We start from the raw sequence: 144,179 nt of genomic DNA, 5'->3' as shown, positions 1-144,179 counted from the left end.
CAAAAGACAAAGAATGTGTCTTTGTAATCCTGGCTACTCACTACAATCAAGCTCAGTTTTTAAAAATCTTACTTTTATCACAAAATTATTTTAACTGTATAAAGGGTACTAACTAAGTATGACTCGGTATTAAATGAATTCTACTGCTATTGAAACTATTATTTTAGCCTTACTCCAACCTCTTTCCAATGAATATTTCTTTAATTGATTCACATTTGGGCAAAAAGAGAAAATTTACCCCCAAATAGCTATAAAAGTAGTTTGGTGTATATTATATCATTTTGGAAGTAAAAAAGAATGTTTATTTGCATCCATGGTATCAACCAGTCTAATTATACAATATTCCTGAACTCTGTCTAGGCCAGAAAGAATAAATGCACGAGATGACATTGCAACTTGGAAGCCCAATATTCACAATAGCTGACTCCTTCAGAGGAGTCATCCTTACCACAATCTTTACTTTGGAAACTACATCTGAAGTGACCGGATCAATCTCTTCAAACAGCATTTGTTGAAATCTTAGTCTAACAACTCCATGGTAACCATGGCAATGTTTATTTCGTTACTAACTTTCATAATGAACATAAAGAACTTTGGACATACATATTTGGCAGCAATAATAAAATTGCCTAACTCTGGTGACTGTTGTTCTGTCGGCTCCTGGGAGACCACAGTGAAATATAAAGACCAAGTAACAATGTCCTCGATTAGACTCCATAATTAAACTACTCTACAATCACATCATTTCCATTTGTTTAGAATTTAGAAGATGTGCATTCCTGTCCTGCTTCATCACTGACCAGTTGTTTGAATAAGACAGTCAATCTAACTGAGCATTACTTTGTTTATCTATAAAACAAGAAGTGGTTTATTAAGATATCTCTGAAGTGCCGTTCATCAATAACAATATAAATTATTAGTCTAATTCTATTTTATAAGTGAAACAAGAAGTTGACCTAAACACTGAAGCTTCTTGGGAAATTTCAGCCACTAAATCTAAATCACTATTTAAGCACCTGGCTACCCATCCCAGACAAAGGAATATACTATAGCATACAAAAGTAGCAGACTAATAATAATCCAACAAATATTCACTGAAAAGCCACTAGAGACAAAGTGCTAAGTAAAGCTGACTAGTATTGTAGCCTTATTGAGAACCAACTATGGGGCAAGTGGGTGGTGGTCTTCCCTGCACCTGGGAATATAATTAAATTGAAGCCCTCAAGTAACAGTCAAAACAGAGATAGGCAGCGTCCTCTTAAAGAGGTAGAAGAGCCCTCCATCTGGATAGTAACCAGATGGACACTGTTAGCATACTTGAAAAAGAAATGTGTCTGAACAGCATGGGTCAGCCTTAGAAGTTCAAAGGTATAACCTTGAGAATCTGTCTCTAGGACAATTCAGATCTACAAGCACCCTTTAAGAGGTTTTCAAGAGAAACAACAAGGACCTACTGTATAGCATGGAGAACTATATACAATATCTTATAATAACCTATAATCAAAAAGAATCTGGAAAAGAAGAGATATACACATATATAGAGATATATAACTGAATCACTTTCCTGTACATCTGAAACTAACACAACATTGCAAATCAACTATACTTCAATAAAAAGAGTATACTATAAAATTAGTAGTGTTTGCCTTACTTAAAAGAAAAAAAAAAGAGAGGTCCTCAAGAATAGAAGAGATATAACTCTCGGGCTAAGTTGTAACCAGCATTTAGTTCTTCCAACTACTTCCTCTTTCACCATAGCCATGCCCACTAAACTACCTTTTGACTTCTTCCCACATATCTGTCACTGTTAGACATGAAAAATTTGGTCCCAGAATGAAGGTAATATGTTTTTCTGACTGGGATTGAAAACTCCTGTGGTATTGATAAACCCCATTTTCTGAGCTTCTTAAAACATTGGGAGGAGGAGGGGAGCACCTATAACGCATTCCTTAGGCTAACAACAGACTTTCCCAAGGAACACCGCCCACCACAACCAGGTTTCTTTCCCCTCAGACTTTACTGCATGGATTGTTTCTCTCTGTCTTCCTTATTCTTATCCTCTTCCTTCTCCTCCAATAAAGATAATGGACAGACGTGGGTCTGAGTTTTAAGAATGGTTGAGATTAGACAGAGGTTAGGAGAGGGAATTTCAAAGAGAGGAGTGATTAAATTGGGTTGGGGGATTAAGTCCACCAGTCTAGCCAGTTTAAAGGGGAACAGTAATGCCAGGTAAGATGAGACTAGAAACTGAAGCTGGATCCAGATCAGGAAGATTTCCAAAAGACATTAAGACATCTGGTACTATGGAATTTACTATGAGAGTTTTCAGGGTTCCTTGAAAGATAGTAACATAAATAAAACTTGAATATTAAGAAGGTTGCACATGCTATATATATAATCATATATGAAGTAGTCACACTATAAACTATATTTAACAGGAAAGTATATAGTTGGTACTTTGAACTTCAAAGATCACACATTTATCTTCAGTACATGGAGGTAAGACCCTTGGAGGGAAATGACTAACTCACAAAGAGACAACTGGTGGGGAGGGGTGTGGACCTGTCCATGAGTAATGGAAGGAGGAAGGAAAAGAAAGAATGGAGATGTCTCTAATTCATCTGCTACCTTTCCTCAGGGTAGAGTTCACCTTCCAAATGACCAGCAAGTCAACACTGGCAGCCGCACAGCCACCAGAGAATATTCAGGAAGCTACTGGGACTAGAGAACTTTGAAAGACATGCATCTGGGTTTCAATGTTATTCCCAAGAAATGTCTGTAGCCTTCCCCCCAACATACCTCCCTCTATGAGGGATGGTAAGTAGGGTGACACACGCAAGAAGGGATAACTGGGAACACCAGCTGAATCATACCATCTGGTGGGGACTTTTCTGCTATCATGGAACATGAGAGATGCTTAATAATGATTCCAGCTTCCAAAAGTAGCTTTTTTTTTTTTTTACAGGAAGGTAAAATAGCCTCAGAATTCCTGCTCAGAGAGAAATGTGTCTGTGAGAGTGTGAAAGAAAGGAAACCTGTGTGAGCATATGTCTGTGTGTGTTCAAAGCAGAGAATTAATACACAATCACCTAGCTTTCTGGTGTGATGGGTTCTCCTGAGTTGAATGTTTCGGTGATGCAGTTTGGCACTGGAGCCTTCCTCTGAGTTGAGACTCCTTCCCTCTCTTTTTGCTTCAGCTCAGTGTTTTGCTTGAATCTGAGTCATAAGCTCCTTAAGCTGGCAGGAAGTGGATATTCGGGTTGGCAACTCCCTCTCCCCAAAAGAGAGGGAGTGTCTTGGCTGACATCTAAGCAACCTTTTTCATCCCAGACTCAGTAATAGAACCAATGAACATTAGCAGAACAGAAGGCTGGGCTACACTCACAGAGTAGTAGAAAAGAGAAAGCATCCTGTAGAAATCCATTAGCTCAAGCTATGGTTTAAAAAAAGAATAGTTTATGGAATTACCTCAGTTGCTCACCAAACCCTTTGAATATTTTGTTTATCATCCCCAAGCTGGTCTGTGGAGACTCTAACCAGGCCCTGACCTGACCCCACAGGTCTTTCTTCTCCATCAAGCTCCTCACTGACTCTTCCACCAGCAATCTCCATCCTCCCTTCTATTTATCCTAAACCACAGCTAAGCTCACACTCTCCGGGTTGTTCCTCACTCATGGACAAAGCAATAAGTTGTAATCTGAAGGAATCAAGGAAAGGCCTCTTTCTTACCTAATTTTACTGGAATTCCCTCTTTACTGAGTGAGGAAGAGTATGAATGGGATCAGAGAGGAAAGAAACATGGAGACAGCTTCAGTCATCATTGACACCGCTGGCTCCAGCAGGGATCAAGGGCATGAGCACAGAGGGAATCAGATTTGGGGGAAGCTGAAAAACTGGGAAGAAAAGTTTGGAATAAGAAGGTTGTCCAGTGATTACTATAATGTGGGTGACCCTGTGTGCTGGAGTTCAGAAGAAGGGAGGGTAGTGGTCTGAACACCTGGGTGGAGAGAACCTGCCAAAAGAGATTCAGAGTGTTGAAAAGTAATGGCAGAATGTTGGAAACAAACTTTACCACCTTTATAGCTTTTCCTTCAATCAGCCTGATTGCTTCAATTTAGGACTGAGTCTTAGCAGGCTTTCTGCCTGCAGACCCCAACAGAAAAAGTCTGTCTTGGCCCACAGAGTTCCAACATTCCTTGTGCTCCTTTCCCAACTCCCTCTGTGTCCCTTAAAACCTCCCACCATCATTTGTCTTTCTCTGGCTTCCATTCACCACATCTTCAGCCTCCTCAAACCCTACTTCTGACATGTGGCAAGACTCCCAGACCCAGGCCTCTGGCCTGTTCCTACATGATGTTCCTCTGTTTCTTCCTGTCTGCACCATTGCCTGATGCCTTCTGATTGCTCAGACCAGAGCTCCACACTCATCTGTCAATCACGTGCTTTGACCTCCAGAAGGCATTCTACCATCCAACTTAAGGAAAGCAAAAACAAAACACAACAACAACAAAAATCTCTAAAATATTTGAAATAGGCTCTGTTTGGAAAGTTAAAACTGGTGAATGCTGAGTGTGTAAAATAATATCTCCCACTGTCCTAGAGAGAACTTTGCAAAGCAGCTATATTTCCTATATTAGAAATATATGCAATTTTGTTATGAATTGGGCTCTTTCTTTTCACAGACACTAGCTCTCTGTTTATTTCAGATATGAGTAGCTACACAGCTGCTCGTCAGCTCAATATTTGCAGCATATTAGTTATGAGAGATAACATTGAATTATTAACATAAATAATGCGTTCATACTGCCCCACCTGTGTGTATAAGGGGTCTTGGAAAATAACCTCTATACCTAGTAGAAAATGACTTTCAGGACCAAATTTTCCTAGAAGAGGGCACACTCATGACCAATGGGCTCAAGTAAGTTCATTTTTCCCTTTCCAGTTGGTTCCAATGAGATGTGCCCTTCAGTCTTTCCCTGTGTCCATTCTGAACATCTGAATGCCAACCTTCCTGCAGACAGATCTACCCTAGAGTAACACACCAAACAAAAGAACTCATGGTTCAGTATTTGAGCATTATAGACCTTATCTGACAGCTTTGGTTTAGGAATCTAAAGGGGAGGAAGCAATCAATCATGCAGCAAACAACTTAATAAGAAAATCTGGAAATAAGGAAATAGAAGATAGTTCAAGAAAACTTCATTCATTCAAAAAGGTATGAAGTATGACTTACAGAAGAAAGAGATAGATGAGACCCTCCTGAGACTCTAGATTCTTATAATTCTGCCTCCAAGATGGGTCACACAAAGCAGAATTAAATATTTTCTAAAAAAGTCCATAATTATGGGAACTATGACATAATCCCAATTAAACCATGAGGACTCAATGTTTTCTGAAGTCCTATAATACACTACTCTATGTTATCTCTCTGAATTCAGGCTAAGAAAATAGTCAAATGGACACAGTTCATGCAAAAATAAGAACTTTCAAATAACCTAAATTCTTTATTTGCACTTTTTAAAATTCCTCGAAGAAGACAGTCTCCAGTAATATTTTAATAAAATAACTCATTTTTTGCTCTCATCCACTGACTTAAATGGAGGCCACCAAGGCACTGTCTTCAAAAGAGCAAGAGCATATTCCCCTCTGAACCTCCTTACATTCAATCCCTCTTCCCCCCTTCACTGCTTCATCATGTTAATATCATAGTTGATTGATTGATTTTTGCTAATCCTTTCCCTCCTCCTCTCAGCATTCAGGTCCTGGTCCTCCTGTCACACTCTGGTCCTCCATCACAGATTCCAGTAGAACTGGTCAGAACCTCCTAAGATGGCAGAACTGAAGGAGCCAGAGTCCTGTTCAACACGCATGTGAGAGACTGAACATGACTTAGCAGAATGGTTCTTATCCATTACGTGATGGCTTATGTATGCTCTTAAGTAGATATCAGATGAAACACATATAGTGCGTGCCAAAGCCTCTTCCAGATAGAAGTCCTAAATGTTGATGAATTACTGTGACCAGTTGTACATCGAAGCAGACTATAGAATATTTGATGAAAATTAAGGTACTAGAGCTATATGTATCAGTGTGTGTGTTTCTCATGCATATATATTCCTTTCCCCTCCAGTACTATGTCCTTTTAATACCTTGACTTTCTGCTCTGTCTCCCCTAGTCAGATTATCTACCAAGCTCTTCCTGGGTTCTCCCTCCATGCCTGTTTCAAGGCAGTAAACTTGGGACAATCACAGTACTCACCACACTTGTTTTCTGTCTCTCAGGTATCACTGTCCTGCATTGCCTGATGACTAATGTCTTAAAAACTCATCTTTTCATATTTTTGGTCTTATTCTTGTTGTTGTTATTTCAGTAAACAGGCAAATACAATTATTCCCTTTTAGCCAGAAGGAGAGATCACACCATCTATAAATTAAACAGAAACTCAGACTGTATTTGGTGAATTAAATTACTAAAGATCCACAGCTTCAGACTCATAATTTCTCTTCTGCCACAAAAACCAGATCTCAAAAAAGATCCAATATACCTCATTATGCTTTGTACTTTTAAAACACTGTACAATCTCTCTCAGGGTATTTTAGGTTCCCTAGGGCTGCTATAACAAGTTATCATAAACATAATGTCTTAAAAGAACAGAAATTTATTCTCTCACAGTTCTGGAGGCTAGAATTTCAAAATCAAGGTGTCAATTTGTAATTATCTTGAGAGCTAAAATACAGTCACATTTTATTTTAACTCACAGTACCTAGCTTTGTACTTTGCTCCTAAAATAAGCTCTATAGTGTTTATATAAAGTTTAATTTAATTGTAATGGCCAAAAGACTTTTCTATGATGGTAATTTTAGGCACTGGTTTTAAATGTAGGGATTCCTAAAAATAGTGCCAGCTATGCAATTCCAATATACTTATAAGTGACACCTGGCTCAGGAACAAACAGTATTTTTTCCACTTGCGCAGAAGTTACTAAAATGCCAAAGTGGAAAGATTTCACTATTTTATATTCCACAGAGAAAGAAAAAAATGCCCTATATAAAACTATCATCTAATGCTAAGTAGTATCAATTATACACCTCTGACTTCATAGCTAATTAAAATGTGAAAGATATGTGTCTTAGAATCAAATATATACAGTGTGAGTGTGTGATTTATATGTGAGTAAATGTAAACAAACTTATGTTCAAGAGATTCTTCATGGTAGCAGTCTTGCAAATTACTGTTTAACTTGTCCAGAAAACTTCCCCAGCTACCTACACTTTGAGATTTGCCCATTTCCTAACTCCTCTGCCCCCACACACCCAGCCACATTACAGCTCACTTGCTTAATGTAGTTTGGCCAATCAAATTTAAAATTTAGAACAGAAGTATCAGAGGCTGAGAATCTTTGTAGACAAGTCACATTAACAGCAATCCTCTGACATATGGCGTTGGGACGTCTCGTAACCTTCCTTTAGTCTACCCTTTCCAAAGATTTAGGGATTTAATCCTGCTTCAGTTCCGCGAAATACCCCAGCATCCTTCCAGTAAATTCTTTTTTGTGGCTTAAGTCAACTGGAATTTATTTTTGTGGCCTGAAACCAAAAGAACCTTAACTAAGGCAATGCCCTAAGTACATTTTTGGAAAGATATACAAGAAATTAACACTAATTATCTCTGAAAAATGAATGGGAGTGAGGATCCTGAAGGTACAGAGGGGAACTTCCATTATCACCTTATGACACTGTGCAGTTGAATGTTGTGTCATTCTGGTTTGCTTTAGTTGGATTTAGGAAGTTCATTTTCACACGATGAGCGTGTGTTATATGCAGACTTTTTTCAGCTAGATTTCTTTTCTTTCATTTCCTTTTTTTTCCTTCCTTTTTTAATTGTCATATTTGAAAAGGAATAATAAAAAAGTGTTCTAATTTTTCATGGCTTACTTTTATCCCTATTCTATTAGAGCTGCTCACTTCAGGGATGTACAAACTGAGCCCAGGATAGGTATGACCCAGTCAACCATTTCACAGCAATAGAACCAGGAGGTTAGGGAATTCCCTTGTGGTCCAGTGGTTAGGACTCTGTGCTCCCACTGCAGGGTGCCTGGGTTCCATCCCTGGTTGGGGAACTGAGATCCAGCAAGCCCTGGCCACAAAACAAACAAAGAAACCCAGGAGGTTATTGTTTCAGACTTGCCCAGAGTTATTCTTATCTTGTCATAGGATGAATAATAATTTTATTTTTGGAAGTGGTCAATATTAATTGATCAAACATCTTCTTCCTGTTAAGCTGCTTTAAGTTCTTTCCTTCTACTTAATACTCCAAATTGACTCAGCTTGAGATTCCTTCTGGTTAATAATCTCTTTTAAAATGAACATCAAGCTTAGATGGGTTGGTTATTGATCATTTCACAGTTAAATGTGAATTGTCTTAATCAGGTTAAATTTATCAAGACATTTGGATAAAATCACTTTCACTGAATTCGCTGGGAGTTTTGATGGGACTGTGATAAATTTAGAACGTTGGAAGTTACATAAGGATCCTCTTCTTGCTCCCTCCTCCATCTTCCCCCACTACTACTGCTTTTTAAAAGAAATTAATATTGTCAGAAAAATCTCACCCCCTAGAGAGGAAATTACCACGAGTCAATGCAAATGGACCAAATTAGCCATCTGTGGAAATAACCCATCCTGGGAGGTGACCTGTAAATGCTTGTTGATGGGAGTGAAGGGATTTCAGTCCTGAGAGGGATCAGGAAACCCAGACTGGTGTGTGATAATTATAAAGCAGAAGACAGCAGTTGCATTTTACCTTGCTTAGGATGATGTCATGGTGCTTTCGCAGTTGATTTACAAATAAGAATCAGAGAATAGGAATGTGTCAGTGTCCAGAATTGCCTTGAAAATCAGAACACCTCCCAGCGTCACTGATTCTTCAGGAGCTATCACAGTACTTAGACATGTGGCAGGTGTTTCCTAGAGTGCTAGCCTGCGGGGACACAGGCACAAAGAGAGAGAGAGAAAAGAGAGAGGAAAGAAAACGTGGAGCAAGGGGTGGGGTGAGAAAACAAAAGGATCAGAGGTAAAAATAAAAGTGGCAGAAAGAAGTATGTCAGGCGATTGCCTTCTCCAAAAACAAACAAATGAATCCAATATGTCCACTCAAAGTGTTAGAATGTTTGGGGGCGGGGACAGGTTGAATTCTGATCCTCTCCCCACAGGTCCATTGTCACAGCATTTTAACTGATTTTCCTGACGCAACTTTACATTGTTTCAGAGTGAGATCTGAAATGCTAAAGTTATTACTACTTAATATAGTCTTAATATAGTTTTAGTCCTGCTTAAAATTCAGGATTAGTCTTCTGCCTCTTTTAGCATAATGTGGTTTATCAATTCCTTCTGCCTTTTCTGTCTCAGGGATCTCATCTCCAGCCACACCACTCCCCAGTCCTGGATTTTTTATCAATACTTGCACTTCCCATAAATATGCCTTGCTTTTTCACACTCATGAGTCTTTTTGCACTCTGTCCCCTCCAGGTAGAATGGAAAGCCTGCCTCTCGACCCCCAAACATCACATCTCTTTTTCTTGCTGGTGAGCTTTTCAATGAGTGAGACTCTGCTCAAACAACCTTTCTTCCAGTAGTGCCCAGAATGTTCACTAAGATTCTACTGGCTTTTATCAAATGAACTATAGTTATCTGAGTCTACCCCTCTCCTCCCGCTAAATATTGAGGTCCAAAAAACAGACACCTTCTCCTGTTCATCTGTGTATAACAGTCTCTAATATATGCTCATACTAGACTCTCAAAAGTACTTGAATTAGTAAGTGAAGGAATAAAGACTCTTGTCAGGGAAAATTATCCAAGACTTGGAAATGCATTTTTAAAAATTACATTCTGTAGGGGTGACTGCTAATTTGTAGAAAATGATAAGCAATATGAATGATCACTGCTCACAGAATCACAGATGAATTATATAAGTTCCAGTAAGCCAAATTCTCATGTGGACATGTTTTAACATATTACTGGTTCCCTCATTTATTGAGTTAAACAAAATCTTTTACATGTACTCATTTTATATTTGCGTGAGTCATGATTTTACCTTTTTGAAAATTATGCTTTGACACTATAACTGAATATCTTTATTTACTGTGTCTGCGCATAAACTACCAAATAGTTTAGTGTAGGTTGAGTATGTGTTAATAGAATACAGAGAATGTTTTCTATTGAACAGCCTAATACAATAGTTGCAAGGTAATATGAAAGTAAAACTACTATACCTGTTAAAATAATAACACTAAATGAAAACATCAACAGAATAATACAATAGAGCCTGGTATATATACATATTAATATACACATATTCATATACATATGTTAAAATGTCACCAATATATTGTAGCCAATATGTTTTCCATACAGTAATTCTCAGTTTGTAGGTTTCTGAATCACAAGTATGTATCACACTCTATTAAAAATGTGGTCATAAGGGCACAATGTTAACTGTGTTGCTTAATCATTATTACTCACCCTTGCCTGTTATTTGCTTTTCCATCATTCTCCCTAACTAAAGCATATGTATCATTCCCCCACAGACATGGTCCCACTTATTCAAGTAGAAATAGGAGTGTTTCTCCATAAAGGCAGCTGAGCAGATCACATTAAGCAAAAGTTCCAGAGCTAATGGCCCATTAGTCATAGTCAACTGATGATCCACCGAAATGACTGACCAGGTAACTGGGTCAACTAGCTCAAGGGAATAGTTTATGAAGCCAAGGAAGCATTTCATTGGGTCGTCAAGGAGCCCTTCCTCACCCCATCCCCAAACACATAACCAGAAGATTTGTGCATTTGGTAGGGCTGACTACATCATTCCCTAAAATGGGAATAGCTCTCACTTTCCCAAAGACAAGTACCCCAGCTTCAGCCTCCAACTACAAACACAAGATGTGGTACCAAGAGCCTTGCAGTGCAAATTTCTCATGGAGATATGCACACTTGAAAGGAATAGGAGGAGTACACCCTCTTCCTAGGACTGAAGTTCAGATTCCTTCTAAGAAAAGATCATTATACTTCTCAGGTTAAAAAAAAAAAAAAGCACCACATCACTTCTTAATATATATATTACATATGATTAGAACTTTATTCTATTTTTCTCCCTCTCTTAGCTGGCATTCCTCAGGAGTGGAAAAAAGAAATCAAAGGCATTCCCACACAAAAGTCCACATTGAAGTATGTTTAAGTGTCAGATTAAAACTAACAAAAGACAGGAAACAGGGAGTTAAGACCTTTCTCAGTCCTGAACTCACCCTATTGTGCCTAGGTACCAAGGGGTCAGGAAAGAACGCTTAGGTTCAGAATTAGCCACTTCTGTTTCCTTTCACTGCTGAGATATTAAACTTCAAAAAATATTAAATGGACAAGAAATCCCCAAGTGCCCATAACCCATACAGGGTGGTAATCTGTGCCTATCTCTAGCTTTGAAAGGCATGTTTCAACCTTATACATTTTCAGAATTAGAAAAACATCTGCTCCCTTTGGTAAATCCCCTTTCCTACATATCTATTTTGTGGCTGTTCCGAGTCCTTTCACTTTCATGGAAGGAAGAAAGAAAGAAAAGAAAGAAAGAGAGAAAGAAAGAAAGAAAGAAAGAAAGAAAGAAAGAGACAGAGAGAGGGAGAGAGAGAGAGAAAGAAAGAAAGAAAGAAAGAAAGAAAAAAAGAAAGAAAGAGAAAGAACGAAAAGATGCCAAGAGTAGGAAAAAGCAGGGATTTCTTATCAGGTAATGACCACAACTTATTTATTTTTAGTTTTCTTACATTGGATCTCAATTTTCTAATCTAGGATGACCTCCAATGTCACGTATGATTCTGATTTTTTCCTGGTGATACAACCTATAGTAGTAATTTTTAAATGTGTCCAGTTTAACTGTGGGGGATGGGGGTATACCACCTCCTCTGCAAAAATAGACTTCTCTTGGAGACTGTCACATCTTTGCCTGAAGTTCCCTCACCCCAGTGCTTAAATAGACACTACTCAGTTATTTGGAACTGGGAATGCATTCTGTGTTTCGTATAATGATAAAGCATAGTTAGCCTTCCATGATCTCTAATATTGCTGAAGAAATTGGGGGGTTATTAATACATGCACAAGCACACGTGTAACAACAAGCATACCTGGGAAGAGATGGTCAGGGTTCTAACGTCTCAGGGTCCTGAGACTCTTCTCCTTGGGTGCTCTTCATGCTGCTTGAGACAGATGTTCAAGCAGGTCTGTCTCTCCAGGGATGAGAAACAGGGTTCATGTTAGTGCAAATCTCTCAGGTGAGTTTGCAGAGCAAGCCTGCACCTGCCGCCCAAGAGGGCCCAGGACCGATTTTCCTTTCCCACCACTTCTATAACTTTGTCTCCTTTTTCAATCCCCAGAAGAAGTGAGCAAATTGCCAATCTTCCTTTGGCCAAGAATCACAAAGCCTTTCTTTACATCTAACAACAGTAGGAGTAACGTGGAGTGAAAACGGCACACATCGGAACATTCACAGAGTTTAAATAAGAAAGAAGGTAGTGTCCTTTCTCAGTGAGGTCAAAGTTGAAAATTTTCCCCTGTTTGCTGGTGAACACCTCTCCTGCCCCTCTCTCCACATGCAAACAGACAACTTTCATTTTCACTTAAATCTTACAAGAGAGACGCACAGGCATTGAGGAAAATGTCATGCATTAGCCGTTCAAAGAAATAGATCGGGACTTTCAGACCATGAGAAAGTCCACAAAAAGAAAACAGTTAAAGATACAAAGTATGATCATGTAGTTTACCATCAAAACTGCTTCAATTTTGGGAGTGAAAAGGGGCAGGACAAATGCTAAACTGAACTGAGCACTAAGATAAGAGACGTAAAGTGGGAAAATCCCAAGCAAAGGTGGATGTGGGGTTTCCGTAAACAAAAGCGACAAAGGTGTCTGCAGTCATTTTCAGGCTTTTGTACTTAGAGAAGCAGTGAGGAGCCAGAGGGTCTTAAGCTGGACAATGCCTGGCTGAACTGAGCTTTATAAAGTGCCTACCGAATTTAGATGCAGGATGGATTTGAGGAGCCCCAAGGAAACAAGTACACATTTAAGTTATCACTCTAGACCTTTGATAGGTAATGGAAGCTTAAAACTGGCTGATATCAGTGGGATAAAAGTGAGATAGTATTGATGTGAAATGAATAGGCTTCTGCAACTTATCTGAAGTGGGAAATCCCACATAGGGTGAACCAAAGGTATTTTTCTGGATACCTGAGTGGTGCTGTTAGCAGTATTTTGGGGGAAACTAAGGCCAAAAAGTTAAAGTTAAGTAATGTGTGCAAGTTCATCAACTAATAACAATATGGCCTTCAGGTCTACTCTTTAGTAAAGATTTCAATATAATAAAAGCCAAAAAGAGGATATGCACAGGAAATTCTGAGATCATAGGAATTGCCTCTATTTTTGCAAGCTGTGGTAAGATGCTGGACTACAAATCTGAAGATGTGCCATTGAGTCCTGCTCAATCAAGCTGTAGCTTTATTAACTTGGAAAATACCCTTCTTCTGGGCTGGGCTCTTTTAAGCATCTGGAGGCACTGGCAGGCCGGCTACTCTGGGAGGGCCTCAGCTAGGACAGCTGTTCTCTGCTTCGTGTTATCTTCCACCCTCCACCTGGCTATCTCAGACTTTTGTAGATGGCAGCAGCAGAGTTTTGAGAGAATGTGGAGTACACAGGTCTCCACCACATTCTGTTGACCAAAACAAGTCATAAGGCCAGCCCTGATGCAAAGGGAGGAGCGGAGAATTGGAGTCATTACTGCACTAAATCTATCATCCAAACATAGAGTATGAGGTTTAAGGCCTGGGATTGTGAGATTGTTTGTAACTCCTATATAGGAAGCCATCCTTAAATTTATTTTTAGCTAAATGTTTGCTCTGTTTAATTCACAGAGCTGTTGAAAGAACCTGCTGTTTCTGATTCCACAGTAAATTAAAGGGGAGGCTTTGGGGGGCACAAAGAAACAAATACTATACCACAAACTGAGTTGCTGCTGGTATAATTCGATCTTTGGGTGTACACTTGCAGGGCAAGATTTTCACCCATCTCTGGGGACTTTGGAAGGAGAGAAGGAAGGAAACCAATTGACAGAAGAGCTTCAGATCCCAGTTGATGTTTGAAAACTGAGTTAACACAGAGCAGTCCTTATCCTTGCCATCCAATAATGACCACTTATCATGTCCGGGGAGCATGTGCTACTTCTGGTTGGGAGAGTACTTATCTTTATCTGGAAGGAAAGCTTCCCACCTGATCAATGTAGGACCTCCCAGAACAATCTTAATCAAAGTATCCCCACCTAGAATTTGTGAGGTGATGTTTTACAAAGGAACATTATTGACCTTGATCAAGTCAGGACTAGATAGCAGTGTGTCCACTGTCTCAAAAAACCAATGAGCACTCCACCTCTGATATGTGATCTGTCAGAGACTGGCTAGTTGCTCATTAAAGTGTTTCCTTTTCCTGGGTACACAAACAAAATACATGGGACTGGTTCTTGCCAATGGAATGTGAAGGGAAGCCATCCCTTTTGGTGGAATGTAGGGGTCAGCAAACTATAGCTTACAGGCCAAATTTGGCTTGCCACCTGTCTTTGGAACCCAGCCACCTCCATTCATTTACATACTGTCTATGGATGCTTTCACATTGTAACAGCAGAATTGAGTAGGTGTAATAGGGAATATGTGTCTCCCAGAACCTAAAATATGTACTATCTGTCCCTTTACAGAAAAAGGATGCCAACTTTTGGTTTAAGGCATCTTAAAGTTGAGTGCCTATTCCACTCTCTCTTCTCCTTGTTTGCTGTCTAGAAGTTGTCAAGATGATTTTGAAGCCATGATTGCACTTTGCAGAGACTCATCATGAAAAAATGTGTGTCCCTGAATGACTGTATGGAACTGATGCCTATGTCCAGACAACCAGCCCACCGCCACTACTTTGAGATCCACACTGGATTATGAGATGGGTAAAAAATTTTTAAATTAGTATGTTAAGATACTGTGTGACCAGGGGCTTATTTGTCACAGCAGTGAACACTACTTACCTTGGTTAATATAAATGGAAAAAAGATAGTACAAACATGATATTACAAATTTGAGTAACTGCAGCACAGAAAAATTAAGGCATTGGTACAAGGCCTATATCATAACTTGGAAGAGACAGGAGTGGTTACCATTTCCCCCCATACTGCGATGAGATGAATTGGCAGAAAACCACTGGAGACCGATTCTAGTACCAATCTTAAGGTCTTCCTCAGGTAACATGACTTGAGGAAAATTGGAATGTCAAGCCCAAAAGAGTATTTCCCTTCTGGTTTGTCACTAATGCCTGCCTGATTTTTTTGTTGTTGTTGTTATTATTATTAAAGGCTGCCTCATTATTGTCTCAGTGCAAACATTCCAGAAAAGAGTACGTCAAAAATCATCAGTTACTCCATATTAAGAAGGACATTATTATACCCTTTGAAAAAGAAAACTAGATTAGCAAGCCAGAAATATATTTTTTATGATCTCAGAGACAATTAGAATCCTAGATACCTGGAAGAGAGGACTATAAAAAGAAATGTAGGTACTTCTTGGAAAAATGGAAAGCTGCATAACTGCCCCCTTTGCTAGGTACGGTGCAGCTCTGGACTCTGATATAATCTAAACAGGTATCAGAAACCTATCAATTGCCTTGAACTCAGAGGCCAAGCTGTATTCCTGTCCACAGCATCCTTGTCCTTCACCTACCTTTACCCCTTCTCTTCACCAGGAGTCATTTCCTCTGGTAATTCTTCCCTGGCCACTCCCCATGTGTCCTTTTGTCTTCTGTAACCCCTGAAATTAATAAATGCCTCAGGAAAGCATTAATTACACTCCAAGTATCATTGTAAACACCCATCTCTCCTACCAGATGTCAGCCTGGGGCCACTCCCTGGTATAATTTCTGGGATATAGAATATGCTCAATTAATATTTGTTGAATTAATGGGAAACTGTTTTCTAGGACAGTGAGTTTCCAAATCTGTTTAAGAATTAAAATCACTTGGGGAACACATAAAAGTATGTATTCTAGACCTATTGAATCCGAGTACCCAGGAGTAAGACCATGAAACTGTATTTTTCACAAGGTGATTATGGGGCATTGATTTCCATGTTCCAGTCCTTCTAACCAGGAAATCTTCCAATCCCAGGAAACTAGTTGAGCTGTAGTACTTTCTTTTGGTGGTTCTGCCAGGACCTTAGACCATGGAAGTGAGTTGGAGAACATCATTCATGCATTCATTCCTTCAGTCACAGTTATTGAGGGTCCCCTATGTGTCAACACTAGTCTAGGCTTTGGGGTTACTGTAGGGAAGAGAACAGATAAGGATCCCTGCCCTCATACAGTTTTTATTCTAGGAAATTAGGGGGTGATGATAAGCATGATATGTAAATACAGATTGTAATATGTTTCTAATAAGTGTTGAAAAAAATTAAACCAGGAAAGGAATAGGACTTGATTATAGAGGAGTTCAATTTTAAATAGCATTACCAGGGAAGACCACAGTGAGAAGGTGACACTGAGTAAAGATCTGAAGGACAAGAGATTAAGTATGGTATCTGGGCAAGGAGTTTTCAGGAAAAGAAGAAGTGAACAGACCCCAAGGCAGGAGCATTCCTATCAGGTTTGAGAAACAGGCAGGAGGCAATGGGTGAGTGAGAGGATAAGTGACACAAACCAGGGTCCCAGAGGTTAGAAAGGGCCACATCACTTTTCAGGTCACTGTAAGGTGTTTGCCCCTCCTCTATGGGTGATGGGAGCCATGCACGGATGATGGGTGATGGGGTCTGGGAAAAGGTCTCCTCCTCCATGGGTGAGGGGGCTCTAGGCAAAGGTCTGACTTGCCTTTTAATAGCCCCACTATGGCTACTGTGCTGAGATTACACTGAAGTAGGGACAAGAGTTGAAACAGGGAAACCTGTTAGAAAACTGATGTCCTAATTCACACAAGAGATGATGGTGGGTCAGGCCAGGGTGTATGTAGTAAGGGAGGTGGTGAGATGAAGGCAGATTCTGAACATACTTTAAAGGTAGAGTCAACAGGTTTTGCTTGTAGATCAGGTATAGGGTAAGAAAGAGGGAGTCAAGAGCGACTCCAAAGTTTGAAGCTGAGAACGGAAATGATGACTTTGTGATTTCACCAAGACAGAGAAGACAGGAAATTAAGCAGATGGGGGATGGATATCAGAAGCTCAGTTTTGGCTCTGTTAAGCTGAAACACCCAAATGGAGATCTAAATGAGGTTAGAGGTCATTATTAACCAATACATTTCTTCCTCACCAATCTCTCTGGCTTTGACCTCCAATGCCTTAATCCGAACCTCTATTTTCTAAGAAAAGGGATAATTACATATGTGAATAAAATTGCTTTGTGAAACCATAAAGTACTGTAAAGTGTAAGCTATTACAGTTTATACGTGGAAACTCCAGGAAGATGCCATCAGACCCAAAAAGGGCCTTTTATTTGGCCTTTGGAAAAGCAGGCTTTAGGAAACACGCAAGAGTCCATAGCCCCTCAGGGTTGTGGGGCCAGAGAAGTACAAGCTGGGTTATTTGCAAGCAAATACAGTGCCTTTTCTGGAAACCTTCACAGTTAGCTAAACTTTTGGAAAATTAAACACCCACCATTAAATCATAACCTAAGGGAACCTGAAGTAACAACTGACCATCCACCCCCACCTCTTCTTATGTACAGCTAGAGGCAATATGAGTTCAGTCAAGAATATCTGAAACCCATGGATTTCCTTTCTAAAGTAACCATAGTCCATTCTTTCAATCCATCTCCCACTTCCATCCCATCTTGCAACCACCAGCTCTGCCCTTGCCCCCACCCATCAAATCTTGGTAGAAACAGCTGTCACCACAAAAGTCATAGCTGGGCCAAGGCACAGCTGGCTCTGTGATTCACAAACAAATTAACCTTGGGATTTTATTTTGAGCAAAGGGGCTTCCTATCCTATGTTCTTAGTGGCCATCCATATTTTTGCTCTTGGATAAACAAACACCAACTCAAATGTTACACAAGTCTGAGCCATATTGTGGGTTTTCAGGGCCACTACCCACTACTGCTTTTTAAAAAATATTCTTCTTAATTAAAAGCTTTTATCTCCTGACAACTTTTCCAGTGACCAGTTTAAATGATCTGATCCATGCCCGGGGTTTCATTTCTCAAAGGCGGAGGAGTGTGAACATCATTGTTCCATTAACAATTTAGCAATCAGTTCTCAAAGTCAAGGCGTAGAATTAACAGATGACATCATATGATATTTACAAGTTTTAGGAAATCAGCAAATACATGTGTTGCAGCACAGCACCATCTACTGACCAGATAGGGAAAGAACGTAGGAGAGAGAAAAAGAAGACAAGAAGATACGGGCACAGAAAGGGGGTGAGAAAGAATGAGAAGGCTAGAGAGGAAGGGAAAAGGGGAAAGAAGAAGAAAAGAAAGGAGGAAAAGTAAGGGAAGAGAAGGGAAGGAAGAAAAAGGACTTTGGATTTCTGCTAATCCACTAATGCAAATCTTCATTCCATATGTACAGAAACTGACCTCAGAAAGTTTAGCTGAATTCACCAAGGGTGTAAAAGACTCTCAGGTTGTCTGTTTATAAGAAAAATCATTTTCACATCTTCAAGTTTTAAAAAATAATTAGCTTGGTGTGGTATTGGCAAATGAATACATATATAGCTCAAAGGAATAGAATGAAGAATCCAGAAGTAAACTCACACATTGAGTCTATTATTTTTCTACAAAGGTACAAAGACAATTCAATGGAGAAATGATAGTCTTTTCAACAAATTGTGCTGAAACAATTATACAAAACATGTGCAACCTCAACCCATACCTATCACCTTATATAAAAATTAACTGAATATGGATTATAAGTCTGAATAAAACATTTTCAAATGTTAGACTAAACTTTCATACCCAGAATTTATCCCAGGTATGAAAGACCAGTTAAACATTTGATAATCAGCTAGTGTAATACATCACACCAAAAACTAAAAAAGAAAAGCTACACCATCATATCAATAGATATAGGAAAAGCATTTACAAAATCCAACACTCTTTTATGATAAAAAAAAAAAACTCTCAGTAAACTAGGAATAGAGGGGAACTTCCTCAACTTGATAAAGAATATCTACAAAAACCTACAGCTAACATCACACTTGATGGTGATAAAGCAGAAAGCTTTTCCACTATGGCCAGAACAAGTTAAGGATGTCCCCTCTCACCACTCATTTTCAACATCATACTGTGAGTTCTAACTAACATAATAATATAAGAAAAGGAAACAAAAAAATATACAGATTGGGAAAAAAGAAATAAAACATTGTAGATGAAATGATAATCTATGTAGAAAATCTTAAAGAATCAATAAAAAACTTCTGGAACTAGTAAGCAAATATGGCAAGACTGAAGGATACAAGGTTAATATACAAAAGTCAACTGCTTTTCTACATACCATCAGAAGTAGAATTTGAAATTAAAAGCACAATGCCATTTACATTAGCACCTCAGAAATGAAATACTTAGGTAAAAATATAACAAAATATGTACAAGTCTACATGAAGAAAATTATAAAACTCTGATGAACAAAATCAAAGTAGAACTGAATAAATGGGGAGACATTCCATGTTCATGGGTAGGAAGACTCAGTATTGTCACAATGTCTGTTCTTCCAAACTTGACCTACAGATTTAATTCAATTGAAATCCAAATGCCAACAAGTTGACTTTATAGATATTGACAAACTGATTCTAAAGTCTATCTGGAGAGGCAAAAGACTCAGAATAGCCAACACGATATTGAAGGAGAACAAAGTTGGAGGACTGACACTACGAGACTTCAAAATTACTATAAAGTAACAATAATCAAGGCAGCATGGTGTTGGTGAAAGAACAGAGAAATAGATCAATGGAACAAAATAGAAAGCCCAAAAATAGACTCACAAATATAGTTGACTGATCTTTGACAAAGGTGCAAAGCAAGACTGAACTTCGCTATTAAAATAAAAAAAAAAAATCTAGAAACAACTCTTACACCCTTTACAAAAATTAACTCAAAATGAACCACAGACATAAGTATAAAAAGCAGAGCTATGAAATTCTGAAAAAATGATATAGGAGAAAAATCTAAATGACTTTGGGAGTGGTGATGACTTTTTAGATAAAATATCAAAGGCACAATCCATGGAAGAAGTGATTACTAAGTTAGACTTCCTTAAAATTAAAAACATCTGACTTCCAAAGGACAATGTCCAGAAAATGAGAAGACAAGTTATGGATTGGGAAAATATATTTGCAAAAGACACATCTGATAAAGAATTCTTATCCAAAATATACAGAGTCTTCGAATTCAGCTGTAAGAAATTTAACAACCAAATAAATAAATAAGAAGAACATGAACAACTATATTAAAAAGTGGGCCAAATACCTTAACAGATGCCTCACCAAAGAAGAAGACATATGGCAAAAGCATACAAAAAGATGGTCTACACCATATGTCACCACAGAAAAGCAAATTAAAACAACAAGGTACCACTACATACCTAATAGAATGCCAAAATCTGAAACCCGAATGACACCATATGCTGGCAAAGATGTGAAGCAACAGGAACTCTCGTTCATTGATGATGGGAAAGAAAAATGGTACCGCCATTTTGGAAGATATCTTAACAGATTTTTACAAAAGAAAATAAACATTCTTACCATATGATACAGCCATCATGTTCGTCGGTATTAACCCAAAGAAGTTGATAAAACTTATGTCCACTCAAAATCTTGTACATGGAAGTTTATAGCAGCTTTATTCTTAATTGCCAAAACTTGAAATCAACCAAAATGTCATTCAGAAGGTGAATGAATAAATAAACTGTGGTACATCCAGACAATTGGATTTTACTTAGTACTAAAAAGAAATGAGCAAGTAAGCCATCAAAACACATGGAAGAACTTTAATGTACATTACTAGGTGAAAGGAGCCAATCTGAAAAGGCTACAAACTGTGTTATTCCAACTATATGGCATTATGGAAAAGGAAAAACTATGTCGACAGTAAAAGATCAGTGGTTACCAAGGGATTAGGTGGGGAGGATGAATAGGTGAGCAGAAAGGATTTTTAGGGCAGTAAAAATACTCTGTATGGTACCATAGTGATGGATACAAGTCATTATACATTTGTCAAAGCCCACAGACTATACAACACCAAGGGTGAACCATAATGTAAACTATGGACTTTGGATGATTATGATGTGTCAGTGTAGGTTCATCAGTTATAACAAATGAACCACTCTAGTGGGGATGTTGATAGTTGGGGAGGCTATGCATGTGTTGGGCATGGGGTATATGGGATACCTCTGTGCCTTCCTATTAACTTTGGTATGAAACTAAAAGTTCTCTAAAAATTAAGTCTTTTAAAAATACTAGAAGAGGGCTTCCCTGGTGGTGCAGTGGTTGAGAGTCCGCCTGCCGATGCAGGGGACGTGGGTTCGTGCCCTGGTCCGGGAAGATCCCACATGCCGCAGAGCGGCTGGGCCCGTGAGCCATGGCTGCTGAGCCTGCATCCGGAGCCTGTGCTCCGCAACGGGAGAGGCCACAACAGTGAGAGGCCCGCGTATTGCAAAAATAAAAGACTTAATTTATATAGAAATATAAATTTATATATATATATATATATATATATACTAGAAGAAAAATCTTACATAATTATTCACAACACGGGATAGCACTGGGGGAGAAAAACAATGAAGGAACTACTGGTTTACCTAATAACATGTATGAATCTCAAATGCATTATGTAAGTGAAATAAGCCAGTCTCAAAGGACTACCTACTGCATTACTTCATTTAGTGGCATTCTGGAATAGAGAAAACTCTATGGCCAGAAAATATATCTGTGGTTGCTGGGGTAGGAAGACAAAGTGACTATGAAGGGCATAGAGGAATTTGGGGGGTGACGAAACTATTTTATATCTTGATTGAGCTGGTGATTACATACTTATTTGTCAAAACTCTCAGAACTGTAAAATAGAAAGAGTGGATTTTACTGTATGTAAATGATACCTTAATAAAAATGTAAAAAGTAATTAACCTTAGTCTAATATGTTACTTATATTGAAAAAAAAGATGGAATTAAAAGTATTTTCTACTCTCATACACTATTTGTTTAAACTCATTAATTTATTCTTAAAAGAAAGCACTTGCTAAACAAAAACTAATCCTGGCTCCTGTCTAAAATACCCTACATTTAAAAATAATAGAATATGAATTAGTAAGTTTTTAGTGTAACATGAACAGTTACATCATCTACTTTTAATGATCTAAATGTATTATAGAGAGTGGATTATACTGGCATTTAATGCAATCTTTGACTACACTTTTAACCTGAATGTTTTTCCTTCAGAAATTCTTTCTGGTAGCTTACATTATACAAAGAAATCACTACATAGTTCTGAAAGCTGTCCCTTTCTTTTCAAGCTCCAGATTATATCTTATCAGCCTTCCTGGAGTCATACTTTTGTTCTTACAACCCAGGTGACTTCTCAGCCCCAAAGAGAAGAGTTCAAAGGTAGCCATCTATAGGCAGAACATTTATTGTGTTGGATTTATGCTGCCAAAAGTAAGGGTCAACCAAAGGAGGAAGGGGAGGAGGGAGAAAAAACACTAAAACTCTCATAGCATCGAAGGCCATTTTGCCAAACTAATATTCATTTCATCAGTGGTTTGATCACTGCTCTTTGGATGTTTCTTCCACTAACATGATTTTGGGGCTATACAAAATTTATTTATTTAACAATTATTTCTCATAGGTCTGATAATTATTTCTTGTAGGTGCCAGAAACAAACTTGGGATATGGTAGCCAACAGAAAGACAAAGGACCTGTCCTAAGACAGGTCACCATCTTTGGGAGAATGTAGATGCATTAAGTCAGAAATGATGGCACAGTAGGATCAGAGTTGTCATGGAATCTGAGGAATTCAGCGAGGAAGGCAAATGCCTCAAAGCAGGGGTCCAAACCAGGGAGGCGTAGTTAGCAATGAAAAAAAATTATGAGGTCAGGAACATTAACCTATTTGGTGACTATTAACCAGGTAGACTGGGGAATATAAGCAGTAAGAGGAGACAATCACAGCAAAGCTCTAAAGGTTTACAAGTCTATAACCTTATATAATCATGTAATTAAAGTTTTACCACATGAAAAAATATGCTTAGAAAATATAAAGACTCAATAAAACTGTAAAAAAAACCACAAACTTCTCCTTAATTGATTTGTAGATATCTAATTGAAGTAACCCAATTGATGCTAAGTGTAAACAGAGGGAGCAAATCTAATCTAGAGAAAATTCCATCCCCAAATAATATCATTAATTTGTCTTTAGTTGGGGAAAACATTTTGGCATTAGGGTGGCTTATGCTAGATGACCAAATTCTCATAGAACATTCTCAGTTGCATAAAAAAGCAAAGTGTATTAGTCAGCCTAACCCTTTCTAGTTCTGAAACTCTGTGCACTTGGAGGTAGACTGTGACCAGACTGATTTGATAGATTTCATTTTAGAAATAGGTAGTAATCTCTTAATTTTTATGCATTTCCTGCAACACAAATATCTTGCACATTTACTTTTACTATTTCTTTGTATAGAAGCTTATCATTCATAGAGAAAATGTTCATTCAATCCAACAAATCTTTATCTGGTGCCCACAATATGTCATGACTGAGAATCCTCATTTGTATTATGCACTTGAGTTCACATCGGTCATATATAAGTCTGAAAATGCACATAAAATTACTTAACCAGTAGCTTAAATGCTTAGGTAAGCTTTCCCTCAAACCTCAAAACCAATAGTAAAATGAAGGCTAACATATCACAAACCTAGCCATATTTTTGATCTGTACCATTTTTTAGTATAGAGTTTCAATAAACATTATTCTTTTAGCATGCCATAAATTCACTTCTCTATAGCTTAAAAAGCTTGTTCATAGTTTTATTGTTCTCAGTTTTAGTGAATTTGTCCATACTCAACCATCAGTCTTTACCCTCCCAAAATATTCATAATAAATAATTCAGAAATAGCACGCCCTTAGTTTTCCTGGATTTTTCCCTCTTCTTTATTTTAGGTCTCATTCTATCCCCATTATCCAAAGAACATTCTGATGTTTAATTGTGGTGTTAACTTAGCAAAAGGTAATAATTTTGAAGGGGCCCATGATAGTTGAAACTTAAGGCCAAACAGCAACCTGGCTGACTTTATATATATATATATATATATATATAGGAGCATAGTTGATTAACAATGTTGTGTTAGTTTCAGGTATACAGCAAAAGTGATTCAGTTATACATATGCATGTATCTATTCTTTTTCAAATTATTTTCCCATTTAGGTTATTACAGAATATTGAGCAGAGTTCCCTGTGCTACACAGTAGGTCCTTGATGGTTACCTATTTTATACAGTAGTGTTTACATATCAATTTAGAAAGAGTTTAAGAATAACTAAGAAGCCAGCACATCGATGATTTTCTCAATGAACTGAGCAATGGCGGATAGAAGATTTCTCTTCTTCACATACCCCTATAATAGTCTGCGACATACTTTTTCAGCTATTTAGCTGGAAAATATTTCTTTGAATCCCCGTTTCTCCTAAGCAGTGATACAAGGTGGACTGTTTAAGGCATGCTTTCATGTGGATACGGTATTGCTGCAGGCAGAAGGAAGCACTCCTATAATAAATCCTCTGGGTGGGACTGTTTTATAAGGGTCTTGAAAAGTGGAGAAAAGCAAAGAACCAAGTGTGAAATTTGAGGCCATTGTCACTGACAACACATGGAGTTAAAAGCACACACCTGCCCAAGATATGCTTGGTAAATCGACCAACTTCTCACTCACCCTTTTTTATTTTTATAAACCAAGAGAGGAACACAAGAAGAACAATTCTCACTTTTATTTTTTAACCCAAGAGAGGAAAAAAGTGAATTTTGCAGATTATTTACTCTTACTTTGGGGCAGTCATTATTAACTCTTAGAAGTTAAATCAAAAGAAATACAGGATTCCATCAATCTTGGGCAGTGCTGGAGAATATTCAGTCTCTGTCTTCACTTCCTACATGCGATGCACTTTCAGAATTAGATGTCACAGCATCATTGGAAGCAATTGATTGTTGCCAATGTTGAAGGAAACTGACAAAGGGTAGTTGCTTATTGTCCCCTACCCACATGGTATCTGCAGATATTTTGTTCAAATTCCCTCTGTTAATGTCTAACACATGGTTTGGTACCTGATTTCATTCAAGTGTTAGTACTCTCTTCATAAAATCTGATTGTAAGTCTTCACTAGTGCTGAACCTACATGCCATAACCCTGAAGTCTCGCTACAACTAAGAGCTTTATGTGGAGGATGAAATAAATACCTTAATTGAAATTCCAGTCCTCAATCTCACATCTAAAATAATCTCTACCAACACCTAGTTATTCCTTAGAGAACTGGTTATAGGAAGTGGCTGCTATAGGGGACACAGCTGAGCTCCATCCAGAGGCCCTTGAATTCCCTATGCCCTGTCTATGTGCCCAACCGCAAGGTTTGGTGGGCCTTGATTCCTACAGCCTGCGCCTGTGACTTCCTTCAGAAGGCTGACCTTGGACTACTGGAGCCACTTTGCTGCCCTGAGAGCCAGAAGTACCTGGGAATTTGCATCTTCCAAGGGTGTCCCACCAGCCCAGTTTGCTGGACACTGAAGTGTTTCCCAAGATGTGGGATTTTCAGTGCTAAAAGCAGGACAGTCCCAGGCAAGCTGAAATGGTTGGTCACCCAAAACACCCCGTCACCACTAGCAGGCAGTCCTTAGTTAATTTTCTGACTAATGCAGGAGTATGAAAGCCCAATTCCCTTGTCTCAAGTTGGGACAAATATTCAGGTACAATTATGTTCCAGAGCTCCTTGCAAGATCCAGCTGAGGCTAAAATTTCCCTTACTTGGCATCTTCCCTTCTGTATCTTGTCTTTCCTCTGTCATTTCCCCATGTCTCCTAGAAGCACTTCCTTCATAAATCATTTGTACCCCATCCTCATCTCAGTGAAGCACTTCTGGATATCCCCACTGAAGTCACCTGCCTTTCTGTGAGTGTGAGAAAATCACAGGATGTATCTGTTGTTGAAATCCACAAGGCAGTCACAAATTTAACTTCAGCCAAATTTTTGAGCTTCCTCTCCTTAATTAAAATTGATTATAGAGGGCTTCCCTGGTGGTGCAGTGGTTGAGAGTCCGCCTACCTATGCAGGGGACACGGGTTCGTGCCCCGGTCCGGGAAGATCCCACATGTCACGGAGCAGCTGGGCCTGTGAGCCATGGCCGCTGAGCCTGTGCATCCGGAGCCTGTGCTCCGCAAAGGGAGAGGCCACAACAGTGAGAGGCCCGTGTACCGCAAAAAAAAAAAAAAAAAAAAAAAATTGATAATAGAATTATGAGCAGGTGGAAAGCTTATATCATCTTGGTGAGTTTCCTTTTCTTGTTTCCACAACTGTGGTCAACTTGAAAGTGGTAAAGATGGCAGAAATGGCAGCAGAGGGTAAAGGTGGCTCTGATGGGCAAAGAAACAGTTAAAAGGAGAGAGACACAATTTAAATAATCAACTCCAAGTGATTAATTTGATTATTTATTATTTAGTGGGGCTCAAGGGGCATTTTTTCTGAAATAAAACTAAAACCTCTAGCACATTGTAAAAAAATAATTTTCTCTACTAGGATATTAGTAGAGTTATGTAATTCTATCATTTATGTATACTTACAGATATTCTTCTGAAACCATAACTCAATAAAATATTAACCTGGCCTGGCACTGTCTTTTTTTGTGTTTAAAAGCTCTTGGTCTCTGACCTGCTCTTTCTTTGAACCGTTGAAGTTACTATATGATGAGGAGCAATTTGCAATAATTTACCAAAATAAATAAATAAATATAAAGAATAATAAGGTAGCTCTATATCCTGTGTGTTTGATTTAAGGAAAAGCGTTTTCCTTTCAGGAGCCTATGAATGTACAAGGTTCAAACAAAGTGCGGGGTGCTAATGAACAGACTCTTCCTGTGCCGGGCCCCTGAACAGAATGACTTCATTCAGGGCTACTGCTCGTGCATGGAAAGTGCTGGTAAAAAATCCCACAGAGTTCAGACGACCTTTTCCTAACTTTCATTTTTTTTTCCCCTGTTTGTCTTTCGGGTCTAAGCCAGGGATAACATAAATATTCATCAGCTGATATTTGCAGTAGCTGTGAAGTTATGAATGAGGCCATGCGGCTTCCCTCTTGTCCCATCTACAGAATGGCAGCTTCTCCACTCAGCTTCCAGCCAAAGGACACTTTCCGAAATCCCCAAAGTGTACTAGTAGGCTTTTCAAATTCAGTCTTTTTTTCTTTTTTCTTTAATGCTGAAAGCATAAATGCTGTCTGCTTAATATTTACCCTGGGATTATAGAAGAAGAAAAAGAAAAACACTACTTTGCCAAGTTTTAAACTTTCAGATGCCTTGACATAACAGGCAAATGTGTTAGTAGCTCAAAATATTGGTGGCATATATCAATGGTTATGATGGTTGCAAGTTTTCTTTTTATATTAAACGCCAGACAGGTAGCTGAGGCATTTATTGTGTGATGAACAGGGAAAATAATCACAGCTTTGATCTGTTTCTGTTGCTTTGTTAGTCACCTGGGCAGGTGTTGGAGAGAGATGTTGGAAAACACTTTTGAATAAGACAACTTCAAATAGGTGCTTGATGTTGAGACATAAAAATATAAAACCTGTGCCTGTCATACAGCCCAGAATGGAGCTAATCTTCTTGTAATCCAGATTTCCCATAAATCAGCCCTTTAGAATCTGGACTTTTTTTTTTTTTAATTTTCCCGGGCCTCTCACTCAAAAAAAACCTAAGTAGAAAGAGAGTTGTAAATGGTAACGAGAGACTGTGCAATAGCAAAGAGCCAATTGATGAATCAACCCCCAATGGCTAATAAACATAAGTAAAACATGTTTTTATGGGTACAGGATAAATGATGTTGATGTTCAATATTATTTTTTGATTTTGCTTACCAGAGTGTTTTATTAAAAACCCAACATTTGGTCTGTCCTTGTCTCTGTAGAAATGTTCCCTACATGTATGAGTTAGCTGGGTGATTCTAGGACATGAGGATCATTTTTAAGAAGTATTACTCCAAGAGCCATACTTGGAAGAATCTACTTGGGAATGTACTGTATTTCTGAATGTTAAATAACAATTGCAGATCAAAATCTCCTACCATCACTTTTCTGTAGGTTTCCAGGTTCAGCCATCTAGGATAAGATGACATTCTTGACAGTGGAAATAATTGTCTAAACCACAAAACCATAGAGATGGAAGATAGAAGAGCAGGAACTCAGGTGTTCCAATAAGGACCAGATCCCCACCTGGTGAGAAATCTGACTGGAACAGATATTCATGGCTGGATTCCCATCTCCATCTTCATCCTGGAGTCCAGCCTTGCCAGGACTAGAATGGGAGCCAGAGGCAAGTGCACAACTGTATTCTCCCTGGCTTCAGCCCTCAGCAGAATAAGACCTGATGAAGAGTTATTGGAGAGAATCAAAGGCAATGACCTTCTGCAGGAAAAACTAGACAGTAGACAGGAACGATGGATTGTCATACATGCGCAGAGACATTTGGGAGGTCAGATGAGTTAGAGCAGGCAAGAAAGCATTTCTTCTCCCTCTCATCCTTTCCCAGTACTGAGCATTCTGATCTGGAAGTAGCAGAAGGGACAATTAGATGTTGATCCCTCTCTATGAAACTCTTTTTCAAAGCACATTGGATTGCAATGTCAGAAAGAATTCCAATTAGAAACTTGTTACTCTTATCACAGAAGAGAATACCCTTATTCAACAATTCAGCCTGTAAAATCTTGTGTACAAGTGACTCTATATTTTGATCTTGAGCACAAGCAACCAGAGATATTTGCTTGAGTATTTTTCTATGGTTTTAAAGGACTATTTACCAGTTAAAGGCCACTTCCTGAGTTCTAGCTTTCCTTTCTTCCCCCTGGCCTCTCCAGGAACACTGCATTTTTCCCACCAATACCTCATCTGTTTAAGTACATACTTAGAATTTTCAACAGTACAAGACAACTTCAGGTTAGTCAAGGCACATCAAAGTGCCTTCATCAGTCCATATTGTTCCATCAGAGAGACCCATGTAATTTATATTCCAAATTGGGAGAATTTGGGAGTAAATGGGGCATTTACACTGGGAGAATGAATGTAAAACCGGGACTGCTGTGGGCAAACAGGAGCATATAATCACCCTATACATGGAGACTTCTGGTTGCTTCTCTCTACTTTTAGCTTCAGTTTCCACTTTTGTTCTCTGGATAATGATTTATTTTCCTATTAGGAGATTTAATGTCACTTTATTTGGCTGCTATTCCAAATTATCATCGGTATACCTTACTCAACCTACATCCTATTGAAGTTGCTTTGGGAGATGTCATCTTCCTTCTTTCTTTCCGTTGATGGTTTTAATGATTTCTAAAGCATATCCCTTAAACAACTGTGCACCTGTCTGTATGTAGGACAAGTACTATCCCAAGAAAAATAAGATTAGATTGCTGATTTCTCTTGTTTCTGAGAGATTACTTGGTGGATACTGGATAACCTACTGTTGATTCTCTACACTGAAGTACCCTCAGCTCCTAATAGTAGGATACAGATAATTAATTTACAAAGGGGCATCAGACTATTTCCATGGGCTCAGTGTCCACGGATGTTAGAGAAGAGCACTTTGGAGGAATAGCAACTCCAACACATTGGTTTTGGCTTAAGGGCTTCATGATGCCCACTTATTTCCAGCTCCTCTGTGGTGAATTCCTTTTACTCTTTGGTGATCGTGATGAACCATTGTACCTCTTTTGCTTCATAAAGTTCCATCAGTATTGCAATGTGGAAAATAAAATTGCAACACTTCAAAGTTCATAATTTTTTGAAGTAATAATTACCTGAAGTCTACAGATGCTATTTAAATGGATGAGGAGTGTTCTGACAAGAATTTGTATTAAACAAGTTTTTTTTTTAATTTCTTACCATTTAATTTTGATTTATTTTGTTATTAAAACTTTATCAATTATCTCCAGTTCTGCCACTATTAGTTGACTGGACTTGGGTAAGTCATAACCTTCTTGGTCTGTTTCCGAAACTAAAGATGAATAAGTTGGATTTTTAGCATTTCTTACATTGCATTCCATAGAACTTTAGTTCCATATTATATTAATTGTAGACATACCCGAAGTATTTATGGAAAATACCTGATTTAATAAAGGTAAGTAGATTTCTTTAATATAAGATTTGAGATACATTAATAAGCAGATGTGTCTTATCAAACCACAGGACAACTTTAAATTACTATGATTAATTTATGCACTTCAATAATAAAGCAATCAAGAAGTTAAATTTGCAAGAATGAACACACTAGCCTTGGAATAACATGTTAAACTTCCATCAAACATTCTGTGGTCTGAAACTGACAGTATGTTTCTGGATCACTGATGTGTGGTCAAGCAAAGAAAGTAAGACACTACGCACAGTGGGATTCAAGGTAATTCCCTGGGCAGTTTCAAATTTCCCAGTTGCCAAGTGATGCTATACCCTTCAGGTGTTATAAGATTAAGGTCAAAGAACTCATACGTTTCCTAAGTTTCTTTTTTAGTAAAAATATCTCCAGAAAACATTAGTTAATTTGTAAGGAGGCCCACAAAATAGCACACACACATACAAAAAATATATAGAATGCCAAGTTAAATTTGAATATCAGATAAAGAACACATTTTTTTTAGGATAAGTATGTCCCAAATGTACGGGGTATACTTATAGTAACAACAACAACAAATGCATTTGTTGTTTCTACAAGGAACACCTATTGTTTTGTTAGCCACCAAAATTCCTCAAAATTTCTTACTCTGGAAGCAGCAGCACTCTTTCCCTTCCCTCTTTTCCACACTACCATATTTAGGATTCACAGCATCCCCATATTCATATTGTACCTTTTCTCCCTGACTGTGTTCAATTGATCAAGGGGTGCACAAGTTAGCATTCTGCTTTCCGATAATCTTGAACTGGAACTAGAACATGAATTCTTGGTGGCAGAGCCAGGGGATGTGAATCCAAGGGGCTGCTGGTAGCCGTGTGACCTACCAAGATGAAGTTGCCCATCTGCAGTGAGAAAGTAGTGAAGCCAACATTCTGGGAGAACCAAAGGGAGAAAAAAGCAAAACAAGTCCTTGGAACTTTTAAATCCCTGGAACCAAGTTTCTTAAGTCCCAACTGCATTCATATTCTTCCTGAGGCTTGGCGGTTCAATGCTTCCTGTGATTTAGTGAGATACTTAAAAACCCCTCCTATTGCTTGACCTAATTCAAATAGTGTTTTTTCTTTCCAACGAAACGTCATGAGCTATAAAATCTTAATGGGACATTGTTTAGGATGCTTAAGCAAAAATTAATTTTCTCAGAAGAACTAAAGAAATATTAATTACCCTTTTTAGGGATGGACTATTGTGTAATTGAGATGTGGCATACCCACAACACCAAATTTGTGTGGCCAAGACTGATTATGCAGGGAGTGCATCATAGGGCTTGCCCATAGTACACATGTGAGTAGTATTTGGCCACATGGTCTAACATATTCCAAGCAACTCTAAAATTCTATGACTTGGTGACATTTCAACAATTTCTCTTACTCAACTTGGTAGTTATTTGCTACAGAAACGTAATCAAAGAAACAGTGCTGTTTACAAATAGCAAAGACATGGGAGCAACCTAAATGTCCATCGACAGATGAATGGATAAAGAAGATGTGGTACATATATACCATGGAATATTACTCAGCCATTAAAAGGAATGAAATAATGCCATTTGCAGCAACATGGATGGACCTGTAGATTATCAGACTAAGTGAAGTAAGTCAGACAAAGACAAATATCATATGATATCACTTATATGCTGAATCTAAAAAAAAATGATACAATGAACTTACAAAACAAAAACAGACTCACATTCTTAGAGAACAAACTTATGGTTACAAGGGGAAAGGGTGGGGGGAGGGATAGACTGGGAGTTTGGGATTGACATGTAAACACAGCTATATTTATTTATTTATTTATTTTAGGATCTTTTTATTTATTTATTTTTTAGAAATTCCATGTAATCTCTGAAACACTTATATTAACATATTTCCATACAAATAACCCAAAGAAAGTTTAGTATTAGCTGTTTTTTTGTTTGTTTGTTTATACTGCAGGTTCTTATTAGTCATCAATTTTATACACATCAGTGTATATGTGTCAATCCCAATCGTGCAATTCAGCACACCACCATCCCCACCCCACTGCAATTTTTCCCCCTTGGGGTCCATACGTTTGTTCTCTACATCTGTGTCTCAGTTTCTGCCCTGCAAACCGTTTCATCTGTACCATTTTTCTAGGTTCCACATACATGTATTAATATACGATATTCATTTTTCTCTTTCTGACTTACTTCACTCTGTATGACAATCTCCAGATCCATCCATGTCTCAACAAATGACTCAATTTCGTTCCTTTTTATGGCTGAGTAATATTCCATTGTATATATGTACCACTTCTTCTTTATCCATTTGTCTGTTGATGGGCATTTAGGTTGCTTCCATGACCTGGCTATTATCAATAGTGCTGCAATGAACATTGGGGTGCATGTGTCTTTTTGAATTATGGTTTTCTCTGCGTATATGCCCAACAGTGGGATTGCTGGATCATATGGTAATTCTATTTTTAGTTTTTCAAGGAACCTCCATACTGTTCTCCATAGTAGCTGTATCAATTTACATTCCCACCAACAGTGCAAGAGGGTTCCTTTCTCTCCACACCCTCTCCAGCATTTGTTGTTTGTGGATTTTCTGATGATGCCCATTCTAACTGGTGTGAGGTGATACCTCATTGTAGTTTTGATTTGCATTTCTCTAATAATTAGTGATGTTGAGCAGCTTTTCATGTGCTTCTTGGCCATCTGTATGTCTTCTTTGGAGAAATGTCTATTTAGGTCTTATGCCCATTTTTGGATTGGGTTGTTTGTTTCTTTAATATTGAGCTGCATGAGCTGTTTATATATTTTGGAGATTAATCCTTTGTTCATTGATTTGTTTGCAAATATTTTCTCCCATTCTGAGGGTTGTCTTTTCGTCTTGTTTATGGTTTCCTTTGCTGTGCAAAAGCTTTTATCTTTCATTAGGTCCCATTTGTTTATTTTTGGTTTTGTTTCCATTACTCTAGGAGGTGGATCAAAAAATATCTTGCTGTGATTTATGTCAGAGAATGTTCTTGCTATGTTTTCCTCTAAGAGTTTTATAGTGTCCGGTCTTACATTTAGGTCTCTAATCCATTTTGAGTTATTTTTGTATATGGTGTTAGGGAGTGCTCTAATTCCATTCCTTTACATGTAGCTGTCCAGGTTTCCCAGCACCACTTATTAAAGAGACTGTCTTTTCTCCATTTTATATCCTTGCCTCCTTTGTCATAGATTAGTTGACCATAGGTGCATGGGTTTATCTCTGGGCTTTCTATCTTGTTCCATTGATCTATGTTTCTGTTTTTTGTGCCAGTACCATATTGTCTTGATTACTGTAGCTTTGTAGTATAGTCTGAACTCAGGGAGTCTGATTCCTCCAGCTCCGTTTGTTTTCCTCAAGACTACTTTGACTATTTGGGGTCTTTTGTGTTTCCATACAAGTTTTAAGATGATTTGTTCTAGTTCCATAAAAATTGCCATTGGTTATTTGATAGGGATTGCATTGAATCTGTAGATTGCTTTTGGTAGTATAGTCATTTTCACAATATTGATTCTTCCACTCCAAGAACATGGTATATCTCTCCATCTGTTGGTATCATCTTTAATTTCTTTCATTAGTGTTTTATAATTTTCTGCATACAGGTCTTTTGTCTCCCTAGGTGGGTTTATTCCTAGGTTTTTTATTGTTTTTGTTGCAATGGTAAATGGGAGTGTTTCCATACTTTCAGATTTTTCATCATTAGTGTATAGGAATGTGAGAGATTTCTGTGCATTAATATTGTATCCTCCAACTTTACCAAATTCATTGATTAGTTCTAATAGTTTTCAGGTGGCATTTTTAGGATTTTCTATTTATAGCATCATGTCATCAGCAAGCAGTGACAGTTTTACTTCTTCTTTTCCAATTAGTGTTCCTGTTATTTCTTATTTTCTCTGATTGCCATGGCTAGGGCTTCCAAAACTATGTTGAATAATAGTGGTGAGAGTGGACATCCTTGTCTCGTTCCTGATCTTAGAGGAAATGCTTTCAGTTTTTCACCATTGAGAATGAGGTTTGCTGTGGGTTTGTCATATATGGCCTATGTTGAGGTACGTTCCCTCTGTGCCCACTTTCTGGAGAGTTTTTATCATAAATGGGTGTTGAATTTTGTCAAAAGATTTTCTGCATCTATTGAGATGATCATATGCTTTTTATTCTTCACTTTGTTAATATGGTGTATCACGTTGATTGATTTGCATATATTGAAGAATCCTTGCATCCCTGGGATAAATCCCACTTGATTGTGGTGTATGATTCTTTTAATGTGTTGTTGGATTCTATTTGCTAGTATTTTGTTGAGGATTTTTGCATCTATACTCATCAGTGACATCGGTCTGTAATTTTCTTTTTTTTTGCAGTATCTTTGGTTTTGGTATCAGAGTGATGGTGATGGTGACCTCATAGAATCAGTTTGGGAGTGTTCCTTCCTCCACAATTTTTTGGAAGAGTTTGAGAAGGATGGGTGTTAACTCTTCTCTAAATGTTTGATAGAATTCACCTGTGAAGCCATCTGGTCCTGGACTTCTGTTTGTTGGAAGAGTTTTAATCACAGTTTCAATTTCATTACTTGTGATTTGTCTGTACATATTTTCTGTTTCTTCCTGGTTCAGTCTTGGAAGGTTATACTTTTCTAAGAATTTGTCCATTTCTTCCAGGTTGTCCATTTTATTTGCATAGAGTTGCTTGTAGTAGTCTCTTAGGATGCTTTGTATTAAAGCATTTCTGCAGCATCTGTTGTAACTTCTCCTTTACCATTTCTAATTTTATTGACTTGAGTCCTCTCCCTCTTTTTCTTGATGAGTCTGGCTAATGGTTTATCAATTTTGTTTATCTTCGCAAAGAACCAGCTTTTAGTTTTATTGATCTTTGCTATTGTTTTCTTTGTTTCTATTTCATTTATTTCTGCTCTGATCTTTATGATTTCTTTCCTTCTGCTAACTTTGGGTTTTGTTTGTTCTTCTTTCTCTAGTTCCTTTAGGTGTAAGGATAGATTGTTTACTTGAGATTTTTCTTGTTTCTTGAGGTAGGCTTGTAGAGCTATCAACTTCCCTCTTAGAACTGCTTTTGCTGCATCCCATACGTTTTGGATTGTCATGTTTTCATTGTCATTTGTCTCTAGGTACTTTTTGATTTACTCTTTGATTTCTTCAGTGATCTCTTGGTTATTTAGTAACATATTGTTTAGCCTCCATGTGTTTGTGTTTTTTACTTTATTTCCCTGTAATTCATTTCTATCTCATAGTGTTGTGGTCAGAAAAGATGCTTGATATGATTTCAATTTTCTTACATTTACTGAGGGTAGATTTGTGAACCAAGATGTGATCTATCCTGGAGAGTGTTCCATGCGCACTTGAGAAGAAAGTGTAAACTGCTGTTTTTGAATGGAATGTCCTGTAAGTATCAATTAAATCTATCTCATCTATTGCATCGTTTAAAGCTTCTGTTTATTAATTGTCATTTTGGATGATATGTCCATTGGTGTAAGTGAGGTGTTAAAGTCCCCCACTATTATTGTGTTACTGTCGATTTCCTTTTTACAGCTGTTAGCAGTTGCCGTGTGTATTGAGGTGCTCCTATGTTGCATGCATATATATTTATAATTATTATATCTTCTTATTGGATTGATCCCTTGATCATTATGTAGTGTCCTTCCTTGTCTCTTGTAACATTCTTTATTTTAAAGTCTGTTTTATCTGATATCAGTATTGCTACTCCAGCTTTCTTTTGATTTCCATTTGCATGGAATATCTTTTTCCATCCCCTCACTTTCAGTCTGTATGTGTCCTTAGGTCTGACATGGGTCTCTTGTAGACAGCATATATATGGGTCTTGCTTTTGTATCCATTCAGCAAGCCTGTGTCTTTTGCTTGGAGCAGTTAATCCATTCACGTTTAAGGTAATTATCGATATGTATGTTCCTATGACCATTTTCTTAATTGTTTTGGGTTTGTTTTTGTAGGTCCTTTTCTTCTCTTGTGTTTCCCACTTAGAGAAGTTCCTTTAGCATTTGTTGTAGACCTGGTTTGGTGGTTCTGAATTCTCTTAGGTTTTGCTTGTCTGTAAAGCTTTTGATTTCCCCATCAAATCTGAATGAGATCCTTGCTGTGCAGAGTAATCTTGTTTGTAGGTTCTTCCCTATCATAACTTTAAGTATATCATGCCACTCCCTTCTGGCTTGTAGAGTTTATGCTGAGAAATCAGCTCTTAACCTTATGGGAGTTCCCTTGTATGTTGTCATTTTTCCCTTGCTGCTTTCAATAATTTTTCTTTGTCTTTAATTTTTGCCAATTTGATTACTATGTGTCTCGTTGTGTTTTTGCTTGGGTTTATCCTGTATGGGACTCGCTGATCTTCCAGGACCTCTGTGGCTATTTCCTTTCCCATGTTAGGGAAGTTTTTGACTATAATCTCTTCAAATATTTTCTCAGGTCCTTTCTCTCTCTCTTCTCCTTCTGGGACCCCTATAGTGTGAATGTTGTTGTGTTTAATGTTGTCCCAGAGGTCTCTTAGGCTATCTTCATTTCTTTTCATTCTTTTTCTTTATTCTGTTCCACAGCAGTGAATTCCACCATCATGTCTTCCAGGTCACTTAACCAATCTTCTGCCTCAGTTATTCTGCTATTGATTCCTTCTAGTGTATTTTTCATTTCAGTTATTGTATTGTTCATCTCTGTTTTTTTGTTCTTTAATTCTTCTAGGTCTTTGTTGAACATTTCTTGCATCTTTTCGATCTTTGCCTCCATTCTTTTTCCGAGGTCCTGAATCATCTTCACTATCATTATTTTGAATTCTTTTCTGGAAGGTTGCCTATCTCTCTTCATTTAGCAGTTTTTCTGGGGTTTTATCTTTTTCCTTCATCTGGTATATAACCTTCTGTCTTTTCATCTTGTCTATCTTTCTGTGAATGTGGTTTTTGCTCCACAGGCTGCAGGATTGTAGTTCTTCTTTCTTCTGCTGTCTGCCCTCTGGTGGATGAGACTATCTAAGAGGCTTGATGGGAGGGACTGGTGGTGGGTAGAGCTGACTGTTGCTCTGGTGGGCAGAGCTCAGTTAAACTTTATTCCACTTGACTGTTGATGGGTGGGGCTGGGTTCCCTCCCTGTTGGTTGTTTAGCCTGAGGCAACCCAACACTGGAGCCTACCTGGGCCCTTTGTTTGGGGTAATGAAGGACTCTGGGAGGGCTCATGCTAAGGAGTACTCCCCAGAACTTCTGCTGCCAGTGTCCTTGTCCCCACAGTGAGCCCATAGGCCCCCAGCCCCGCCTCTTCAGGAGACCCTCCAACACCAGTAGGTAGGTCTGGTTCAGTCTTCCCTGGGGTCAGTGCTCCTTCCCCTGGCTCCTGATATGCACACCACTTTGTGTGTGTCCTCCAAGATTGGAGTCTCTGTTTCCCCCAGTCCTGTTGAAGTCCTGCAGTCAATTCCCACTAGGCTTCAAAGTCTGATTCTCTAGGAATTCCTCCTCCCATTTCCAGACCCCCAAGTTGGGAAGCCTGATGTTGGGCTCAGAACCTTCACTCCAGTGGGTGGACTTCTGTGGTATATGTGTTTGCCAGTCTGTGAGTCACACACCCACCAGTTATGGGATTTGATTTGACTGTGATTGTGCCCCTCCTACCATCTCATTGTGGCTTCTCCTTTCTGTTTGGATGTGGGGTATCTTATTTGGTGATTTCCAGTGTCTTTCTGTTGATGATTGTCCAGCAGCTAGTTGTGATTCTGGTGTTCTCACAAGAGGGAGTGAAAGCACGTCCTTCTACTCCACCATCGTGGTTCCTCCTCAGCTATATTTAATATAGACAACCAATAATGACCTACTGTATAGTACAGGGAACTCTGCTCAATATTCTGTAATAATCTAAATAGAAAAAGAATTGAAAAAAGAATAAATACATGTATATTTATAACCAAATCACTTTGCTGTACACCTGAAATGAACCTAAAATTGTTATGCAACTATACTCTAATATAAAATAAAAATTAAAAAATATTGATAACCAAGGCCTATTTTATAGTTTCTATAATTAATTATATTAAAATGAACTTTGTAACTCACAAAAAAGAAATTTTTACATGACAAAATCTATCCGTGAGAAAATTATACTTCTTAATATTTTAATAATTCCCCTTTTCATTTCTGTTTTGAAAATCAAACCATTTCACAATAGCAATTTATGATCATAAAATGCTCATGTATAAAATCAGTGTTCTCAAAAGACCCCAAATTTTCAAAGCAATCTTGAGAAAGAAAAATGGAGCTGGAGGAATCAGGCTCCTGGACTTCAGACTATGCTACAAAGATACAGTAATCAAAACAGTATGGTACTGGCACAAAAACAGAAATATAGATCAATGGAACACAATGGGAAGCCCAGAGATAAACCCACACATATATGGTCACCTTATCTTTGATAAAGGAGGCAAGAATATACAATGGAGAAAAGACAGCCTCTTCAATAAGTGGTGCTGGGACAACTGGACAGCTACATGTAAAAGAATGAAATTAGAACACTCCATAACACAGAACACAAAAATAAACTCAAAATGCATTACAGACCTAAATGTAAAACCAGACACTATAAAACTCTTAGAGGAAAACATAGGCAGAACACTCTATGACATACATCACAGCAAAATCCTTTTTGACCCACCTTCAAGAGAAATAGAAATAAAAACAAAAACAAACAAAAGAGAACTAATGATACTTAAAAGCTGTTGCACAGCAAAGGAAACCATAAACAAGACAACCCTCAGAATGGGAGAAAATATTTGCAAATGAAGCAACCGACAAAGGATTAACCTCCAAAATTTACAAGAAGCTCATGCAGCTCAATATCAAAAAAACAAACAACCCAATCCAAAAATGGGCAGAAGACCTAAATAAACATTTCTCCAAAGAAGATATACAGATTGCCAACAAACACATGAAAGGATGCTCAACATCATTAATCATTAAAGAACTGCAAATCAAAGCTACAATGAGGTATCACCTCGCACTGGTCAGAATGGCCATCATCAAAAAATCTACAAACAATAAATGCTGGAGAGGATGTGGAGAAAAGGGAACCCTCTTGCACTGTTGGTGGGAATGTAAATTGATACAGCCACTATGGAGAACAGTATGGAGGTTCCTTAAAAAACTGCAAATAGAATTACCATATGACCCAGCAATCCCACTACTGGGCATATACCCTGAGAAAACCATAATTCAAAAAGAGTCATGTATCACAATGTTCATTGCAGCTCTATTTACAATAGCCAGGATGTGGACACAACCTAAGTGTCCATCGACAGATGAATGGATAAAGAAGATGTGGCACATATATACAATGGAATATTACTCAGCCATAAAAGGAAATGAAATTGAGTTATTTGTAGTGAGGTGGATGGACCTAGAGACTGTCATACAGAGTGAAGTAAGTCAGAAAGAGAAAAAACAATACCATATGCTAACACATATATTGGAGTCTAAAAATAATAATAATAATAATAATTCTGAACTACATAGGGGTAGAACAAGAATAAAGATGCAGACGTAGAGAATGGACTTGAGGACACGGGGAGGGGGAAGGGTAAGCTGGGACAAAGTGAGAGAGTGGAATGGACTTATATGTACTACCAAATGAAAAATAGATAGCTAGTGGGAAGCAGCCACATAGCACAGGGAGATCAGCTCAGTGCTTTGTGACCACCAAGAGAGGTGGGATAGGGAGGGTGGGAGGGAAAAACAAGGGGGAAGAGATATGGGGATATATGTATATGTATAGCTGATTCACTTTGTTATAAAGCAGAAAGTAACACACCATTGTAAAGCAATAATATTCCAATAAAGATGTTAAAAATAAATAAAAATTTAAAAAAAAAATCATTGTTCTTAGAATATTCCATCAGATATTGTGATTTAAATTTTTTTAATGGAATGCTTTAAGTATTTGCTATATTTTGATGTCAAGCATAGAATGTTAGAGTTCATTCTTAAAATTTTCTATAATATCCATGACAAATTTTCATTCATTACTGAGCTGCTTCAGTAGTGCAGACAAGGGCTGATTATGAGCATTTTCCAACAGGGTCTGATATTTCTCAGTTTCATTCTTAACCCTTCGTTTGGTGGAAGCAAAACTATAAATGAATCTAGACTAGGAAATCACCTTGGCTTTTACACCGGATTGGAATGCTTAGAATACCTAATTTATGTTTTGTTTCTGAATGAGTGTCAAAAACTCCAAAAGGTCAGCAGTCCATGAAATAAACTGAAATGGATAGGAAAAGATGGATTCTTGGAAGATGTGAGTCTTATCTATCATCTCTCATTTCCTTCTATTGGGAAAGGTAAAAAATTTGGAGGACCACATGAACCTTCATCATCAGGAAGTTTTGGATAAGCAACAAAAATGGAAAATTTTATAAAAGTTATTACAGTTGAAAATTTTTAATTAAGTTATCATACATCTTTTCAAATTAACTATTTTTTAACTTACCTGAAGCCTTTGAAGAACTTTGGAAGTACAAGTGTTAGCAGAGAGGGTATTTAGTAGAGGGGGAAGAGCTTTTCTTTCTTGAACTCCTGGGAGGAGGCATCTCAGATGGAGAGGCAATTTGGGCATTAACCTCCTGTGCCCTCTTAACCACCCCCTTCCTGAGAAAGATCCAACAACTGTGGGGAGTGTCTTGCTTTCCAAAGACCTTTCTTTCTATGTTTATTTGCTTGCCCTTGCATCATTTGCCTGCCCAATAAAGGATGAGCAAGAAATGGCAAAAGAGTTGAAAGGCAATCAAATCATCTGGATAAATTGTTAACAGACCTGGAATAAGATTAGCCAAGAAGCATTTAGCTAAAATAAGGTTTGGGGGGAAATATGTGGATTTCATTTAGATTGTGTTTACATGACAACAAAGCATCTGGTCAAGTTAGTGGAAAGTAGGCAAATTGTTTATGCAGTTGTGTAGACAAAACCACCAGTTGATCCAATAATTGCATTTTCAAATTTATGGATTCTGCCTTTCATATACACTGCCATGCCCATAATCATGAATATCTAACAGTTGCATAAATTATTATTTTTTCTTTTTTTGGGTAGATTAACAGTTTACTAAAATCTCAATCTTCAAATATTTTTGTTGGCTTGTTTTATTGTTGCATTTTTTTTCGTAGCTATATGATTGGGAGTGTTGGAAACAGTGAATTTTAACTTTATTCAGTTAGTTTATTGAAGAATTGTTTAACAGAGTTTCTTTCTCACTACTTTTTAGTGGATTCTTTTTTAAAAATCACTACTTAAGACAGAAATGTTCATGTCATAACACATATTATATTAAATTACTGTTATTCATAAATTCTCCAAAAATTTGGAGTTATATTGCTCATTAATAATTCAACTAGGGGCTTCCCTGGTGGGGCAGTGGTTGAGAGTCCACCTGCTGATGCAGGGGACACGGGGTCATGCCCCGGTCCGGGAAGATTCCACATGCAGCAGAGCGGCTGGGCCCGTGAGCCATGGCCGCTGAGCCTGCGCATCCGGAGCCTGTGCTCTGCAGCGGGAGAGGCCACAACAGTGAGAGGCCCGCATACTGAAAAAAAAAAAAAAAATTCAACTGGATAGCATGGTTATAACAACTAATATTCAAACTAAAAATATATTCTTGACTAGGGCAAAATTATTGTCTACTATTATTCAGAAACTTTTAAAAAATCTGAGAGGTGTGTTCATTAATATTAAAACCAGATAACATGATATCAACAATAAAGGAAAATCTCAACCAAAAGTGTGTTCTTGACTTGGGCAATGCTACGTGTTCATTTGGTAAAGAAATCTGCGCTCCTGGATCAAAGAAATGTCAAAGTTCCTTAGAGAAAGGCTCCTTATTGGTGCCAGTTGGCTATTTAGGATACAGGATTTTATCTACTCAAAAGGACATTATTTCACTCTGTCTAACAAACTTTGCTCATTATTTTCAGATTTCCAAGATGTCAGTCATTACACTACATGCCAAATATTTTTATTACAAGTATTTATATAATAGCTTACGCATACATCATTTCTTAGTTTAAAAGAGCATCACTACTCATTAGTACATACTACTAAATAGTGTTATGACTATTCCACCTAAAGGATGAAAATTTATGTTCAAGATTATTTTCTCACGATGTTGTGTTCAGTCCATGGCTAGTCTGAGCCATGAACTCAAGACTTCAGACAAAATTTCTGGGATCTTCCCAGTAAATCATAAATGAAAAGATTAACAAGAAACACAAACAAAAACCAAAGCTGCTTTAGATCAATATAGTATTTTCTTCCAAATAATTGTAGACATTATTACATTTATTACTGTAATTGAAGTGCCTACAATACAGATAAGAGCTGCTATAACATTTTATTCTTTAAATTGGACTACATTGAAAAGACTTTACATCACTTGCCCAGGGTAACCATGTAGCAAGGTTGGTCTTGAGTCTATTAAATAAAGTTTCTTCTCGGCCTAAGATTGTTCTGCATGTCTACATTTGGGTTACCCAGGACTATACCAAGTGGCCACATGCAACTACTTAAATTTAGAATAATTAGAATTAAATGAAGTTAAGCATTCAATGCTGGGCACATTTCAAGTGCCCAATAGCCATATGTAAGTAGTGGCTACTATATCAGATGGCACAGAAATACAATATTTTCATCATCACAAAACATTCATGGGGTAGTGCTGGTCTAGATAATAAGAATCTTTAAATGTTTGTTTTAACAGAACAAATGTACCAAAATTTATAATAACCACTGATGTTACTATTGTTATAACATTGTTAGTAAGGCTAACATAGAAAATAGAGGACAATGTTAATAATATATAATAATTCATATGAGACATATACTAATTAAGTTGGGACTTTTTTTCATATTTAAATTAAAATTAAAGCAATGTGCTAAGCATAGTCCTGTTTTTAAATTGTGAGTCATGGGGCATGTAGCATTACCTCAGCTGAAGGTGTTGAAATTCAGAGATAAAGAAATCATTTTTCAGGCATCAGGTTTTTGTATTTGTTTTTGTTTTTTTGGTGGGTGGTGTTAGCAAGAGGAAGAAAGCACGCCAGTCTGGATTTTGCCAGATGCCAGATGGCAATGCAAAATGTCTGACAAAGGCAAGTGTGACCCCAAAGTATTATACTCATCTCAGCTACCATTCAAATATAAACACATCAGGCCAATTTTCAAACATGCAGAAACTCAAGGAATACAGTTAATTTTGAAAATATAATTTACCAATGAAATCGAAGTTAAGAACCAAGGAATAGAGAAGCTCTGAAGACTATTGTAAGTACTAAACCTATTTCAATGAAAACTAATAGTAAACAATTTTGGAAATTATTGTTACAGAGGAAGATGCTTTATACTTTGATAGTAGACAAATATTAAGAAAATTGGGAGAGAAAGGGAGAAAAAAGAAAAGAGACTAGGTGTAAGGGCTAATTTCTTCATTTTTTACAGTGATGAGTTAATTGATACTGTCTGAAATTGAAATATGTATATGCAAGAAATAACAAATTACTCCAACCTCTTAAGTTTTAAATAATTTTCAAAATGCAATGAACAAAAACTTATATGCTATATTTCTTTTTGGACGATCATTTACCTTAATTTTAAGAATTCCTTCAATTTCTCTTTCCCTTCTACTAAATTCAAGTAACACTAAATTGAATATTTTACTTAAATGTAACATTTATTGTGTAGTTCTATTTCAGCAAAGCCATTTCTATCTATGTATCCAGCTGCTATTTATTATATATATATATATAGCAATGTCTGAAATGGTATTCATCTAATATAAATAATAATTATCTCTATGTGGTAAAATATGTGATTTTTTTTTTACTCTGTTGAATTGCTTGAAATACTTAACATTTTCACAAAAAGTCAAAGTTTTGAAATAAGTAATATAAAAACAAAATATGTATTTGAACTTATCTCTCCTGATAATAATTATTATGAATAAGACTTTGAATCTCAACTTATAATTCACGATACATTCTCACATATTTCACCATGCTGTGTTCTCATTTCACGGCTGAGAATCTGAGGGTGCGAAGGTTAAATAATGCTTCACATAGCTAGTTACTCAGATCTTCAGGATCCTAACCCAGTGCTTTGGGGTGGGTTGGCTTTCAACTTCATTTAGTGAAGTTGGTAATAAAGCTTTAATATATAATGAAAAGCATATTGCTATAAACTAGTCCATCAATAAGAAGATCCCCATACTGTTAGACTCAGGAGTTTGACTATAATGGAAAACAAATCAGCTTTAAAGACAGATGATCTAACCAGAGGACACAGGTAGGAAACTGAGCCAGAGTCTTTTCCCCAATGAGGCTGAATCAAATGAACAAACAAAATCAAATTTATTGCTCACTTGAATTCCAGCCCTTGCATTGACATTATTCAGGATAACACAATTCTTGGTTTTCAGAAGATCCTGGAAAATTTTTAGTTGAACCTATGCTCATTATCTAAAATGATATTCAGGAAAATATCAGTAGAAAAACAAACAGATAACTGGATAAAAATAAGCTTTCTTATTTCCCCCAAACAACTATTAGTGAGGAAATAAGATACTGATTGCTCAAGTTAGATTTGGATAAGGACAGGAAATTACATCTTTTTAAATAGGTAAGATTTCCCATCACACAAACATATAATAATACCCTTCTGTCATTTGTGTTAACATTTGTATTATCTAAAATAAACTCTCAACCTGATGTTCTTCTATAACTGGCATGTGACAGAGCACACTTTGAAGAAAATATAAGTTCAGAAAGCATCCTCTATCTTTATGTTATAAGAAAACTTCAGTCTTTCCTAAACAGACAAACTTTATTTTGTTGCTATGCAATGGACATGCAGTACAGTTCATCAGACAATAAATAAATTATGGATTTTACAATGAAAGATCTTTTCTCCTTATTTGAGAACAAGCCACCATTTCCTTTCATGCTATACTAATCCACCACAGCCCTCTAAAGCTGTTTCACAAATGTTAATGTTTTGGCAAGATAAACGAATGAATAACACAGCAATGACATAGATGCAGTTTGCAAACTGCAGGATAAGAAACATCCATACTACTTGATTTATTCCTACAGGCCTGGGATTCTGGGCTCCCCAAGCCTGGTGGAGACAAGGAAGTTTATTTCACACCCACGTTCTTCCACATAGCAGAATATAAGCAAGCTTAAACAAAAAAGAGTCTGATTAATTCTGTTAGCAGGCACCCATTACTGCTACATATCTCAGTCATGATTCTGTGTAGGGGCATAAGAGTGATTTTAGCCATGAGGGAAAGATCTGTGAGGCCAAGATGTTACAAGAGTTGAGAACTCGTGCCTCATGCACCAGACATGGGCCATGCCCATGTTTAATATGACCCGCTCCATGTTTAGATTGTTAAATATTTGCCAGCCTTAAAATCTTCACATAACAATGTTGATGTCTAGCTTTTCTTGAAAAATCAGAAAATAACACTGAACTTGCATTTTCACTAAAATCAGTGGGAATCAGCTTCCAGCAGAAAAAACAACCCAAACATGTAACAATAGGAGAATGAATCAATAAATTGTGGCATGTTCATGCATTGAATAAACAGAACTAATTACTGATATACTCAACAACATGAATGGACTTCACATACAAAACAAAAACAGTAGTACATACTGTATGATCCCACATATGAAGTTCAAGAACAGCCAGAACTAACCAATGGGGATGGAAGTTAACATAAGTTTATTTCTGGAAGAGGGGGTCATTTGGGGATGATGGAGAAGCTCCAAATCTTGATCTGGGTGCTGATGGTCACATGAGTGTATGTGTAAAATGTTTAAACCTCTGACAAATTTGAGCACGTAACACACATCACTGTAAGTACTTTGTGTCTCTATAAGAAATAAATTTCAACAAGAAGAATCAATTGGCTGAAGAAAAGGTGGCCTTTTTAGGTGGGGTGTCATCCATATGCAACAGCTGGCTCATTACATGATCTGCTTGGCAAATAGGAATTGATGCTTCTTGCTCTAGACAAGACCGGTGTTTCTCAAAGTGTGTGTCTACAAGAGTGGTATCAGCCTCACCTGGGAGCATGTTAGAAATGAAGATTCCCAGGCCACACCCCAGACCTGCTGAATCAGAATCTATGAGTGTGGCCCCAGCAATCTGTTTTAACAAGCCCTCCAGGTGATTATAATACACTCTCCAGCTTGAGAAGCACTTCTTTAGGGCACCATATACATTAAACACACAAGAAAAGCAGACTTGGCCTATATTAAGCTATCTGTTCTCTATTATCCCCTCCCTCAACATATTTTAAGAAACTCAGGAACAGAAAAATCAGTTGTCTTCCTCAAAGAACTTCTTTCAAGTTCAAGTGAGAAAATACCCAGCAAGGGATGTGCAACAAACACGCCCCCCTTTTTGTCTCAGACATCAGACAGATTTGGTTTTAACGTTGTTACAACTGGACTGGAGACACTCTCAAAACAATGTAAAAACAGCTTTATGTCTTCCTGATTATGGAAACAACATTCATCATGAAGCATTTAGTTGTATTATGACTCTGAAGAAAAAATGGATATCTACGTTGAAGGAGGTAGTGTGGATCTGGGGGGTCATAAAAGTGTTTAGAAATTCACAAATTAAGACCATTCAGGGGCTTCCCTGGGGGCACAGTGGTTGAGAATCCGCCTGCCAATGCAGGGGACACGGATTCGAGCCCTGGTCTCGGAAGATCACACATGCCACGGAGCAATTGGGCGTGTGAGCCACAATTACTGAGCCTGCGCGTCTGGAGCCTGTGCTCCCCAACAAGAGAGGCCGCGATAGTGAGAGACCCGTGCACCGCGATGAAGAGTGGCCCCCGCTTGCCACAACTAGAGAAAGCCCTCGCACAGAAACAAAGACCCAACACAGCCATAAATAAATAAATTTAGGAAAAAAAAAGATCATTCATCATCGTTCTCATAAGACTCACTTAAAATGCCATTGTGAAGATCTCCATTTGCTGAGAAAGCTATCAAGTTTTTAGCAGCCACAAACTATAATGTAGCCAAAGTGGACATTCTTTGCAAACAGCAAAGGCACTTCTGAATCAGTTGGTGGGATCAAAGAAGTGCTTATTATAGACCTATTAACTGATCAATATTAATTGGAAAAGCACAAAACAATTACGTGATATGACAGTCATATTCTTTCTTAGTATTTGGAGAAAAATTTAATTTCTTTTTATCAGATAAAATGATTCTTTTTTTAACTTTTTTTAAAATTTATTTTTAAATTTTTTATTGTATTTTATTTTTTATATTTTTGACCGTGCCATGCAGCATGTGGAATCTTAGTTCCCCAACCAGGGATCGAACCCGTGGCCCCTGCAGTGAAAGCATGGAATCTTAACCACTGGACCACCAGGGAAGTTGCTAAATGATTCTTCTTTATCAGACCTAGATATAAGTTCAAAAAGAAAGATATATGTTTGTGTCCATCATAGTATTTACAAATATCTTAGCATTTAAAGGAAAAGAGAGAAGGAGGGAAGAAAGGAGAAAGAGACAGACACAGAGAGAGAGAGACAAAGAGATCTGAGAATGATCAAACAGTATAATAAAACAAGAAGACATAATATCATGGTCATATTTCAAGGTAGTGATTCTCTCAATTGTTTCATTCAGTACTTCACACTAAATGAACAACCAGAGAGATGGTGAAAAGACAATTTCAGACTCACCTTGATTACCAAGTTTACCTATAATCTGTCAAATACCTGGTTGGGGAATAAATGTAAAAGTCACGTGACAAGGGCTTCCTGGACAGTTCGCCAATACAGTCACACAGGACTCCAGGCTCCAAAGGGGGCCTCAAGCGTAAGTTTAGTGTTCTGTTGTTGGCTTGAAATTCTTAATAATCTTATCTTTAAGTTTGTGTTTTATAATAAAGGATGATGGGACCATGGAACACGTGCTGGGGCCTGGGAGTCTAGAATCACACATTATCCCCAACCCGCACCCCCTCCACCCTACCACCCTGCCACCACCTCCCCACATTTCCTGAACGAGTCCTTGGCTGCTGGCTGAACCACCGGCCCAGTGGCAGTGCCGCCATCCACCCCCAGCAGGAGTTGGGACAGATCACAGGGTGGTATTCAGGCACCGGTGAGGATCCCCGTGCCCAAGGAAACATGACATTAAATAGCAAAGAAAAGAGACCTTGACAGGTTAAGAGAAAAACCTTGAAAGAAAGGAAAAGGCCTTTTTCCTGCTTTTTTGAACAGGGGGCCCACATCTTCACTTGACATGGCCCTCACAAAGCATGTAGCTGGCCCGGTACGTGACTATGAGCGGAAAGAAGCAAACGAGTAAAGAAGAGGAACTAGGAGGTATAAGAGAATGAATGGGTATGCACAGGGAACAGAGAGGTAGTTCGGGCTCAGAGATTAAAATAGTTGAATTCCACAGTTACAAATTGACCCGATATCTTCTTTTCAAAAAATGCTTTATTTCTCTCTGAATAAGAAGCAATCTATATCATAAAATACTCAGATATATTCTGATACTAAAGCTGTGAATGGAAATCTACATTCAAAGAAGTAGAATAGCCCAGGGTGTTAAAAAGTATCTAGAAAAAACACAAATTACCACCAACTTATCCTAATTCTCTCAAGTGCTATCTCCTTAGTGTTGTGAATTCATATCTCCTGTTTCTCCAGGCACATCCAGCCTTCTGAACCTGCCTTAGATTTTAAGAACACAGTTTTAGGGATATCCACACACAATGCAGGTTAATAAACAGGGAGATCATTATCTTTTTACCTCTGCACTAGCTACGTCCAATTTCACCCAAGGATATCTTTTGTTTTGTAGCACGTGAGGCTGCCAGGGGATGACGTTGTCTAAATCCATTTTCAATGTTTTCTTTTTAACAGTTAATATATTTCCAGGATGCAAGTCCATTTCTTTCTAAAAGGTTCCTAGGACACTCATTGAAAAGTCAAAAGCAATGAACTTAAAATAGCAAGGGATTGCTATTTTTTTGGAGAAGAACGACACCCTTTGTATCGAAGTGGGGAATTACAGACTGTGGTCACCCTCTGCACAGTGTCTCTTTGTCAAGTAATACACGCCAAAAAAAAAATAATACAGATGGGAAAATATTGTGCACTGTCAGATCTTGGAAACGGCCAAAAGATTTTTCCTCACCAATGTCTTGTCGATGACTTTCACATTCTGGCACCCTGAAAAAATAATGCATACATTTAATATGAAATGAATGCAATAATAATCAGGCAGGTAATCGTTTTCCCAAGGAATGTAAAACTTGACAAATGTAAGGTTTATGATTCAAGGTAAGCTTGCCAAATCTTATGTGGCATGAGACCATTTTTATTACCTAAACAGTCCTTAACACAAAATGACTGGCACATATTTTTATTAACACAAAGAGTATATTCTTTTCTGCCACATTTAATAGAGAGTCAGTGGCTGAAAGCTCTCTTTTAGGATATGTCTGTAGCAAATTAAAATGCAGAGTGAGGATTCAGAGAATGGCGTTCTTCTCACTGATGCTGTGTCCACACAGCCTCAGCTCAGGAGTGTGTAGACCACTGATCTCCAGAATTCTATCTGTGGGGACAATCTGAGTGACATGAATCACAGAAAAGGAAGCCCTCATTACTTTCAAAAGTGGAGGAGGTGATAATTGACTCAAGGTGATTCTTTCCATCTAGAGGTCCATTCTGAGTCAAATTCAGTCACTAGGAATAATGGTGATTATTTACTTGTTCGTTCCTTCAGCAAATGCTTATTATTTACGTGCTATGCACGGCTCTAGACACTGGGGATACTGCAGTAAAGATAACAAAGATCCCTGCCTCAGGATTCTTACTTCCAGAGAGGAAACAGAAAATACATAATGCATGTAATTAAAAAATTAATTATGTGATAGATTATCTATAGAAGGTGTTAGGTGTTATGGGAAAATAATGAAATAGTAACAGGGAAAAAAACTGGAAGTTGAGTGGGTGGAGGACAAATTGCCATTTTAAATACGGTGGTCTGAATGGGACACTGTGAGAAAGTAGGATGTAAGTGAGACTTGAAGGACATGGGAGAGTTAGCCACGTAGATATCTGGGGAAAGAGCATCCAGGTAGGAGGAGCGGCCAAGGCCAAAGCCCTAAGGCTGAAATATGTCTGACATGGTCAAGGATAATCAAGGAGGCAAATGTGGCCTGGGTGGAATAAGCAAGAGTGAGAGTGGGAGGAGCTGAAGTCAGAGAGGTGACAGAGGTCAATCACATAAGACCTCGTAGACCATCGTAAAGACTTCAGCATTTACTCTGAATAAATTGAGAGCCATTGGAGGGTTCTGATCAGAAGAGTGATATGACCTGAGTTCATGTTTAAAAGGATAGTCCTGATGCTGTGATCAGAATAGACTGGGACAGGGATGGAAGCAACGATAGACAGGCTGACCCGAAATTCCCTAGGAAAGAGAGACAACGATGGGAAGGATACACAGGAAGACCATCACAATATCCAAGATGAAGAAAGATCATGAAGGCTCCAGACAGGCTGGTGGCAGAGGAGGTGGTGAGTAGGTCTCTTTTACAGAAAGCACCTCTGTGGATGTGAGGGTATGAGAGACAAAAGGAGTCAAGAGTGACTTAAGATTTTTGATCTGAGCAACTGAGATAATAGTATTCACATGAACTGAGACTGGAGAGTTGGAAGGTAGAGCAGGTTTAAAGGGGAAAGTTGGCAGTTTAGTTTTAGACAGGTAGACTTTCAGATGCCCCTTAGACATCCAGATGGAGCTGTTGACTAGCCAGTTAGATTTCTCATTCATGTGTTAAGAGAGGAGGAAGGGTTCAATGTAGTGTTCAACATTAAGGTACTAGTAAGACTCACCAAAATATCCCTGAGAAGACTGTCAAAGGCTAAGTGACCACTCCAGACAGCACACACTGTGGAGTTTCTCCGTCCAGAGAGCACTCTGCACTACAGCTGTGAGTATGCAGCCAACGTTAAATTGAATTACACTCCAAATGATTCCATCCTCTTCCCCTTCAAATTCACTTCTCTCCACCAAGGAGCCTGGCCTAAAGACACCCAGAAGAAAAGAAGTTGTAAATGAGAGTACCAAGTCTTACCACTCAGAGCCATGGCCAACCAGAATTCTTCCTTCAGTATCTCAAGGACATCCTGAACGCCTTTCTCTCCCTAAGCAAATAGAAGACACAGATCTTTTGAGTAAGTCAGTCTGAATGGTTTCACAGATTTATTTCACAGTTGAGTCATCCTGTTTTATATATTTATTGCTTTGTCCTCTCATTACCTGCAAAGCCAGGCCCCAAATGATCGGTCTCCCCACAAACACAGCCTTGGCTCCCAGGGCCAGAGCTTTCAGAATGTCGGTCCCCTTCCGTACACCCCCATCCAGGAAGACTTCCACCTTCCCTTCCACAGCCTCCACAATTTCTGGCAGAACGTCAATCTGTGGAGACAAGAGGTCAGTAAAGTGATACTATGCATGCTGAATTGTTCTCCAATTCAACTTCCTCAGGCCACCAACCACCTGACAGGGCTTAGAGTGAAAGAGGCTAGGTTTAGAATCAACAGTAAAGCTATTCCCTCCTAAAATAAGAGGTGCAAATGCTAGTAACAAAAAACCAACTAAATTTGGAACTGACTTATTTTTCTATCAAAATCCAAGGGTTTTATTCTATTCCTGATATTCAAATTCAAATATCATGATCCAAAAAATATATAAACACAATTTAAAAGCACGTAATGATCTTAAAAGACACAGAGCTGTTTTTTCATTAAACACATAAATATAAATGAATTATCTTGCTCATATAAATTATTCTGAACATTATTTACTCATTGAAAAATGAGTTGTTAAAATTCATACTCAGGTTGTAGTAGAAGAAATGGTATATAAAAATGCAAACACCACCAGTCACAGAAAATCTTAGTCTCTGATTTTCCCATCCAAAATACGGGAATATGTACAATAATGTAGCAAATATATATAATAATATAGGAAACATCCAGCTGTACATTAGAGAATTCTCCCTGATAACATTTTTCTTGCCTTTAAGGAAAATGACCACATGAAACTTGAAGATCCTCATCTTGATTGGCAATTGATGATAGGCTTATATCAGCACTAGAGAATATAAGATCCTCATTGAGGTCGATCTGGTAGATTGCACTATTGTTCTTAATTCTTCACACCACTTTGAACCCACTTTTTCCAAGACCACTTGGCAGTGTTTCCTACTAAAAGAAACAGAGTGCACTTGCCACTACTCGACAGTGGCCTTGGCCTTGCAACTACTTTGGCCAATGACACTTGAGCAGAGGTGGCAGAGTGCGGTTTCTGGGCATAGGCCTTAAGAGACCTCGTGCATTTCAATTTTCTCCTGCACCTTGCATGGGAGGAGAATCCCCCAGGCAGTGCTTTCCCTTTAGCTAGACCCAGAGAAAATATTCAGCAAGCAGAGCTGCCCCATCCAAGCCCAGCTGGACCTGAAACTTGGAGCACAGCCATCTAACCAGTACCAAATCTAGATCGGCAGACCCCCAGTTGACACAAAGATTCATGAGAATAAAGACTCTGTTGATTTAAATCACTGAGTTTTTAATCTTTTGTTTTCTAGCTCATAACGTTGGCTAATAGCCAACAATTTTAATAGCTAGTAACTGATACAATTGGCTACTTTGATGTGAATCTTTGCACTTGAGGGTGGAAACAATCCTCAAGGTGACCTGTAGATCAAAATCTGTAGAAATTATCCACTTTCATCCCCAAGTATTTAAATATAAAATTAAGTCCATACATTCAAGTGCAGTTTTTCTAGAAATAATTGTGCTGAAATCACTCAAAAGCTTTCCCACTTCTCCCCTAAAATTTTAGAGGCTCAACTTAAAGAGAGTTTTGTGTAAAAGGTTGAAGACCAAACCTGACTACAGATTTGGAGGAAGTGAAGGCAACAGTTGGAGCAGGGCCCCTAAAACGTTTGGCAGGTAGTGTGATTTTCCCCTTTTCCTTTTGGCTTTTCTGCCTGGCCAAACATGCTTTGGATCCATTTACATACGTCCCTTTACCTATACATAGTCCTCTTTTTACAGTCAGGCAAGTTACATCAACATATAAATGCTACAATTTCCAAGTGATGATGCAAGCTATAATTAAGCATATTTCCCCATTTGAAACCAAAACCAAAGAAAAATATTAGCTAGCTTGGGTTCAATACACATTTTCACAGTCACGCAAATCAAGTCTGTTTAGGATATTTCCAATGCCCAAACTAGCCTAAAAAATAAACTAATAAGGGTACTTAAAATGTGAATCCTGGGTTATAAAATTTAGTCCAGATTGGTGTTTCCTGTGTCCTTGGACAAGGATGTTCTATCCATAGCTGAGCATTTCTATCCTCCCTTTCTTCTTTCTGGAGCTGCAGTTTTACTGTGTATGTATTATGCAGAATAATTCTGATCAGAGCAGATTAAATAAGTAAATGTAGTAGAAAAATCCACTATTTTATGACTGTTCTGTTTCCCTTTTTTTCAGCTTGCTACACATCTAGGAGACAATTCATTTCAGCTTTTCTTTCCTTAAAGGTTCTTTAGACAACTAATTTCAGGCTTATCTCCAGCAGAGTTAATCTACAGGAAAATACGGTAAGATTCCAATGTACTACTACTCACTCATCCATCCATTCATTGATTTTTTTTTAACATCTTTATTGGAGTATAATTGCTTTACAATGGTGTATTATTTTCTGCTTTATAATGAAGTGAATCAGCTATACATATACATATATCTCATTCATTGATTTATCAAACACTTTATTGATTACCTGGCAGATTCCAGGCATTATGCCAGGCAGTTTAAGGAATCCAAAATGAATCCCACAGGGATCTGACTCCCAAAGAGCCCCCCTCTTTCCTGTTCCTGCTCAAGGTACACACTTCCAGGTCCCCCCGTCCCACAAAACTTCCGCTCACAGGGGGCTTCCATCTTTCTACATTCTTATAGCATCCAGTCCTATACTCTTGATTTCCAAACCAAAGCAGTTGAGCACAAACAAAAGCAGAAAAGCCAGAGGTGCTTTAGTTAACAGTGAAGGAGACAGATTCCAGGCCATTGCCCACAAGTCCTCCTCTGACTCTCTACCCATCACGCTTCACCAGGCAGCCCTGCCTGGGGGTGGGGATGTGAGTTCTACTAAGCACGTTTAGAAAATCACTGGTCCATATAGGTCTGGCGATTGTTTGCAACTGTAAAAATGACTGCAACTATTTCCTTCCCTATCTCCATATCCTTGCAACATGACATTTCCGCTCCTCCCATCATGAGGGAGAAATGGGGCCAGAAGAGTCTACTTCCTCACCCCTTGAATCTAAACCAGCCTTGTGACTTGCTTTCACCAATAGAACAAGAGAGAAGTGACAGTGTGCCTGTTCTAAGCCTAGAGCTCAAGAGGCTTTGCATATTTCCACTTGCTCTCTAGGAAACCAGGCCACCTAATATGCTAGATGTGAGACGATGCAGAGTCATCCCTGCTGATGTCATCCTACACTAGTCTGCCCTAGTAGACCCAGCAATGGACCACATACGCATATGAGTGAGCCCAGCCAGGACCAGAAAAACCTCCCAGTGGATATCAGCTCAAATTGCCAACACACAAAGTTGTGACATGAATAAATGGCTGTTGGATTTTAGCCAGTAAATTTCAGAGTGGTTTGTTACACAGCAAAAGCTAACTGATATATCAAGTGTCTCTCAAAGGTAGAATTTCATGAATTCCTTTCAGAAGGAAAAATGAAAGATCTCATAGAATATGCCCAAGGACTCAACTTTAGAAACACTGATTTAACAACCCAAAGTTTATTTTCTGAAAAGGTTTTATAGTTGAGAATTTTGACTAGAAAGGAATGTCATATTTTTAAGTTTAAGGTATTTTGGGTCCAGTTAGCATCAAAACAAAAATGAAAAAAGAATTCTCCTAGGGTTCAAAGACTCCAGAGAATTTGTCTTTAGACCCCAGTTTGAGATGTTCCAGTACTGTGGATTTTGGAAATTGATTTGATTCTGCCATATCATTCGCTAATTACTCCAAGACAAGTCTTGACCACATTATTACCTTCAGGGTAAGGATCTTAACATGAACTTATTTTTAAACTCTTTGCTGTAGCAGGGGTCTGGCAGTGGTTCTTGGTAGCGTTGCATTAAGATGGACTTAAGTCAAACTCCTGTTCTAGGACTCTTAATGATAAGTATTTCTCCATACAAAGAAACTCTGTGATTTATAGAAATGTAGAAATCATATAATCCAGATGTTCTATTTTTGCAACCAACACAACGTTATGAAGAGGCTCAGGCTGAAAAGTTTGAGCAACTTGCTCACCCAGCTCTCACCCCTCAGAGGAGGCAAGACAAGGACTTGAACCCAAAACTCTGGGTTCATTTCAATGCTCTGCCAGTGAAATCATGTTGCCTCTTTGGCTCTGAATTATGATGTCACAGAATGTGCAGGAGAGCAAGTCCTTCTGTGTATCTACTGAAAAGTTCTACACCACAGCATCCTCCAAGCCTTTTGCCACACACCTCAAAATCACCATACTGAGAGAAAAGCACCTTCACTATAAACTCAATACAGTTTCACATTCCTCTCATTGTCATGCACCTTAAATTTGCTCTAAAGTAGGAGGCAAAACTCAAGCAAGCATCTCCTCTCATGCATACATCATGCAAAGGAGAGGGTAATTGTTTTTCTTAAAATAGTCTCTGAGACCACAACTCAAAAAACTCTTTTAGATAAGTTTCCATATTCCCTCAGCCAGAAGGAAATAAATCACACCATTTAGATATTTTTCCCTTAAAATCTAGTTAGATTTGATTTCAGTAGATTTAAATTTTATTTTTAGAAAACAAACTGAATTTGGCCTGCACACTAAGTCTACATCTTCATACAAAAGAGAGTCATAAATCAGCTGAAAAGCCTTGAACTGTGACCATCTTCTTCCTGCCCAAAGGAGCTCTTCACCCTCCACTGCAGGCAATGTTTAATATCACCTAAAAAGATGGGTCTTTATAAGTAATGCTGAATTGGAAAGAGCTGACAACTTCCAATTTTATGATTTTAATTATTGACTGCGTGCAAAGACTTGATTCATTCCTATCATTAACCCATTAGTGCTTCACGAAAAAGTCTGAGTGCAAATGCGTATACCCAATAGCTCCCTGTCATCATTCAATCTGCCCTAACCTACACAGCATCCGTGGCTTTAGCTAAATCAGCCTGCTAGTTTAATGCAACAGTAATCCACTACTACTTTACTAAATTATTTGAATAAATTCAAATATTCATCCCAATTAAAGCCATCCACTATTAACTATGACTAAATGGTTCTGACAAAAGGGGGAAATGCATATGATGATCCAGCTCAGAAATGATGGCCTAGGAAGTCCATCCACATTATTTTGTAGATACATATTTATTTAAGTTTTGTTACATGATGCTAGCTTACTTTGCCTATGATAGATAATTGAGATTATAGAACACTAAAGTTTAAAGGCACCAAAGAAGTAATCTAATTGATATTTAAACTTTAAAAGATGAAAAAACTGAAATTCGGAGGGACTATTGAGTCCTTCTGCCCCATAGCAGGTCAGGCCCTTCTCTCTTTCCTTGGCTCTCATAATTATGTGGGCCACCTCATTGATCTTCCTGTCCCCTGTAATGCCACAGTCCAATTTGTGATACTCGTTGCTGCTAACTCAGGGCTTTGCTATTGCATATTCAATGACATAATATTAAAGGACCTCCTCCCAGACCTCTCCTAGCAGGTGTATTTCCCAGGACTCCCGACTCCCACCAGGTAGTGCAAACAAAATGGATTCCTTGGTATTCCCCAAACACATCTCACTCTTTCCCATTCCACTTTTAGACTCACACTCGTAAAAACAGGGGTCCACATGAGAACAGAGCAGAGGTGAAAGGCAACTGCAGTCCCATTGCCTCATCTAAAAGGATCTTGGTCATGTTCCCACAAGTGGACAGCCTGTAAGGGGACCCCACCCCACTCCACCTACAGCTTCTGGCCTCCATTCTAGATCATGGATCCATGAAATCCACCCCTAGATATGTGTCTGCCTCCATGACTTTTGGTCCACTTCTGGGCCCACCAATCCTTGATCTTAAAATCAACCCCTGGTTGGACTCCTTGGCTCTTGGCCTTTTTGGAGCTAATTGCTCTCCTTTACAGTTTTAACTCCATCCCAAATCATTCCAACCAGCTTAGTTTACTTTTATATCTGGATTCTGGACTCTTATTTGCCTAGCACAGTGTGTACAGTGTATACAAAACATAGATTCACATTGGATCTCCTGGGTAGCTGTCAAAAATACTAGTGCCCCTGCCTCCCCTGGTCCTGCAAGATTCTGATGGATGGATCTAGGGTGCAGCCTGGGAATTAGGATTCTTTACAGTTTCCCAGGTGATTCCAATATGCAGCCAAGGTACTTCACAGCTCCAACAGAGTAGCTTGTTTGCAGCAGACATCTCCTCACCTGGACCACAGGATTTCTACCTCCTTTCCCCACCTGCCCTCACTCTGCAGTTCTTCAACTCCCACCTCCAGGAAACTCATGGCATAATATTTTCTTTCATACTCCAATTTATAATATACTTATTGGTATATTTATGAAAACAGGAATAATCCCTGCCTACTAATGGCTTGGTATTTAACACAGACTTTTATAAGTTTACAAATAAATAGACCAAATAGTGATCTAATTTAGGTAGTTACTTGCCACTAAACTTAAAATCTGAGCTCTTACCTATATTCATACATATTTTACCTTGAGTATTCACACAAAAATATATACACAAGGAAAGGCAGTCATAGAGATAGCCAAAAGTGGGATAGAAATGGGAATACCAGTTGAGGCATTTGCCAAAACTCACAGTGGCTGGCACCCCGTCGAGCTGTCGACCCCCATGATTTGACACCAAGATCCCGTCCAAACCATGTTTAACTGCCTCCCTGGCATCATCACCTAGAAAGAGCAAGACAACCATTGTATGGAAAAGGCAACTTAATAAAGGCTTGAGTACTGAGGCCAAAGCATCCCAGTCAAAGGGAGCCTGACCTCATACATACGTATCTTGCTTGGAAATTTTAACACAGAAATACACTCAAGGGTTAAATCTGGAATTATAGTGATGGCTTCTTTGGCCAAAAAAGGTTAACACCTAGAACAATTTAATGATAAAATAGAATTATCAATAGACAGAAAATTGACATGCAGTTAAAAATGTATTTATCCTGAAAAGTAAATACTCTTGCTAAGTAATTTTGTTATTAACAAGATCATATTATTTAGCATTTAATATAAATATTCCTCTACAATTTAATAACATAAAAGAACATCCAAGTAGCAAGCACTTTCAGTACAACAGGTGATGAACAAGTCTATTTCCAAAACATTCCTTAATATAAAGATATAACTTTAATAATTATTTTAAGTAATAGTGTTCTATAATTAAATGTATTTTTCCCATTGAAATATACAAAAATGTAATATTAAAATTATATGCTACACCTCTAATCATGCTTCAAAATATATTGGTTTCTGAAAATATAGTTTTAAATAATAGATTAACATTTTCTTAAATCAGTTTCCAACTTTTTTTATACTTTATATTTTAACTATTATTTTCAATATTCTCCCAATAAAAAACATTTTCTAACAGAATTACAAAAATAACACTGGTTCTCCAATTTAACACTCAAAGATAGTCCAAGGTTGTAGTGAAATCAGATTTTGGAAACTTAAGCAGATAGATACAGAACATTGTATATATTCATAAATTCAGCAATGGAGATCAAAGGCAGACCTGACAAGAATAATAAAAAAAGATTCACAGGAGAATTTATAATTCTGGTTGTTTGAAAGTTTTATGCTAAATCACCATCTTCCAAACTGTGTTTCATGGAATACTGCTTTTTAAATGTTCCCATTTTTCAAAATAATGCTAGAAATATTTTTCTTCTAAAATTATAGGTACATGGAAATGTTAAACCCATGTGGTATAGACTGAATATTTGTGTCCTTAAAAATTCACATGTTCTAGATTGGTCCAAGATAGCAGAGTAGAAGGATGTGCATTCACTCCCCCTTGCGAGAGGACCAGAATCACAACTAACTGCTGAACAATCATCGACAGGAAGACACTGGAACTCACCAAAAAAATACTCCACATACAAGGACAAAGGAGAAGCCACAACAAGATGGTAGGAAGGGTGCAATCACAATAAAATCAAATCCCATAACTTCTGGGTGGTTGACTCACAAACAGAAAAACAATTATACCATAGAAGTCCACCCACAGGAGTGAAGGTTCTGAGCCCCATGTCAGGCTTCCCAACCATGGGAGGAGGAATTCCCAGAGAAGCAGGCTTTGAAGTTAACTGGGATTAGATGGCAGGACTTTGACAGGTCTGGGGGAAACAGAGACTCCACTCATGGAGGGCACACACAAAGTAGAGTGCACATCAGGACACAGGGGGAAGGAACACTGACCCTATAGGAGACTGGATCAGACCTACCTGCTTGTGTTGGAGGGTCTTCTGCAGAGGCAGGGGGCGGCTGTGGCTCACCACAGGGACATGGACACTGGCAGCAGAAGTACTAGGAAGCACTCCTTGGTGTGAGCCCTCCCAGAGTCCACCATTAGCCGCACCAAAGGGTCTGTAGGCTCCAGTGCTGAGTCATCTCAGACTGAACAACCAACAGGGGGGAACTCAGCCCCACCCATCAGCAGACCAGCAGATTAAAGTTGTATTGAGCTCTGCACACAAGAGCAATGCCCAGCTGAACCCACCACCAGTCCCTTCCATCAGGAAGCTGGCATAAGCCACTTAGACAGCCTCATCCACTAGAGATCAGACAGCAGAAGCAAGAAGAATGACAATCCTGCAGCCTGTGGAGCAAAAACCATATTCACAGAAAGATAGACAAAATGAAAAGGCAGAGGACTATGTACCACATGAGGGAACAAGATAAAACTCCAGAAAAACAACTAAATGAAATGGACATAGGCAACCTTCCAGAAAAGAATTGAGAATAATGATAATGAAGGTGATCCAAAACCTTGGAAAAAGAATGGAGGCAAAGGTTCAGAAGATGCCAGAAATGTTTAACAAAGACCTAGAAGAATTAAAGAACAAACAAACAGAGATGAACAATACAATAACTGAAATGAAAAATACACTAGAAGGAATCAATAGCAGAATAACTGAAGTAGAAGAATGGATAAGTGGCCTGGAAGACAGAATGGTGGAATTCACTGCCATAGAACAGAATAAAGAAAAAAGAATGAAAAGAAATGAAGACAGCCTAAGAGACCTCTGGGACAGCATTAAACGAACCAACATTCACATTATAGGGGTCCCAGAAGCAGAAGAGAGAGAGAAAGGACCCAAGAAAATATTTGAAGAGATTATAGTTGACAACTTCCATAACATGGGAAAGGAAATAGTCACCCAAGTCCAGGAGGTGTAGAGAGTCCCAGGCAGGGTAAACCCAAGGAGAAACACACCGAGACACAAAGTAATCAAATTGACAAAAATTAAAGACAAAGAAAAATTATTAAAAGCAACAAGTGAAAAATGACAAACAAAATACAAGGGAAGAGGCTGAACAGGATGATGGCAGAAGAGTAAGACGCAGAGATCACCTTCCTCCCCACAGATACACAAGAAATACATCTACTTGTGGAACAACTCCTACAGAACACCTACTGAATGCTGGCAGAAGACCTCAGACCTCCCAAAAGGCAAGAAAGTCCCCACGTACCTGGGTAGGGCAAAAGAAAAAAGAATAAACAGAGACAAAAGGATAGGGACGGGACCTGCACCAGTGGGTGGGAGCCGTAAAGGAGGAGAGATTTCCACACACTAGGAAGCACCTTCGCGGGCAGAGACTGCGGGTGGTGGAGAGGGAAAGCTTCGGAGCTATGGAGGAGAGCACAGCAACAGGGCTGCGGAGGGCAAAGCGGAGAGATTCCTGCACAGAGGATCGTTGCCGACTGGCACTCACCAGCCCGAGAGGCTTGTTGTCTCACCCGCCAGGGCGGGCGGGGCTGGGAGCTGAGGCTCTGGCTTCGGTCGGAGCGCAGGGAGAGGACTGGGGTTGGCAGCGTGAACACAGCCTGCAGGGGATTAGTGCACCATGGGTAGCCGGGAGGGAGTCCAGGGAAAAGTCCTGACCTGCTGAAGAGGCAAGACTTTTTCTTCCCTCTTTGTTTCCTCGTGTGCAAGGAGAGGGGATTAAGAGTGCTGCTTAAAGGAGCTCCAGAGACGGGCGCGAGCCGCGGCTAACAGCGCGGACCCCAGAGAAGGGCATGAGACGCTAAGGCTGCTGCCGCCGCCACCAAGAAGCCAGTGTGCGAGCACAGGTCACTATCCACACCCCGCTTCCAGGGAGCCCGTGTAGCCCACCACTGTCAGGGTCCCGGGATCCAGGGACAACTTCCACGGGAGAACGCATGGCACGCCTCAGGCTGGTGCAATGTCCCGCCAGCCTCTGTCACCGCAGGCTCGCCCTGCACTCCGTACCACTCAATCCCCCTCGCCTGAGTGAGCCAGAGTTCCCGAAGCAGCTGCTCCTCTAACCCCGTCCTCTCTGAGCGAAGAACAGACACCCTCCGGTGACCTACATGCAGAGGCGGGGCCAAATCCAAAACTGAGCCCTGGGAACAGTGAGAACAAAGAAGAGAAAGGGAAATCTCTCCCAGCAGCCCCAGAAGCAGCGGATTAAAGCTCCACAATCAACTTGATGTACCCTGCCTGCACCTGTGGAATACATGAATATACAGTGAATCATCCCAAATTGAAGAGGTGGACTTTGAGAGCAAGATTTATTATTTTTTCCCCTTTTCGTCTTTTTGTGAGTGTGCATGTGTAGGCTTCTGTGTGAGATTTTGTCTGTATAGCTTTGCTTCCACCATTTGTCTTAGGGTTCTATCCATCCGTGTTTTATTTTTGTTTTGTTTTTTGGGGGTTTTTAAAAATTTTTTCTGAATAATTACTCTTTATTTTAATTATTTTATTTTATCTTAATTTAATTTATATTATTTTATCTCTTTCTTCCTACCTTTCTTCCTTCTCATCTTCCTCCCTCCCTCCCTCCCTCCTTCCCTCCCTCCTTTCTTTCTTTCTTTCTTTCTTTATTTATTTCTACTTTTTCTTCCTTTTCTTCTGAGCCATGTGGATGAAAGTCTCTTGGTGCTGCAACCAGGAGTCAGTGCTGTACCTCTGAGGTGGGAGAGCCAACTTCAGGAACTGGTCCACAAGAGACCTCCCATGTCCACATAATACCAAATGATGAAAATCTCCCAGAGATCTCCATCTCAACACCAGCTCCCAGCTTCACTCCACGACCAGCAAGCTACAGTGCTGGATACCCTATGGCAAACAACTAGCAAGACAGGAACACAACCCCACCTATTAGCAGAGAGGCTGCCTAAAATCCTAATAAGCCCACAGACACCCCAAAACATATCACTGGACGTTGAACTGCCCACCAGAAAGACAAGATCTAGCCTCATCCACCAGAATACAGGCACGAGTTCCCCCCACCAGGAAGCCTACACAACCCACTGAACCAACTTTAGCCAATGGGGACAGACACCAAAAACAACAGGAACTATGGACCTGTAGCCTGCAAAATGGAGACCCAAAACACAGTTAGATAAGCAAAATGAGAAGACAGAAAAACAAACAGCAGATGAAGGAGCAAGATAAAAACCTACCAGCCCTAAGAAATGAAAAGGAAATAGGCAGTCTACCTGATAAAGAATTCAGAATAATGATAGTAAAGATGATCCAAAATCTTGGAAATAGAATAGACAAAATGCAAGAAACATTTAACAAGGAACTAGAAGAACTAAAGATGAAACAAGCAATGATGAACAAAACAATAAGTGAAATTAAAAATACTCTAGATGGGATGAATAGCAGAAAAACTGAGGCAGAAGAACGGATAAGTGACCTGGAAGATAAAATAGTGGAAATAACTACTGAAGAGCAGAATAAAGAAAAAAGAATGAAAAGATCTGAGGACAGTCTCAGAGACCTCTGGGACAACATTAAATGCACCAACATTTGAATTATAGGGGTCCCAGAAGAAGAAGAGAAAAAGAAAGGGACTGAGAAAATATTTGAAGAGATTATAGTTGAAACTTCCCTAATATGGGAAAGGAAATAGTTAATCAAGTCCAGGAAGCACAGAGAGTCCCATACAGGATAAATCCAAGGAGAAATACACCAAGACATATATTAATCAAACTGTAAAAAATTAAATACTAAGAAAACATATTGAAAGCAGCAAGGGAAAAACAACAAATAACACACAAGGGAATCCCCATAAGGTTAACAGTTTATCTTTCAGCAGAAACTCTGTAAGCAAGAAGGGACTGGCAGGACATATTTAAAGTATGAAGGAGAAAAACCTACAAACAAGATTACCCTACCCAGCAAGGATCTCATTCAGATTTGAAGGAGAAATTGAAACATTTACAGACAACAAAAGCTGAGAGAGTTCAGCACCACCAAACCAGCTTTACAACAAATGATAAAGGAACTTCTCTAGGCAAGAAACACAAGAGAAGGAAAAGACCTAAAATAACAAACCCAATACAATTAGGAAAATGGGAATAGGAACATACATATTGATAATTACCTTAAATGTAAATGGATTAAATGATCCCACCAAAAGACACAGACTGGCTAAATGGAAACAAAAACAAGACCCATATATATGCTGTCTACAAGAGACCCACTTCAGACCTAGAGACAACTACAGACTGAAAGTAAAAGGATGGAAAAAGATATTCCATGCAAATGGAAACCAAAAGAAAGCTGGAGTAGCAATTCTCATATCAGACAAAATATACTTTAAAATAAAGACTATTAGAAGTGACAAAGATGGACACTACATAATGATCAAGGGATCAATCCAGGAAGAAGCTATAACATTTGTAAATGTTTATGCACCCAATATAGGAGCACCTCAATACATAAGGCAAATACTAACAGCCATAAAAGGGGAAATCGACAGTAACACATTCATAGTAGGGGACTTTATCACCTCACTTTCACCATTGGACAGATCACCCAAAATGAAAAGAAATAAGGAAACACAAACTTTAAATGATACATTAAAAAAGATGGACTTAAATGATATTTATAGGACATTCCATCCAAAAACAACAGAATACACATTTATCTCAAGTGCTCATGGAACATTCTCCAGGATAGATCATATCTTGGGTCACAAATCAAGCCTTGGTAAATTTAAGAAAATTGAAATTGTATCAAGTATCTTTTCCGACCACAACGCTTTGAGACTAGATATCAATTACAGGAAAAGATCTGCAAAAAAAACAAACACATGGAGGCTAAACAATACACTACTTAATGACGAAGTGATAACTGAAGAAATCAAAGAGGAAATTAAAAAATTCCTGGAAACAAATGACAATGGAGACACAATGACCCAAAATCTATGGGATGCAGCAAAAGCAGTTCTAAGAGGGAAGTTTATAGCAGTACAATCCTACCTTAAGAAACAGGAAACATCTTGAATAAACAACATAATCTTGCACCTAAAGCAATTAGAGAAAGAACAACAACAACAACAACAAAAAACCAAAGTTAGCAGAAGGAAAGAAATCATAAAAATCAGATCAGAAATAAATGAAAAAGAAATGAAGGAAATGATAGCAAAGATCAATAAAACTAAAAGCTGGTTCTTTGAGAAGATAAACAAAATTGATAAACCATTAGCCAGACTCATCAAGAAAAAAAGGGAGAAGACTCAAATCAATAGAATTAGAAATGAAAAAGGGGAAGTAAAAACTGATACTGCAGAAATACAAAGGATCATGAGAGATTACTACAAGTAACTTTATGCCAATAAAATGGACAACCTGGAAGAAATGGACAAATTCTTAGAAATGTACAACTTGCTAAGACTGAATCAGAAAGAAATAGAAAATATGAACAGACCAATCACAAGCACTGAAATTGAAACTGTGATTAACTATCTTCCAACATACAAAAGCCCAGAACAAGATGGCTTCCTAGGTGAATTCTATCAAACATTTAGAGAAGAGCTAACACCTATCCTCAAATTCTTCCAAAATATAGCAGAGGGAGGAACACTCCCAAACTCATTCTATGAGGCCACCATCACCCTGATCCCAAAACCAGACAAGGATGTCACAAAGAAAGAAAACTACAGGCCAATATCACTGATGAACATAGATGCAAAAATCTTCAACAAAATACTAGCAAACAGAATCCAACAGCACATTAAACGGATCATACACCATGATCAAGTGGGATTTATTCCAGGAATGCAAGGATTCTTCAATATACGCAAATCAATCAACGTGATACACCATATTAACAAACTGAAGGAGAAGAACCATATGATCATCTCAATAGATGCAGAGAAAGCTTTCGACAAAATTCAACACCCATTTACGAGAAAAACCCTGCAGAAAGTAGGCACAGAGGGAACTTTCCTCAACATAATAAAGGCCATATATGACAAACCGAAAGCCAACATTATCCTCAATGGTGAAAAACTGAAAGCATTTCCACTAAGATCAGGAAGAAGACAAGGTTGCCCACTGTCACCACTCTTATTCAACATAGTTTTGGAAGTTTTAGCCACAGCAATCAGAGAAGAAAAGGAAATAACAGGAATCCAAATCAGAAAAGAAGAAGTAAAGCTATCACTGTTTGCAGATGACATGATATTATACATAGAGAATCCTAAAGATGCTACCAGAAAACTACTAGAGCTAATCAATAAATTAAGTAAAGTAGCAGGATACAAAATTAATGCACAGAAATCTCTGGCATTCCTATGCATTAATGATGAAAAATCTGAAAGTGAAATCAAGAAAACACTCCCATTTACCACGGCAACAAAAAGAATAAAACATCTAGGAATAAACCTACCTAAGGAGACAAAAGACCTGTATGCAGAAAATTAAAAGACACTGATGAAAAAATTAAAGATGATACGAATAGATGGAGATATATAACATGTTCTTGGATTGGAAGAAACAGCACTGTGAAAATGACTCTACTATCCAAAGCAATCTACAGAGTCAATGAAATCCCTATCAAACTACCACTGGCATTTTTCACAGAACTAGAAAAAAAATTTCACAATTTGTAGGGAAACACAAAAGACCCCGAATAGCCAAAGCAACCTTGGGAACGAAAAACAGAGCTGGAAGAATCAGGCTTCCTGACTTCAGATTATACTACAAAGTTACAGTAATCAAGACAGTGTGGTACTGGCACAAAAACAGAAAGATAGATCAATGGAACTGGAGAGAAAGCCCAGAGATAAGCCCACGCACATATGGTCACCTTATCTTTGATAAAGTAGGCAGGAATGTACAGTGGAGAAAGGACAGCCTTTTCAATAACTGGTGCTGGGAAAACTGGACTGCTACATTTTAAAGTATGAGGTGAGATCACTCCCTAACACCATACATAAAAATAACCTCAAAATGGATTAAAGACCTAAATGTAAGGCCAGAAGCTATCAAACTCTTAGAGGAAAACATAGGCAGAACACTCTATGACATAAATCACAGCAAGATCCTTTTTTACCCACCTCCGAGAGAAATGGAAATGAAAACAAAAATAAACAATTGGGAACTAATGAAACTTCAAACCTTTTGCACAACAAAGGAAGCCATAAACAAGACCAAAAGACAACCCTCAGAATGGGAGAAAATATTTGCAAATGAAGCAACTGACAAAGGATTAATCTCCAAAATTTACAAGCAGCTCATGCAGCTCAATAAAAAAAAAACAAACAACCCAAGCCAAAAATGGGCAGAAGACATAAATAGACATTTCTCCAAAGAAGATATACAGTTTGCCAACAAACACATGAAGGAATGCTTAACATCATTAATCATTAGAGAAATGCAAATCAAAACCACAATGAGATATCATCTCATACCAGTCAGAATGGCCATCATCAAAACATCTAGGAACAATAAATGCTGGGCAGGTGTGAAGAAAAGGGAACACTCTTGCACTGCTGGTGTGAATGTACGTTGGTACAGCCACTGTGGAGAACAGTATGGAGGTTCCTTAAAAAACTACAAATAGAACTACCATATGATCCAGCAATACCACTACTGGGCATATACCCTGAGAAAACCATAATTCAAAAAGAATCATGTACCAAAATATTCAATGCAGCTCTATTTACAGTAGCCTGGAGATAGAAACAGCCTAAGTGTCCATCATTGGATAAATGGATAAAGAAGATGTGGCACATATATACAATGTAATATTACTCAGCCATAAAAAGAAATGAAATTGAGCTATTTGTAATGAGGTGGATGGACCTAGAGTCTTTCATATAGAGTGAAGTAAGTCAGAAAGAGAAAGTGAAATACCGTATGCTAACACATATATATGCAATTTAAGAAAAAAAATGTCATGAAGAACCTTGAGGTAAGACAGGAATAAAGACAAAGACCTACTAGAGAATGGACTTGAGGATATTGGGAGGATGAAGGGTAAGCTGTGACAAAGCGAGAGAGTGGCATGGACACATATACACTACCCAACACAATATAGATAGCTAGTGGTAAGGAGCCACATAGCACAGGGAGATCAGCTTTGTGACTGCCTGGAGGGGTGGGATAGGTAGTGTGGGAGGGAGGGAGACACAAGAGGGAAGAGATATGGGAACATATGTATATGTATAACTGATTCACTTTGTTATAAAGCAGAAACTAACACACCATTGTAAAGCAATTATACTCCAATCAAGATGTAAAAATAAATAAATAAATAAACAGAAATACAAGGGAACTCCCATAAGGTTAACAGCTGATTTCTCCGCAGAAACTCTACAAGCCAGAAGGAAGTGGCATGATATATTTAAAGTGATGTAAGGGAAGAACCTACAACCCAGATTATTCTACCCAGCAAGGATCTTATTCTGGTTCAACAGAAAAATGAAAAGCTTTACAGACAAGCAAAAGCTAAAAGAATTCAGCACCACAAAACCAGCTCTACAACAAAGGTTAAAGGAACTTCTCTAAGTGGGAAACACAAGAGAAGAAAGGGACCTACAAAAACAATCCCAAAACAATTAAGAAAATGGTAATAGGGACATACATATCGATAATTGCTTAAAAGTGAATGGATTAAATGCTCCAACCAAAAGACACAGGCTTGCTGAATGGATACAAAAGCAAGACCCATATATATGCTGTCTACAAGAGACCCAGTTCAGACCTAGGGACACATACAGACTGAAGGTGAGAGGATGGAAAAAGATATTCCATGTAAATGGAAATCAAAAGAAAGCTGGAGTAGCAATACTCATATCATATAAAATAGACCTTAAAATAAAGAATGATACAAAATACAAGGAAGGGCACTCCATAATGATCAAGGGATCAATCCAAGAAGAACATATAACAATTATAAATATATATGCACCCAACATAGGAGCACCACACTACATATGGCGACTGCTAACAAATATAAAAGAGGAAATCAGCAATAACACAATAATAGTGGGGGACGTTAGCACCTCACTTACACCAATGGAGAGATCTTCCAGACAGAAAATTAATAAGGAGACACAGCTTTACATGACACAGTAGACCAGATAGATTTAATTGATATTTATAGGACGTACCATCTGAAAATTGCAGAATACACTTTCTTCTCAAATGCACGTGGAACATTCTCCAGGATAGATCACATCTTGGTCACAAATCAAGGCTTGGTAAATTTAAGAAAATTGAAATCATATCAAGCATCTCTTCCGACAACAATGCTATGAGATTAGAAATAAATTACAGGTGAAAAAACGTAAAACACACAAACACATGGAGGTTAAACAATACATTACAAAATAACCAATGGATCACTGAAGAAATCAAAGAGGAAATAAAAAAGTACCTAGAGACAAATGACAATGAAAACAAGATGATTCAAACCTATGGGATGCAGCAAAAGCAGTTCCAAGAAGGAAGTTTATAGCAATACATTCCTACCTCAAGAAACAAGAAATATCTCAAATAAACAAACAACCTTTACAGCTAAAGGAACTAGAGAAAGAAGAACAAGCAAAACCCAAAGTTAGTATAAGGAAAGAAATCACAAAGATCAGAGCAGAAAAAAATGAAATAGAAACAAAGAAAATAATAGCAAAGATCAATAAAACTAAAAGCTGGTTCTTTGAGAAGTTAAACAAAATTGATAAACCTTTAACAAGACTCAGCAAGATAAAGAGGGAGAGGACTCAAATCAATAAATTAGAAAAAGAAGTTACAACTGGCAAAGCATCCTAAGAGACTACTGCAAGCAACTCTATGCCAATAAAATGGACAACCTGGAAGAAATGGAAAAATTCTTAGAAAAATATAACCTTCCAAGACTGAACCATGAAGAAATAGAAAATATGAACAGACCAATCACAAGTAATGAAATTGAAACTGTGATTAAAAATCTTCCAACAAACAAAAGTCAAGGACCAGATGGCTTCACAGGTGAATTTTTTCAAAATTTAGAGAAGAGCTAACACCCATCCTTCTCAAACTCTTCCAAAAAATTGTGGGGGGAGGACCCCTCCCAAATTCATTCTACGAGGCCACCATCACCCTGACATAAAAACCAGACAAAGATAATACAAGAAAAGAAAATTACAGAGTAATATCACTGATGAAAATAGATGCAAAAATCCTCAACAAAATAATAGCATACAGAATCCAACAATACATTAAAAGGATCATACATCATGATCAAGTGGGATTTATCACAGGGGTGCAAGGATTCTTCAATATATGCAAATAAAACAATGTGATACACCATATTAACAAATTGAAGAATAAAAACCATACGATCATTTCAATAGATGCAGAAAAGCTTCTGACAAAATTCAACACCAATTTATGATAAAAACTCTCCAGAAAGTGTGCATAGAAGGACCCTACCTCAGCATAATAAAGGCCATATACGGCAAACCCACAGCAAACATCATTCTCAATGGTGAAAAACTAAAAGCATTTCCTCTAAGATCAGAAAGAAGACAAGGTTGTCCATTCTCACCACCATTATTCAACATAGTTCTGGAAGTCCTAGTCACGGCAATGAGAAAAGAAAAAGAAATAAAAGTAATCCAAATCAGAAAAGAAAAAGTAAAACTGTCACTGTTTGCAGATGACATGACGCTATGCATAGATTATCCTAAAGATGTCACCAGAAAACTACTAGAGCTAATCAATGAATTTGGTAAAGTTGCAGGATACAATATTAATGCACAGAAGTCTCTTGCATTCCTATACACTAACAACAAAAGATCAGAAAGAGAAATTAAGGAAACAATCCATTTCATCATTGTAGCAAAAATAATAAAATACCTAGGAATAAACCTACCTAAGGAGACAAAAGACCTGTATGCAGAAAACTGTAAGACACTGATGACAGAAATTAAAGGTGACACAAAAAGATGGAGTGATATACCATGTTCTTGGATTTGAAGAATCAGTATTGTGAAAATACTATACTACCCAAAGCAATCTACAGATTCAATGAAATCCCTATCAAACTACAAATGGCATTTTTCACAGAACAAGAACAAAAAATTTCACAATTTTTATGGAAACCCAAAAAACCCCAAATAGGCAAAGAAATCTTGAGAAAGAAAAACGGAGCTGGAGGAATCAGGCTCCCAGACTTCAGACTATACTACAAAGCTACAGTAATCAAGACAGTATGGTTTTTGGCACAAAAACAGGACTATAGATCAGTAGAACAGAATATAAAGCCCAGTGGTAAACCCACACACATATGGTCACCTTATCTTTGATAAAGGAGGCAAGAATATACAGTGGAGAAAAGACAACCTCTTCAATAAGTGGTCTGGGACAACTGGACAGCTACATGTAAAAGAATGAAATTAGAACACTCCATAACACGGAACACAAAAATAAACTCAAAATGCATTAGAGACCTAAATGTAAAACCAGACACTATAAAACTCTTAGAGGAAAACATAGGCAGAACACTGTATGACTTACATCACAGCAATTTCCTTTTTGACCCACCTCCTGGGTTATGGAAGTAAAAACAAAAAGAACCCAAATAGGACCTAATGAAACTTAAAAGCTTTTGCACAGCAAAGGAAACTATAAACATGATGAAAAGACAAAACTCAGAATGGGAGAAAATATTTGCAAACGAAGTGACTGACAAAGGATTAATCTCCAAAATATACAAACAGTTCATGCAGCTCAATATCAAAAAAACAAACAACATAATACAAAAATGGGCAGAAGACTTAAATAGACATTTCTCCAAAGAAGATATACAGTTTGCCAACAAGCATATGAAAGGATGCTCAACATCACTAATCATTAGAGAAATGCAAGTCAAAACTACAATGAGGTATCATCTCACACTGGTCAGAATGGCCATCATCAAAAATTCTACAAACAATAAATGCTGGAGAGGTGTGGAGAAAAGGAAACCCTCTTGCACTGTTGATGGGAATGTAAATTGGTACATCCACTAAGGAGAACAGTATGGAGGTTCCTTAAAAAAACTAAAAATAGAACTACCATACAACCCAGCATCCCACTATTGGGCATATACCCCGAGAAAACCATAAGTCAAAAAGAGTCATGTATCCCAGTGTTCATTGAAGCACTATTTACAATAGCCGGGACATGGAAGCAACCTCAGTGTCCATCGACAGATGAATTGATAAAGAAGATATGGCACATATATACAATGGAATATTACTCAGCCATAAAAGGAAATGAAAATGAGTTATCTGTAGTGAGGTGGATGGACCTAGATTCTGTCATACTGAGTGAAGTAAGTCAGAAAGAGAAAAAGAAATATCATATGCTAACACATATATATGGAATCTAAAAAAAAAATTGTTCCTGATGTACCTAGGGGCAGGACAAGAATAAAGACTCAGATGTAGAGAATGGACTTGAGGACACGGGGAGGGGGAAGGGTAAGCTGGGACTAAGTGAGAGAGTGGCATGGACATACACACTACCAAGTGTAAAATAAATAGCTAGTGGGAAGCAGCTGCATAGCACAGGGACATCAGCTTGGTGCTTTGTGTCCCCTTAGAGAGGTGGGATAGGGAGGGTGGGAGGGAGATGCAAGAGGGAGGAGATATGGGGGTATATGTTTATGTATAGCTGATTCAGTTTGTTATAAAGCAGAAACTAACACACCATTGTAAAGCAATGATACTCCAATAAAGACGTTAAAAAAAACCAAAACAAACAACAAAACAAAACAAACAAAAAACAGATCGGGAGATATACCATGTTCTTGGATTGGAAGAATCAATATTGTGAAAATGACTATACTACCCAAAGTAATCTACAGATTCAGTGAAATCCCTTTCAAATTACCAATGACATTTTTTACAGAACTAGAACAAAAACTCTTAAAATTTGTATGGAGACACAAAAGACCCCGAATAGTCAAAGCAATAGTCAAAGCAATATTTTCTGAGGGGAAAAAACAGAGGTGGAGGAATCAGACTCCCTGAGTCCAAACTAAATTACAAAGCTACAGTCATCAAGACAATATGGTACTGGCACAAAAACTGAAATATAGATCAGTGGAACAGGATGGAAAGCCCAGAGATAAACCCACACACCTATGGTCAACTAATCTATGACAAAGGAGGCAAGGATATACAATGGAGAAAAGACAGTCTCTTTAATAAGTGGTGCTGGGAAAACTGGACAGCTACATGTAAAAGAATGAACTTAGGACATTCCCTAACACCATACACAAAAATAAACTCAAAATTGATTAAAGACCTAAATATAAGGCCAGATGCTATAAAACTCTTAGAGAAAAACATAGGAAAAACACTCTTTGACATAAATCACAGTAAGATATTTTTTGACCCACCTCCTAAAGTAATGGAAATAAAAACAGAGAAAAAATAAATGGAACCTAATGGTACCTAAAAGTTTTTGCACAGCAAAGGAAACTATAAACAAGACGAAAAGACAACCCTCAAATTGGGAGAAAATATTTGCAAACGAATTAACGGACAAAGATTAATCTCCAAAATATACAAGCATTTCATGCAGTTCAATATTAAAAAAACACAAACAACCCAATCCAAAAATGGGCAGAAGACCTAAATAGACATTTCTCCAAAGAAGACCTACAGATGGCCAAGAAGCACATTAAAAAGTGCTCAACATCACTAATTATTAGAGAAATGCAAATCAAAACTACAATGTGGTATCACCTCACACCAGTTAGAATGGGCATCATCAGAAAATCTACAAACAACAAATGCTGGAGATGGTGTGGAGAAAAGGGAACCCTCTTGCACTGTTGGTGGGAAGGTAAATTGATACAGCCACTATGGAGAAGAGTATGGAGCTTCCTTAAAAAACTAAAAATAGAATTACCATATGACCCAACAATCCCACTACTGAGCATATACCTAGAGAAAACCATAATTCAAAAGGCCACATGCATCCCAATTCTCATTGCAGCACTATTTACAATAGCCAGGTCATGGAAGCAACCTAAATGCCCATTGACAGACAAGTAGATAAAGAAGATGTGGTACATATATACAATGGAATATTACTCAGCCATAAAAAAGAATGAAATTGGATCATTTGTAGAGACATGGATGGACCTAGAGACTGTCATACTAAGTGAAGTAAGTTAGAAAGAGAAAAACAAATATTGTATATTAAATCAAGGCATTCTGAAATGCCTTGTGATGTTAAACTTTCCACTTATATACAAAGAAGAAAGACTAGGGAGCTAATAGAGTCTTCTGGAGCTGTTTTGCAAATCAATTTTATTCCTGCCAAGTCTTTGCCTGGAGAAGAAATTCTTGGAACTCCATGTGGGACAAGACAAGGAAAGTCAACTGAGGGGCTACTGGACTGTGAACTTCAGTGTCAGAATAAGGACAGTATCATGGCATGTTGTGAAGGTCATCCACCCATAGGTTGTCCCAGCACCCATTTAGTTCATTAAAAAGGAGCAAGCTACTATGCCAAGTTGCCTATTATTGCACTAGGGGGACAGGATTATTGGCTGGTATGTGAGCTTCACAAACAGAACTCCAATTAATCCCCTTGCTTTTCAGTTTCCACTTTTCATCCCCCATCTCTGTCACACTAGACACCCAGAGCCCCTTGAGGCATCCCATTATATGACTTGCTCCTGCTGTCAGGGTTCCCATAAAGACTACCTGCAGAGGCAGTTTTCTTTTCATTTTCCTCCTGTCAACCCGACCTCTTACATTTTGTTTCTTTCATAAATTTCTTGAGGTTTCTCTGCTGTTTGTGCCTCTTATTTTCCTTTGCTTTTTTGTCATAAGTGTTATGTATTTTTGGACTTCTATACTTTAATTTCAGTGGGGTCTTAGTTTTGGTAAGAGTTTTTTGAACCAAAAGCCCAATATACCATCATTTAAAACATGTTTGGAAAATGGTTCTCTAAAGACACAGCCTTAATACAGTGCCGTCCAATCAAACTTTGCTGTGATGATAGAAATGTTCCAGATCTCTGTGATTCCATAAAATAGCACATGTAGCCATAGAGTAATGGGAGTGTGGCAGTGTAAGTGAGAAACTGGAATTTTACCTTTATTTAATTTCAATTAACTTGAATGGCCACATGTGGCTAGTGGCTGCCATATTGGCTAGCTCAGCTTTAATGTCTGCATGAGTTTACTACTCTGATGAAGAGATGTAGTGTGGTATTTTTCTAAAAGTCTAGATATAACCATAAGTAACCTTAATGAACAATGTAAAATGTATTTGGAATTGCCCTGGTTATCTAGTTGTGTATGTGATACCAAACATAAAATCAAAAGTTAAAAAATCAAAATATATGAACTATATATGAACCCCGTGATTGAAGATGTACGAAATCCTCCTATGTATATGCAGATACCTGCCACCATGTAGCTATAACCTGTGTTTTGAGATATTGAATACTGTCAATAAACTGATCCTACACAGTATGAAAAAGAGATTACACTTTAGGCTTTGTAATAAGACCACTTATATTTGAATCCTGTATCTGCTACTTGCTTGCCGTGTAAGTGGCAAGTTATTTAACTTTTTCTTGTGCATCAGTATACTAAATTACAAAATGGGTATAAAGATGCACATAAGATTGGTTTGTGGATTAAAGGAGTTGAATGAATACTTCGAAAGTGCCTGACACATGTTGAGCACTCAGATGAATATGCACTATTATTATTATTATTTTCATCTGATGGTGCAGGGAGCGTTAACTAAGAAGATGAGTAGATAGAAGAAGATTCATTTGCTGGATACTTTTGGCAAGTTTGTTTGAGTTTTGTTTATAACAATAAATTTTCATCCTAGTGAGGATTATGGTTATTATGAGCCTTTCATTTTGAAGTAAGTGCTACTTAAGTCATAGTTTGTTGTTTTCTATCATTTCAAGTGGTTTTCTGTGTCCTTCCAGGCAATGCTGGGAATGTAGGGAGAAATGACAGAGTGATTTGCTCAGAAGATAGGATCATGAGTACCTAGAGAAAAAAAGAAAGTAATCATTTAGGACCAGATACGAGCCCCTTTCACTACTTGCTTATGAAATCTTGTCCATAGTTTTACATTTTATTTTAACCCAGAGAGAAAAAATGTTTCCTTAATGAGAGAGTCAAAATGGCTTTAGCAAAATGTTGATGAATCCTTGATATTTTCATTAATCCCTAGAGTTTACTGGTATGCCATTCCACATTTGTTGATTTGCCAGTTAATACACTAATTGATCGACAAACACAGTAGTCAATAGTGAACAGCACTATTTCCTATCTTATTAACACATTATTTCCATACTTAATCTAAAATACCAAAGTGAAATATAAGTACTCAAGATTTACCCTCAAGCCCTTGGAGTTTCTAACTCAGGACTCTGTGCTATCTCAACAGGAGTTTAGTAACTAAATCCTAGCTCCATGGCAGCAGCTTTAAACACAATCCAGGAACACTGAATATTCTTTGAAAATGTCTTTAAAAACTGTAGATAGGAAAATAATGAGTTAGAGAAGTTTCTGAGAGACCAAAATCCACTACCGAAGTGAGATAGCCTAGTTTAATTTTTTTTTAATTAAAAAAACCCACAACTCTAAAAAGCACATGTCTGCTCAAATGCCATTTGTTAGTGTGAGTTCTGGCAAAGACCTAATCCTGCTTCAAGTACATGTTTGGAGTCTGTGTTAGTTTTCCAAAGGCAGAGTTTAACCACAGCAAGAGATTACATCTTGCAGTCCAATTTGCATTCATTAGAATGCAATTCTTAAAATGGTGGTAAGGGGGGATGTTTCACTGAGATCTTCTCAGTTGCCCATGATTTCATGTTCCTACAAATATAATCTGTGTCTTTCTGGGAAAATGGAAATGAAGGAGGATAGATGACTCTCAGTCAGTCCATGTGACTTCTGGATGAAGATCTGTGAAATATTGACACCTGGATTTCCCACAACTGGCCTTGCCACACCTGTCTCCCCTCCACCCAGATTGAGCATGTGTACCACCTGATGTAGCTGTTGTCATAGTGATGATCCTTGTTTGTTAAATAAATGAAATGAATAGTTACAGAGAAACTAGACAATGTAAACTGTACATGTATAGATAAGTTATTTCCTTTCAAATGCCAAATGCCCTGTCTCTCCTTCTCTTGCTTTTGTGCTCTCTCTAATTACAGACATTCATGTAGTTTTCACTGAGGATTTTACTTAACAAACATTTGGACTGTGTACTGGGTGCAAAACATAATGAAAATATGACAAGCAAGTAAATAATACATATGGATAAGAAGAAAAAAGAGAGGTGATGGTGGTGGTGGTGGTCCTTGGTAAAAATGACCATAGAATGAAGTTCTAGAAGCCAAAGTATTTATTTTTTATTATTATTATTATTTTTTGCGGTACGCGGGCCTCTCACTGCTGTGGCCTCTCCCATTGTGGAGCACAGGCTCCAGACGCGCAGGCTCAGCGGCCATGGCTCACGGGCCCAGCCGCTCTGCGGCATGTGGGATCTTCCCGGACTGGGGCACAAACCCGTGTCCCCTGCATCGGCAGGCGGACTCTCAACCACTGCACCACCAGGGAAGCCCCAAAGTATTTTTTTAACATAACACATGATAGTAAAGTCTAATTCAATAGATTTATGTCATATGCTAGAGGACAAAGTTGTAGAAAATTATATATACTGGGAATCCAAAATTGAAATGTTGGTTAAAAAAATTAAATGACCTTGGTGTTTTTAAGCCAGCTTCTGTGTTGAGAGTGAATTAAATACTTGAAACAGAACTAATTTTTAAAATAACTACACTCTCTCAGATTCCTCACTGCCATTACTGGAGGTCAGCCACAATCATCTCTTGTCTGGGCAACAGCAGGTCCTAAATAGCCTCCTTGACCACAGCTTTGCCACCTCCATTGAGAAGGTCCATGACACAAAGCATGATTTTTCTAAGATGCTAATCTGATGAGGCAGCTTCCCTGATCAGTATTCTTAGTGGTCCTCAACAATCTTAAAGTCTACATTCTCTAATATGGCTTATATGTTTTAACATTGTTAACTTGTGACAGCTGTGTTTTGTCACGATTGAAGTCTGAAAAAGAGTCTTTTGACCTGATATCATGGCAAAACTCAAGGATCAGCTTTCATTCTGTAATGAAACCTTCCCTAACTCACTTTTATAATTGTCTAAACCCTATTTTCACCCTCACCCTTATGCTGCATAGATTTCAATCTCAGCACCTGTTAACATCTTATTGCACCCAAATTCTTGCTTTTATGTCTGTCTCTCACAAGAATGGGGTGTCCTTTAGGCCAAGGACCTCAAATTATTTTATTTTAGCACACAGTAAGCATGATAAATGTTTATGAAATGAATAAGTGAGTGAATAATTGAATGGATGAATGAAGAATGGGGCAGATCTTCAGGTTAATACTTTAGTATCTACAGTTGACTATAGCTACAGGAAGTAGCACTAACAATCATGGACTACAATATGGATGCAAGCAAGGTCAGTGAAACTGTTGTTTAAAGGTGTCTGTAATATCAGGGTATGCTCAATGAAGTATAATCCACAGAAATTTTGAACTAAGACAATGGTCAACAGGAAATAATGTGACAATTTTGTTTTAAAATCACAGATTAAGACAGATCTGGATTTAAACATATCTCCACTACTTAAAAGCTTCATTAGGTCCATTCTTTTACTTGTATTAGCTTATTTTTGTGTACAGAATATTAAATAAAGTCGAGGACATGCCTAGAGTTTTATAAATAGGGGCTATGGGACTCATACATATTCAAGTAAAGCCTATGAAAAAGTTTTGGTTCTATGTCGTTGTTAACCCTGAGATAAGTTAATAGAATCTCTCAACCCAGAGACACTAACTTAAACATTTCCATTTAAAATAAGATGTTTGGGGCAGTTATTCATATAACAGTACTTAAGGAATGTTTTCAAAGGCAAGAAAACATTTTTGTGGGTGAACACATTTACACTCCAAATTATTATAGTCATTGGTACCTCCCTGCGGGATTTGCATACATGTGGATACTGGGGAAGTGGTCAAGTTCCTTAATACCTATGGCTTGATATTTGAGGATTTTAATGTTCTTGTCAGCCTTTCTTTAAAGGGAGGTGATGTGGGATTCACCACACTCAGAAAGTCAGTTCTAATCCTTGGTACTGGGAGGGAACAGGACAAAACTAGAAAATGTTCTTTAAAAAGGTCTGGCTGTCATAATATCATCCTTGGGGCTTTTTGTTGTCTTAGAGCAGCTGTTGGCAGCTTTCAACCAAAGCAATGAACTCAAGACCTTCTACCTAGATTTTGCCAAGCTCTGTGATTTGATGACAGTTCCGAAATAAGGCAATGTCATCCCAATTCTTTAGAAAAGGTAACTTCTTAATTCATGAGAATCCTGTTCTCCTTCAGAATACTACCTAAGAAGAAGGAAATATTTACTCACTAACACCAAAAGGGAGAATTGAGAGATAAGATGTCTCTATTTCCATACTCATTTTTCCTGATTATTTTCCCTGAAAAAGTATTATGATCATATCCATAAAGAATCATAAAATCATGGTGAACTCAAGTAGAGAAATAAACAAACCTCTCAAAATGCCTTTTGCAACAATGGGCAGGGATGTCAGTCTTCTCAGCCATTTAATATCCTCCCAGCTGATAGATGGGTCTATTGCTTTAGCCACATATGCAGCAAGTCCACTGTTGTCTCCAAAATTTTCCTTGGGAGAAAATGCTAAATCATTGGTTTCAAAATTTTTCATTCTGAAATAAAGAATTGCATAAAATGAGATATTTCCCAAAGTTAAAGATATCGTTACAATGACTCATTCAATGAAAAAAAAAAACAGGGTTCCCTTTTCAAATCAATGGGCTGTTCACTCTTCAACCATCTACAGATTGATTGCATTTACATTTTCCATGTTTTGGTGGATGATTCCAGGCTAAATGTGACAATCGAGTGGACTTAATTGGTCACTTACAGTTTATTTTACATCTTAGGTTTTTTACATAAATAAATCAGTTTAAAGGAGAAATGTTTGGCCAAGTTTAAATATCTCTACATTTTTAAGCCACTTTATGAATATAAACAATAAATTTGATGCTATTTTCAGCCAGCAATGCATACTAAGCATAAAGATGAACACTTGCTTGGCGCATCACAATTTACAAAGGGCATTCATATAGCCACAATTTTAAAAGCTTCTGGAAAATAAAATTGATACTCTATAATTCCTATTTTATGTAGAAAATAAAACCAGAGCTGCAGAATGAGATGCCCCCAAGTATAAAACTAGCTAAGGCAGCATTTGAGTTCCAAACTGGGTCTCTTGACTCCTAATTACATTTTCTTCACTCAGATCTCAATTGCATTCTGGCAATTGCATTTGACTTCAGAAATCTTTCAAAGTCCTTGTGGAAAATTCTAGAGGAGACTGGAACTGCAGTAACATGTGTTAACAACGTCTATCTGTTGTTGCTGTAGACTCTTTTCCCTGTCCTACTATTAGCGTGGTGGTGGTGGTGGTGGGCATAGGGAGAATTGGGAAGTGTTTCCCAGCAAATGAGTTGTCAGCTCTTGCTTTTCCCTCCGCCATTTAGTTGCTTTCTCTGAGGCTCTCTCCCTGCTGACTCAGACTCCCAAATCTTCCAGAAAATCCTGAACAAGACATGAGTTTTCCAATTATCAAGACCTTCCTTACTTTGCCTGTGATGTGATGGTTAGTTTTGTCAGCTTGACTGGGCTAAGGGATGCCTAGGTAACTGGGTAGAACATTATTTCTGGGTGTGTCTGTGAGATTAGCATTTAAATCAGTAGACTGAGGAAAGATGTAGGTGGGCATCTTACAATCTGTTGAGGCCCCAAATAGAACAAAAAGGTGGAGGGGGGACAAATTCATTCTCTCAGTTTGAGCTGGGACGTCCATCATCTCCTGCTCTTGCACATTGGAGCTATTGGTTGTCAAACCTTCTGGCTTGACCAGGACTTACACTATGGGCCCCCAGTTCTTGGGCCTTCACACTCAGACTGGGACTTATACCATTGGCTCCCCTAGTTCTCAGGCTTTCGGATTTGGACTTGAACTACTCTGACTTTCCTGGGCCTCCAGCATGTAGATAGTAGATTGTGGGATTTCTTAGCCTCCATAATTGTGTGAGCCAATCCCTCATACTAAATCTTTCTATAGATATAGATACTAATATATAGATATGGATATCCTATTGGTTCTGTTTCTCTGGAGAACCTGACTAATACATATGACTTTTTCTTGCTCTTGGAGCCTGAGTCACCATCTACACAGAGGACTCAACTTGTCAAGGGTGTTGGTATATAAATACCCCAGCTTCTTCACACATAGGCAGACTAACTCTGAGAAGTATTCTACAAGATCTCCCAGAGTTTCCCAGCAGGGTTAAATTTTAGTTGCCCATAGCTGTAGCTGTCTTGAAAACATGCCCATTGTTCACTACCTCCCCTCCCTTGCACCTCTTCCTTATTCCTTTCATCTTCCAAAAGAACTACTTGTACTTAAAACAGTGCCTTTCACTCTGCTCCTAAAGGAACCCAAACTGAGACACACCCCATTGAGTTGCTGCCTTCTCCTATGTCTAATTTTGTTAACCCAGCTTAGAACAGTATTTTTCTAATTCACCTGTAAGACTCTGCTACTGGCTTACTCTATACCTGAAGTCTTTTCTCTTAGTCTAATATACTGATATCTTGACTAGATTTTGGCAGTTCTCCAAGCTAGGGATAAAGTCTTTCCTGCCTGCACCTCTGACCACTAACTGGATTGATGGCCATCTGGATACACAATGGCACCATCCATGTGACTTACCTGCCCTACAGACCCAAATCCAATTACCTACTTCATTTCTCTAAAAAGCTGATTTTGAATGATGACAATGATCTGGACTCACCTTGTTGTTCTGCACATTATAAATTACCATGCTAGCAAATGTCTTCTTTGCATAAAAGTACAACTGTATCTCTCGCTTAGTCATAGGTTTTTATTCCCTTCCACTGGCTCTGCCACTGAACACAGAAAGGATCTTGGAGCCAAGGCTATAGCAATTTTTATATAAACTTAGAAGCACATAGGCACACTATTTTTAAATTTTTTAAGAGAATCATAAGACTTCAGGACTTCCCTGGCGGTCCCGTGGTTAAGACTCCATGCTTCCACTGCAGGGGCCATGGGTTCAATCCCTGGTTGGGAAATTAAGATCCCGCATGCTGCACTGTGCAGCCAAAAAAAAAAAAAAAAAAAAAAAAGAGAGTGAATCATAAGACTTCAATACAAAATTAGGTTTAATATTTTTAGTGTGCTTTCAGCTAAAATAGCTGGTTGTGTAGCTTGGGTGGCATCTATTAACATAAGGACATGAACATTCATATCCCAAGTAACTCTTTTCAACCACTGGCAAAGTTTTCTCAATAAGGATTGAATAGTTAGTCTAATAATTTCATTGACTCAGGTGGCCATTAAATATCACAGAAAATTCCAACTCCATGAGAGTCATACTGGTATCCATCTATTTGCTGAGTTTTGGTTTGGATTTTAGCTGAAATACTTGGTTTTTTTTTTAATCAACCCACTTATGGTTGTACATTTTATCAAAGACTTTGGTCTTCTGTGGTCATCCTAACTTTAATTAAGCTAACCTTCTGATCAATAAACATACCCTTACTATGGAGAGCTATTCCATTACTTAGAAATGATATTAAGTGATATTAAATGCCAAACTCCTAAATAATATTGTTAATAAGAAAAAGGTCCAGTCTGTCTATCCTATAGCAAAACCAGGGGGAAAAATAAGAATAATATCTGTATGTGTATATTCTCTGCATAGCACCCCACCCCCATCCCAAACAAGCTGCAGTGTTTCAGCAGGGGTGGGGTGAAAGGGTGAAATGGATAGGAAAAAACAGAAACATGGATAAAATTATATAAATAACTGTTGTTATTCTTGGATGGTGAAATGCAGATCAACACTTGAATGAATGTTGCCTTACAGAAATTTCAGGGCACAATGAAGCCTTGTTGTTACTCTAAAACGTTGTTCAAAGCCAGAAGCCAAGAAAAAGTTTTCAGATATCTTGACAGAGACCCACGATGGAGTGTTTTACCCATGGCTCTGAAGGAAACCTCCATGAATGCTATTTTTATTAGAATTATGACATATACACAGAAAAACACTTAAAGCGGCTTCTGATAACCAAAGTACTCCATTTCATAAGGAAGGAAAAGGGCAACATCAAAATAATAACATGATTACTTGGGACTTAATTCTCCAAATCACAATCTGTTTAATGACCCAAAGGCAAGGGATAGTATTTCTTCTTTGTAAGAGACTCATTGTGCCTTGAATGGCCCCCAAATATGCTTTTTAATCTAATATAAAAATGATCTTAGTTTTTAGTAAGTTAGTATTATAAAAAGGTAACAACTACTAAAGAAAGTTAACTTTATTAAATAACCAGTTGTAACGTTGATAAAGATGACTATTACTGAGAAATATACAATATTTTGCATTGTAAGTATTGATAATGTGACATTAAAGATATAAAGATAAAGCCATATGTCTCCACTGTGGGAAACAAACTATAAAATAACAAACGGTATAACACACGGTATCAACACAATATGAGAGAGAGACATTCATAATACATTATAGAAATTGGTGCATGGAATACTAGCATTTAATTCTGTGGTTAGGAAAACATCTCTATTGATTGCATAGCCCTGCTAATTTCTTCTTCAATGTGGCTGGGCAGTTGGAAGAAAGGTTCAGGTCAAGGATTTTAAGTATGAGCCCAAACCCTTGTTCAACTTCTTGCTTTATTGGGTAAATCTCTTATGATTTAGCACATTTTTATTGACTGATTCAACCTTACTTATTTAGCACCTACTATGTGCCAGTGTTTTAGTAAAATGGTCAAAAATGCCTGGCCACCTAGGGTTGATATTCTAAGCAAGGGAGACAGAAACTAAACAAGGAACATAATAAGTAATTTATGGAGCATGTTAGAATATAAGTGCTATACAAAAGAAAGGAAAAAAAAGAGCAGAATAAGAGGAATGCAATCTGGTAGATGCTTAACTTGAAAGTTTAAATATGGTAAACATGGTCTCAATGAGAAGATATAGAGGAAATTGGCAGATCTGTGCTTTTGTAGTTGTGTCCTGTTGCTGCTATAACACACACACACCTAGAGGCTTTAAAGTGACACAAATTTATCATATTACAGTTCTGGAGGTCAGAAGTCCAAAATATATCTCATTGGACTAAACTCAAGGTGTCGTTAGGGCTGTTTTCCTTCCAGAAGCTGTAGGGGAGAATCCATTTCCTTTCCTTGTCTAGCTTCTAGAAACCACCTACAGTCCCTGATTCCCGATGCTATTACTCATATCTCTGCTTCTCTCATTGCATCTCCTTCTCTGACTTTGACCCTCCTGCTTTGCTCTTATAAGAATGCTTTCCATTACTGTGATAATCCAGAATAATTATCCCATCTTGAGGTCCTTGACTTAATCACATCTGCAAAGTCCATTTTGCCATGTAAAATATTAATAACATATTCACAGGTTCTAGGGATCAAAACATGGACATCTTTGGGAGGTCATTATTCTGCTTAATATTATGTGAATTATACTGTGAACATTTTCCTAACCAAATAATTCAGAGGCTGTTGGGTCATGTACAAAGTCCTCCTTCAAATCCTTTTCTCCCCTCCACCTCCACAACCCAGGATCCCCACACATATTGTGTCTCTATTCTGATCTCTACTGTTTAGTTTTTATTTTTGTTTCCCAACATAAAGACATGTAGAGTCACCTCTGATGTCAAAATGTAAAGGAAGTGAAGTTAGTTATGCATTGATTTGGGGAAAGAACTTTACAGGCAGAGGGAAGAGTCAATTCTGAGGCTCTAAGGGGCAGGTGTCTTTGGCATGTTGAAAGAACAGTAGGAAAGCCAGAGGTTCTAGGAAGAGTGAATGAAGTTGAGGGAGCTGGGCAATGAGATCAGAGAAGCAAGGGGGACACTCACTGGCCACTTTTATCCAGAGAGACCGGGGAAGACAGTGCATTCTGATCTCTTTTTGTGGGCTGTGCTCTGGCTGTTGTGATGAATACATCATTTCAGGGCATAAGGAAGCATGTCCCTGGGCAAATCATCAAAAGTGTAGGTGTTATGATTTACCTTGATCTTAGTCGATGATTGGAAATTTCTTTTCTTTTAACTGCCTTGATGCTGCACTGAAGAGCCAAATCTTAACCCGGGATAAATGAGCCACCTCTGTGGGGCATGGAGATGGAAGAAGGTCCCTGCCTCAGAGCCTCAGGAACCAGTCTGGTGAATTGGCTTCAATCCTCTCCTCTGCCGAGAGCAGACGAGAATTCGCTTTACTCCCCCTGAGTTTCGGGGACCTCTGGGCCACTTATACTGCACACATATGTGTGTTTTGCATATGGACCAAGCAGAGATTACCAAACTCCTGAACTCTGGCTGGTCCCAGACGCCAGGAGTCAGGTCCCGCCCCCTCCCCTCCAGGCAGAGGAAGCCGTGAGGGTTGGAAGGAGCCGCCGCTTTACAGACTCATTCTCCTCTGGATTTCCTGCCTCCCTTGCCTGCCAAACCTCATTCTGAACAGCCCGGCTTCACCTTCTGTGAGTCAGGTCAGTTGAGGAAAGAAACCTGATTTCATATCAGGCTGTAACAGATGAGCTTTTTGGTAGCATGTGGCCTCCAGCGGAAGCCTGGGCCTCCCATCATGTGCTCTGCCTTCACTGCTGAATGTGGGCCCCAGGGTGCTGCCCCCCTGAAGCCCACAGGGACAAACAGGGCCAGTGTATGCACTGGGGGCCAGGGCACCAGCAAGGGGTGTTTCCTGTGTTCCCCGTAGCCTGGATGTGTGGCTCATTATTTGATCATCTTCAGACGGGAGATGTGACAAGCTGGGGAGCCGTGGCCACTCCTGTGCACATTGACAGCTGAAAAGGGCCTTTGTCTCCCAGTCCCTCACGTCATCTGGGCAGGAGCCTGGGAGCAAAAAGGGGGAAAAAGCAAAGCAGCCTTCCCATTCCTGGCTAAATGGCCCTGGCACCCAGGAGCAAGAGATACCGGCCAGAATTAACACATGTCATCCCCCATCTAAGTAGATACCGCTCTGAACCACTTGTTATCCTGAGCAAGAAACTGTTCCCTAAGCTTAAAGAAAACCTACTGTATTATTTATTATTGTTGTTCTTGCTAGTAGAAGTGGTAAGAGGAGGAGGAAAAGGAATAGTAAATTCCTTTTTAAACGGCCAAAGCAAAACAATGAGGGACACTTCCTGTCAGAAGCCTAAATACTGGGAAACTAATTATTTTAGAAAATCTAAAAATGAAAGCAACCAAAATAGAGAAATAATGTGAATACAGGTTTCATATTAAGGAAATTTGAAACCATCTACTTTCTGACGAATTTGGCAAGAAGTAGGAATATGTCAGGGACGTTTGTTTTTGTTTTTGTTCTCTTAGAAAGACAGGATGTTTGTGCAATTCAGTGTCTGGGATGCATGGAGCGGGGTGATTGACAGCTGTCGGGGGAGCACTTTGTCATTGGGCCATTGACAGTATCCCATACAGAAATAATATCTTAAACCTACCTAGAAGTGTCACGGAGATAACATCACACAGCTCATTTACTTATGGTTTAACAGCAAGATTTTATGCACAGTAGCTTATACTTAAATAAGTTTACATACAGCAGAGCTATATGACAGTTATGTGACACTTACATAAGGCTATGGACTTATGTGATGCATGAGAGACATCCCATTCTCTAATACATATGGAATTCCTGGCTTCCAACAATCATTGTCCTTATGTGGAATGCTGATTTGATTTTGAATCTTTTAGATTTTGGATCTTTTAAAAGGATTAACTTTATATGTAGACAAAATAAGCAACAGTCCGTTTGAAGTGAGGTCTAGGATTCCAAAGAAGGCATCCCTCATTTCCTGTACTCTGATGGATGCTTTGAAATCCCATCATCAAAATGTCCTCCATTAAAACTAAGATTTGAGTTCCTGGTCAAAGAGTTTTAGCCCTATGAAAAACATAAGGGCAGATTTTGGTGGGAACTGAGGGAAGGTAAAAACGAAGGGGAGGGGAGATCTGTAGCTTAAGGAGGTTGGGGGTCTTTCTCAATAAACTCCATTGAGTTTCTAGTTTTAACTCAAGATGATTCTAATCTTTTACAGGGAAAAGGACAACAATTCCCTGCTGATGGATGGGCTCACAGTTTAGTTTTAGATTACTAGATACATTGTTTTTGCTAAGATGAATGAATGAGTAAATGGATCAAAGAATGAATGAACCAGTGAATAAGTTAATGAATCTTGATCCATGGGTGAACCACAACAAAAGAGGAATATTGCTGAAAGAAGAAGTAGTAGATGAAGGAGCAAATGTGTGGCTTCTTTTGTCTCCATTCTTTTAGCTTTCTTCAATCTTCCTTGCCAGAGTTGTTCCAAATACAATAAAAATAAAATTAAAAGGGTACTTTTTTATTTCAGCAGACAAAGAAATAGGGTATTAGGATCACAATAACAAGCTGTTGTTTAGTTTAAATTAAATATCTTCTGTCTATATGGAAATTCATCTTACTCAAAGCCCTTAATGCACTCTGAGACATAATTTTTTTTTGACTTTTACAAGTATACGGCAATTCCTATCTCTGTTTTTATAGCTCAAGTACGTGACACCCATATAAGGGGTGTGATTTGCTGAGGATTATGTGGATATTGGACAATGGCACCATCTCTAGAACCCAGACCTTATCATCCCTAGACAAATCCCAGTCAACCATACTTTGGGACCAACATTTTGTGAAGATCTAATTCCCCAGGGCACCCACGTAGAAACTGGAGAAAGTCTTTAGAGTTGGATCATGACAAGAGCAAAGAGAATTAGAAAACCAGCTCAGGGACCCAGTGATCAGAGACCCATTATTACCTGAGTTGGGGTGGCAGTTTGAACCTGTTACGCACATCATCGAAGCGGTTGCCCAAGTAAGGTGTGTCCACCGTCACAAATATGGCCTTGTAGCCCATCCACTCAGCCCGCCGCACCAGCTGCTTGGTAACCTCACGGTCCTTGTAGATGTACAGCTGCAGCCAGCGAAGTGCCTCAGGACCAGCTTCTGCCACTTCTTCAATTGAGGAGGTGGCCCAGGAGCTCAACAACATGCCCGTTCCCAGTGACCTGCAAGCTTGGGAAGAAAGGAGAAGATTAAGGTCAGTCTGGCATTTTCCCTACTCCAAAGTCTTCAAGTTATGGTTCCAGGGGTAAAGCCATCTACAAGGGCAATTTGGAAATAAGAAGTTAAGTCTTTAAAAGTAAGAAATATGCATTCCTTTCCTCACTCTGTGAACCAATCTTGAAGACAAAAATGACTCAAATAGCCAAAGATGTGCTATGTATTTGGATAAAAAAATTGGAAGCAACTTGAATCTCCAACTTTAGGGGATTAGATAACCTATAGTTCATAAATAAAATGAAATATACACACCCATGGAAAGTAATATTTTTGTGATGGTTAATTTTATGTGTCAGCTTGGCTAAGCAATCGTGCCCAGATATTTGCTCAAATATGTCCAGGATGTTGCTGTGAAGATATTTTTTTAAAGAAGGTTAGCATTTAAATCAGTGGACTTTAAGTAAAGCAGATTACTCTCCATAATGTGAATGGGCCTCATCTAATAAGTTGAAGGCCTTAAGAAAAAGACTGATTGTTCTTGAGGAAGAGGGAATACTGTCAGCAGACTGCCTCCAGACTCAACACCAGCTCAGCTATTCCTGGGGTCTGTAACATGCCAGCCATAGATTTTGGACTTACCAGTCTATACAATTGTATGAGCCAATTCCTTAAAGCTCTCTCTCTCTCTCTCTCTCTCTCTCTCTCTCTCTCTCTCGTGCGCGCACGCACAATCCCCCTTTCATTCCACCCCTCTTCTTTTTCTGACTATGACAGTTACAAAAGAATGACATTGACAGACATAGACAGTTTTTCAAGGTATATTAAGAAAGCAGGGAATTCCCTGGCAGTCCAGTGGTTAGTACTCTGCGCTCTCACTGCTGGGGCCCAGGTTCAATCCTTGGTCGGGGAACTAAGATCCACATGGCACAGCCCCCCCCCCCAAAAAAAAAGAAGAAGAAGAAAGAAAGAAAGAAAAAGAAAGCAAAAATCCTCCAAAATAACATATATAACATGATTTGTACAAATGTGATTATTGGTGTATGAACCTAAACAAACTAATTGTTAATTATAGGTAGGAGAGTTTAATTTTTCTTCCTTTTTAACTTTTTAAATGTTATCTTTTAAGCTTTTGTTAAAGGTGCATCTACCATTTATGTTGTCTTTTAAAATTTTACACAATTCATATGTTAGACATTTCAAACAGACATCAGTTACCTCACAATCTTTTAAACAGGATATCAAAAAATGAGCAAATAAATGAAAAATTAGATAAAATCATGTAACTTATTATCTTAGAGAACTTGAAAGAACATGGGTGATAGGCTTTTTTCCAAAAATAGATAGTCAAATTGGGGTCAGCTTTAGTGCAGGAGAAACTGATAAAATGTTTGTATGCCAAATGCCAAACATACCAAGAGATAAATAATAAATATATAAAACTGACTGTGTGACCCTGGGTCATTCGACTTACCTGTGTCCCTGCCATATATCAAATGTGAGTAAAAGTCATCCAAGTGACACTTACAGGGTGATGATAAGAATTAGATGACATGCTGTTTATAAAGCTACTCTGAGAGGTTAAAATGCTTTCATGCTTCTTGAACTTTAGCAGGCAACCAAATCCCCTGGAGTATTTGTGAAAACACAGGTTGTGAAAAACACCCCTAGAGTTTCAGATTCAGTCGGTCTGAGATGGGGCCCAAGAATTTGCCTTTCTAACCAGCTTCCAGGCGGTACTGATGCTGCCAGTCCCTGGACCACACTTTGATATTTAAATAGCATTGTCATTTGAAAGTAAAACTCTAAGTTCACCTGGTAACAAAGTGGATTTTGTTTTTGATAAATGTTACTTTTCCTATGTCATTGAAGGTGTTTTTCATCCCTATTTTTCAGGTCACAGGTCAAATAAAGAAGACTTAAGCTGGAGATTATATTATCTATGGGTCACTAATCTGTTTCCCCCAAGTGTTCCTTTGAGAATTTCTCTCATAAGGACTCATGATTTGCAAAATATTGTCCAAAAATACCACATTTTAAGTAAGTAATAATAAGTAGTGATATGTATGAACATCCTGAACCATAGTGTTATTTTCATTGAGTTGTAAATATGGAAAATAACTCTAGGTCATCCAGTGCTGTTTGGAACAAACACTAGAGGACAATGATTGCTGGGATCAGAATCTCCTAACCATCAATTTACCACAAAGAAAATGTGTCCTGAAGAGGATGTGGCCTAAGTAAGGTCACAGAGAGATGGGCAACTGAGTGAAACAAGAATCCAGCATGTCTGACCACTCCTGCAAGGCAATGATTTTCCTAGAATTCCCAGATGCTCAGAAGACTCCCCTGGTATCAAATATGGATAAATGTACTCCTCCAATCCTTCAGGGCCATGACACCCAAGGGACACCCACAGTTTTCCATATGCCTGAGGGACAATACCATGGCCAGAGTTCTGTGAAAGCATGGGAATTTGGAAACCAGTGGGTAAGGCCTGCCATTGGTTTCCAGGTGCAGACTGTGGCTGCACAAAGTGGTCCAGCTAAGAGGACTAGCACATGATAAGGCACCTTTTTGTAGTTTATGAAAAAGCATCATGCAGGCAACAGCAGCTCTGCTAATAAGGATCAAAAATCCTCAAACAGATCTCCTTGAATTCATAAGAAATATCTACAGACATTCCACACAGATTGTTAAAACGCTACAAACCAATACACCAATAATATTTACTTTACTTAAACTATCAAATTAGCAGGAGGCTTCAGCCTTAACAAGTATTTTGCCCATTTCCCTTGGGTAAGCATGTCTGGAGTAAGGTAAGGCCAGTCTGTGCCATCTGGTTCCTGAGTCTTCTGGCTTTGATACTAATGGTTCCTGATGCTATTGGTGCTTGAGGTTCATTTTCCAAGATTAAATCATACAGGACTGAAATTTTGAATCAGGGTCCCCCCAAATTCTAAGTTACCATTGTTTCCAGGTATAGGCATTCAGTAAATACTTGGTAAATTAATAGGTTTACTCCAAGACAGTCTCCTGGATGCAGGGGGAATATCAGAGTCTGTGCTGACATATTATGAGTTGAGGCTAAGATGCTACTCCCAAGAGAGAACAGGAGCAAAACTGAGACAGCTCCATGTTTCTTGGAACATATATTACCAATGTGCTATGATCCCCATTAGCTTGTGATTATTTGCTGTGATAAAGAAAAACATTACTCTGAATAGCCAAAGCAATCCTGAGAAAGAAAAACAGAGCGGAGGAATCAGGCTCCCTTGACTTCAGACTATACTACAAAGCTACAGTAATCAAGACATTATGGTACTGGCACAAAAACAGAAATATAGGTCAATGGAACAGGATAGAAAGCTCAGAGATAGGGCTTCCCTGGTGGTGCAGTTGTTGAGAGCCCACCTGCCGATGCAGGGGACGCGGGTTCGTGCCCCAGTCCGGGAAGATCCCACATACCACAGAGAGGCTGGGCCTGAGAGCCATGGCCGCTGAGCCTGCACGTCTGGATCCTGTGCTCCGCAACGGGAGAGGCCACAACAGTGAGAGGCCCGCATACCGAAAAATAAAAGAAAGCTCAGAGATAAACCCATTCACATATGGTTACCTTATCTTTGACAAAGGAGGCAAGACTATACAATGGAGAAAAGACAGCCTCTTCAGTAAGTGGTGCTGGGAAAACTGGACAGCTACATGTAAAAGAATGAAATTAGAACACTTCCTAACACCATACACAAAAATAAACTCAAAATGGATTAAAGACCTAAATGTAAGGTCAGACACTGTAAAACTCTTAGAGGAAAACACAGGCGGAACACTCTATGACATAAATCACAGCTAGATCCTTTTTGACCCACCTCCAAGAGAAATAGAAATAAAAACAAAAATAAACAAAAGGGACCTAATGAAACTTAAAAGCTTTTGCACAGGAAAGGAAACCATAAACAAGACAGCCCTCAGAATGGGAGAAAATATTTGCAAATGTAGCAACTGACAAAGGATTAATCTCCAAAATTTATAAGCAGCTCATGCAGCTCAATATCAAAAAAACAAACAACCCAATCCAAAAATGGGCAGAAGACCTAAATAGACATTTCTCCAAAGAAGATATACAGTTTGCCAACAAACACATGAAAGGATGTTCAACATCACTAATCATTAGAGAAATGCAAATCAAAACTACAATGAGGTATTACCTCACACTGGTCAGAATGTCCATCATCAAAAAATCTAGAAACAATAAATGCTGGAGAGGTTGTGGAGAAAAGGGAACCCTCTTGCACTGTTGGTGGAAATGTAAATTGATACAGCCACTATGGAGAACAGTATGGAGCTTCCTTAAAAACCTAAAAATAGAACTATTATATGACCCAGCAATCCCACTACTGGGCATATACCCTGAGAAAACCATAATTCAAAGAGTCATGTAACCCAATGTTCATTGCAGCACTATTTACAATAACCAGGACATGGAAGCAACCTAAGTGTCCATCAACAGATGAATGATTAAAGAAGATGTGGCACATATATACAATGGAATATTACTCAGCCATAAAAAGAAATGAAATTGAGTTATTTGTAGCGAGGTAGATGGACCTAGAGTCTGTCATAGACAGTGAAGTCAGAAAAACAAATACCATATGCTAACACATATATATGGAATCTAAAAAAATAAAGGTTCTGAAGAACCTAGGGGCAGGATAGGAATAAAGATGCAGACGTAGAGAATAGACTTGAGGACACAGGGAGGGGCAAAGGTAAGCTGGGACGAGTGAGAGAGTGACATGGACATATATACACTACCAAATGTAAAACAGATAGCTAGTGGGAAGAAGCTGCATAGCACAGAGACATCAGCTCGGTGCTTTGTGACCACCTAGAGGGGTGGGATAGGGAGGGTGGGAGGGAGACGCAAGAGGGAAGGGATATGGGGATATATGTATACATATAGCTGATTCACTTTGTTATACAGCAGAAACTAATACAACATTGTAAAGCAACTATACTCCATTAAACATGTTTAAAATAAGAAAAAACATTGATGAATTACATCCACTGTTTTCAACACAGTTTTATGTTAGAAGGAGATAAGGGAGCCTGGGATTTGCAAGGACCACTCACAGAGACAGTCAAAAATATTCCTACCTCCACTAAGGACAGATCTAAGATTCCGTTGGTACATACCAGCATGACAATTCAGCTTGTTGAAATATTGAAATACTTCCATTCCTGTTTGTAAATAACCATGGCTCCAAAGTAAATGACCCCTCTTCCTGAGTCCCTTCAATGTGACATCTCTCTTTTCTCTCACTAAGGAGTCTCTGGATTCCCCAAACTCCACACACCCACACAATCCAGCAATTTAAAGGCTGGTGCGTGGCAGAGCTGGGTACATCCAGACCACCATTAGAGCACTAGAGAAAAACATCTGAGCATCTCTTGCAATTGGTCAAAGTCTTTGCTCTACAGGTTGCTAAATATTTCAAATATCACCTTGGCCTCAGAGATAAACATGTGTCCTTCCAGCTCATATTATTCTTTGGGGGGCAAAAATTATAAGCTTTTGAATTTTGTAAACCACCTAGCATAGTCAGATTTTGTTGAGAAATTCTAATTCGAGTTATCCTAGTCTAGCGTCAAAAGCTCAAAATGGTTGAAGTCCATTTTCTCTCCCTATTCATTTTCCACAAAGAAACTCTCACCTGCTCTCAAAAGTAGCAACTGTCAGATTTCATTTTACAAAGGGCAGGGGTCAACTTTCATAGACCTCCATTCCCAAAATGTGGTGCAGCAACAGAAAACTCCAAAGCATGTCACCTTTTCCCAACACCTGGCAAAATGGAGATCATCTCTGAGGTGATATTATTGTAAAGGCAAGGCCTGGCTCTTGCCCATGATGAGGATCCCAGTATTTATCCAAGTCTAAAAATCTTGGCTTTCATAATAGTGAGGGTATCCTAGAAACAACGTACCCAGGAGGCTACACCATTAAGTAAACATTGATCCCATATGACTATTTCCTTACTTCCACAAGCTCTTTGTTTCATCATCCCTAAGATATATCTTCAAGGATAGACACCTAAACTTTAAATGCTCTAGATATATTCAGACTTTGTTTATATTTGACATTTCTTTTTCTTCTTTATTTAGAGGCAATAGGAATACATTATGCCATTGCTATTAAAAAATGCATATCACTCACACACACACACACACACCACTAAATGAGACACTAGTAAGGTTTGGGACCTTGAAACATCAAAGATAAAACCCTATAAATGACCTACGTGGTAACATCTATCTCTCAGAAAGACAAGATCCAATGGATTGAGAGTCAGAAGGCCTGGGCTACAGTCCCAGCTTTGCCAACTGAGGCACATTTCATCTGCAAAGTTTGTCTAACCACAGCTGCTGCCCTGCCCACTTCATAGTGTTGTCAGATGGTCCACTGAGACAATGTTTGTGGATGTTTTCTGGTAAACTCTAAAGCTAAACAATTGTAAAGGGTTAAGTGAGAGAATGTCTAATACTATTTGGGAAAAGAAGTTCTAGATAGCTTTTTAAATTTTCCGAATTTTGCCGAGGACCTGGATTTCTCCTCATTATTCACAATCTTCTCAACACACAGCTTTCCTCTGCAATGGTTTTGATGCGTAAGACACTCATTTATCCTTGCAAATATATGGGCAAATTCTCACTACCTGAAGCAAGAAAGCACTTAAGGGAGAGAGGAAATTTCTCCAGGCCAAGGAATTCTGGGCTAGGGCTGATCATTTCCATTAATACATTCCGAGGGTGTACATCTTTTTGGAAAGTCAGAGACAAAACAAAAGCAAATAATCTAAGAGGTGTAACAAAAACATGCATTTCCCCACTCCTCATGCCTACCCTTTATTTGCCTACAGACTTTCATGGAGAGAACTGTGTGGTAAATCTATGCGGCTGCCAGCTTTTGCTAAGTCCAGCCATCTAGCAGGAATACCTAGAAGCAATGGTTTCAAATTCTCCCTACACTTTTTGGTTTCTCTCCTCTTTTATTTGCAATACAACTGTAAATATAATGATATGGAAATAATGAGATTAGCATCATTGTTTATTATCAGCTATAACCCCTCCCCCAACCCCAAAGTGGGCTATGGGCTAGTGGAAAATGTTGGTGCAATGTGTTTAACAGAATAAAAGTTATCCTCAGACCTATCCAAATGAAGTTTCTTATTAGAATTAAATCACATGCCCTAGGCTGGGGCAATGCTTCAGGGTTTGCAATAATCTGACATAAGATCAAGTTAATTCTTCCTCCCCAGACCACCATTCAATAGAAATAACTCAGTTTCCTACACTATGAAACCTGTAATCAACTACCAAGGTTTACATCACTTCATATTAGATATGAATTCAGCCACCCCTGGGGTTGATGTAAATGCTAAACTCCGACGTTTAGCGATTTGGCTGGGCTAGAACAGGTAAATAGCTTTGCAAAGCAGCACGAGCTGGCAAAATCCTCCCTGTGGCTACGGAATGCAATTGTACTTCTAAATTTTGCCAAGGTTTCATTTTACATCAAGCCTAATGACAACATTTATTTCTAATCCAGGTAATCTGGATGTGAAGTAGAGAAGACAGGAAACCTATCGTGGCCTTAAATTTTAGGGATGCTAAGTCTGCCTGTCCCAATTCTTTAATTGAAAACTGCTTTGTACACGTCTCTCTTGTGTATCTTAGAGTCTGCTTCGCAGTTCCTGCTCATTGCAGGCAGTCATCACGAAATCAGCTGGCTCTCAGAAGGTCTTAGAGGATCTTCGGATGGAAATGATATTCATGCTACACCCAAAATTGTTTCATCTTCAAGGATTTAAGTTATGCCTTTGGCTGGGAACCACCACAAACTTTCATTCCAAGTCTTTGTCCAGTGCTTCTCAAGCTTCGACATACACAGGAATCACATGGGGATGTTGATAAAATTCAGATTCTGACTCAATAGGTCTGGGATAGGACTTAGATTCTATATTTCTAACAAGCTCCCGAGTGATGCTGATGCTTGTTTCATGGACTATACTTTAAGAAGAATGAAGTAGATATCTTCTTTCACAAGGACTCATGCAAGTTAATTGGATATATCTGATGGCCTGAGTAATGACAGGACCTTATAGGAAACAGGAGGGAGAAACTGTCCAGTGGTGTTACGGGGGGGGGCGGGGGCGGGCGGGGGATAGCAGCTGGCTCCTGTCTTGTCAGTTGCCAGCCACATACTGCTGAATCTTTCTTCTCCATTGTTGTCCCTCTGGAGAGGGGCGCAGGTACCTTTGCAACATTTTCTTATGCATTCATCTTTTGCTAGATTTAAAGTCAAGGAACTAAATTGCATTACAGTAACAACCTCTCAGCACACTTAACCATTATCAGACATATTTTATAACCTTGCTTATCCAAGATTTTCCTAACTTCCTAGATTTCAAATTCAAGGCAAAATTAAGCAACAGAATAAAAATAAAATGACAGAAGAAGAGGAAAAAGAAGATGTTTCTCAAAGTTAAGAAGGCACAATTTACCAATATAAAATAGCTTCCAAATGTTTAATGTCAGCACCAACAACCTTACACATATAAATAAGCTGCTGAATCATCAAATAAAACTAAAGTTCATCATGCTAGGCTTGACAAGGGAGAGAATTATAATACATTTGAGAACGATGTTTATTCACTACCACAAAAAAAAAAAAAGAAAAACAACAACAGAGAAAATGTAAACTATTAGTTATCAATGGGAGTCAATGTCTGATATTTGGAACATTAATTCATGTGGGATAAGTCATATATCCAGATTAGAGCAGAGCAACTAAGCAACGTGCTACTTTGGGTACAAATTATTTCCTTGAAAATAACTTTCCTATATGGGAAAAGTGAGTTAAGCTTCCAAAATTATGTATTTAAAGGAAAGGGGATAATATGATGAAAGGGCCCAAAGGGGCTTTTTTTTAGGTACATTTGATTAAAAAGCTCCTGCAAAACTTAGTCACCAAAACAGCTGTGCTGAAAATTTTGCTGAGAAAACGCATTTTGTCCTCTGCACAGGAAGTCATTATGTAATGGGGAAAATATGCAATGACAAAGTACCAAGCAGTTGTGTGGTTCTAAACTCAGGGTCTGACACACTGAAGTGTTCTCATCCTACCAGTTTACCCTTACCAGCCAGTGAGTGGGTCAGCCTTTCTTTGCACAGGAACTATTATTACACAGGTTTGTTAAAGACACAATTAACGTTATTGTCTTAATGTCTAAAGTTATCATTGAGATTACCCAGAAGAAGAATGTTCTGAAGTCAGTCATCTAAGGGAAGAACAAAACTTCTACTATAATCATGAGTGAAATACTTAGAAGTGGTCAAACAAATATTCATGTACGATTTAGAAAATTTAACCGATTTAAATACTGCCCCAAAAGGCCAAGAAACCAGTGTTTTCATGATGGTTCATCGTCTGAATTTGGAACAGTAACCTTGAGCAGTCATAATGTCACTACACCTCAAGAACTCTTTTTCATTGTATGGAAATATTTTCAAGGAACAGTTAGTCCAATGACATCTTAGCCCTCCCTTCCTTGCTCCTACTTTATCTCTGGGGCAGAATTCTGCAATAGACAAAAACATTAGCTTTACTATACCGATTCCCAGGCTATTATTCTGTCATTTTATTCAGTCGTCAGGTCCTGTCATAACTGGCTGATGGCATGGAGATGACTCCACAGTGAGATGCCTTTTAATGATGGTTTCAAGGAGTATCAGGTTTGCACGTGGTGACTTCAATCAACCTCTCTCAATTTAACAACCTCAGTATTGGAATATATATGTCAGCCTCTGACTTCTCACTGTCACATCTTTAAGGTCATCAGGCACACTAATAATTTGAGAAGAAGCACTCTCATGCTCTTGAGAAAGCTGATCAATAGCTGAAATTCTGGTGCAAAATACTAGAAATTATTTCATTTGATGTTGGTCTTTAAGATAGCTGGAGTCTAATTTTTTAATAGCTGTTTTGGATTAATGAAGTTTGTCTCATTGCAAAGTGATTTCAACACTGAATCTATCACTTTTTGAAAATTTTTATATATGAATTATACATTTATATATATGCATATATAAGATGTCTATAATCATTAATATATATGCATGTGTATGTAGATGTAACATGTGTGAGTGTATGTACAGAAAGAGCATGTCCACTGACTTTTTTTTTTTCTTTTTGTGGTACGCGGGCCTCTCACTGTTGTGGCCTCTCCCGTCGCGGGGCACAGGCTCCAGACGCGCAGGCTCAGCGGCCATGGCTAACGGGCCCAGCCACTCCGCAGCATGTGGGATCCTCCCGGACCGGGGCACGAACCCGTGTCCCCTGCAATCGGCAGGCGGACTCAACCAGTGCGCCACCAGAGAAGCCCCTACTGACTTTTGATTATTGAAAAAGAAGGTCCAGAACACAAAACTGAGATAAAAGAGTTTGAAAATAAAAGCAAGAAAAGGTATGAATTGATTTTTTTTACTACAATGATGCAAAGAGATATCCCCTTCCAAATGTTTAACTAATGTAATTTGGACAAAGTTTTAGTGAACTATCCTTTCTCCTTTATTCCTCCCTACTTTTGTTTCTTCTCTGTAAAAGTGATAAAATAATGGATGAAGACAAATAACTGGGTTAAACTCTAGAGTGAAACAGATCAACAACCTCATCTTAACCACTCACCAACACTAGACATTGGTCAAAGGTGTCCTTCTCCTCCACTGTCAGCTGAGGAGAATGATAAATAATAATGACCTCACAGATCTATTGCGAGGATTAATAATAGGGATGAAAAGTCCAAGCACCTGGTGCATAAAAGGCACTCACCTCAGAAAGAGTAAAATTTCATTTAAAGCAAATCTGGTGCTTCCTGGATTTAGATAAAATTAAGAATAATGGTGATATTTTCCTTGTAGGTATGCTGAAATGTATATCTACTTGATCACCTAGTACAACACATAAATATATCAATAAAGCTTTCAAAAATACATCGTTTGGGTCTGGAGTAAAGGAAATGACAATTTTTCCTGCCGAATGGTCTTTCACTCAGTGTTAAGGCTGATCACTTAATCTCGGAAAATCCAGAAAATTCAACAGCTAAAGCTCTCACCTACACCCTAATTCAGTTCTTTGGGGTCTTTGTGTTACTCTGCAATCTGTTCCACCTGCACCTTAATAGGTGGCCAAGTCATAGCTGAGTCCCAAAACTTCACTTTGGAATGTTCTGGTCTTTTAGGCTCAAAAAGAAAGTGTTTAGACTTAATGGTTTTATGACCCATCAAATTCTGTGTGGTAGCCTCTAATTGCATCCAGGGGCAGGAATTTCTTTTTTAAATCTTTTTTTTTTTTTTTGACAGTTTAATAAGAATTTACTAATATGCCGAGCATTCCTGGAATGCATTAAGTGGGTTTTAATTTTTCTCTATTTGAGGTCCCAGCACTCCCTCATGTGGCATTTGTCCACATAACAAGTCAGAAGCAAAAGGATAAGTAAATATTTAATCTCCTTTTTTCTCTTTCTTTTTGATTTCCCATGATTAAATGGAGCAAAAGAGCTAATGCATACCTCCATGGAGTACAAAATAAAATTTTATTACAGCTACTGTGCATAAAACCAGAGAGATTTTCACCATAATGTCCTAAAAGCCTCAATGCTATAGTAAGCATTTTGTTAATTGGTTCTTTGAGAAATCAGAAATGTTCTACTTATTTTGCAAGATGGAAATTTAACCTAATGAGACCACCTCCCTTATGTGCTACTAGCATTTATGTTTATTATTGCTATTTTCTTCAATATTTTAAATATTTTGGAGAAATGATTCTGTATTCATCCCTGAGGCTTATGTGAAGGATAAAACTTAAAAAATCAAAAACCAATCTAGTAGAGTTTCAAACGATATGCCATTATAAGTAGAGGCATTTATCTGACTGCTTAAATATTATAATAATGGTCAATTATTAAAATGTTGACTAAATCATCCACTGCAATAAATCTCTTATTCATAAAACAATGCATAGCAAACTGCTCTCCACTGAGAGTTTTCTGGTTATTTTCCTTCCATCTTAAAAGAGTTTTAATTTTCATTTGTTTAAAATTCAAGCCCCTTTATTTATGCTCCTGAATTTTGCACAAGGCTCTTATTTCCTAATAAGTTTCATATTCTGTGGCTTATTCCATACTCTCAAAACTAAAAGGATAAAACTGTAAAAACATAAAACACTTATAGTAAATATTACAAGACTATAGCATACAGCTTGCCTTAGGGGTCTTGCTGCAGTTAATGACATTTGGAAATATCAGCAACTGACCAGGGTATTATAGACAGCATTGTGTAAGTGATTAATAACCTTGAGCAAGGTATTTAATCTCTCCAAGCCTCAGTTTCCACATGCACAGGAGTCAGAGAAAGATCCTCAGGGCTTGGGGCTCACACATTTTAAGACAGTGGTCAGGGATAGATGAGTTAATAAATTCAAATTGCCTGGCACACATTAATTGCTAAATAAATGGTCGTTATCATCATTTTCCACAAGACTTTGAAGTATCACTTTTAAAATTTATGTAAGCATTTATTAAACACCTATTTGTTTTCAGCAAGATCTAGAGATCAGTAATTATCTGATCGTTCTCTTCTATCCCAAGAATGCAGTTTTGAGAAATGAAAATCCAATGTAGGCAGATGCTCACTTCACAGTCTATATCCTCCAGGGCTGGCATAGAGTGGAAAGTAAAGGAGAGAGGGGGGATTTCAGCAATGTCAGGAGGGGCAGGTCTTGACTTTGGTCTCTTTTTTTGTATTTGATGTCATCTTAAATGGGCACAAAACCAGTTATTTGTATGCTGAAAAAAATTGTAAAGATCATCTACTCCTGCTGGGAGTTTTATGTTTTTGAGTATTCTTTTTGTTCTTGTCTTAGCAGCAGAACTTTTTCTTTAAAGCACCGTTCTTTTCAGTCCCAACAAGCAACACAAGTAGCTGTGTGCTCAGTGACACACTTAACTTCCTTGAGATCATTGGAAACAACTCCAGCCTCCTTGCGACACCAGAAGTGAACCACTGATCACATGTAAGCAGCTCACTTTATCAGTGAGGAAACATAATCCTAGAGAGTGAAACTAGTTAGTGGTGAATTTCCACATAAATCAGATGCCCCAGCTGGACAGCCCAGGGGACAGTTGTAGCCCACAAAAGTATTTGCCTTGGCCCACACATTGTTGCTCCAAACAGTGTTTTAAAGAATTTTGATTTATTTGCCAACATTTAAAAACCAGGACATTGCACATTAAAATCAAGATTTCTGGCTTCTCTTAAATTTTTGAAGATTGGCAACCACCCCACATCCTCACTCCCATGGGGCATCAGTTAGCTAGTGCCAAGATGTGGCTGCCCTCCTTCGATGGAACCTGCAATCTGGGTCTGGTACCCTCCCCACCACTGAGCTTGCATTATTGTTTTCTTAACTTCATCCCTCCTTGGATATTTACATTACCAGCCTGGCCCTTAAAGTCATTTTTTCAGGTTCCTGCATAAAGCTTAAAACAAAAACATCTTTAACAAAGTAAAAAGAGCAATTTTTTACTCCCACTAAGATATTATAAATGGAGTATACTTTTCTGAAAGTGAGTTTTTAATGTATGGGAGAGAAATATTTTAGGGACTTGGAATCTCAGGGGCAAATAAAAATTGAGCCCCATTTTGGGAAGCTTTTCCTGGTATTTATCTCATGTGACCCTCACAAGAGCCTCTAGAGGTAAGATCTCTCATTTAACTAGGGTTGCCGGCTGTAGCAAATAAACATAGGATACCAGTTACAAATGATTTGGTTTTTATCTGAAATGCAACTATAACTAGTTCCCTGTATTTTATTTGGCAACCCTATACTCGTTGCCATTTAGAAAATGAAGAAAGAGTAGCTCCATTGGTCACTCTACAACCACACAGTCATGTAAAGAAGAAAGCTCTGCTCTTGGGCTTAGTTCAAAATGCGGACATGTCCTACAGTGGTAAGGAGAAAGACCAAATGACCCCTGAAGCAAGTCTCTGTGAAGAAGTCTGGAGAACCAGCTGCGAAGGCAAGACCATGGTACCACAGCAACTTCCAGAACTTTCTAGATGCTCATTCTAATTATTCAGGCCAGACCATTCCCTGGGGATTTTATTTCACCTACTCTTACTGACCAGGCTAACAGGAACACTTTCTCCAGAGATGGCTTCTAACTAACCCCTACCCTCTGAACTTGGCCCCAGTTTCTCCTTCTAGCTAAGGACAAAGACCCTGGAAAAAAGAAAACTTGATTAGGGGGCAGATAATTAGGAGGGTGGGGAAAAAAATCCTCCACAGCAACATCCATGCATAGATCTCACAGTTTCCCCAAGGATCAGGCTAGCTTGAGAGAGTTTCCATATTTGGAAATGATAGAGTAAATCAAATATCAGCTGCATAATTCCATGTTGATTTTCTGAGTTTTGAGAAAAGAAAGCAGTGTCTACCAAATACGTACGTTCCTCCACTCTTCCTTAAATTTGCCTGTGGCTGTACAAATACTCAGTTAGTCATTGTCTTGGTTTGCATTCTTCCAGAAACTGACAATGAGACAATGCTATGAGCCTGAGTCTTGTATTTGGGAATGATGGCAAGGTGAGCTGACGGAGTAGGAAAGTGAAAGAGGGATGGGAGGCAGCCAGTGAAGGGTGTGCTAATGGGCAGGTAACTTCTGAAGGCAACTGGGGCTCAGTCTTATTAGGGAAACCCTGGGTGATGGGATTAGAAGATGCTTCAGTTATCCTGATCAAAGAGAGCTGAGGTATTTATCCACCAGCCAGAGGGATGCCCTTCCACTCACCCACTTCCAACCACCACCCCCATTCATCAGCTCCTGCTGCCAGAGAAAATGTTAGGCAAAAAGCTGCAGGTTCTGATAAAAATGCGAAGTAATAAGGGAATATATCCTGGGCACCAATAGCATCTGTTCCAGGCACACATTCTTTCCTTCCAAGTAACCTGCCATCAAAATGTATCAGCCAAGGAATACTCTTTGTTATGAGCGGATCAGCACCTGTTTGGGGGATTAATCTTAATATTAAAAAGACCATCAATCCATAGACAGTAATTGGAAGGTCGAAGAAAACCTTAAGAATGTTGAAATCCTTGAGGGATGATTCTACCACAAATCTGGAATATAAACAGTCATGTCACTGCCCTGACAGGAATGTGTTCAGGATCTTGGCTTCTCCAACCTGGTGTGTATAACCTTTCATTGCCAGTTCCTCTGCGTCCTCAGTGTCACCACGTCCTCTTTGTTCTGCCTGTTCTACCTTATGCTAATGTCTATCAAGTATTTCAGTCTCCTGCACTCCCCCGGCGGGGTCTGCTCTGCGTGCACCTTAAGTGACAAATTAATTACTTTTAGGGAATGTGATTTACAGATACATGGGCTTCCCTTCATGATACTTATGGGATTTTCTGGAAATTAAAAGCAGCACAAGGTGGTTAAGAGCCCAGACTCTGGAGCCAGACTGCCTAGGTCTGAATCCCATCTCTATCATTTATGAACTGTGTGACCCTGGGCATCTGCCGTGTGCCTCTGTTTCTCCTATATAAAATGGGCTTAATAATAGTACCTACTTCTTCGGACTGTTCAGGGGATGTGATGTTTTGTTTTTGTTTTTTGGGGGGGTTACGTGGGCCTCTCACTTCTGTGGCCTCTCCCGTTGCAGAGCACAGGCTCCGGACGCGCAGGCTCAGCAGCCATGGCTCACAGGCCCAGCCGCTCCGCGACATGTGGGATCTTCCCAGACTGGGGCACGAACCCGTGTCTCCTGCATCGGCAGGCGGACCCTCAACCACTGCGCCACCAGGGAAGCCCGGATGTGATGTTTTAATACTTGTAATGTGCTTAGAAAAGTGCCTGGAACATGGTAATCATTTTATAAATAAATAAATCTAAAGGGATAAGACTCCAATAGGCATTTAATAATGTTTCATGGTTAATGCTAGAAGGAAATAATGTTAGATAAAACAGTACTGCCTAGGCTGTCAAATTATAGTTTCTAAGTAAGCTTTCTTCTCATTTTTCTTTCCACCCCACCCCCAGCAAAAGTAAGGAGCCATCAGAGGTGATTTGGAGAGTAAGTCCTATCAATTACTAACTATGAAAACCTGCTTTCTATGGAACTGGCTCTTTGCCCATAAAATGGGGACAGTGACACCTGTCAAATAGCAAATAAAATGATATATGTAAAAATACTTTACAGGCTCCAGGGCATTTTACCAAGTGAGCTTTGCTTATTGCCTTCTTCACTTCCTTTCGTTCGCTTCCACTCCATGGTTCCTTCTCCAGTTTTCTCTCTTCTTTTAAATTTAGCTTTTATTGGTCTCTTCTTGCAAAATAATTCAAAGAAAACTGTATACACATGGACCAAAATAAGAAGACTATAGAGTCAGGAATAGTCCCATCACTCATAAATAAAAATTTGTAAAGTGTGGTCTATGTTCTTGGTCTTCAAAAATAAATATATTATATGACCTTATTATTGTTTGTAACTGCTTTTTAAAAATTATTATATTGTAACATATTTCCATGCCACTCAACTCTTTCTATAATATGATTTTTAAGTGTTTAGCCCATATTTATGCATCCTATTTTTTGCAACCAATCTCCAAATATGGGACATTCGAGTGTTTTCCTGACTTTTTTCTTATTAAAAATAACAGGCATGAAAATCCCTGCAAAGATGTCATTCCTCAAAATCATAATTATTTCCTTGGCATTCCTAGAAGAGAATTCATAACATCACTTGGAATTCATATTTTCAAAGCTTTGATACATAGTGTCAAATTATTTTCTAAAAAGATTATTCTATTTTTCACTCTTCCTACCAGCATTTGAAAATGCACATTTTCAACATGCGTATAACCTAATCACCCTATGTAATCTTAAAATAATAATCTGATATTCAGAAAATAAAATTATAATTTTATATTTGATAATTATGGATGGGATAAAAATTGAATGCTTTTCATACATTTATTTGTTATTGTTATGCCTCCATTTGTGAATGTCTTATCTGCCTTTTTTCAATTGCATCTTTTACTCCATTTTTGGGTTATATGTTATTTTATTATTCAAATAAAAGAGCTCTTTACACAGGAAGGACATTAACTCTTTGCAGTCTCATTTTTCAATTCATTTTAGTTGGTCATTTGTTTTAAACTTTTATAGATATTTGAGAGTGTGGAAATTTCCATTTTTGTGTGTGTGCTGATTTGTTTGCTTTTGTTTCACTGGTTGCTATCTATAGCATTCTTAGAAAGTCCTCTCTTATCCTAACTTTAAATAGACCGATACATTTCCCTTTTTTCCCTCTCCTTCTCAATATTTCAGGATTACTGTAGACAAATGGCTGTGGCCACACTTATCTGTGTGTGGTCCTAGAATTAAAGCGACTCCAGACTCTAACCTAAGTCTCTCTAGCACAACCTCACTGTGTCATGCTGACAGTCCAGGCAGTATTTTGTGAAAGACATTTCAAGGAGGGAAGCGAATCCACAAGATCCTTAATTCTTAAAATGAAAATGTTTTAAAATAGTATTTAGTTCCTGCTCTTTGGTCCTGAATTTCCTGCCTTGCTCAGCATCAAAAAAAAAAAAAAAAATCAGATAGACTTCATTACCAACTTTTATATGTGTTTCTGAAGCAGAATGTGGGGAGATTTATCACTGCACATATCCTTTCAAACATTCATAGTTGCTAGGGGACTGGGAAGTTAATAAATTAGCCCTAATTAGGAATTTCTGCATATCATATTTGAATTTCTCATCATTCCCTCCTAAGGCAGTTGGAAATGCTCTACTGGGAATATAACCTATCAGTAAATGAATCATGGTCCAAAACCATGGCAGAAAACACAACCAAGTCACTGCATTTGCTCTTTGATGGTGAGAATCATGTGGTTTGGGGGAAGCAGCAAGGGCTTTGAAATTAGGTAGCCATGAAGTTGAGCCCATCTCTGTACTGCCTAGCTGTGTGACCACGGGTGAGTCCATTTCTCAGACCTCGATATTTTGAGATATTGATATTGATACTCATAATACGACTAAAAGTCATTGAGCCACTACTCTGTGCCAGGTACTGTTTTAGATACTTTATATATGTGAACTCAGTTAATCCTCACAGTAACCCAAGGAGGTAGGTACTATTTTTATCTCCATTTTACAGCTGATAAAACTGAGTATCTTGCTAGAGTCGTACAGCTAGAAGGTAGAAGAGCAGGACGTGCAAGAACAGGCATTTTGATGCCAGTCAATGAGCTTAACTTTTGTGAGTATAAAGACATCCAGGGAAGTGTTTGCTTGATGCATACAGAGAAGGGAGTCACTAAATATTAGCCCATTTCTGTCCCTTTGAGTGAGAACCTTGTTCCTACCTCGCACAGTTGCAAGCTCCCCATCCACGTGAGCCATGCGCTGCATGGCAGTAGCCCCAACGCAGATTGGCATGCTGACTCTCTGCCCTAAAACAGAAGTCGACAGGTCTATTTCAGCAACGTTCCGGAGCATTCGTGGATAAAGTTTCCACCTAGAATGTTTGAAAAAGAAAAAAAGTTTTTAGAATTTCAAAAGCATAACCAAAGCTTTGACATTACATTTGAGTTAGAAAGAGAAAACATTCTTCTATTTTTCCCAGCAAGCAAAGTCCTTTACAAAGCTCAAGGAAATGCGGTAAATCTTAATAGTTGTTAAGATGGAGAGTTAACAATAAGATGAATAATAAACTTCTCAAGCCATTATTCTTAGTAGGTATAATTGACATTTTATAGAATTAAACCATTTGAGTGTATGGTTTTTTGCCCTTTGAGAAACGCATGAAGTTGTGTAACCAGACAATCAAGATCTAGAACAGTTCAGTCATCCTGAATATTTGCCCCATTTCCTTTTGTAGTGGAACTCTCCCCCATCCAATCCCCTAACAACCACTGATCTTTTTCTTTTTTTGTCCCTATAGTTTTACTTTGCAAGAATATCATACAAATGGAATCATATATAGTCGACCCTTGAACAAGGCGGGGGGCGGGGTGGGTGGAGGGGGTCAGCCCTTTACACAGTGAAAAAACTTTACAGTCGGACCCTCCCGATCTCCAGTTTCACATTCACGGATTCAAGCAAAGATGGATCGTGTAGCACCGATTCAGTGAAAAAAATCTCTGTATATGTGCACCTGCTCAGTTCAAACCCACTTTCAAAGGTCAGCTCTAGTATGTAGACTTTTGAGTCTGGCTTCTTTCACTTAGCCTAATGCTTCTGAGATTCACCCATATTGCTGCATGCATCAATAATTGTTCTCTTTGGTTGATGACTAGTATTCCACTGTAAGAAGGTAGCACAGTTTGTTTATCCATTCTCAAGATAAGAGACATTCGGAATCTTTCAACTTGGGGTGATTATAAATAATGCCACTATAAACATTCACTTAAAGGTTTTTGTGTGAATATAGCTTTCATTTCACTTCTTCCAAGCCATTTTCAAGATGGTATAGAATGGCATGGAGGTTAGATTAGAGTTTAAGAAGATATCCTATGTCTACTTCAGCAGTATTTTTTCTTACAGACAGTAGCTTCAGGGAACTACTTTTAAAATTTGATGTGGTTTCTTCAGAATCCTTGATCTGAATTCAGTATCCATTGAAATATGATGATAAGGGAAGTTTTTATTTTAGTTTAATTGAGCATTTTCATGAACAATGTTATTTGGCAAAGATGAGTTTTTGGCTTGAATTTTTGACCCCTGAACATTATCTTAAGTTACTTTTTCTGTAATACTTTTGTGTAGCAATGAAAGTTACTAACAAACCAAGAATCAAACTAGTAAATTTTACAGGAAAACTAGTTCTCTTTTCTCTCAGCAAAATTTGTATCTCTTATTTGTTCAGGATTATTTTCTCCTCATTAGTAACTGATTAAAACTGAAAAAAATACAGCCCCATTCCTAATGAGCACTACGGCAATAAACATGTGAGTACACACACATACGTACCTAACTAGCACTTACCTTTCAGGACCTAGATTTAACTCTGCTTCTAGATAGATCAAGATTTGTTATCAATACAGTGAAGTGTGATTTAGTAAGGGAGTCACCAAAATAAATCAAACCTCCCAAGTCTTAACTGAAGCCTACTTCCTGTAGCAGAAGAAGAAGTTCTGTCTTCGTGTTGCCTTGAGGAATAGCTAAGGGTCTGTAATATAACCCTTCCTCACATAATAAAGTAAAAACATCCAGCCCTTGCAAGCATAATAAAGAAGTTTAACTGTGATTTCTCTGCAATTCCTTTGAACACCATAATTGTCATGATTTTCTGTCACACCACATGCTCTGCTGCTGGAAGTCTGTTCTTCTCGACTGACCCTCACAGCGTAATTCTTTGATCTCCATTCTGATGGGGGAGAGGCAGAAGCCTTGAAGAGAGTTTTTTACTACCAATCATCTCTAAGTGTATTATTAGAATGAGAGAAAAAGATTTAATAGCAGCCGTTGGCACGCTGGCCTTGGAAGGCATTAATATTTACATAGAGCTGAGGAAACAATGAAAGCTTTTATGAAGCATACACACAGAGCTGCGGGGCATCAGCCGTGTGTGTGTGTGTGTGTGTGTGTGTGTGTGTGTGTGTGTGTGGCAGAAAGAACATTTTCAAATATCCAGTTCCCCTTTTTAAGGCAAGGTTCCCCCTTTTAAGGCAAGCTACTTCCATCTCCAGGCAGTAGCTTTACGCTTGTCCACTAGGTGGCGCAGTCACTTAAATAACTGTTCTTGCTTCCCACACACGTTATTTCCTGCCTTGATGATGGCATTACAGACACCCGTCAACCAATGCACAAAATGCAATTCCTAGGCCAAATTAGATGAGATCAATGGAGTGGGAAATGTATGTTCTCTAGAAAGTCCTCCATATTTTGAAATCTTCCAAAGAGCGATTACAACTAACCTTGTCAGGTAATTCCAATAGCTCTCCAAGCCCCACCCAATCCCATCCCCCAATTTAAGAGATTTTTTTTCCACAGTCTTACATAAAACAGTAGCTGACTATAACCTTGGACTCTGCTCTTATAGGACCTCCACTTTGGAAAAAGTTATGAAGATTGACAAAATAATCGAGCCAATTGAATAATAAACCTCTTTCATAGGTTTCCTGAGTTAAAATAAGTGGGGCAAAAGTTGGGATCCATTTTGTTAGGGAAACCACTGACTGAAACAGCCTGCCCTGGCCAGGGCCAATAGTAAACACTTGCATGAGTTTTATTAAACAGGAGGTCCTGGTAAGGAACGCGAAACTAACAAGCCACCATCAACCGGAAGAATTCAGGAAAAGTCGAAAGGAGAGGAGACTCCAGTGATCTGTCCTACCAACTTCACAGAATCCTCCTCACTGGAATCCATCTTCGCTGAGTGATGCGTGCGCCACCAGGAAGGACCCTGAGTCAGAATGATTGGCCAGAGACAACGCGGAAACTAATTCCATCACCGTAAAACCCAAGACTGCGAGCCACGTGGCAGAAAAGTCCTCCTGGTTTCCTTTACCCTGCTGCTCTCCGTCCGGGCGCCCCTTCCCAATAAAGTCTCTTGCTTTGTTAGCATGATTGTCTCCTCAGACAATTCTTTTCCAAGTGTTAGACAAGAGCCCACTCTCGGGCCCTGGAAGGGGTCCCCCTTCCTGCAACATTTTCACATCCAACAAGGACCTTGATTTTAATTTATCATAAATCAGGTGATACACACAGTCCTCAAGAGGAGGTACACTGATGAAAGAAGACACCTGCTCATCACCCAGCTTTGAAGTCCTGTGCTGTTATTGAATCCCACCAACTCAACACACTGAATTAATAAGTCCAGTAAGATGATCATATTGCATCTTAATTTCTCGAAATTAGTTATTCTAAGCATTAAAAACACATGAAATATATGTATAAACCTACAGAATGTGTGTATATATGTATATAAAATACACCACAGTATTTGTAACCATACTTTTTACCCTTCATTTGTAATATCGAGAGATCTTTAAGATTATTTAACTGAATTATTATCAACCTCTGAGGCACCCTGGTAAAGGAAGAAGGAGGGCAGGAATTTAAGTCTGAATAAAACACAGTATGGTAAACATATTTAAATTGTCAAGCCATTTTTGGAAAGGCTCCGTGTGTAGTTAAGTTTCAGAAGGCCTGTGAATCTCCTGAAATGGTGTGTGTGTGTGTGTGTGTGTGTGTGTGTGTGTCTTCAAAAAACAAGAGACAATTAGCTGCTTTTCATAATGCAAGAGAAAAAGCAGCTTACTTACCTGTTGTGCAAATGAGCTGAATGATCCTGTGACGTTTACACCTATGAGAAGAACACTGCCAGTGCCACTGGTAAGTGTAGATTGCTTCTCAAATATTAAAGAGAGGGAATGATTTCACTTTTACCATCTGTTATTTGAAAGAAAACCACACAATTCTCCGGGTCGCTAAGTGATCTGCGAGGGACGAGGAGAGCTTCCTTTTCTAATATTACAGGACTTCTAAATACCCAAATCAGAGAATTATATTCCATCAGTGATAATTTCACAAGAAGCCGCAAAATATGTGCAGATCACGGTTTAGAAAGATACCCTGAGTTAATGTGTAAGAGAAACAAAGTACTGTTCTTTTGAAAATTAACTCCAATCAGGTCGGGCCCCATGAAACCTAGCAAGCTGACATTTTTCTCTGTTCCTGTTATAATTGCGATAGGAAACTGTTCTTCTGGGTGGTTCTATCTATTTGACTTTATTTGTCCTTTTTTATGTGGGGAGTGGACACAGTAGGATTAGAGCCCCAAGTCTTAGCCAGAAATACCTCCAAGCAACCATTTGGTCACATAAGTGGCCTGTGTCCCCAGAACTCCAAATCGTGGTTGTCAGGGCTGGTACAGAGATAAAAGGTGTCATTGTGAATGACCATTTGCTACACTTGTGGCATGGGGAGGGGTATAAATGTCATAACTGTCTTTAAAATACTCTGCCATTGTGTCACTAGGGGTTATCTGGAGTTTGTTTATTTTGCCGTCTTCATTTGAATCAAATGAGACGTTTCCGACTGATTGCCTTCATCCCATCAAGCCAAAGCCACCACCACCTCTGCAGAACATCTATTTTTAGTTCCATGTGATCAGCTTGATGACACAGGGTGAGGACTGAAAGGCCACCCAGCAAGTTACACAGCAAAGGAGGAGCTGGGATGTTAGATAGGCAATGTGTGCTGCAATAAAAACTCCTCAGGTGGTTGATAATAATCCTCTCTCCTCCAGAGAAAGTCGATTAATACATTTTTCCCTTCTTTAAAGCTGAACAAAATTGAATGATCAAGGTTCGTGGAAAAGGTGGCATTGAAACCTCATTCTCATTATCTGTGTCTTGACCCTAAATTACTCAGTACTTAGGCTGAGTAAGCTGAGAATACTCACTGCAGAACCAGGTAATTCACAGAAGTCGTGAGGTACTTTTCCAGTCCACATCTTGGAAGTCACCACAGTCTTCTGTGTCTCACCGGGTTTCTAGAATTTCTAGGGTTGAAGAGGTGTTCTGTCTGCTTTGCTACACCCCTTTGCTTCCTCTTAAAGGCCTCCAGTGGGCCAACTGTTTTGGGTCCAGTTTGCATCAATTCAACCCACCAGCACTATGGAGGCCCAAGGTCAATGTGCATCCACTGGAATGTAAGCTCCTGTGGACAAGAATTTTCTTCATCTGGCTTACTGCTCTATCCTCAGCATGTAATACTGAATTGAGCCCATTGAGAGTTTTAATGTGTGAGGTAATTAATCAACTAGCATGGGGTGAAGGGTGGTAAGGGGTGAGGAAGGCTGTGTATAAGTGGAGTAGGTGGTCACCTGAGCATTGTGCCCCAAGGAATGCTGAGGGACACCAACTCCATCATCCTGTCAAGGCCCTGAAATTTCCTTGGTTAAAATTACCTATTTGTGGGCTTCCCTGGTGGCACAGTGGTTGAGAGTCCGCCTGCCGATGCAGGGGACACTGGTTCGTGCCCAGGTCCGGGAAGGTCCCACATGCCGCGCAGCGGCTGGGCGTGTGAGCCATGGCCACTGGGCCTGCGCGTCCAGAGCCTGTGCTCCACAATGGGAGAGGCCACAACAGTGAGAGGCCCGTGTACCGCAAAAAAACAAAAAAAAACAAAGTTACCTATTTGTGTTCAAGTGTTGCTTTCAGGAGACTACTAATAGGCAAACCACATCACCTGGTGATGAGTTGAGATGGGCCCAAGAAGGGGCATCTTCCAAGAGCAGAAAATGTTGAAGGGACCCCAAAATATTACATAACAGTTGGAAAAAATCATGCAGAATTTTAAGCCGCTCCACTCTTTGCCAGCTTTTCCCTTCCCATAGCTCTCCCAGCGTCCCAGAAAAGATCTGAGACAAAGCCAAGGCTTGAAGGAGCTTTGGGAAGCCCCCCACCCCCTTTCACCCCACTCTCAGGCTCCTGCATGGATTTGCAGTTGAATCGGTGCTGCTTGCCAGGAACCACCTTGGTTAGAATGATTTCATTTCTCCTAACTTACACATAGAAAAATGATTTTGAGTGATTTTGCTCTAGGCTAAAGAAGAAATGAGGAAGGCAGGCAGATTCTTTCCCCTGGATACTTTTTGCCTGTTTTCTTTAATTTTTCATCCTCCATGAGTGCCCACGACATTTGCTGGCTTCACTAAAAGCTATTATATAAGATGAATGAGCCCCAAAGACTATAGTATATGGAGGGCTCGCCTCCCCTGCTCCAGCAAATAAACCATTTCCTAATTGCTGAGAGAAAAAGGGGTTTTCCTCCTTTAAAGTTATTTTGTTTCTTGTTTTTATTACAAATAGAAAACATAAACCATGATATCTACCATCTTGGGCTTTGAAATATGAAAGTCAAGGGAAAACTAATTTGGGAAGAGAGATGAAGCACTTTGAAGGAGAGATGAAACAGCAAAGTTGAAAGAGTAATGCTATATGGACAAACTGGAATCTAAGGTGAAAATTTAGACAATGGTAATCAAAATGAATAATAGTGGAAAGCCAGCAGGATGGGAACATCTGAGGCAACCATCCGATCTGGTTTGACCAGATAAGATGGCTATCTTATGTTTAATATTAATAGTTTCCTACACCATAAAATAGACCATCACTGTCATACTCAGAGAAAAAGAAAATGGAGTCACCAGAATTTGTCACCATTTTTATACACAGTTAAATGTATAAAAATGTATGTATCCACATAATTCCAAGTGAGGAAAGTTAGGGTTAGCTTTTTTCAAGATTCCCAGGCTTGGAATATGTTCAAACAAGTTTAAAGCCCAACATTTCTCACAGCCCTATGAATTTCGCCTCTCTACTAAGCATAATATCTAGACAAATAATTCCACACCATCAACATTACAGCTGAAAGATCTTGTTTTGATAGAATGTCTCTGTGTAATTTTTTTTTATTGTCTATCTCCTATATTTATTTATCTCTGTGTAATTTTTAAATATGATTTTAAAAAATTCTTACCTGGAAAATGCTGCGATATTATCAGCCAAGGTTTCCTGATCATTTGCCCCAGATTTATAATAGTCATATATAGACTTTGGAAGTATGGATTTTGCATGTTGTTCATAATCACTGATGCAAACAAGCCGGGTGAACATTTTCCTGTTGCGAACCCTGGGATATTTTTCTTTTTTTTCCCTGTGTTGCTTTCTACATCCTGACAATTCTGTTATTTGTCAATTATTAATAGACTTTTTCCAAAGTTCAGATTTAGTTTTCTGTTGTGTACATTAAGAGAGCAAACATATGCTTAGACTTTGAAATTTTATTTGCAGCTGTCTGCCAAAGAACAGGTAGTACACCTAAGCCAGAAGAAGTTGGGTTGGGGAGGAAACAGGAGGGGATTAGGTGTTTGTCACATTAAAAAGGCAGAAGAAAAAACAAACAAACAAAAAAAGGCAGAAGAATGAGTAAAAATTAAAAACCTAGAGAAGTACTTGCCTAAAGCCGCTCTTAGCTCAGTTCTGCCTAAGGCTGCTTCTTCCCCGGGGCATGTGCCTTTGCTGCCTAACTGGTACTGGAATAGGCTGCCCATTCATTTTCATTCCATGTTAGCATCATGCACATATATGAAAAAGAGCTTATGAAATGAATGGGGCATGTGTTACTGGAAGGGGGACCCCTTCCAGGGCCCGAGAGTAGACCCTTGTCTAACACTTGGAAATGAATTGTCTGAGGAGACACACGTACTGACAAAGCAAAAGACTTTATTGAGAAAGGGCGCCCAGGGGGAAAGCAGCAGGGTAAGGGAACCCAGGAGGACTGCTCTGCCACGTGACTCTCAGTCTCGTTTTATGATGATGATAATCTCATTAGCTTTCCAGATAGTCTCTGGCCAGTCATCTTGCTTGTACCCATATTTGGTCTGACTCAGCATCCTTCTTAACTCTCCTCTTGCCTTCTTGGCTCGCACCTCTCAGCCAAGATAGATTCCAGTGCAAGGTTTCTGGGAGTGTGGCAGAACATATTATGGGCTGGAGTCTCCTCCTTCTTTTTGGCCCCTCTCGAATTCTCCTGGTTAGTGTTCGGCAACAGCACTGTGTTCCTTATCAGGACCTCCTGTTGAGACAACTCATGCAAGCCATTTATCATCATGCCTGGCCAAAGCAGGAGGTTTCAGTCCGTGGTTCCCTTACACATCCAGTAAATGCAGGGTGTCTACACAATATGAAACTCAGCCGATTATAAACATTTGGCTTTAACAAGGAACATTAAGGCCAAATTTACAGTTAATTCTTAGAACTTTTTCTTGCTCTGGAGAGGATGCAAGCAAGTGCCAGTCCAAAAGATCATGTGATCTCAATCCAAATTTCACTCAGTCATGGAACGAACACCTGGGGCAGATTCATATTAGTAAGAAATGACTCAGAAAGCAATGGCTTTGACATCAGTTAGACCTGGTTTTCAAGCTGGGAGCCCCCACTTAAAACTGCTCACGTGCTGTCCAGCAGCTGAATTCCAACTGCCTACACCTCTCTGAGAATGCTCTTTTAAATTTGGAGCCTGCTTTTCCATCCACATGGCATGCTAAAGTGTTATGGAATCAATGCCCCCGGAATAATCCTCCACCGAGGGCTTAGTGGAACTGGTATATAAATACCAAATCCCTCACTCCTCTGGGGGTTAACTCGTAGGTGTGTGTTCTACAGTGCAGGCTTCAGTTGCCCGCAAGTGTTAGTAGGTTGCTAAGCCACCCTGTGTTGGCTGCCTTCCCTTACAATCTCACTCCCCTAACAATCTCACTCCCCTACCCTTTAATTTAATCAAAGAGCTGTTAGGATTAACATTGAATTATAGATAGGTTTATTCCTAAAGTTCACAAATGCTTACTTTTTGCTTCAGTGTAGTGATAACTAAATCGACCCTAAAAATACTATTGGAATATGAAATTCTGTTAATATGTTAGGGGAGTTCTAAAAGAAATAACTCCATCGCACAGTTAACAAAATCATTATGAAAATTGATCTGAGATCTTACCTGCTGCGAGAACTGATTCAAAAGTTGCATATTAAAGCAAGACCTTTTATTTACATATTCATTTATTTGCAACTTCGACATATTAAAATTTTTAACACCTTGCAATTAAAGTAATTTTGATGCAGAGGCAATTTATCATTCTAGAATGAACCTTAAACAGGTCAAGTGCTTGAGAAACTAAAGGAGATAAGGGCCAGTGGTTCCCAAAGGGTGGCCCTAGACCAGCGATGTCAGCCTCACCTGGAAACTTTTGTTAGAAATGCAAGTTCTCAGGCCCCACCCCTGTCCTGCTGAATCAGAAACTCGACAGCCTTTTGTGCTGTAACAAGCTTTCCAGGTGACTCTGATGTACAGTATGGTTTGAGAACCACTGCTCTGGCTCGATTGAGAGTAAAGGAGGATTTATTTTAAGAAGCTCGAATTAAAAGAAAAAGAAAAAATTCCACTCTCATCTGTACTATTGCAGCCGGCAGCTGATTTGGTGTACAAACCATCTTTGCAGATAAACTAAATATAGTCCCCAAATCGTTTCATGAATCTCTTGGTGGAGAGAACTAAAAGAAGTGGGTGGAGTTTAGAACTGCTTCTGTTAATTTGTGATGATTACATTGTTTAAATATCTCACATTTTTTCAGAGACAATACATTCTGTAAAACTCCGCTCTAGGCCTCTGTGAAGTGAGAAGCTTGTTCAAGCTGCTAAAGGTTGCACTTGTCCATCGCTGCCGACCACCCAGTTTGGGAATCAGGATGGTAAATGGCCAGGAGATGGCCTCTGCTGCTGGATTTGAGCTAAAAGATAGAGGGGTTTTTTGCTTTTTTATTTTTTTTTACACTGGACTTTCTTTATTCATGTCAACCCTTCTTAACATCCCAATAAAATGTTCAGCAGAATAATGCCTCTTATAAGGATAAAAAATATTTCATTGTGAGTTTGTTAGCCGGAAACTGGGTTTGCCTTTTGGTGGGTGTTGAGACAATAGACAAAATCAAGCCAACGATCTGGAGAAGGAAGGATTTATTATTACTTGCAGAAAGTAAGGGAAGATTTATTATTACTTGTGGAAAGTAAGGGGGTCTTTCCCAAAGCAGTGTCTCCCCTAACAGCAAAATTGGGGAAGTTTTTTTTTGGAATTTTATTTTATTTTTTTATACAGCAGGTTCTTCTTAGTTATCCATGTTATACATATTGGTGTATATATGTCAATCCCAATCTCCCAAAAATTGGGGAAGTTTTAAGCAAAGGGTAAATGTATATTCATGAAGGAGCTGGAGCAGAGAATTCAGCATAGAATTAGGGCAAAGGTCGACAGAGTCCAAGTTTTAGTTGATTGAAGTTAGGAGGGTCAACTTAATCATTCCATCCTCCACCTGGGGGGAGGGGGGCTTAGTTCCTACAGAATTCAAAGATACTTTATTACATATATCCCTTGAGGAGGAACTAGGACTCTGCTTTATCACTGCACTATTGTTTGACTGTCTTTTCTCTGTTCCTGCATTCCTTTGTTCCCTTGAGATCATTAATTACCGAGACCTTTTCAAGGGCAAGCATTGCAGCCATGCTTAGATCACTAAAATGGCTCAGGCCAAAATGGCTTCTTTTATGCCAGAAAAAGAGAAGCCAAATGTGGTCTTTTCCTTTGGGGACCCTCCTACCCTATCTGCCTACAGTTTTACTTTGCATTTTCCTGATTATTAATGAATTTGATAATCCTTTTATGTTTGTTTATTGGCTTTTTATGTTTCCCAACTTGTGAAATGCTTGCTCATGTCTTTGGTGAATTTTTATATTAGATTTATTGTTGACAGGTAGAATTTCTTTATATACTTTGGATACATCTTTTGTGGTTATACATATATAAGGTACATTTTTACTAAGTTCTTGACATTTTTCCCACACACAAAATGCCAATGTCAGTCTCAAAGCTGCCTGATTGAGGGCAAGTGGTTAGATAGTTCCCATTTTCCATTTTCTTTCTCTTCCTTCTTTCCTCCTTTTCTTTCTCCCTCTCCCCTTCCTTCTCTTTGACTTCATCTTTAACTTCATTTTCTTTCTCTTCTTTTTCTTCTTTTTCTTCCCTTTCCTCTTCTTCATCCCCCTCATTCTCTTACTTTTGTTCCTCTTTTATCCCTCTCATTCTAATTAGTTCTAAATGGGCAAGTTGCCTCTAGCCAGGTGAATTTTTTTTTTCTGGTTCATCCACTAAATGTGTTGCCCTTTGAGGTCCTGGCTTTGAGCTGCAATGAAAGCATGCACAACTGTTGCAAGCTTCTGGAAAGTTTCCCTCTTTCATTCTGTGCAAAAAGGCAGGACTTTGTAACAGTCCCTGGCAGTGGTCTGAAGATGGAGATGATGTGCAAAGAGTTTTCTTGTGCTTCTCCACTACACTGGTTAACATCTTTTTGAGTATCCACCTTGAAAGTGATATGGTTTGTCTTCTGTTCCCCAAGGTCCATGAAGCAATTAAAATAGAAATCCAATTCAAGGGTTCAGCACATGCCCTTGGAGGAAAAGTGGGTCTGCTTACCTCTCTGGGCTCTTGCTCTCATTCAACTTTGGTCTGTTTATTCCTTACTATTTTATGAAGATGCCGATGCCTTGTGCACTGTGTTACTCATTATTGCTCTTCAGCAAATAGATCTCTTGTCTTCCAGGCTCATCCTAGTATTGCATGTCCTGATTTACATGTGGTATGGTTGGGTCATAAAACCTGTTGGCCAAAGAATCATGGGTGGAAGTGTAGTGTGTCAATTCTGGGACAGAGAATTTAATAGGGACTGAAACCCTCTGGGCCTGTTGTTTCCTCTGCCATGATAACTAACAGTATTAATACCGGACAGGGCCCTGTGGAGCTCCTGGGCACAAAGGTTTTCTGTGTCCCCCCTTTCTTTGATTACTGGAAATAGCCTTCATTCAGCCTCCCTGACCTTCCCTGAGTTCCAAGGGGCAAATTCAAGCAGTTGTTAATTAGGGAAGGGAGGGGATGCAAGATAGGGGAGAAACAGACAGTCAAGAGAAACAATAGTGCAGCCTTGGGGCAAGGTCCTTGTTTCCCATCAAAGGATATACACAACAATATCTTTGAGCTGTTTTACAGATACTGAAACCCCCTCCAGGTGGGAAAAGTTAACGATTAACAATGGTATGCTGCCCACAAGCAAGTAGTCCCCAGACCAGTTGGAACCTGAAGGTTGATGATGCTGACTCCTACTTACCTCACCATCAACCCATCAGAAGAATGTCCATGAGTGGATCACACCCTCTTTGAACCATTACTATAGAACTTCTCACTATCATCTCCAAGTGGGGACACATAGTTTTTTGAGGCAGGAGGTCACTGTGTCCCCCTTTGCCTGGGAAAGTGACAAAGTTTTCCTTTTCTTCTTTACCCAAAACTCTGTTTCCAAGATTCAATTTGGCACTGGTGTACAGAGAAGCTGAGCTTTCGGCATCAATTTTCCAAATAGTGGCTGTTCCAGCAGCCTGAGTTCCCAAATGTGGGCATCATGGAGCATAGCCTCTAGCCAGTACAAAATGGTTACAGAATGTGAGCAAGAATAAACTTTTGTTGTTTTAAGAGACTGACAGTTTGAAGTTTTTTACTACTGCAGTACACCCTGACTGACTTAAAAATAGTATTAGAGAAAGAGTAACAAAAAAGAAAAAAATGTTGGGTATTTGGTTAGGGGGTGAGTAGTAGGAAATCTATTAAAGTTAAGAAGGATTAAATTTCATGTCATGCAGTGGCAAAACCATTATTATTCATATCACTAGCAATAACTTGGAAGGCAGATCACCTACTTAATGAACCCCTAAGGGAAAGAGTTGGAAAGCAAATATATAGCATGTGTTGGCTACTATTTAGCTGTGTTGGGTGCATTACTACAAGAAAAACAAGCTCACAAAGACTTGACTGATTTATGCACAGGGAAAAAAAGATTCCCAAAAAGAGAGTCCAGAAATGTGGAGATTTGAAAGGCTTGCAGATGCTACTTCTTCCCAAACCCTGTCAATAAAAATTTAAAAGATGTTTGGGTGATAAAGGTCATTTCAAACTCAGTTCTGTGCAAGGATCAAATCTAGGGCACATCCCTCACACTCCTTGTTAACACAACTGAATGAAGTAAGCCGTCTCAGAGCAAGACCCAGATAAGAATATGATGCTCAATAAATCCTTTCAACAGGACAGCATGACAGGGAAAAGAGTAAAAAGGAGTGGCTGAGATATCCAAGTTATGACCCAGTCCTTCATCATCCCAAATTTAGTGACACAAAGCAAGATCTGTTTTGATATGCTCATAGATTCTGTACATCAGGAATCCGGACAAGGCAAACAGGGATGGCTTTATGCTCTTCCATGATGTGTTACCTCAGATGATATGACATGAATATATGGGGGCTAGAATCATCGAGGGGCCAATCACTCACATATCTGGCACCTTGGCTGGGATGTCTTAAAGGCTAGAGTCAGCTGAGACAATCAATCAGACAACCTATAACATTAAGCTTCTTCATGTCACTAGGATTTCTTCACAGCAAGGTAGCTCAGGTGATTGAACTTCGTACATGATGGTTTAGCACTCAAAGAGTGAATGTTCTAACAAACAATGCATAAGCTACATGGCTCTTTACAACCCAGACTCAGACGTCACATAGCACCACTTCTTCTGCTTTTGGTCAAAGCCATCTCAAATTCAAAGGAAAGGAGACACAGACTTCAACTCTTTTTTTTTTTTTTTAATGGACCTACAATTATATTTCAGGTGTACAAGATAGTGATTCAATATATTTTTCTTTTTAACATCACTGACATTTATTTATTTATTTAAATTGAAGTATAGTTGACATACAAAATTGGTTTCAGGTGTATAACATAGTGGTTCCACATTTATGTACATTATGAAATGATCTCCATAATAAGTCCAGTAACCATCTGTCACAATACAGTTATTACAATATTATTGATTGTATTCCCTATGATGTACATTACATTTCCATGACTTATTTATTGTATGGCTGAAAGTTTGTACCTTTTAAAACCCTTTACTTATTTTGTCCTTTTCCCTACCCCCATTACCTTTAGCACCACCAGTTTTTCTATATCTATGAGTCTGTCTCTGTTTTCTTCTGTTGGTATATGTGTTTGTTTTTTTAGATTCCACAAATAAGTGAAATCATGTAGTAGTTGTCTTTCTGTCTGACTTATTTCACTTAGCATAATACCTTCTAGGTCTATTTATGTTGTCCCAAAGGCAAGATTCCATTCATTTTTTTAATGACTGAATAGTATTCCATGGTGTGTTTGTACACACACACACACCACATCTTCCTTCCTTATCCATCCATTGATGGGCACTTAGGTTGCTTCCGTACCTTGGCTATTGTAAGTCATGCTGCAATGAACATAGAGGTGCACTATCTTTTTGAATTAGCATTTTCATTCTCTTTGGATAAATACCCAGCTGTGGAATTGCTGGACCTTCTGGTTGTTCTATTTTTAATTTTTTGAAGAACCACCATATTGTTTTCTATAGTGGCTGTAGCAATTTGCATTCCTACCAACAGTGCACAAGTGTTCCCTTTTCTCCATATCCTCACCAACACTTGTTACTTGCTGTCTTTTTGATAATAGGTATTCTGACAGGTGTGAGGTGGTATCTCATTGTGATTTTGATTTGCATTTCCCCATGATTAGTGACGTTGAGCGTCTTTTCATGTACCTGTTGGCCGTCTGCATGTCCTCTTTGGAAAAATGTCCATCCAGGTCATCTGCCTATTTTTCAATCAGATTTTTTTTGATACTGAGTTATATGATTTCCTTGTATATTTTTGTATAAGGATATCAAAGCCTTATTAGATATGTGATTTGTAAATATTTTCTCCCATTCAGTAGGTTGCCATTTTGTTTTGTCGATGGTTTCCTTCACTGCGCAAAAGCTTTTTAGTTCGATGTGGTCCCATCTGTTTATTTTTCTTTTGTTTTTCTTGCCTGAGGAGACATAACCAAAAAAATTGCTAAGACTTATGTCAGAGAGCTTACTTCCCATGTATCCTTCTAGGAGTTTAATGGTTTTAAGCTTACATTTAAGTCTTCAATCCATTTTGAGTTCATTGTTTTATTTTATTATTATTATTATTATTTTTGGCTGCCTTGGGTCTTAGTTGCAGCATGCAGTATCTTCACTGAGGCATGTGTAATCTTTCATTGCAGCACATGGGCTTCTCTCTAGTTGTGTCATGCAGGTTTTCTCTTTCCAGTTGTGGCACACAGTCTCCAGGGTATGGGGTCTCTATAGTTATGGCACACGGGATCCAGAGTGTGTGGGCTCTGAAGTTTTGTGGCACACAGGTTCTCTCGTTGAGGCATGTGAGCTCAGTAGTTGTAGCATATGGACTTAGTTGCCCTGCAGGCTGTAGGATCTTGGTTCCCTGGCCAGGGATCAAATCCATGTCCCCTGCATTGGAAGGCAGATTCTTTACCACTGTACCACCAGGGAAGTCGCTGGGTTCCTTTTTTTTATATATGGTATAAGACAGAGACTCAAACTTTTTGTTGTTCTTGTTGTTCATTGCTATATTTTCTTTTTTAAAAAAACACCTTTATTGGAGTATAATTGCTGTACACTGCTGTGCCAGTTTCTGCTGTATAACAAAGTGAATCAGTTATATGTATACATATATCTCCATATCCCCTCTCTCTTGCACCTGCCTCACACCCTCCCTATCCTACCCCTCTAGGTGGTCACAAACCACCAAGCTGATCTCCTTGTGCTATGCAGCTGCTTCCCACTAGCTATCTATTTTACATATGGTAGTGTATATATGTAAATGCTACACTTTCACTTCATCCCAGCTTATCCTTTCACATCCCTGTGTACTCAAGTCCATTCTCTTTATCTCTGCATCGTATTCCTATCTTGACCCTAGGTTCATCGGAACCATTTTTTTTAATTTTTAGATTCCATATATATGTGTTAGCATACGGTATTTATTTTTCTCTTTCTGACTTAATTCATTCTGTATGACACTCTAGGTCTACTCACCTCAAAACAAATAGGCCAATTTCATTTCTTTTTATGGCTGAGTAATATTCCATTGTATATATGTGGCACATCTTTATCCATTCACCTGTTGATGGACACTTTGGATACTTCCAAGTCCTGGCTATTGTACATAGTGCTGCAATAAATATTGTGGTACATGTCTCATTTTGAATTATGGTTTCTTCATGGTATATGACCAGCAGTGGGATTGCTGGGTCATATGGTAGTTCTATTTGTAGTTGCTTAAGGAAACTCCATATTGTTCTACATGATGGCTGTATCAATTTACATTCCCACCAACAGTGCAAGAGGGTTCCCTTTTCTCCATACCCTCTCCAGCATTTACTGTTTGTAGATTTTTTGATGATGGCCATCCTGACTGGTGTGAGGTGATACCACACTGTAGTTTTGATTTGTATTTCTCTAATGATTAGTTATGTTGGGCATCCTTTCATGTGTTTGTTGGCAATCTGTATATCTTCTTTGGAGAAATGTCTATTTAGGTCTTCTGCCCATTTATGGATTGGGTTGCTTGTTTTTTTAATATTGAGCTGCATGTGCTGCTTGTAAATTTTGGAGATTAATCCTTTGTCACTTGCTTCATTTGCAAATATTTTCTCCCATTCTGAGGGTTGTCTTTTGGTTTTGTTTATGGCTTCATTTGCTGTGCAAAAGGTTTGAAGTTTCATTAGGTCCCATTTGTTTATTTTTGTTTTTATTTCCATTTCTCTAAAAGGTGGGTCAAAAAGGATCTTGCTGTGATTTATGTCATAGAGTGTTCTGCCTATGTTTTCCTCTAAGACTTTTATGGTGTCTGGCCTTACATTTAGATCTTTAATCCATTTTGAGTTTATTTTTGTGTATGGTGTTAAGTGTTCTAACTTCATTCTTTTGCATTTAGCTGTCCAGTGTTCCCAGCACCACTTATTGAAGAGGCTGTCTTTTCTCCATTGTATATTCTTGCCTCCTTTGTCAAAGATAAGGTGACCATATATGTGTGGGTTTATCTCTGGGCTTTCTATCCTTTCGATTGATCTAAATTTCTGTTTTTTTACTAATACCATACTATCTTGATTACTGTAGCTTTGTAGTATAGTCTGAAGTCAGGGAGCCCGATTCCTCCATCGCCGTTTTTATTTCTCAAGTTTGCTTTGGGTACTCGGAGTCTTTTGTGTTTCCATAAAAATTGTAAAATTTTTGTTCTAGTTCTGTGAAAAATGCCATTGGGAGCTTGATAGGGATTGCATTGAATCTGCAGATTGCTTTGCATAGTATAATCATTTTCAAAATGTTGATTTGTCCAATCCAAGAACATGGTATATCTCTCCATCTGTTTGTATCATCTTTAATTTCTTTCTTCAGTGTCTTACAGTTTTCTGCATACAGGTCTTTTGTCTCCTTAGGTAGGTTTATTCCTAGGTATTTTATTCTTTTTGTTGCAATGGTGAATTGGATTGTTTCCTTTATTTCTCTTTCAGATTTTTAGTCATTAGTGTATAGGAATGCAAAACATTTCTGTGCATTAATTTTGTATCCTGCTACTTTACCAAATTCATTGATTAGCTTTCGTAGTTTTCTGGTGGCATCTTTAGGATTCTCTATGTATAGTATCATGTCATCTGCAAACAGTGACAGTTTTACTTCTTCTTTTCCTATTTGGATTCCTTTTATTTCTTTTTGTTCTCTGATTGCTGTGAGTAAAACTTCCAAAACTAGGTTGAATAATAGCATTAAGAGTGGGCAACCTTGACTTGTTCTTGATCTTAGAGGAAATGGTTTCAGTTTTTCACCATTGAGAACGATGTTGGCTGTCAGTTTGTCATCTATGGCCTTTATTATGTTGAGGTAGGTTTCCTCTATGCCCACTTTCTGGAGAGTTTTTTCATAAACGGGTGTTGAATTTTGTCAAAAGTTTTTTCTGCATCTATTGAGATTATTATATGGTTTTTACCCTTCAGTTTGTTAATATGGGGTATCACATTGATTGATTTGCATATATTGAAGAATCCTTGCATTCCTGGGATAAACTCCACTTCATCATGGTGTATGATCCTTTTAATGTGCTGTTAGATTCTGTTTGCTAGTATTTTGTTGAGGATTTTTGCATGTATGTTCATCAGTGATATTGGTCTGTAGTTTTGTTTGTTGTGACATCTTTGTCTGGTTTTGGTATCAGGGTGATCATGGCCTCATAGAATGAATTTAGGAGTGTTCCTCCCTCTGCTATATTTTGGAAGAGGTTGAGAAGGGTACATATTAGCTCTTCTCTAAATATTTGGTAGAATTCATCTGTGAAGCCATCTGGTCCTGAGCTTTTGTTTGTTGGAAGATTTTTAATTACAGTTTCAATTTCAGTGCTTGTGATTTGTCTGTTCATTTTTTCTTTTTCTTCCTAGTTCAGTCTTGGAAGTTTGTACTTTTCTAAGAATTTGTCTATTTCTTCCAGGTTGTCCATTTTACTGGCATATAGTTGCTTGTAGTAGTCTCTCATGATCCTTTGAATTTCTGCAGTGTCAGTTGTTACTTCTCCTTTTTCATCTCTAATTCAGTTGATTTGAGTCTTTTCCCTCTTTTTCTTGACGAGTCTGGCTAATTGTTTATCAATTTTGTTTATCTCCTCAAAGAACCAGCTTTTAGTTTTATTGATCTTTGCTATTTTTTCCTTTATTTCTTTTTCATTTATTTCTGATCTGATCTTTATTATTTCTTTCCTTCTGCTAACTTTGGGGTTTTTTTGTTCTTCTTTCTGTAATTGCTTTAGGTGTAAGGTTAGGTTGTTTATTTGAGATATTTCTTGTTTCTGGAGGTAGGATTGTATTGCTATAAACTTCCCTCTTAGAACTTCTTTTGCTGCATCCCATTGGTTTTGGGCTGTTGTGTTTTCATTGTCATGTGTCTCTAGGTATTTTTGGATTTGTACAGTGATCTCTTGGTTTTTAGTAGCATTTTGTTTAGCCTCCATGTGTTTGTATTTCTTACAGTTTTTTTCCTGTAATTGATATCTAGTCTAATAGCATTGTAGTTGGAAAAGATACTTGATATGATTTCAATTTTCTTAAATTTACTGAGGCTTGACTTGTGATGCAAGATATGATCTACCCTGGAGAATGTTCCATGAGCACTTGAGAAGAAAGTGTATTCTGTTGTTTTTTGGATGGAATGTCCTATAAATATTAAATAAGTATATCTAGTCTAATGAGTCTTTTAAAACTTGTGTTTCCTTATTTATTTTCATTTTGGATGATCTGTCCATTGGTGAAAGTGAGGTGTTAAAGTCCCCTACTATGATTGTGTTACTGTCAGTTTCCGCTTTTATGGCTGTTAGCATTTGGCTTATGTATTGAGATGCTCCTACGTTGGGTGCATAAATATTTACAGTTGTTCCGTTTTCTTCTTGGATTGATCCCTTGATCATTTTGTAGTGTCCTTCTTTGTCTCTTGTAATAGTCTTTATTTTAAAGTCCATTTTATCTGATATGTGTATTGCTACTCCAGTTTTCTTTTGATTTCAATTTTCGTGGAATATATTTTTCCATCCCCTCACTTTCAGTCTGTATGTGTCCCTAGGTCTGAAGTGGGTCTCTTGTAGACAGCATATATATGGGTCTTGTTTTCGTGTCCATTCAGCCAGTCTATGTCTTTTTGCTGGAGAATTTATTCCATTTACTTTTAAGGTAATTTTCAATATGTATGTTCTTATTACCATTCTCTTAATTGTTTTGGGTTTGTTATTGTAGGTCTTTTTCTTCTCTTGTGTTTTCTGCCTAGAAAATTTCCTTTAGCATTTGCTGTAAAGCTGGTTTGGTGGTGCTGAATTCTCTTAACTTTTGCTTGTCTGTAAAGGTTTTAACTTCTTCATCGAATCTGAATGAGATCCTTTTTGGGTAGAGTAATCTTGGTTGTGGTTTTTCCCTTTCATAACTTTAACTATGTCTTGCCACTCCCCTTTGGCTTGCAGAGTTTCTGCTGAAAGATCAGCTCTTAACCTTATGGCATTTCCCTTTTATGTTATTTGTTGCCTTTCCCTTGCTGCTTTTAGTATTTGTTCTTTGTAGTTAATTTTTCATAGTTTGATTAATATGTGTCTTGGAATGTTTCTCCTTGGATTTATCCTGTATGGGCCTCTCTGTTCTTCCTAGAGTTGACTATTTCCTTTCCCATGTTAGTGAAGTTTTCAACTATAATCACTTCAAATATTTTCTCAGAGACTTTCTTTTTCTCTTCTTCTTCTGGGTCCCCTGTAATTCGTATGTTGGTGCATTTAATGTTTTCCCAGTTGTGTCTGAGGCTGTCCTCAATTCTGTTCATTCTTTTTTCTTTATTCTTCTGTTTGGCAGATATTTCCACTATTTTGTCTTCCAGGTCACTTATCCGTTCTTCTTCCTCAGTTATTCTGCTCTTGATTCCTTCTAGAGTATTTTTAATTTCATTTACTGTGTTGTTCATCACTGTTTGTTTGCTCTTTAATTCTAGGACTTTGTTAAATGTTTCTCGTATTTCCTCCATTCTATTTCTGAGAATTTGATCACCTTTATTATCATTACTCTGAATTAATTTTCAGGTAGACTGCCTATTTCCTCTTCTTTTTTTTTTTTTTTTTTTTTTTTTGGTCTGGTGGGTTTTTACCTTGCTACTTCATCTGCTGCATACTTCTCTGTTTTCTCATTTTGCTTAACTTACTGTGTTTGGGGTCTCCTTTTCACAGGCTGCAGGTTCGTAGTTCCTGTTTTTTTTGTGTGTGTGTGCCCTTAGTAGGTGAGGTTGATTCAGTGGCTTGTGTAGGTTTCCTGGTGGAGAGGACTGGTGCCTGTGGTCTGGTGAGTGGGGCTGTATCTTGTCCTTCTGCTGGGCAGAGCCATATCCAGTGGTGTGTTTTGGAGTGTCTGTGAACTTAGTATGACTTTAGGCAGCCTCTCTGATAATGGGTGGGGTTGTGGTCCTGTGTTGCTAGCTGTTTGGCATGGGGCATCTTGCACTGGAGCTTGCTGGCCATTGGGTGGATCTGGGTCTTAGTGTTGAGACGAAGATCTCTGGGAGAGCTCTCGCCGATTGATATTACGTGGGACTGGTAGGTTTCTGGTGGTCCAAAGTCCTGGACTCAGCCCCCCCATCTCAGAGGCTCAGGCCTGACAGCCAGCCGGAGTACCAAGACCCTGCCAGCCACTCAGCTCAGAAGAAAAGGAAGACAGCTTTATGGCATAGAGTGTTCTGCCTATGTTTTCCTCTAAGAGTTTTACAGTGTCTGGCCTTACATTTAGGTCTTTATTCCATTTTGAGTTTACTTTTAAGTATGGTGTTAAGAGCTCTAATTTCATTCTTCTACAAGTAGCTGTCCAGTTTTCCAAGCACCACTTATTGAAGAGGCTGTGTTTTCTCCACTGTATATTCTTGCATCTTTTGTTGTAGATAATTGACCATATAAGTGTGGATTCGTTTCAGGCTCTCTATTCTATTCCATTGATCTATGGGTCTGTTTTTATGCCAGTACCATACTGTTTTGATGACTGTAGCTTTGTATTATGGTTTGATTTCAGGGAGCATGATGCCTTCAGAATGTTCTTCTTTCTCAAGATTGTTTTGGCTATAAGGAGTCTTTTGTGTTTCCATACACATTTTAGAATTATTTGTTCTAATTCTGAAAAAAATGCCAGTGGTATTTTGATAGGAACTTCATTGAATCTGTAAATTGCCTTGGGTAGTATGGTCATTTTAGCAATATTAATTCTTCCAATCTATGAAAACAGGATATTGTTCCATCTGTTTGTATCGTCTTCAATTTCTTTCATCAGTGTTTTATAGTTTTCTGAGTACAGGTTTTTTACCCCCTTAGTTAGATTTATTCATAGGTATTTTATTCTTTTTTTGATGTGGTTGTAAATGGGATTATTTTCTTAATTTCTTTTACTGATAGTTCACTTTTACTGTACAGCAATAGATTTATCTATATTAATTTTCATTGTGCAACTTTACCAATTCACTGATGAGCTTTAGTATTTTGCTGATGGCATCTTTAGGATTTTCTATGTATAGCATCATGTCATCTGCAAACATGACTTCCTTTCCAATTCGGATTTCTTCTATTTCTTTTTCTCATCTGATTGAGGCTAGGACTTCCAATACCATGCTGAATAAAAAAGTGGTGAGAGTAGACATGCTTGCTTTTTTCCTGATCTTAGAGGAAAAGCTACAGTTGAGTATGATGTTAGATGTGAGATTTTCATATACAACTTTTATTATGTTAAGTTATATTTCTTCTATACCCAGTTTCCTGAGAGTTTTTATCATAAATGGAGGTTGGATTTTGTCATTTTTTTCCCCACATTTATTGAGACGATCATATGATTTTTATTCTTCAATTTGTTAATGTGTTGTATCATGTTGATTGGTTTTTAGATATTGAACCATCCACCTTGCATCCCTGGGATAAGTCCATGGTGTATGATCCTTTTAATGTGTTGTTGAATTCTGTTTACTAGTATTTTAAGGTTTTATGCATCTATTTTTATCAGTGATATCACCCTATAATTTTCTTTTTTGTGTGATATCTTTGTCTGATTTTGGTATCAGGGTGATACTAGCCTCATAGAATGAATTTGGAAGCGTTTCTTCCTCTTCAACTTTTTGGAAAGATTTGAAAAGGAATGGTGTTAACTCTCCTGTAAATGTTTGGTAGAATTTACTTGTGAGGCCATCTGGTCCTAGACTTTTGTTTGTTGAGAGTTATTTATTACTGATTCAGTATCATTACTAGTAATTGGCCTCTTCATATTTTGTATTTATTCCTAATTCAGTTTTGGGAAATTGAATGTTTCTAGGAATTTATCCATTTCCTCTGTATTGTCCATTTTATTGGCATATAATTTTTGTAGAAATTTTTTATGATATTTTTAAATTTATGTGTTGTTCATGAGTTTTCCTTTTTCATTTCTGATTTTATTTATTTGGATCATCTGTCTTTTTTTTTTTCCTTGATGATTCTAGCTAAAGGTTTACAAATTTTGTTTATCTTTTCAAAGAACCAGCTCTTAGTTTCATGATGTTTTCTAATATTTTAGCCTATTTCATAATTTCTGCTTTGATCTTTATTGTTTCTTTCCTCCTACTAACTTTGTGTTTGTCTGTCTTTTTTTTAGTTACTTTAGGCATAGTTTTAGGTTATTTATTTGAGATTTTTCTTGTTTCCTGAGGTAGGCTTGTATCTCTATAAACTTTCTTCTTAGAACTGTTTTTGCCATGTCCCATAGATTTTTGAATTGTTGTAGTTTCCATTTTCATTTGCCAATAGATACAGTTTTGATCTCCTTTCTTATTTCTTCAGTGACCCACTGGTTGTTTAGTAACATACTGTTTAGCTTCCACGTGTTTTTATTTTTTACAGACTTTTTCTTATAGTTGATTTGTAGTCTCACAGTACCACAGTACTGTGGTCAGAAATGAGGCTTGATATGATTTCAATCTTCCTAAATTTATTGAGATTTGTTTTGTGGCCTAGCATGTGATCTATTCTGGAGGATGTTTCTTGTGTGCTTGAAAAGAATGTGTATTCTGCCTTTTTAGAATGGAATTTTATAAATATATTCTATCTGATCTAATGTTTCATTTAAGGCCAGGGTTCCCTTATTGATTTTTCTGTCTGGATTATTGGCCCATTGTTGTAAGTGGGATGTTCAAATCCCCTACTATGATTGTATTACTATCAGTTTCTCCCTTTACGTTTGTTAATATTTGCTGTAGGTATTTATGTGCTTCTATGTTTGGGACATACATATTTAAAATGGTTATATCTTCTTATTTGATTGATCCCTTTATCATTATGTAATGTCCTTCTTTGTCTCTTGTTACAGTCTTTGTTTTAAAGTCTATTTTGTCTGATATAAGTATTGCTACTCCACTTTTCTTTACATTTTCATTTGCATGTAATACCTTTTTCCATCTCCTTACTTTCACTCTGTGTATGTTTTTAGACTGAAGTGACTCTCTTTTAGGCAGTTTTATTTTTTAATCCATTCAGCCACTCTATGTCTTTTGATGAGAGTATTTAGGCCATTAACATTTAAAGTAATTATAGATAGATATGTAATTTTTACCATTTTGTCAATTGTTTTCAGGGTGTTTTGCAGTCCTTTCTTGTTCCTTTCTGCAGCATTTGCTCTTTTCCCTTGTCATTTGATGACTATCTTTAGTGTTGTATTTGGATTCCTCTCTTTTTTGTGTTTGTACCTATTATAGAATTTTGGTTTGTGGTTTCCATGAGGTTTATATGTAGCAATATATATATATATATTTAGGTTTATGATCTCTTAGGCTCAAACACATTCTAACAGCCATGCATTTTTACTCCCCCACCAACATTTAATATTTTTGACATCATATTTCACATCTTTTTGTTTTGTGTATTCCTTAACTACTTATGGTTGATGTAGAAGATTTTAATTCTTTTGTCTTTTAACATTTCTACTAGCTTTATAAGTGGTTGATCTACTACCATTACTACCAGTGAGAGGTTTTCATTCATAATTTTCACACGTCTAGTTGTGGTCTTTTCTTCTGCACTTAGAGAAGTTCCTTTCATTTCCTTTTGAAGTTGGTTTAGTGGTGCTGAACTCTTTTAACTTTTGCTTGTCTGTAAAACTCTTTATCTCTCCTTCAAATCTGGGTTATAGTCTTTCTAAATAGAGTATTTTGGTTGTAGAATTATTCCTTCCATCAGTTAAAAAATATGACATTTCCTTCTGGTCTGCAAAATTCTTGCTGAAAAATCAGCTCATGTTTTTATGGGAGTTCTCTTTTGCATGACTAGCTGTTTTTCCCTTGCTGCTTTTAATATTCTCTCTTTAGCTTTAATTTTTGCCATTTTAATTGTAATGTGTCTTGATGTGGACCTCTTGAGTTCATCTTGTTTGGGATTCTCTGTGCTTCCTAGACCTAGATATCTGTTTCATTTCCCAGGCTGGGGAAGTTTTTAACTATTATTGCTTCAAATAAGTTCTCTGCCCCTTTCTTTCTCTTTTCTCCTTCTGGAACCTCTATAATGCAAATGTTAGTAGGCTTGATGTTGTCCCAGAGGTCTCTTAAACTGTCCTCATTTTTTAAAATTCTTTTTTTCTGTTTAGCTTGGGTGATTTCACTATTCTGTCTTCCAGTTCACTGATGTGTTCCTTTGAATCATCTAATCTACTGTTGATTCCTTCTAGTGAATTTTTTATTTTAGCTATTGTATTCTTCATCTCTGTTTGATTCTTATTTATATATTCTGTCTCTGTGTTAAACTTCTCACTGTATTTATCCATTCTTCCCCTGAGTTCTTTGAGCATCTTTATGATCTTTACCTTGAACTCTTTTTGGGTACTTTGTTTTGTTCTATGGTTTTATCTTCCTCTCTTTGGAACATATTCTTTTGTTACTTCATTTTGCCTAATTCTCTGGCAGGGGGCATTGTACATATCAGGTAGATTGATTACTTTTCTCAATCTTGGAGAAGTAGCTTTTTATAGGAGACATCATATGGGGCCCAGCAGCACACTCCCCTCTGGTCACCAGAGATATGTTATCTAGGGGTGTCCCCTGTGTTGGCTGAGTGGGCCCTTCTCTTTTAATGGGGCCAAATACTGTGGGTGCACTGGTTGGTGGTGCTGGCCCCTGGCCTGGTTGACTGCCAGGCCCTGTCTTGTACAGAAACTGCTGACCACTGCTGGGCAAGGCTGGGTCTTGGTGTGGCTGGCTGCATGGCCCAGGGGAACCTGGGGCTGGTGTCAGCTCACTAATGGACAGGGCCTTGGCCTTGAAAGTCCTGGGCTGGCCCTGGCCTGCTGGTGGGCAGTGCCAGTGCCAGTGGAGTGGGTGGTAGGGCCCAGGGGTGCTGGCCCACTAGTGGGGGCCAGGTCCTGGTGTGGCTGGCTGCAGTTGCTAGGGGAGCCCAGGACTGGTGCCAGCTGCTGGTGGATGAAGCTATGAACCCACATAACCGGCTGCTTGGCCTAGGGTGTCCCAGAGCTGACGCTGGTTCGCTGGTGGTTGGTGCCAGGTCTTGGCACTGCTGAGGTCCCCTTTCTTGAATGTGTAGTGCAAAACCAGAACTACCAACCACCTTGGTCTGTACAGAGAGTGCTTCAGCAACATCTTCCACTGGTAATTTCAATACTAGTGTATTACCAAGTAGTATTTTCTAAATTGATATTACATACAGGTACCACAAGACTCTTTCAAGTATTTGTCTCTTTCTTACCAAATTTTACATTGTCAGGTCATAGGAAAAAGAAACAGTGGTTAAATTTCATGTTGGTAGCCTCTGCTGCCAAAACGGTATGTTTTATGTGTTAAAAGAAAAACTTTACCCTTCACCTCTCACTTTCCCCATGGCCCTCCCCTCTAAATACCCTTCTATGGAGGATGACTCAGCCGACAGTTCCATTCTTTGCCTTTCCCAACCTTTTCCCTCTTTCTTCCTGACATGCAGTAAGCTCCAGCAATTATAAGACAAGGATGGGAGTCAGAGCTAAAGATGGTGAGACAAAGAGACAAAGAGCCTGGGTCCTGAGGCTCACAAAACCACCTTACCAACTCCAAACCACTTGCCTCCCAACTTCTTTCATATAATGGACTATAACACTTTATCTTATTTAAGTTCTTTATATTTGGGGCATCTTTCACTAGCATCCAAACACAGTTCCTAATTGACCCAGACCTCAATTCATTGGAATGCCCAGGAAAGAATTTAATAAGGTAATAAGGTATATAACATATTATATATACACATATACATACCTATGTTACATATGTACATACAATTTTTTATGTATACAGATAGATGAAATTACAGTTTTAATTAACTAAGAATTAAATGTAGCTTAATAAAAAATCTATAGAATAGAGATAATTAGAATTCATTGAGATTAGTCTCAGTACAATCCCAGAAGCATTCATTAAAATATTACTTCCAGTTGTTTTGTTTTCTTCCTACAAATTTATTGGGATGAATATGGGGGTGTGCATGGGTGTGTGTGTTCTGTGATTTTGACACTGAACATTAAAAAAAAATTTCCATTTGGAAATTCTGTTTTGGTTCTTATCAACTGAAATTTCCCAGTCTATTCAAACACTATCAATGAGGGCAGGACAGAAACTACAAGAGTATTCATAGTGCCTAACTGTAGTTTCTGATGCCACAAGAGTAGACTGATTAATTCCTCTCCAGTTTCTTTATAAACTATCAATACTGTTTTTAAGCTATATGCCCCCAAACTGGAGGACCTCTTAGTTTCTTAGATTGCAACCAGATAAAATATGTAATCAACGACTAAGTCAGACACTCTGCTTATTGAAATTTCAACAGAAGAAAAGTTCTGCTCTGTATACAAAAATATATAAAATACATACATTCTGGTTGTGAACACCAGCACCCCAGATGGACATTACCCCTCACTGCTGAGGCAGGGTAGCACTAATGGGATTTTGGCCTGAGTGATGTCTCTTGCCTCTTAATGAACCCATCCAGCATCTGTCAGGCTCAAAGAAAGGCTCTCAATCTATTAAATGAGACCTTTACTATCCCAGCTCTCTCCTCAATAATAAACAACAACAGAATGTTCCCAAGCTTCTGTAGGTTATTATAAATTTACCTCCTGCCAATAACCTCATTACAATCGGGAAAACAAAGGCTCTTTTCAACTTCTGTGCAGCACCTGAGTGAAGTTTACCAGTCAGCTCATTACAGAAAATAAAAGCAGATGATTTTTCAGGTGTTCAATTCTTTGCATCTCTGTTAAGCCCCAGCACCTTGAGTGAAAAGACAAATCAGAGTATTTTTTTCATGGCTGTCCTTCTCTCTATGCTAGAATGAGATAAAGTTGTAATGAAACATTGTAGCCCTTTTCTTTTCTAAGCCATGCTTTATCCACTGTGAATTAACTTCTAAAAATTAAATACACATGTGTTTAAAAAGCCTATTGTATGTAGGTCTTGTCTAACACGGAGAAAATTACAAAAAAAAAAGATAGGAATTGTTGAAAAAAACATGATGAATTCGCAGCAGAATGACAATTGGAAAAATCTATCTTAACCTTCCCCACATCAAGTGGCTTTCAAAAATTGTCCCCTTTGAGCTCTTAGATCACTTCTGAAAACAATAATAAATTAGCCTCTGATGCTTTTCCACAAGTCCTCAGCACATCCTCATCTACCTTTTTCTTCTCTTAGTAGCCACATTCATCTCTTCAGTTCAGTTAGAGAATATTGGGAACCAGGCCAGCTCTATAATTCTGAGCCCTTTTATCTTAATAGGATTTTCCAGAAATCATGTGGATATGGAGCATACAAATTAGTCTGCCCCTTCAGCTTTCAGTACCAGGAAAGTGTCTGGTAATGAGATTTCAATATTGATAGACAACTACATTTTCCAGAAAGGAGATGGCATCATTTTCAATATGCAGGAAACAATTTTTCAAAGGATAGCCAAGTTCAAAAAACACAGGAAATATAAAATGATACACTTAAAACTATGGTCATGTGGGCAGGTTATTTATTTTGGGCCAATATTTCTCAGCAGAAATAAATGTGTTTTTTTTTTTTTTTTTTTTCCCAGTCTGGAGTCATTACCTATTGCTCCAAAAATCAATATTTGATAACGTTAAATAATTCCTGCCCACAGAGGATATGTAAGCTCTCAAAATGTTTGGATAAATATAAAAGAGTGGTACCCGGAATTCAAGTTCAACTAATGAGGCACATAATCTATTTTGTATCTGCCATTTTTCATTTCCTGTGATTGGCATACTCACAGAAAGGCAGCTGATTCTAAAGTCATTTCCCAAAGTGGGTTCCATGGATCACTAATATATTCCTTGATAGAAATATATACGGAAAAAATATTGCTTCAATGAAAAATTATGATTGTTTAGATGACAACCTTCCAGGTTATCTGATTATAGTGTCTCACCATCATTGAACAATTTTACAACCATGTAGGTTGTAAACAACTGAAGGAAATGCAAAATAATTCTTGATTATAGACAGAAAATTCAGTCATGTCCATAGGAAATCAATAGACTTCCCTCACCATCTTGTAGAAACACCAGTATTACTTCCGTTTGCACATTCATCTCATGCTCCTGATCTAGAAATATGTCTGTCAATGTTTTCTGTCTGGTTCTCTCACTGATTATGAGTTAAATGAAATTGTTAACGTATATTCATTTTTATATCTGTGTGAGAGTCATTTTACCCCTGTATAAAAATGATCTTTTAACATGTATATATATTTTTTAATAATACAAGTTTGGGGAAAGTTTGGGTATAGAGGACAGGGCACTGAGCTGAGACTTGGTGGCCTGAGTCTCTTCCAGACTTCTGTTAACAATAGGATGACTATTGCTTAACTCTGTATTATGGAAAATTTCAAGCAGATTCCAAAGCAGAAAGAACAGTAAAATGAGCTTCCCTCCATTTAACCATGAGCCAGCTTTTGCATTTGCCAACTCATGGTCAAGCTTATTTCTTCTATCCTCTCCCCACAGCTTCCTGTGGGGTTATGTTGAAGTAAATTCTAGATATAATATCATTTTGCATATCTCTAAAAGATAAAGTCTCTTTTTAAAAAAATATATAGCCATAATACCATTATCACACTTGAAATTGAACAAAAATTCCTTTAAATCATGAAATAATTCAATTACTTTTCAAACTGTAATCTATTGACAAGTCATCTACTGGCTCTAAATGGCACTTCTTTGGCAAAGAGAGACCAAATTCCTAAGACCCCATCCATCTCTGCTGCACTGTTTGAAAATATGTCTTTGGGGATATCTTGCTTTTATGCAGTGGCTACACTTCTGAAACACTGAACTTGGTCTGAAATTTTAGAAACCAAACCCTTGTTCAAATGTGCCACAATGAACTACTACTTTAAGAAAATGAGCAGTAAATAATTTTGACTGAGAACCTCCCATTAATGTGTTCGTGTTTCTAGATTTTTAGGTGTCAGCTTTCCTAAGATGAGCTACTGCTTCACTATTGATCTACTTCAAGAAGTCCTATAAAATGACTATACCTCAGATGCACAAGCAATCACTGAAATAAGAGTCTGAACATTTCTACAATGTCATGAACATAAGAGACATTCATTTCAAATCTTTAGAGGTGCCTCTAACATACAAGCCATTAGGAAGCACTCTGGAATCAAGAGCTGGAATTGTCTTCACTGTTAATGGTTGGAAGCTCTCTTAGTTCAGGCTGCTATAACAAAGTACCACAGATGAGTGGATTAAACAACAAAGTTTAATTTTTTTCCCAGTTCTGGAGGTTGGGGATCCCAAGATCAAGGTGTCAGCTGCTTTGGTCCCTGGGGAGAGTTCACTTCCTGGCTTTGAAATGACCACCTATTTAGTGTGTCCTCACACGAAAGAGAGAGAGAGAGGGAGAGAGAGGAACACGTTCTGATATCTCTTCATCTTATAAAGGCAACCAGACCTATCAGGTTGGTGCCCCACGCTTATGACTTCATTTAACTTTATCACATTACAGGCCTTATCTCCAAACACTTTGGGGGTTATGGCTTCAACATATGAGTTTTAGGGGGACACAATCGGTCCAGAAGAATAGCTTAATCCAATAATTTTATCTTTCGTGTATCATTCACCCAGGTGCTCAGGCCCAAATCTAGGAAATATTACTAAATCTTCTCTTTCCCTTTGACCTCCACATCCAATCCAGTAGCAATTCCTACTGGCTTAATACTAAATTATATCCCAATTCTCCTCACTAATCAACACTTTTATTTCAACCACTGTGGTCTAAGCCACCATCCTCATTCACTTGAACTGATGATCACAAGATGAACTTTAAAACAAGTCAGATCATGTTAGTCTTCTGCTTTCAACCCTCCAGTGACTTGCCATCACACTTTCAATAAAATCTGTACTTCTTACCAGGTGGCTTTCAAGGTGTTACTAATCTGCTCATCCTACCACACACACTCTGTGCTTCATCTCCAACAATTCTCTTATTTTTGCTTGAAGATATCAGACTTATTCTAGCCCCAGAGACTTTATAATTGCTCTTTCTTCTCCAAGAAACCCTTACCTTCTAGATTTTTCTATAGCTGGATCCTTATGCAAAAAACTGTTCAAATGACATCTTTTCAGAGAGGGCTCCCTTGACAGCCCTACAGCATCCTCCTTCCCTAACCCTGCCCCTTATCCTGCTTTATTTTCTTCACATCACTTATGAAAATCTGAAACTAAACTTTTTACCATTTTTTTAAAAGTATTGGTGCCCCCCTACTAGAATGTAAACTATCTGAAATCACAGTTTCATCTCTCTTTTTCACGGTTGAATCTCCAGTGTCCAGAACTGGACCTTGGAGTGTGTCCTATAGGATGCTATGGTAGGCTCAATAACTTCCCCTCTCATCCCTCAAGGTGTCCACATTCTATTCTCTGGAACCTGTGAATATATTACCTTGAATAGCAAAGGGACTTTACAGATGTGGTTAAATTAAGGATCTTAAAATGGAGGAGACTATCCCAGATTATCCCAGTGGGCCCTAAATGTAATCACAAAGGTTTTTATGAGAGGTCAATAGGGGAGAAGGTGGGGAGGTGAGGACAAAAGTAGAGATTAGAGTGATATGGCCAGAAGCCAAAGAATGCTGGCAACTTCTTGAAGCTGGAAGAGGCAGGGAAACTGATTCTCCCCTGGAGCCTCCAGATGGAAACAGCCCTGCACCTTGATTTTAGCCCCCTGAGACCCATCTTGAGCTTCTGATCTCTGGAACTGTAAGAGAACATATTGCATTGTTTTAAGCCCCTACATTTGTAGTAATTTGTTACAGCAGCAATAGGAAACTAATATAGATGGATTTAACAGATATTTGCTTAATGATTAAATTCCTTATAGAGGCAATATAATCAATGATTGAGAGCACAGCTATAAACTAAGACTTTTTTTTTTTTTTTTTTTTTTGCGGTATGCAGGTCTCTCACTGTTGTGGCCTCTACCATTGCGGAGCACAGGCTCCAGACGTGCAGGCTCAGCGGCCATGGCTCACGGGCCCAGCCGCTCTGTGGCATGTGGGATCTTCCCGGACCGGGGCACGAACCCGTGTCCTCCGCATCGGCAGGCGGACTCTCAACCACTGCACCACCCGGGAAGCCCTAAACTAAGACTTTCTTGAATTCAAATCTAATCTGTTAGATTAATGAGATAGTATGTGCAAAGCACTCAATACAATCACTCAGTAAATGTCAGTTATTATTATTGTGGTTTTAGTCCAAAGATAAGTCCTAGTCTTATGTTCCTTAACCCATGGTTGTATACTAAAATCGCTTGAAGAGGTTTAAAATGCTCATGTTTATCTCCCAAAGACAGGGTCAGCTACATAATATACGGAGCCCCTTATTCATAAGTTATTAAGCATTTCAAAATAGCAACAGCATAGCATTTAAACTGAGCTTTCAGCCCTTCTAAGTATGAGGCCCTGTACCACTGCACAAGCTGCATCCCCATGCAACCTACCTTGTGCAAAGGTTCTGAAAATTTATCTAGGGTGGTGTTCTGGTATCTGTGATATTTAAGTCAAGTTATTCTAGTATAAACCCATAGTTGAGAACCTCTGATATAGTCCAAAATTATCATTTAATAAGTCAAAAATGCTGAGACCTATGTCCTGTGCTGCCTCTCCAGAGCATCACTAAAACAGCCTGTTGTTAAGACAAAGTTGAGTTTACTGCTCACTCTGGTAAGGCAGAGAGATGAGCACTACCTCAACACTCCAGAAACATCTAAAAGAGGGAGAGACAAAATTGTGATATAGATTGAAATTTGCAAGTCTCCTTTAAGGTTTATGTTTTTTAAATTTTTGCTTGTTTTGTTTTTCTCACAAGTAAGGACAGGCTTGGTTAGGACTGGGTAAGAATCAGGAAACAATAGTTTAGGATCAGTGAACACAGTAAAGCGGAAAAGACTTATAAACTACCATTTGATACCTTCTGTTGAAGAGTGTGCTGGGCCTTTTAGAAAGCTTCTGGAAATACCTTATTTAAAAGTTATCTGTAACTTTTAAAGTCCTGTGTAAGTGTTTCCAGGAATAGTAAAGTTAAATTGATGAAGACAATGGAATAATACAATAATGTTAATATATATAATAAGTTGTGCAGACAGTCTGGAATTTCCCCCAGAAATGTTAAGTGATTGGCACAGTATCACTCAAGTAGTGGGTGAGTCAGGCTAGACACTAAAGTTTCTGATTCTGAAGATAGTGTTTATACCACCTTACAGGCTGCTTCTATAGAACCATAGGTTGTATAGCCATCTAATTAAAATCTCTCAGGCTACACTCAGAATTCTCACAAATGGTATTTCAAAGACAGTATTCACAATAGGTATTAAACTTCCAGAAAATTGTAAGAGTAAAGTATAATTGGATTTTATAATAGAAAAGTTCAAAGGATTACTTTTTCATCATTAAAAAGATAATAGTTTCAAATCCAAAGGTAAATTTGAGGATTTTAAAATTGTTATGCCACATATGTAATATATCTGTGCATCTTATACTTAAGTTTGTTTCTGAAAATACTTGAGTTGGTTCAGTAATCAGATTTGAGAAGGCTTCACAAATTACTATTTCATGGCTGTTACTGTAAATTGAAACACATCTCAATCTTTCAGTCTAAGTTTTTTCATTTTTTCAAATAATGCAGCAATGTATGTTTTAGAAACTTTTACAAGAAATCCCCATCTTTCTGGGTTCACTGAGTTACACCAAGAAAAGAAGTCTTTATTGAATTTTTCCTAAACTAAGTTGTTTTTCTGAAAAATAAGCCCATATTTTTGCAGACTTTTACAATAAATTCTGTTTAATTTCCTATTGGCATTAGCTATTTTTCTAAAGAGAACTAATTAATGATGCTTTCTTTGATGAAGAGATTGTTTCCTTGGGTTGCCAATGGTGTAATGCTGAGAGGACTTGTATAACCCTCTGGAGACAGTTTTACATATAAAATTAAATTCCATACAGAAAAGCAAACACACAAGCATCATCAGCCATTGCACACTCTTTCTTTAAAAAATTATTTTATTTTATTATTTTTAAAATTTTTTTAACATCTTTATTAGAGTATAATTGCTTTACAATGGTGTGTCAGTTTCTGCTTTATAACAAAGTGAATCAGCTATACATATACATATGTCCCCATATCTCTTCTCTCTTGCATCTCCCTCCCTCCCACCCTCTCTATCCCACCCCTCTAAGTGGTCACAAAGCACCAAGCTGATCTCCCTGTGCTATGTGGCTGCTTCCCATTAGCTATCTATGTTATGTTTGGTAGTGTATATATGTCTAGGCCACTCTCTCACTTTGTCCCAGCTTACCCTTCCCCCTCCCCATGTCCTCAAGTTCATTCTCTAGTAGGTCTGCATCTTTATTCCCGTCTTGCCCCTAGGTTCTTCTGACCATTTTCTTATTTTTCTTTTTCTTTTCAGATTCCATATATATGTGTTAGCATACGGTATTTGTTTTTCTGACTTACTTCACTCTGTATGACAGTCTCTAGGTCCATTCACCTCACTACAAATAACTCAGTTTCGTTCCTTTTTATGGCTGAGTAATATTCCATTGTATATATGTGCCACATCTTCTTTATCCATTCATCTGTTGATGGACACTTAGGTTGCTTCCATGTCCTGGCTATTGTAAATAGTGCTACAATGAACATTTTGGTACATGACTCTTTTTGATTTATGGTTTTCTCAGGGTATATGCCCAGTAGTGAGATTGCTGGGTCATATGGTAGTTCTATTTTTAGTTTTTTAAGGAACCTCCATACTGTTCTCCATAGTGGCTGTATCAATTTACATTTCTACCAACAATGCAAGAGGGTTCCCTTTTCTCCACACCCCCTCCAGCATTTATTGTTTCTAGATATTTTGATGATGGCCATTCTGACTGGTGTGAGATGATATTTCATTGTAGTTTTGAATTGCATTTCTCTAGTGATTAATGATGTTGAGCATTCTTTCATGTGTTTGTTAGCAATCTGTATATCTTCTTTGGAGAAATGTCTATTTAGGTCTTCTGCCATTTTTGGATTGGGGTGTTTGTTTTTTTGATATGAGCTGCATGAGTTGCTTGTATGTTTTAGAGATTAATCCTTTGTCAGTTGCTTCACTTGCAAATATTTTCTCCCATTCTGAGGGTTGTCTTTGCATCTTGTTTATGGTTTCCTTTGCTGTGCAAAAGCTTTTAAGTTTCATTAGGTCCCATTGTTTTTATTTCCATTTGTCTAGGAGGTGGGTCAAAAATGATCTTGCTGGGCTTCCCTGGTGGCACAGTGGTTGAGAGTCCGCCTGCCGATGCAGGGGACACGGGTTTGTGCCCCGGTTAGGGAAGATCCCACATGCCGCGGAGCGGCTGGGCCTGTGAGCCATGGCCGCTGGGCCTGCGCGTCTGGAGCCTGTGCTCCTCAACGGGAGAGGCCACAACAGTGAGAGGCCCGCATAACGCAAAAAAAAAAAAAAAAAAAAAAAGATCTTGCTGTGATCATTGCACACTTTGTTGGGAACTTATGGTGGAGCCATGGAAGGAAGGAAAGACAGAGGGAAAATTCTTCTTATGCCGGAGCAGCAGGTGTGAGATTTTCTTTTTCTACACCCTCAAGGCTAATTTACTTCCAGGCAAACAGAAAACACTGACTGGAATTAATATCACTAACTTGGGAACTCACTGTAACATCTTTCACTCAGATGTGAAATTTGCTATACGTAAATGTCGGGGAAGGAAGAACTATTGTTTTATTTCTAGTTTTAGGCTGAATGCTCAAGGTGTCAAAGAGAGAGAAAAAAGATGGGAGCGGGGAGGAAGGTGATGGGCAAAAATATGGTCCAGAGAGGCAACAAATTATATCAGCTGTAATTTATCATTATTTCCTTGTAATGTGACAGGGATAGTATATTAACCTATGAGTATTTGATGATTTCCCCCAGAAGGCAATAGCATAGGTGTCTCTCATTTATTCCTTTGTCCTTCTTCTACCCCCTAGACTTTATTACACAAATTCAGAGCAATCAGTGGAGCAGGGGAACAAAGGAAAATAAAAGATTAAAAGATTTTTAGAAGAAAAGGGTGAGGTTTATTTATGAAATCAGGAAAAAATGAGACATGGAAGGAGGAGGGAAAATCAAGAGCTTATGCAAAAAGAGTTCCAGGGGAATATTTGTGGGGAAAAGAATGGAACGTGAGAAAGAGGTTGAGGTTGAAGGGTAGCCCATGCACCCTCGTATGAGATGGTAGAAGAATAAAAGAAATGAGTTGGAGCTTTTGAGCACTGTTAGTCTGGATAATGAATTGGACACTCCTTAGTACTTTTCCAGAGATAAAATTAAGTATTCATGTTCCTGGGTTTAGCTGTGTTGGCTGGAAATACTGAACCATGTAGACTCACTAAATTTAGATGGGTTACACTTTGGGAGTGAATCTCCAAGTCTTTGGATTTGTGATGTGACATCCAACTGTGCTTTGAATTAAATTATCACCTGAGTCAACAGTGCATTTTGGTATGAAGGCCAGACTTTTGGAACAATGAAATAAAGTGGGAACTGAGGAGTGTGGTCTTGAAATAATTCTAGAAAGCCAGAGCAACGTGGTTGAGGCTTTGCTGAAATGGAAACTGTAATTGGGAGAGGAAGAAGGAAAAGTAGTTCCAATTTGGATATCAGATTTATGAAGCAAATATAATGAATGAAATTGAGATTGTCTTTAAAAGGAAAACTTCTCTTGTGAAATTGCAAACTGGACATTTGTTTTAAGGCAGCTTCAATGGCCACTTAAATTCTTAAGGAATTGTATTCCCTTGTCAACAGAGAAAGAAGGCCTATGTCAATCCTGCTTGGAGCACACAAAATATGCTGCCTTGCTCCACTGGTGGTGAACACATTTATTCCAGGGTGATCTGGCTGCTGCTATGGAAGTCGACTTCAAGCAGACTTTGGAACCACCGAAACAAAATAATAGCTCCCAGAAACTTGAAAAATCTGTGGGAAATACCATGCCAAGGAAGGGCCAAATAAAAAAACTTGAGTTGTGATTTGACCATTCCACCAAAATGATACAAAGATGCACAG

The 144,179-nt window shown here is 38.4% G+C and overlaps 1 protein-coding gene across 2 annotated transcripts; it reads right to left on the bottom strand.

The window, feature by feature from the left end:
- Positions 1–48,937: 48,937 nt before the first annotated feature.
- HAO1 (hydroxyacid oxidase 1) lies at positions 48,938–114,178 on the bottom strand. 2 transcript variants are annotated; one of them, XM_027118345.1, is made up of 8 exons: positions 114,010–114,178; positions 106,884–107,035; positions 88,157–88,412; positions 79,740–79,915; positions 58,442–58,533; positions 51,795–51,953; positions 51,610–51,679; positions 48,938–49,693 (listed from the first exon to the last, which is right to left on the bottom strand). In XM_027118345.1, the coding sequence occupies exons 1-8, from the start codon at positions 114,144–114,146 to the stop codon at positions 49,623–49,625; spliced, it is 1,113 nt and encodes a 370-aa protein (XP_026974146.1). In that variant the 5' UTR covers positions 114,147–114,178; the 3' UTR covers positions 48,938–49,622. The 2 variants fall into 2 exon arrangements, with proteins under 2 accessions (XP_026974146.1, XP_026974147.1); XM_027118346.1 differs by lacking the exon at positions 48,938–49,693 and adding an exon at positions 102,632–102,639 and having other exon boundaries at positions 51,462–51,679; positions 88,157–88,405; positions 114,010–114,150.
- Between the last annotated feature and the right edge of the window lie 30,001 nt (positions 114,179–144,179).

Source organism: Aethalodelphis obliquidens, unplaced genomic scaffold (assembly GCF_003676395.1).
Source record: "Aethalodelphis obliquidens isolate GAN/ISIS:26980383/991018 unplaced genomic scaffold, ASM367639v1 scaffold18, whole genome shotgun sequence".
NCBI lineage: Eukaryota > Metazoa > Chordata > Mammalia > Artiodactyla > Delphinidae > Aethalodelphis > Aethalodelphis obliquidens.
This window is presented reverse-complemented; position numbering and strand designations above follow the sequence as displayed.

What these genes read in the sequence shown, in the direction of transcription:
- HAO1 (XM_027118345.1), bottom strand. Translation starts at nt 114,146, where the DNA reads ATGTTCACCCGGCTTGTTTGCATCAGTGATTATGAACAACATGCAAAA. An exon ending in TCGACGGGGTGCCAGCCACT is followed by an intron (nt 51,954 to 58,441) that starts GTGAGTTTTGGC and finishes TTGTCTCCACAG; the next exon opens with ATTGACGTTCTGCCAGAAAT. An exon ending in GTTGGCCATGGCTCTGAGTG is followed by an intron (nt 49,694 to 51,609) that starts GTAAGACTTGGT and finishes TTATTTTTTCAG; the next exon opens with GGTGCCAGAATGTGAAAGTC.